The sequence below is a fragment of the Strongylocentrotus purpuratus genome, unplaced genomic scaffold (assembly GCF_000002235.5).
Source record: "Strongylocentrotus purpuratus isolate Spur 01 unplaced genomic scaffold, Spur_5.0 spur5_scaffold_10, whole genome shotgun sequence".
In the NCBI taxonomy this organism is placed as follows: domain Eukaryota; kingdom Metazoa; phylum Echinodermata; class Echinoidea; order Camarodonta; family Strongylocentrotidae; genus Strongylocentrotus; species Strongylocentrotus purpuratus.
In genome coordinates this window covers 4,826,621-4,970,799 of record NW_022145595.1, presented here as the reverse complement: position 1 = coordinate 4,970,799, position 144,179 = coordinate 4,826,621, and the positions used below count along the sequence as shown (strand labels likewise).

Here is a 144,179-nt window from a genome sequence, read left to right as displayed (position 1 = left end):
ACTTGATCCATTACTTTTTGCTTGTAATACTTATGGGAGATGACTTTTTCTTAAATCTGGATTCTACATTCCTGTCTTTTGCGAGCAATATCGCCGTTATTTCCGCTTGTTTTTTGTTGATTTTTGAGTATAATGTAGCTGAAACTATATGCTATCTACATCCCCCTCATTTTTTCAATCAGATCACAGCATGATCATCATCATCATCAATATCATCATGATCATGATCATGATCATCAACATCATCATCGTCATCATCAACATTATCATTATCATCGTCATCATCGTCATCACCATTACTATCAAGATCATCATCATCATCATCATCATTGTTTACATGTCTATATAACTTCTCCCATTCTCAAATCTATAAGACTTAGACAGACCACCTTATTCGTCTTCGTGACGAATTAAATTTCTAGTTTTTATTTCTTCCACTTTTTTGTTCACAGGATAACTCAAGATCCGTCCGGTCAATTTCTTTCAATTTTGGCACAGTCATAGGTCATTGTCATGAGACGTGACAGTAACCTTTTCAAGGTTATCAAGTCTTCATGACGTCATCCAGGCGCCATTTTGTGTTTTTTTTGGAAAATCTCAAATGATCATAACTTCATAACTGAAAGTCATTTCTCATTCATATTTACCATGATCAAGGTCAATATCAGTCCGGTCAATTTCAGGTCAAAAACTGCGCGCGTGCGCGTACGTCCGCGCGTCCGTGCGCGCGCAAATTTCAAAATGCTCCAAATCGCCTCAAATTCATTTTGGATACGTTTCAGGCCATTTTACGCATTTCATAAAAATCACGCAAAACACGCATTTTTGCGCGTTTTCGTTCGTAGCGGCCAAACGAAGCATAATTTTCTAGTACGTCCTTTTGACGAGGGTATTCCTTATCTTTTTCCGAACAATTTGATACCATGTTTAGCTTTTCATGACCATTATTGACGGAATTAGCGTCCGTTTAAAATACATGTCCGTACGCGCGTGATCTTGTAATACATAGCATATATGGGCAAAAACATGCCTATACAAAATCCATTATAGCTCTTTAGGAAGTCCACAAAACCCCCAATTTTGTCTCATATTTGGATAGAATATGAGTTGGAAATATGATTTTAGGTCTCATTTGGCCATCATATATATCGTGACATCATCATAATGGCCTTGGAACTCAAAAAACGAATTTGCATATGATGACGTCATCATATATATGGAAAATTGATTGTATCTCTGTCAATTTTAAATAATTTACTTCTAAACTTAGATATGTTGTAGCTGAGACAATTCTCTACAAGATCAGTGTCCATTGTTTTTCATTTTGATGACGTCATCATGGTGAAAATTTCAATTAAAGGCGACATGTCAGAATTTTCTTCATTTGCGTGTATTGTCTATGGAAGGTGAATTTCGTTCACATCGTGAATCTACATGGCATTAATCTTTGAGCACTATCTCGCTTAGTCGTGCTTTATTTCATCCCAAATTTTGGTATGTTATAGCTGAGACCATGGGCTACAAAACCGGTGTACTTTGTTTTTTGATCAGACGTTGGGATCATGTCGGAATTTTCGATTGAAAGTTGAAATTGCACATTTTCTAGAACTTTGAAGGATTTTCTTTATTATTATTAGGTGGTCTGTCTTCGACAGACTACCTATTGTTTTCGTCAGAATTTTCTTTCTTTATTTCTTTATTAGGTGGTCTGTCGATGACAGATCACCTATTGATTTCGTTAGAATTTTCTTTCTTTATTCTTTATTCTTTATTCTTTATTCTTTCTTTATTTATTAGGTGGTCTGTCGATGACAGATCACCTATTGATTTCGTTAGAATTTTCTTTCTTTATTCTTTATTCTTTATTCTTTATTCTTTATTTATTTTTATTTATTCCGTACACTTTTTTTGTGTATACGTTTACTCGAACTCGACCTGGTCAATTTCCTTCAAATTTCTGCTAGTCATCAGGCCCTATGATATGAAGTTCCCGAAACCTTTTTCAAGTTCATGGGGTCATCGTGACGTCATCCAGGCGCCATTTTGTAAAAATCAGGTCAGTATCATATCTCGATAACGAGTCATCAAAAATCAACCATATTTGGTATACATCAACTTCAGGTCAAAGGTCAACGAAAAATGTCAAAAAAATTTGCGCGCGCACCTCGACGCGCACGTACGCGCGCATTAAAATTTTAAAATGGTCAAATTCGTTTCAAATTAATTTTGCATACGTTTCAGGCCATTTTAAGCATTTTGCAAAAAAAACGCGCGCACGGACATGCGCGCGCGTTTTCGCGCATAATTGCATCTTCCAACATAGAATCGCCAAATTTTTTCTGTCATCATATTTGGCACATTTTTTCAAGCATTTTGATACCTTGTTCAACTTTTTCTGCCCATTAATAACGGAATGAGCGTCCGTTTAAGATAATTACCGTGCGTGCGAGCTCTTGTAATACATAACATACATGTGCAAAAACATGCCTATACAAAATTCATTGTAACTCTTCAGGATGGATAGATACCCCCCAATTTCTTTCATATTTAAATAGATTATGAGTTGGAGATATGATTTCATGTTTCATTTGACCCTCAATTAACTCATGACGTCATCATAATGGCCTCCGAACTCAAAATTTCAATTTTCATATTATGACGTCAGCAGATTTTTGGAAAATTGATTGTATCTCTGCAAATATTGATCAATTTTCTTTCAAATTTTGATATGTTCTACCTTAGAATATTCTCTACAAATGCAGTCACCACGATATTTCATTTTGACAAAGGCATCATGGCGTATTTTTGCGATTAAAGGAGGCATGTCAATTTTTCACATTTTGCGTGTATTCTCTATGGGACATGACTTTTTCTCAAAACTCGATTCTACATTCCCGTCTTTCGCGAGCAATATCTCCGTCGTTTTATCTTTGTTTACGCTGAGCTTTGAGTATGTTGTAGCTGAGACAATAAGCTATCACAAGTGTGCCTTTTATTTTTCGATCAGATGCCGGGATCATGCTCATATTTCACTTACAAAGTGGGATTTGAGAATTACATTTTCCGTTTACGTGTAATCTCTATAGGAAATGTTTTGGTATATCGGCAACGCACTTGACTTCCGACCTCGAGGTCCCTGGTTCGAGTCCGGGCGTCTCCAACAATTTTTTTTCTTCACTTTTTTTTCTTTTTGACCTTTCACTGTACCATCTCCTTTGAATATTAAAACACATACAATCGCAAATAATGTAATAAACAACCATATTTACTTTATTATTACCCTATTATCACTTGATCCATTACTTTTTGCGTGTAATCCTTATGGGAGATGACTTTTTCTCAAATCTGGATTCTACATTCTTGTCTTTTGCGAGCAATATCGCCGTTATTTCGGCTTGATTTTTGTTGATTTTTGAGTATGTTGTAGCTGAGACTATATACTATCTCAATGTTCTCTCATTTTTTTCAGTCTGATGTCATCATGGTCTGTTGATGATAATCATCAACATCATCATGATCATCATCATCATCATATTCGTCATCACAATTACTATCAAGATCATCATCATCATGATCATCATGATGATCATCATTGTTTACATGTCTATATAACTTGAAGGCAGACCACCTTATTCGTCCTCGTGACGAATTAAATTCTAGTTTTTATTTATTCCGTACACTTTTTTTGTGTATACGTTTACTCGAACTCGACCTGGTCAATTTCCTTCAAATTTCTGCTAGTCATCAGGCCCTATGATATGAAGTTCCCGAAACCTTTTTCAAGTTCATGGGGTCATCGTGACGTCATCCAGGCGCCATTTTGTAAAAATCAGGTCATTATCATATCTCAATAACGAGTAATCAAAAATAAACCATATTTAGTATACATCAACTTCCGGTCAAAGGTCAACTAAAAATGTCAACAAAATCCGTGCGCGCACCTCGACGCGCACGTACGCCCGCTTAAAATTTTTAAAATGCTCCAATTCGTCCCAAATTTTGTTTGCACACGTTTCAGGTCATTTTAAGCATTTCAAAATTTTCCGTCCGTAAGTGTCCCCGCGCGCGTTGCGCGCGCTCACAGCGCGCGTAAAAAGTCAAATTTAATTTTTTTTACATGATTTAGATTCCTCTTACCGTAAATGACAATTTACATTAATTTCAGTCACTCTTGACCTTTCATAAGGCCGTGAGCGCGCGTCAAAGTTCAAAATCCGCGCGTGCTGCTATGGGCAATATAATGCAAATTTGATCAAAAACATGCCATTTTAAAAATCAAAATAGCTCTTCAGATAGTCCATTGACCCCCAATTTTTATATCATGGTTGGAAAAAGCATGAGTTGGAGATATGAATTCATGTCTCATTTGATCCTCAATTAACTCATGACGTCATCATAATGGCCTCCGAACTCAAAATTTCAATTTGCATATTATGACGTCAGCAGATTTTTGAAAAATTGATTGTATCTCTGTAAATATTGATCAATTTTCTTTCAAATTTTGATATGTTCTACCTGAGAATATTCTCTACAAAGGCAGTTGACACAATATTTCATTTTGACAATGGTATCATGGCGTATTTTTGCGATTAAAGGAGGCATGTCAATTTTTCACATTTTGCGTGTATTCTCTATGGGACATGATTTTTTCTCAAAACTGTATTCTACATTCTCGTATTTTGCGAGCAATATCTCCGTCGTTTTAGCTTTGTTTACGCTGAACTTTGAGTATGTTGTAGCTGAGACAATAAGCTATCACAAGTGTGCCCTTTATTTTTCGATCAGATGCCGGGATCATGCTCATATTTCAATTACAAAGTGGGATTTGTGCATTCCATTTTCTGTTTACGTGTAATCTCTATGGGAAATGTTTTGGTATATCGGTAACGCACTTGACTTCCGACCTCGAGGTCCCTGGTTCGAGTCCGGGCGTCTCCAACAATTTTTTTTCTTCACTTTTTTTTCTTTTTGACCTTTCACTGTACCATCTCCTTTGAATATTAAAACACGTAGAATCGCAAATAATGTAATAAACAACCATATTTACTTTATTATTACCCTATTATCACTTGATCCATTACTTTTTGCGTGTAGTCCCTATGGGAGATGACTTTTTCTCAAATCTGGATTCTACATTCCTGTCTTTTGCGAGCAATATCGCCGTTATTTCGGCTTGATTTTTGTTGATTTTTGAGTATGTTGTAGCTGAGACTATATACTATCTATCTAAATGTTCTCTCATTTTTTTCAGTCTGATGTCATCGTGGTCTGTTGATGATAATCATCAACATCATCATGATCATCATCATCATCATCATCGTCATCCCCATTACTATCAAGATCATCATCATCATCATGATCATCATTGTTTACATGTCTATATAACTTCTCCCTTTCTCAACATAGTAAATATTATAATACATCATAAGACTTGAAGACAGACCACCTAATTCGTCCCCATGACGAATTAAATTTCTAGTTTTTATTTCTTCCACTTTTTTGTTCACAGGATAACTCAAGATCCGTCCGGTCAATTTCTTTCAATTTTGGCACAGTCATAGGTCATTGTCATGAGACGTGACAGTAACCTTTTCAAGGTTATCAAGTCTTCATGACGTCATCCAGGCGCCATTTTGTGTTTTTTTTGGAAAATCTCAAATGATCATAACTTCATAACTGAAAGTCATTTCTCATTCATATTTACCATGATCAAGGTCAATATCAGTCCGGTCAATTTCAGGTCAAAAACTGCGCGCGTGCGCGTACGTCCGCGCGTCCGTGCGCGCGCAAATTTCAAAATGCTCCAAATCGCCTCAAATTCATTTTGGATACGTTTCAGGCCATTTTACGCATTTCATAAAAATCACGCAAAACACGCATTTTTGCGCGTTTTCGTTCGTAGCGGCCAAACGAAGCATAATTTTCTAGTACGTCCTTTTGACGAGGGTATTCCTTATCTTTTTCCGAACAATTTGATACCATGTTTAGCTTTTCATGACCATTATTGACGGAATTAGCGTCCGTTTAAAATACATGTCCGTACGCGCGTGATCTTGTAATACATAGCATATATGGGCAAAAACATGCCTATACAAAATCCATTATAGCTCTTTAGGAAGTCCACAAAACCCCCAATTTTGTCTCATATTTGGATAGAATATGAGTTGGAAATATGATTTTAGGTCTCATTTGGCCATCATATATATCGTGACATCATCATAATGGCCTTGGAACTCAAAAAACGAATTTGCATATGATGACGTCATCATATATATGGAAAATTGATTGTATCTCTGTCAATTTTAAATAATTTACTTCTAAACTTAGATATGTTGTAGCTGAGACAATTCTCTACAAGATCAGTGTCCATTGTTTTTCATTTTGATGACGTCATCATGGTGAAAATTTCAATTAAAGGCGACATGTCAGAATTTTCTTCATTTGCGTGTATTGTCTATGGAAGGTGAATTTCGTTCACATCGTGAATCTACATGGCATTAATCTTTGAGCACTATCTCGCTTAGTCGTGCTCTATTTCATCCCAAATTTTGGTATGTTATAGCTGAGACCATGGGCTACAAAACCGGTGTACTTTGTTTTTTGATCAGACGTTGGGATCATGTCGGAATTTTCGATTGAAAGTTGAAATTGCACATTTTCTAGAACTTTAAAGGATTTTCTTTATTATTATTAGGTGGTCTGTCTTCGACAGACTACCTATTGTTTTCGTCAGAATTTTCTTTCTTTATTTCTTTATTTTTATTTCTTCCACTTTTTTGTTCACAGGATAACTCAAGATCCGTCCGGTCAATTTCTTTCAATTTTGGCACAGTCATAGGTCATTGTCATGAGACGTGACAGTAACCTTTTCAAGGTTATCAAGTCTTCATGACGTCATCCAGGCGCCATTTTGTGTTTTTTTTGGAAAATCTCAAATGATCATAACTTCATAACTGAAAGTCATTTCTCATTCATATTTACCATGATCAAGGTCAATATCAGTCCGGTCAATTTCAGGTCAAAAACTGCGCGCGTGCGCGTACGTCCGCGCGTCCGTGCGCGCGCAAATTTCAAAATGCTCCAAATCGCCTCAAATTCATTTTGGATACGTTTCAGGCCATTTTACGCATTTCATAAAAATCACGCAAAACACGCATTTTTGCGCGTTTTCGTTCGTAGCGGCCAAACGAAGCATAATTTTCTAGTACGTCCTTTTGACGAGGGTATTCCTTATCTTTTTCCGAACAATTTGATACCATGTTTAGCTTTTCATGACCATTATTGACGGAATTAGCGTCCGTTTAAAATACATGTCCGTACGCGCGTGATCTTGTAATACATAGCATATATGGGCAAAAACATGCCTATACAAAATCCATTATAGCTCTTTAGGAAGTCCTCAAAACCCCCAATTTTGTCTCATATTTGGATAGAATATGAGTTGGAAATATGATTTTAGGTCTCATTTGGCCATCATATATATCGTGACATCATCATAATGGCCTTGGAACTCAAAAAACGAATTTGCATATGATGACGTCATCATATATATGGAAAATTGATTGTATCTCTGTCAATTTTAAATAATTTACTTCTAAACTTAGATATGTTGTAGCTGAGACAATTCTCTACAAGATCAGTGTCCATTGTTTTTCATTTTGATGACGTCATCATGGTGAAAATTTCAATTAAAGGCGACATGTCAGAATTTTCTTCATTTGCGTGTATTGTCTATGGAAGGTGAATTTCGTTCACATCGTGAATCTACATGGCATTAATCTTTGAGCACTATCTCGCTTAGTCGTGCTCTATTTCATCCCAAATTTTGGTATGTTATAGCTGAGACCATGGGCTACAAAACCGGTGTACTTTGTTTTTTGATCAGACGTTGGGATCATGTCGGAATTTTCGATTGAAAGTTGAAATTGCACATTTTCTAGAACTTTAAAGGATTTTCTTTATTATTATTAGGTGGTCTGTCTTCGACAGACTACCTATTGTTTTCGTCAGAATTTTCTTTCTTTATTTCTTTATTTTTATTTCTTCCACTTTTTTGTTCACAGGATAACTCAAGATCCGTCCGGTCAATTTCTTTCAATTTTGGCACAGTCATAGGTCATTGTCATGAGACGTGACAGTAACCTTTTCAAGGTTATCAAGTCTTCATGACGTCATCCAGGCGCCATTTTGTGTTTTTTTTGGAAAATCTCAAATGATCATAACTTCATAACTGAAAGTCATTTCTCATTCATATTTACCATGATCAAGGTCAATATCAGTCCGGTCAATTTCAGGTCAAAAACTGCGCGCGTGCGCGTACGTCCGCGCGTCCGTGCGCGCGCAAATTTCAAAATGCTCCAAATCGCCTCAAATTCATTTTGGATACGTTTCAGGCCATTTTACGCATTTCATAAAAATCACGCAAAACACGCATTTTTGCGCGTTTTCGTTCGTAGCGGCCAAACGAAGCATAATTTTCTAGTACGTCCTTTTGACGAGGGTATTCCTTATCTTTTTCCGAACAATTTGATACCATGTTTAGCTTTTCATGACCATTATTGACGGAATTAGCGTCCGTTTAAAATACATGTCCGTACGCGCGTGATCTTGTAATACATAGCATATATGGGCAAAAACATGCCTATACAAAATCCATTATAGCTCTTTAGGAAGTCCTCAAAACCCCCAATTTTGTCTCATATTTGGATAGAATATGAGTTGGAAATATGATTTTAGGTCTCATTTGGCCATCATATATATCGTGACATCATCATAATGGCCTTGGAACTCAAAAAACGAATTTGCATATGATGACGTCATCATATATATGGAAAATTGATTGTATCTCTGTCAATTTTAAATAATTTACTTCTAAACTTAGATATGTTGTAGCTGAGACAATTCTCTACAAGATCAGTGTCCATTGTTTTTCATTTTGATGACGTCATCATGGTGAAAATTTCAATTAAAGGCGACATGTCAGAATTTTCTTCATTTGCGTGTATTGTCTATGGAAGGTGAATTTCGTTCACATCGTGAATCTACATGGCATTAATCTTTGAGCACTATCTCGCTTAGTCGTGCTCTATTTCATCCCAAATTTTGGTATGTTATAGCTGAGACCATGGGCTACAAAACCGGTGTACTTTGTTTTTTGATCAGACGTTGGGATCATGTCGGAATTTTCGATTGAAAGTTGAAATTGCACATTTTCTAGAACTTTGAGGGATTTTCTTTATTATTATTAGGTGGTCTGTCTTCGACAGACTACCTATTGTTTTCGTCAGAATTTTCTTTCTTTATTTCTTTATTAGGTGGTCTGTCAACGACAGATCACCTATTGATTTCGCTAGAATTTTCTTTCTTTCTTTCTTTCTTTCTTTCTTTATTTTTATTTCTTCCGTACACTTTTTTGTGCACACGTTTACTCGAAATCGACATGGTCAATTTCCTTTGAATTTCTGTCAGTCATCAAGCCCTATGATTTCAAGTCTAATAAACTTTTTCAAGTTCATGGGGTCATCGTGACGTCATCCAGGCGCCATTTTGTAAAAATCAGGTCATTATCATATCTCGATAACGAGTTATCAAAAATCAACCATATTTGGTATACATCAACTTCAGGTCAAAGGTCAACGAAAAATGTCAAAAAATTCTGAGCGCGCACCTCGACGCGCACGTACGCGCGCATTAAAATTTTAAAATGGTCAAATTCGTTCCATATTAATTTTGCATACGTTTCAGGCCATTTTAAGCATTTTCAAAATTTGCGCGCGCGTAATTATGCGCGCGCGTTTCCGCGCGTATCCGCGCGTCCTGGCATTTTGCAACATAGAATCGCCAAATTTTTTCTGTTATCATATTTATTACATTTTTCCAAGCATTTTGATACCTTGTTTACCTGTTTCCGACCAGTAATACCGCAATTAGCGGCTGTCAAAGTTGAACGCACGCGCCGACCTGCGCTATCTGTATCCACAATACATGGGCAAAAACATGCCTATACAAAATTCATTTTAACTCTTCAGAATTGATAGATAACCCCCAATTTCTTTCATATTTAAATAGATTATGAGTTGGAGGTATGATTTCATGTCTCATTTGACCCTCAATTAACTCATGACGTCATCATAATGGCCTCCGAACTCAAAATTTCAATTTGCATATTATGACGTCAGCAGATTTTTGGAAAATTGATTGTATCTCTGTAAATATTAATCAATTTTGTTTCAAATTTTGATATGTTCTACCTGAGAATATTCTCTACAAATACAGTCACCACGAATTTTCATTTTGACAATGGTATCATGGCGTATTTTTGCGATTAAAGGAGGCATGTCAATTTTTTACATTTTGCGTGTATTCTCTATGGGACATGACTTTTTCTCAAAACTGGATTCTACATTCTCGTCTTTTGCGAGCAATATCTCCGTCGTTGTATCTTTGTTTACGCTGAGCTTTGAGTATGTTGTAGCTGGGACAATAAGCTATCACAAATGTGCCCTTTATTTTTAGATCAGATGCCGGGATCATGCTCATATTTCACTTACAAAGTGGGATTTGAGAATTCAGTTTTCAGTTTACGTGTAATCTCTATTGGAAATGTTTTGGTATATCGGTAACGCACTTGACTTCCGACCTCGAGGTCCCTGGTTCGAGTCCGGGCGTTTCCAACAATTTTTTTTCTTCACTTTTTTTTCTTTTTGACCTTTCACTGTACCATCTCCTTTGAATATTAAAACACGTACAATCGCAAATAATGTAATAAACAACCATATTTACTTTAATATTACCCTATTATCACTTGATCCATTACTTTTGGCGTGTAATCCTTATGGGAGATGACTTTTTCTCAAATCTGGATTCTACATTCTTGTCTTTTGCGAGCAATATCGCCGTTATTTCGGCTTGATTTTTGTTGATTTTGGAGTATGTTGTAGCTGAGACTATATACTATCTAAATATTCTCTCATTTTTTTCAGTCTGATGTCATCGTGGTCTGGTGATGATAATCATCAACATCATCATGATCATCATCATCATCATCGTCATCCCCATTACTATCAAGATCATCATCATCATGATCATCATGATGATCATCATTGTTTACATGTCTATATAACTTCTCCCTTTCTCAATATAGTAAATATTATAATCTATCATAAGACTTGAAGACAGACCACCTTAATCGTCCTCGTGACGATTTAAATTCTAGTTTATTATTATTATTATTTATTTTTATTTATTTCTTCACACTTTTTTGTTCACAGGATAACTCAAGATCGGTTCAATCAATTTCCTTCAATTTTGGCACAGTCATAGGCCATTGTCATGAGACGTGACAGTAACATTTTCAAGGTCATCAAATTTTCATGACGTCATCCAGGCGCCATTTTGTGTTTTTTTTGGTACTTTTTACTCATGATCATATCTTCATAACGGAAAGGCATTTCTCATTCATATTCATCATGATTAAGGTCAATATCCGTCCGGTCAATTTCAGGTCAAAAAACGCGCGCGGATGCGTACGTCCGCGCGTCAGCGCGCGCGCAAAAAATAAAAATGCTCCAAATCGTCTCTAATTAATTTTGCATACGTTTCAGGCCATTTCAAGCATTTTGCAAAAAAACGCGCACACGCGGATGGGCGCGCGTTTTCGCGCGTACTGATATTTTGCAACATAGAATCGCTGAATTTTTTCTGTCATCATGTTTGACACATTTTTCCAAGCATTTTGATACCTTGTTCACCTTTTACTGACCAGTAATAACGGAATGAGCGTCCGTTTAAGATAATGTCCGTGCGTGCGAGCTCTCGTAATACATAGCATACATGGGCAAAAACATGCCTATACAAAATCCATTGTAGCGCTTTAGGATGCAAGTTGAACCCAATTTTTTTTCCATATTTTGATAGAGTATGAATTGGAAATATGATTTCATGTCTCATTTGACCCTCAATTAACTCATGACGTCATCATAATGGCCTCCCAACTCAAACTTTCAATTTGCATATTATGACGTCAGCAGATTTCTGGAAAATAGACTGTATCTCTGTCAATATTGATCAATTTTCTTTCAAATTTTGATATGATCTAGCTGAGACAATTCTCTACAAATGCAGTCATCACGATATTTCATTTTGACAAAGGCATCATGGCGTATTTTTGCGATTAAAGGAGGCATGTCAATTTTTCACATTTTGCGTGTATTCTCTATGGGACATGACTTTTTCTCAAAACTGGATTCTACATCCTGTCTTTTGCGAGCAATATCTCAGTCGTTTTAGCTTTGTTTACGCTGAACTTTGAGTATGTTGTAGCTGAGACAATAAGCTATCACAAGTGTGCCCTTTATTTTTCGATCAGATGCCGGGATCATGCTCATATTTCAATTACAAAGTGGGATTTGTGCATTCCATTTTCCGTTTACGTGTAATCTCTATGGGAAATGTTTTGGTATATCGGAAACGCACTTGACTTCCGACCTCGAGGTCCCTGGTTCGAGTCCGGGCGTCTCCAACAATTTTTTTTTCTTCACTTTTTTTTCTTTTTGACCGTTTCACTCTACCATCTCCTTTGAATATTAAAACACGTACAATCGCAAATAATGTAATAAACAACCATATTTACTTTATTATTACCCTATTATCACTAGATCCATTACTTTTTGCGTGTAATCCTTATGGGAGATGACTTTTTCTCAAATCTGGATTCTACATTCTTGTCTTTTGCGAGCAATATCGCCGTTATTTCGGCTTGATTTTTGTTGATTTTTGAGTATGTTGTAGCTGAGACTATATACTATCTAAATGTTCTCTCATTTTTTTCAGTCTGATGTCATCGTGGTCTGTTGATGATAATCATCAACATCATCATGATCATCATCATCATCATCATCGTCATCCCCATTACTATCAAGATCATCATCATCATCATCATCATCATTGTTTACATGTCTATATTAAACTTCTCCCTTTCTCAATATAGTAAATATTATAATACATCATAAGACTTGAAGACAGACCACCTAATTCGTCCCCATGACGAATTAAATTTCTAGTTATTATTATTTTTTATTTATTTATTTATTATTATTCTTCCTCGAATTTGTTCGCAGGATATCTCAAGACTGAATAAAGCCATTATCATGAAACTTGCCATGATGATAGATCTTAGTCTAACTTAGAACTGCGTGACTTTTCAAAGACTCAAAGTCATTATGACGTCATCTAGGCGCCATTTTGTGAAAATCAACTTATGATCATATCTTCATAACGGAAAGTAATTTTTCATTCATATTTATCATGAATAAGATCAATATTCGTCCGGTCAATTTCAGGTCAATAAACGTGCGCAAATGCGCGCGGGCGCGTTCGTCCGCGCGTTTGCGCGCGCAAAAATTAAAAATGCTCTTAATCATCTCAAATTTTTTTTGCATACGTTTCAGGCCATATGGAGCATTTGACAAAAAATCATGCACACGCGCATGCGCGCGCGTTTTTTGTGCGCACTAGCATTTTGTAACATAGAATTGCCAAATTTTCCATTTCAGCGTATTTGGCACATTTTTCCAAGCATTTTGATAATTTGTTCACCTTTTAATAACGCAATGAGCGTCCGTCAAAGTTGACAGCGCGCGCGGATCTGCGTTATCTTTATCCACAATATATGGGCAAAAACATACCTATACAAAATTCATTGTAACTCTTCAGAATAGATATGAACTCCCAATATGTTTTCATATGTTGATAGATCATGAGTTGGAGATATGATTTCATGTCTCATTTGATCCTCAATTAACTCATGATGTCATCATAATGGCCTCCGAACTCAAAATTTAAATTTGCATATTATGACATTTGCATATTTTTGGAAAATTGATTGTATCTCTGAAAATATCAATTGTTTTTCTTCAAAATTTTGATATGTTGTAGCTGAGATAATTTCCTACAAATATAGTGTACACAATTTTCCTGTTTGACAAAGGTATCATGGCGTATTTTTGCAATTAAAGGAGGCATGTCAATTTTTCACATTTTGCGTGTATTGTCTATGGGACATGACTATTTCTCAAAACTGCATTCTACATTTCCGTCTTTCGCGAGCAACATCTCCGTTGTTTTGACTTTTTTTTCGGTGAGCTTCAAGTATGTTGTAGCTGAGACAATGAGCTATCTCCAATGTGTACTTCATTTTTCGATCATATGCCTGGATCATGCTCATATTTTACTTGCAAAGTGGGATTTTAGCATTCCATTTTAGTTTACGTGTAATCGCTATGGGAAATGTTTTGGTATATCGGTAACGCACTTGACTTCCGACCTTGAGATCCCGGGTTCGAGTCCGGGTGTCTCCCAAAAAAAAATTCTGAACTTTTTTTTTCTTGTTGACCTTTCACTGTACCATCTCCTTTAATTATTCGAACACGTAGAATCGCAAATAATGTAATAAACAACCCTATTTACTTTATTGTTTCCCTATTTTCACTTAATCCATTACTTTTTGCGTGTAATCCCTGTGGGAGATAATTTTTTCTCAAATCTGGATTCTACATTCCTGTCTTTTGCGAGCAATATCGCCGTTATTTCTGCTTGGATTTTGTTGATTTTTTAGTATGTTGTAGCTGAGACTATATGCTATCTAAATCAACCCTCATTTTTTCAATAAGATGTCATGATCGCGCTCATGATCATGATCATTATCATCATGATCATCATTATCATAATAATAATCATTTATCAATTACATTTTCATTTCTTTGAATAAGATAAAATCGTCAAAAGGTGTTCTTCATGATGTAAATTAGAGTCAAATGTGTAACTGGTTACTGCACAGGGTCAAAGGTCATATATTGTTTCAATCTATCTTCCCTCGATCCATGATGATCAAGGAGACAAAATTTAATCTTGACATATGAATAGATCATAATGGGAGAAGCATATAAATGGAAGAAGCATTTTACAAAATAATATATCGTGTAATGCATTATTCGTTATGTAAACCATTATCATACGTATCACCTAATTCGTCTAAGTGACGAATTAAAGTCTAGTGATAATTTCATCTGCTTATGATTAGGCCTAATGGCCATTCTGCCAATTGCTAATTAAGTCTATTAACCATTAAATCTTCTATCATTTAGTCCAATAATCCTATTGTCTAATCCCAGTTGATCTAGTGTTCATTGTGTCTACAAACCATTTCGTCTAATAAACACGTGTTCTATAACCCACTTTGTCCACTTGCCAATTTGTCTAGTAACCACCTATTCTAATAACAATTACGTCCTTAGGTCTAATTACGATCATGTAGTCTATAACCATTTGGTCTACCACCCTTTTAGCCTACCATCCTTATCGTCTTTAAGTATACTTTTATTGGCATATTTGTGCATTCACGACAATATCATTTTTGTCAATCACAGTTTTATCTAGCTTCATGCCTATGGTAAATTTGAGCGAAAAGCAGTCTCGGGAATTTTTAAAAACTGAATCTTAGCAACGATCCCTCACCTTTGCTGTTCTTTGATAAAACCTTGACATTGATTATAGCAATTTACTCTTTCGAGACTAATGAGAATTTGTTTACAGTTGATTGCTTCTGATTGATTTCAATGATTCGAGGTTGTTGTATCATTCGTATTTGTTCATTTCTTATACAAAGCTATTTTAATATTTAGATGAAAATGAACAACCTTTTTTACTGACTTGTTTTCTATAACAATTAGGTCGATCGGGCACGTGATCTGTATTTACTGGGTGCAAGTCAAATATTTCTTTACTACAATGATCAACTTTGTGGGGTTTGTTGTATTTGGAGAGATTAGATGTGAAGATTCTCACACTAAACGAAGTTGTATTATTGTTCGTATTTGTTCATTATCTATACAAAGCTATTTTTAATATTTTGATGAAATTGAACAACCTTTTTTACTGACTTGTTTTCTATAACAATAAGGTCGATCGGGCACGTGATCTGTATTTACTGGGTGCAAGCCAGGTATTTCTTTACAACAATGATCAAATTTGTGGGGTTTGTTGTATTTGGAGAGATTAGATCTGAAGATTCTCACACTAAACGAAGTTGTATTATTGTTCGTATTTGTTCATTATCTATACAAAGCTATTTTTAATATTTTGATGAAATTGAACAACCTTTTTTACTGACTTGTTTTCTATAACAATTAGGTCGATCGGGCACGTGATCTGTATTTACTGGGTGGAAGCCAGGTATTTCTTTACACCAATGATCAAATTTGTATTTCTTGTGTATCTAGAGTGTCAATGCAATCATGTGGCAGATGAATTCATTAGGACCAGGTTGAACAATTTTAAAGAAAACTGAATTTGAACCTTTTTGCATGTCTCTCTCTCTCTCTCTCTCTCTATCTATCTCTTTTGCAATACGATTTGGAGAATGCATGTGCCCTTTTGCCCCCATCATTTTCCCCCTCTTACGCTACATCATTCCAGAATGTAGGTCTTACAAGTAAAGAAAAAAATGCAGTCAAGAATGATAAAGTCAATACTTGTTAAAGCTACTGTTTCCCAGATGTTTTTGCAAAAGAAATGTATTTCAATGATGTTTGTTTGATACTTTTCTCTTTACAAAACATATTCCATGGAAGAAAACAATATATCATTGCACAATTGCTGCTTATATACACAGGTTCATAAATAAATAGCTTGAAAATCTGTTTATGAAGTTTAATAAAAGAAAAAGGGCATCAGATCTAATAATAACTACCCCCCCATCAACAACAACAACAACAAAAACAAAAAAAGAGTGGTTGTACACAGTTCCATTTTCCGCGCTTGTTCACAACTGTGATCATACTTTCGATCAGTAGCTCCGGCGTGGATATACCTTACTACAGAGTGAGTCAGAAAAAATGTCCCACTTTTTAAAAGTTGTATTGTTTGAAGTATGAATATTTAATCGTGGGTTTCATGATTTGTCTTGATAGAGTTATCTTCCCAGTACATTTAGGTACCATTTTCATTTGAATCTCTGCATGTATGACTGAACATCAGACATTCTTTACAAGACTGCCAGATCTCACCTTTGCCAAGTTCCTGGGTAAGGAATAAAATAGTGTTTTGAACAAAGACAGCCAGACAGACACAAACGCACAACCACACAAACACGCACACACATGCACGCACATAAACGCACACACACGCACACTTTCAAATTAAAAATCGTACCTAAATGAACTAGGAGGATAACTCTATCAAGACATATCATGGAACCCATGATTTAAATATTCATACTTCAAACAATAAAACTTTTCAAAAGTGGGACATTTTTTCTGACTCACTCTGTATAACACACCAACAATCCTATAATTCTTCCACAATTGTTCCACAAAAAGTCTCATATGAGTTGCATCAAATGACAGAAAAGGATCTAGGCTTTACAGATATGTGTCATTTATTCATTATAATTGTGATTAAGTTATAATAAAACATCGATAATTCTCAGTTTCGTTTTTTCTGGGACGCACTGTATAGCAAACAGTGCCTAATCGGTGACCGCTGGTCTCCCATTATCCTCTTTTTCTTAGGTTAATTGAGAGCTGAGCTGATGAGATAGCCACCGGTCAGTGACCACGCTGGGTGGTCTAATCCCTCCTGGCCAAACTAGTGCAGACTGGCTTTAAATTAACATAAGAAAAAGAGGATCATGGGGACCAACGGGCACCGCTTAGGCATTGTTTTCTATATATAGAGGGAGCAAATAGCTACAATTAGTACAGTGGGGCTTTAACCCTACGTTAACTGGAGGAGGGGGGTCAATTTGACCCCCCCCCCCCTGTAGAAATTTCGCGACTTCTCCGAAACCGCGGCAGATATAAAAAAATTCCTTTCATGACTTTTTTCTTTCGATTCTTACGCATCTTTTAAAACATTTTTTTTTTCGAAAACCGGATGTATAGTTACAAAGTCACGTGACCTTTTGTCTTCGCATGTCAGCCCGAAAATCGCTCATTTTTGTGATTTGTGTACAAAACGTATGGAAATGTCATTTTTCTTAAAAAGAGATATATCATTGGTTATTTAGTCTTGTTTAATGTTTAGGGGTTTGTTTTGGGGTCAAAATAGTTGAATTGTTATTATAAATGAAACAAAACAACAAAAACAATAAAATAAATAAGTTAAAAAAACAATGAAATACATAAGAAATTATAAAAACAAGAGATAATATAAGGAATAACCTGGCTCTTCCAATGTTTTGTGTTGTATTATTATTCCAAATGGTCTAAAATTATGTAGTGAAACAGAATGCTTAAATATGAATAATGTATGATTTATGGGCAAAAATGTGAATTTTATGACCTAATTTGCATAAATTACCATAAATATGCAAATGATTGAGTGAATTTTTCAAAAATTGAAATTACCATAGTATTCTATACACTTCACTTGACATGCATGCAAATTCACTGCCTATCCACTGCTTGGTGCTATTAGTCCATGTCCTTGTTGGTCTCACCTCTTTCTTCTCCCATCAGTTCCTCTTTGCAAGATGGTGTTTGTCAAACTCTTCTTCCATCCACCCACATGCCCAAACCTCTGTAACTGTCTTCTTTTCACTGTGATGAGGACTGTGATAATGTTCCCCTATACATTAAAAGTCTCGATTGTCGCCCTCACTAGGGCTTGTTGAAGGAATGCGAAATGTAGTGGATATGCAAAATCCTTCCCATACAATACACCAGTTTACGGTCTTCTTCTTATCGAGTCACTACACAAGTCCCGTCCAGTGGTCCACACAGGCTTTAGCACGGCAATTAACGGCTTCCAGGTCATCTTGGGTGCATGGCTCTGGCAGGAGTGGGCAGACTAGCAGGTGTTCCATTGTCTGTTCCTGGCCGCATTCACATGCCGTTTGTTCGTCTCCTAGACCCCACCTCTGCATTAGGACTCTGCATCGACCGTAGCCAGTTCTTAGGCGGTTGAGGCTAAGAAGTTTACGGTTGTGTGCGCCATTTCAAGCAAAGCCAATGACCTAGAGGTCATGCGTAAATTGAGATTGCGCCCATGCAAATTATGATGATATCATTGCCTACGCGCTGCATTGTGCGCGCACATTATCATTTGCATGGGCGCAATCTTAATTTACGCATAAATACCACTGACCTCGGGTCATTGGCTTTGTTTCAGGGCCAATGACCCGAGGTCAACAGTCTGCGCATGCGCACTGATACAACCGTAAACTGGTGTATTCACCTCAAAAGCATTTATTCGCTTATCCATCTCTGCATCGAGTCCATGTTTCACAGCCATGTAGAAAGACTAATGCTTTTCCAGTGCTCTCGACAAGCTCGATCTACATGGTATCGTGATGCTCAACAAATCGATCTACTGTTTACTGTTCACTAGGAGTGTATCTCTTTATAGAGTTAATATGTGAAGCTCATATTTGTAATACTGTAGAGCAACATGGAACCCCTTACATCAAGAATAAACATGTTTTAGTGATAATTGTTACACCTTAAAGGTACTATGTCCCATTTGCAAGCCAAAAAAAAAGAAAAAGTTAAATTCCAACTGCATTTGAAAGATAAGACTAATTTAGAACTTCCCTAAAAAAGGTGGGGCTTGAAAATGTCTTCAAGTGGGAAAATAACGACTATTAGTTGTCAAATCGACTTTAGGGCTATAGAGCCCAAAAGTAATAGTCTTGATTTTCAGACAATTGTACCGAATGGTCATACGTTTTATGCTGTGCAAAGATTCAATCAGTTTAATCTTGGCCATCACAAGAAGTGGGTCATTGATGTAGAAAAATGCTCATGTACCCTTTACAACTCTTTTCATGCATGTTATTACCAAAGAATAAAAAAAAGCCAGTCAGTCACTCAATAGTGTCTGACAGTGAAGTCTAGCAAGTAAACGGGTTTCCTTGCATAATTTGAATATGAGGACACTGCTAACGTTTAAATTTCACAGATAGGACATACATGACATATTCATAATTCCTGCAAAGTTCTACAGAATTTGAGGTTGGCTGCAAAAGGGACATAGTACCTTTAAATTGATTTTGATGGATTGATTGTATCTGACTGCTTAGAAAGCATGGCTATGCTTGTAAGTAAGAAACTAGGCCGTCGGCTGCTTAAAGTCGTATCCGAGGGACTTGTTACTGAAGAATGATGCCTTACCTAAGGGCAAAGGCACATTGAGTTAGTTTTCTTTTTTAATCAATGAACCAGCAATTTAAAATACTTCGTTGTTAGAGGGAGCTCTTTTAGGATATGATGTTGAAGAATTGTGATTTGTTTTTTTGGCAGTGAATTTTAAGTATTTTATAATTTTGTTTTTAATAATTTACCAGAGATATTTTTTAGTTTACAAGAGCAATTTTTAAGCTTTCGAGAGTTAAACCGCTGGCCGCTCCTGTGTATTTCACAGAAAATGAAGAAAGTACTGCACAGAATGAAGATAAACTGTATATAATAAATAAAATATATACCTGCTAAAAAAGTTGAGACAAAATGAGGGTTTGTTTGTATTCTAAATGTACATTGTATCATTTTCAATTACAATTCACATATTGAATAGAAATTGGAAGATCTTGATATTAAAGTGAAAATATAAAATCACATAATTTTGGTTTAAGAGAAAACATCATCATAAAGTGTACACAATATTGTATAAATAAAGGCTAAAACAGAGAGAAAAAGTGATAGCAATAATCAAAATCATATTTTTTAACTCGTAAAATAGCATTTCTACAACTGTATGGTCCCTCTCATATATTTTATGTTATTCTCTTGCAATAGCATTATGTGGAGAGGCTATGATCTATTACTGATGTAAATTCATTTTTCCATATTACTCTGAAGAAATACATGTGATTTTAATACATAACATGGGACCCCAAAGTGGTTTTATTTAATTGTACGGCAAATTGATAAACTTTATAATCACTTTATTCCCTGTAGTTTTTAAAAATGTACAATTTTCAATGAATGTTATAAGGCCTCAGTGAAAACTACTCTACAGTAATTGTCATATGGGGGTAGAAATACGAATGGTTTTAAAGACATGGTTGCGTGTTGCCATTATCTACCTCTTCAGCTCTCTAACTTCATATTTTCCTTTGTCCTTCTCTATTTCTCTCTCTTTCCCTGTCCTCCTTTCTCTCTTTCTTTCTCGCATTTTCCTGCCCTGGACTTTTCTCCCCCCCCCCCTCTTTACTCCTCTCACCCACACACCCTCTCATTTCTTTCTCTCCTCTTTTTTAAACTTTAAAGGGGAAGTCCACCCTGAAATTAAGTTAGTTTTAATAGGAGTAGAAAAATGAGAGAAATTAGTCAGTGAAAGTTTGAGCAAACTCCGATCAAAAATAAGGAAGTTAGGATTTTTGAAGTTGTGATCAATCAAACACAAATTGGCAACTCTATGACGTATCATGCGAGCTCAACTTCCATTTGCTCAGTACTAAAAAAATCTAAAATTTTCATTTTCCCTCAAGAAAAATTTCAACCATACATGCACCCTAAATATAATAATTGCAAATATGTTTCTATACTCCCCCTGCAAGGAACAAATATATATTCCGTCATCAATAACGAAGAAAACATGATTTTATGGAATATTATGCACAAAGCAAATGAAGGAGAGCTCGTATAATAAGTCACAGAGTTGCCATTTTGTATTTGATTGATCACAACTTCAATAATTCATAACTTTCTTATTTTCATTCAGAATTTGCTCAAACTTTCACTCACCTGATTTTCTTATTATTCTGCCTCTATCGAAACAAACTTATTTTGGGGGTGGACTTTCCCTTTAATTCTTTCCTTCTTTCTTTCTTACATGCATATCGATATTTATATAGCGCCTTTACATAAACATGCTCAAAGCGCTTCTCTTTATCATGCCATCTCAGGTCTTCATCTCTTTCTTTCTCCTCTCTTTTACCACTCTCTCCCACATCTATCCCTCCCTCTCTTATTTACACACACACACACGAACACACAAGCGCGCGCACACCCACCCACCCTCTCTATATCTTTCTCAGGCTGTCGTGTGTGTATGGGAAAGCAACTAGCCCGGATAGAGACGTTCCATTTAGTTACCCCTGGCCCCGTCTTATAAAGAGTTACGATTGATCCAAGTTTGCAGTCTCCCATATCTCTTATGTACATAGTTGCGATTGATATCAATCACAAATAAGTTGCGATTGAATCAACTCTTTATCAGACGGGGCCTAGTCCAGAATCTGCACGGTCCTTTATAATTTCCCTACCCTTGATTCAAGCCGTCGAAAATGGCGTTATCAACAAACTCATAATTATGCTCACCAGCCCAGCCCGAGGACGTCTTAATTCAATGATCACGCCATCATCGGCTGGTAGCAAGTAAGTAGGGAAAGGTTAGCGTTGGTGTGGTGGAGATCAAAATTAATAGGCCAGATTCTGGACTAGACGGGGCCCTGAACCAGGCGCGGATCCAGGGGGGGGGGGGCCGAGCGGGCCTTGCCCCCCCCCCCCCCCCGCAAAAAAAAAAAAAAAAAAAAAAAAAAAGAGAGAGAAGAAAGGAAAAGAAGGGAAAGGGAAAGAAGAGAGAAAGGGAAAGAAAAAAGTGGAAGAAAAAAGAAAAGGGGAAAGAAGGAGATCGGGGGGGGGGGGCCGAAAGAGCCTTGCCTCCCAGGCTGTTGACCCCCCCCCCCCCCCCCATCAAAAAAATAAGAGAGAAGGAAGGAAAGGGAAAGAAAAAAGGAAAAGAGGAGATACTTGCGTACTGATGGGGGGGGGGGGCTTGGGGGAAATCAAACTCAAACGTGGTTTATTTCTAATTCCACAACCGTGGATTACAAATAATGCTGAAATTACTTAATTTTCGAGATTTTTTCTCACTTTTTAGTAAATTATACGTTTGTATGTGTTTGTTGGAAAATGACAAATTCCTAAATTTACAGCCAGGCAAGAAATATGATTCTTGAGATTCCTACATGTCAGGGCCCGAGGTACGGCAGGAATCGGGAGCCTCGAGCTCCCTCCACCCCCTACACTTTTTTTTGAAAAAGTGTAATAAAGAGAAATAAAATAGAATGAGAGCAAGAAAGAGAGAATAGTTAACTGCCCGTGTTAAAAAATAATGAGGCATCAAAATATGCTCATCTGAACTGGATTAAATGCCTAAAACCCCTAAGCTTCCGGGGGCTCTGCCCCCATGGACTCCACCTATAGGGCCCTACGGGGGCCCATAGATGCTTATCTGACGGTAATTTAATGCCTAAAACCCCTGATTTGGGGGGGGGGGGGCTCTGCCCCCTGTACCCCACGCCAATAGTGTCCTACCAGTGTCACAAAAAAAATAAGGTATACAAAAAAAAAGCTCATCGGACCTTAGTTAAACGCCTAAAACCCCTGAGCTTCCGGGGCCGGCTCCGCCGTCTCGACCCCACCAGGGGCCCTAAGGCGGGCCCCTGAATGCTTATCTGACCGTAAATTATAGCCTTAAACCCCTGAGCTTGCGGGGTCGGACAAGGTATCAAAATATGTTTATCGGACCGCAGGCACGTAGCCAGGCGGGGGCGTAGGAAGAAAAAGGAGCAGACAAAGGATATCTTTGAAATTCAGAATCAAGAACGGTACAGCAAATCGTCTTCTTTCTCTCTTAATCTTAATGAAACGTCAAAGCTTCCGCGCTTTGCGCGCGGGAGGGGGGGGGGGGAACCTGAATTCAAACGAGGATCCAGAGGCGAGAACTATAATACGAATCTTTAATGATTTAACGAAACATAAAAGCTTCCGCGCTTCGTGCGGGATAGAGGGGGAACAAAATTCCGACGTGGATTATTTTCGAGAACGGTACAACGAATCGTCTTCTTTCTCTAATGATTTAATGAAAATTAAAAGCTTCCGCGGGAGGGGGGACCTGAATTCAGACAAGGAATAAGAGTCGAGAACGGTACAACGAATCGTCTTCTTTCTTTAATATTTTGATGAAACGTCAAAGCTTCCGCGCTTCGCGCAGGAGGGGGAGGGGGGGGGGGACTGAATTTAGACAAGGATTAAGAGTCGAGAACGGTACAACGAATCGTCTTCTTTCTCTAATGATTTAAGGATTCGTAAAAGCTTCCACGCTTCGCGCGGAAGGGGGAAGACTGAATTCAGACGAGGATTAAGAATCGAGAACTGTACAACGAATCGTCTTGTTTCTTTAATATTTTGATGAAACGTCAAAGCTTCCGCGCTTCCCGCAGGAGGGGGAGGGGGGGGGGGACTGAATTTAGACAAGGATTAAGAGTCGAGAACGGTACAACGAATCGTCTTCTTTCTCTAATGATTTAAGGATTCGTAAAAGCTTCCACGCTTCGCGCGGAAGGGGGAAAACTAAATTCAGACGAGGATTAAGAATCGAGAACTGTACAACGAATCGTCTTGTTTCTCGAATGATTTAATGAAACGTTAAAGCTTCCGAGCTTCGCGCGGAAGAGGGGAAAATCTAAATTCAGACGAGGATTATTTTCGAAAACGGTACAACGAATCGTTTTCTTTCTCTCATGATTTAATGAAAATTAAAAGCTTCCGCGAGAGGGGGGGGGGGGACCTGAATTCAGTCGAGGATTAAGAGTCGAGAACGGTACAACGAATCGTCTTCTTTCTTTAATATTTTAATGAAACGTCAAAGCTTCCGCGCTTCGCGCAGGAGGGGGAGGGGGGGATGAATTTAGACAAGGATTAAGAATCGAGAACTGTACAACGAATCGTCTTGTTTCTCGAATGATTTAATGAAACGTAAAAGCTTCCGCGCTTCGCGCGGAAGGGGGAAAATCTAAATTTAGACGAGGATTATTTTCAAAAACGGTACAACGAATCGTCTTCTTTCTTTAATATTTTGATGAAACGTCAAAGCTTCCGCGCTTCGCGCGGGAGGGGAAAAATCTAAATTCAGACGAGGATTATTTTCAAAAACGGTACAACGAATCGTCTTCTTTCTTTAATATTTTATTGAAACGTCAAAGCTTCCGCGCTTCGTGCAGGAGGGGGAGGGGGGGGGGGACTGAATTTAGACAAGGATTAAGAGTCGAGAACGGTACAACGAATCGTCTTCTTTCTCTAATGATTTAATGAATCGTAAAAACTTCCACGCTTCGCGCGGAAGGAGGAAAACTGAATTCAGACGAGGATTAAGAGTCGAGAACTGTACAACGCATCGTCTTGTTTCTCGAATGATTTAATGAAACGTAAAAGCTTCCAAGCTTCGCGCGGGAGGGGGACAATCTAAATTCAGACGAGGATTATTTTCGAAAACGGTACAACGAATCGTCTTCTTTCTCTAATAGTTAAATAAACTTAAAAGCTTTCGCGCTTCGCGCAGAGGGGGGGGGAACCTGAATTCAGACGAGGATTAAGAGTCGAAAACTCTACAACTAACCGTTATCTTTCTCTAATAGTTAAATAAATCGTAAAATTTTCCGCGCTTCGCGCGGGAGGTGAAAAACTTAATTCAGACGAGAATTTTTTTCGAGAACGGTACAACGAATCGTCTTCTTTCTCTAATAATTTAATAAACGTCAAAGCTTCCGCGTTTCGCGGAGGAGGGAGGGGGAAACTCGCCCCTCCCTGCACCGACCCCCCCCCCCGCATTATGTCACTGTTGGTCACCATTACGTACCAATATTTGGCTCGCAAAATTTCAAATTTGGGCCCCCCCCCCCTAAGAAATCCTGGATCCGCGCCTGCCCTGAACTACCACCTCGTACAACCACCCGTACACAAACAACCTAGGGGTATAATTTGCTACGGTAAAGTTGCCCGGGGGATATTGTCCTATTAGGTATTCTTCTTGGGGTCAGATGTCCGGGATGAGAGTCCGGAGTGGGAGTCCAGGGTTTTGTTATTCTAGAATTAATACATTTCTCCCTTTGAGAATAACTCTTCATTGTACATTGACATCGGTAAATTAGGCAGATTTTGATGGGTCTCCAGCATTTCTCCGGAGAAGGCATATTTAGTAATATCTGCCCCAAGGAAGACGCAATTTCATCAAAATATTTATGCAAATTGACATTACAATCAGATGAGTCGGTACATATGAGGACAATTACCCCCTAAACAATCACCCCCCCCCCCGGACCCCGAGGACAATTGCCTCTCGGAAATTTACCCCCAAAGACAACCACCCCCTAGGACAATGACCCTCCGGAAAATTACCAATCCAGGACGACCTCCCCCCCCCTACACCCTTCCCCATGGACAATTACCCCCTTAGACAATTGTCACAGGACAAGATATCATGTGCGACCCCCCTCCCACACACACACACACGAGGGTGGTTGTCCCAGAGGGTGATTTCCGGAGGGTAATTGTCCAGGGGGTATCGGGGTGAGTGTCCTCGGGGATCGTCCGTGGGGTTAATTCTTCTTGGGGGCTAATTGTCCCGCTAGTAATTGGCCGTGGTGTGATTGTCTAGGTCGAATTGTCCTAGAACCGAGTCAGTAACACATGAATGATTTTAGCCCAAAATAAAATGTCCTAATGTCATTCCTTCTTCTGAAACAAACAAAAAACGATATTCAGAATAAAAAATCTGCCTCGATGTATAATTTTATTTTCAAAGAGCAAATATGGCTAACCTCATAGTTTAACTACACAGACAAAGATATTAAATTCTTTCATTTTGTAGATACATTTTATATGATTATTAGAAATACGTAATGGGTACTTAATACCAATTCGTAAAATCCCCAACAAAGACCACAATGTTTCGTCATCTTCCGGGATTCAATACTTGCCTCTTCCTGTGGACGTGCATGTCTAATCTCTCCTGTATGATTTCCTGAAAGTCAATATGGGGTTTTTAGCTTGCGAAAGGAAAGACATTGAATTGAAGGCGTAGCGAGGGTACTTCAAATTTGTTTCGATATATGCAGGCTAAGACCTGTAATAAGTAACTTAACCCTGAGGCAAATGATGAAATGAATATTATAATAAATATGCTCCATTTGTGGTCCATAACTCGTTCGTTTCGGACAAATAAGCCTATTTAATAATAATGTTGAACTATAGACACATACCCCTTGTTGTCCAATCTTTATGTTTATTGAAATTACATAAGATCGGGTAAGCGAATCAAGTAGACCCCTCGGTTACTTTATAACGCTTTTGAAAATTCCTTAACACCTTATGATTATGGGGTCGAAAATATGAAAAACTAAAAGTGTGAGCATTACTAGACAGCTGCAAATCATCTCCATTACTTATGATTTTACTTTTCTATGAAAGGGAGGTGCAATATCCCCTTTATGTTCAATATTAGTATTATTATTACTCTTATTTTATCGTTTTCCCTACAAGTTTCCACATTAGCAGGGCGATTCTAGAGCGGGGATATTTGATAGCCCTAAGCCTGATAGGAGGGTTTCTGAAGGTCTCGTTCTGTATGAATAGGGACTTTTAGATTCTGCACGACGAGAACGTGGACTGCCCTTTTAAGGCAATGTGACGTCCTTTTAAGGCACTGGCAGTGAGAATGGGGTGGTGTAATGTCAATATGGCAAGATGGGGCTATGCCCATGAAGGAGATACTCTCTGCGACTGCGGAGAGACCCAGACGATGGACCACATCTTGCAGTGCGGCGGAACGGGTTGCACAGATGACGACCTGGCCCTTGTTAATGAAACGGCCATTGCAGCAATCGGGCTATGGAAGAACTTAATTTAGTTAATTTACTTTTAATTAAGGAACTTTACATAACTATCTTGATCTAAGGAGACACGAACGAACTGGCAGTGACGTCACATTGCCTTAAAAGGGCAGTCCGCGTTCTCGTCGTACAGAATCTAAAAGTCACTAATGAAAGCACGTCCTTTAGCGTATCACTTGCCACGAACTTGCCATCCCTCCAAACATACGCACACTTTTGAACACAACACTGATGCTGCCTCGGTATAAAGACCTCAAAAGTATCATCCTTTTCTTAAATGACAGACTATGCCCTCTTTTTCTTTCTGTTTGGGTGCTCCCCCATCTCTCTCTCTCTCTCTCTCTCTCTCTCTCTTCAGACCCCGAAACTATCCATATTAAATGTGAAACCATTTTTTGTTTGTATCCGCCGCACATGATATGCTTTCGCTTCTCTCTATTTCCTTTCGCCTGCAAATTCCCACAGCAACCAGAAATGAGCCCAGAAATAGAAATAATCTTTGACCACTACTCTGAAACTGAAACTGATTATAACATAAAAGGCTTATTGAGATATGCAGACCACCATTTACCGTCTGAAGTTGTCACCGATAGCCGAGCACAAAGGATAAGCCTCATTCCATTCCAGGTTTGTTGCATTCTTGACATTTATTATTTTAAAAATGGGGTTTTGAGAGAGACAGAGAGACAGGCAGATAAAGAGACGAAGAAGAAAAGGAAGCTCGGGTGCTTGATTTCTGATTTTGAATGCATGATTATATACCTTTTTTGTATTCATCTGATCATTATCACTGGACGTCATGTAGATCCGATGTGAATCAGAAGTTTTTTAGTAACTATTCTATTTGGCTGGTTGGTGGTGTTGTCAATGGTGATGGTGGTATCGGTATTGGTATTTTCCACTCCATATCACAATATTAAAAACAATACAAAGAAAATGCATGTACATAGTAAAATCAATGGTACAGTGAATAGCTGTGTAACCCATTCAAAACTGTTCTTCCCTGGGTTCCAGATTGGTGGTGGAGATTGTGATGGCGACAGAAATGGTTATGACCTTCTGCAAGTTCGATAAGTGTTGATGGTGTGTCAGCGATGAATTTGATCACGTTAAGAGATAGATAGACCGGGCATGGTGGTTCAGTGGTTAGAGCGCCCGCCTCATGAACGGGAGGTCGTCGGTTCATACCAAAAGTTTATAACAATGGGACCTTCTGTCTTCTCGTTAGGCGCTCAGCATATTAGATTGGAGAAGGGTAGTAATAATAACATATTATGTTATGCAGGGCCCGCTGGAAGAGCAGTTTGATAACTGAAGTGGCTACCCTGGGTAAATAAAACGTTATTATTATATATTATTATATTATACAAACATATTGATTTGGGGTTACAGTGATCATTTTATCATTACATTCAGTCATTCAGACATCTACCGAGAGGACGATTACAAACATGGAAGAATTTTCGCCATTCCGTGCTGTCTTCAACCTGTACGAGACCACTCCGCCGGCTCCTGGGTTCGAGTCCTTCCTCGAAGGAGTAAAGCACACTTTCGATTTCGTCGAGAAGGACCCCAGCTTTGTCGTCGGTCAGCTTCACAAGAATCTTGATCCTGAAGGTAAAAATATTATACATTAATCTATTATTTTTAAAAATGGTGATTTTCTTTCCCCAGTAGCTGAACGACGTTTTTTTCTATTCCATATTTCCGATTTGGAAAGGAAATGGGTTTGCCTATTCGTTGTAAAGGTGACCTGATAAGTGTATTAAATGGATAGTTGAGTTCTTGTTTGAGACCGAAAATGCCTTCAAACTGCATGGTTATTTCTCTTTTTCTTATTCATGACATTTCTTGTGCCCTTTTAGGATACAAAATTGCTATGAAGTTAATTCTAGAACCTAAACTGTGTGAAATTAAGACAGGGGCGGATCCAGCCGGCGGCGAGGGGGGGGGGGGGCACAATTCGTGAGAACATTTTTAGCGGTGACTTAGCCGACCGGCCGAATAAGCGGGGGGAGGGGGGGGGGGGGGAAATGAGCACTTTTTTGTTTAAACTCAAAATCCCCCATCACCCTTTAAGCAAATTAAAAAAAAAAATTACACTTTCCTTCTATTTTTGCAAGGGGGAGGGGGCCCGTCTTCTTTTTTTTAAAGGTAAAATTAACTTTTCCATCTTTTTTAAAACCTTTTTTGGCCAGGGGACACGGGCCCCTGACCACCACCCCCCCTCCACCCCCACCCTTTGCTGGGGATCCAAGGTATTTTCAAGAGTGGATCAGTGGATCTTCGCTATGGTTCATTGTATACCATAATGTTTGAACTGGTCTATTCATTCTCATTGTGACGAATTAGGTCTTTTCAAGTTTGCACACTATGCTAGTTTCCGCGACGGTAGTTTTCAGGCTTTCAAACGGGAACCTTCACCGGAATGGCTTGCAGCCATCGAGGAGGGACATGGCAAATGGGGACATCAGATCAGACACCCAGGTGAGTGTGCATTTCTTCCTTGCTCTTCCTGCTCTTTGTCGATCGCCTCCTATCTCTTTTCTCTTCCTCCCAGTCAATCACTTGGTTTACTTTCCTCCTTTACCCCAACCTTTATCTTCCGTAGTTCTTTTCCCCTTCAATTACACTCCCTTTCCCCTTTCTGACTCCGCCCCTTTATCGTCCTCACTCCCTTTTCTTCCTCACTCCCCATTCCTCCTCTCTCTCTCTCTTTCTCCACCGCCGCCACCTCCACTTTAATTGTCATCACCTCCCTTTTCTACCATCCCCAATATGTTGCCATCGCCATGTTACTCCGCCCCCACCCTTATAAAAAAAGAACCATGGTAACCATGTTTTTGTTGGTACAAATTACCATCCATCATGGTAACCATGGTATCGAACGATGATAATTTCATAACATTCCCCCCCCCCCCTTTCCCTCCGCCCTGCTAGTCCCTCTCTCCTTGTCCTTCGTTCTTACATTTCTTCTCTTAATTTTCTCCATCCCCAGAAATTACCCAATCATTCACTCATTCATTCGTCCAACTAGCCATTCATCCATCCATCTATCCATTCATTCATTCATTCGTCCTACTAGCCATTCATTCATCCATCTATCCATTCATTCATTCATTCGTCCAACCAGCCATTCATCCATCCATTCATTCATTCATTCATTCTTTCGTAATTTTTTTCTCACGGGATCGAACACCCTCATATCAAACGATAATTTCTACAGGAATTCATCGAATCATTATTCATGATTTTGTCCCTCTACTATTCCGCAGTAAAAAGTGTTTTTCACATACATGTGTATATAATTGTTGGCTTTTGTCTGTTCTAGGTGGTTTTGAAGAGATAGCAAGCTGGTCTGGTGAGAAGTGGTGCCCAGCGACTCGGGTAGCTGACAACAGCATCTTCCTTCTTTCCATGTTCAAGGTGAATAGTGTTCAAATTTCTAGTAAACAATAAATGCAAAGGTCCGTATTCTACTAATTCAAGCAAACCTGTCTCCGAGTCTAAAGTCAAGTTAAGAAAACTTTAGACCTCAGACTTAAGTTCCTTTGCTCAACTTGCATTTCCCCCGGTCCCCAACAGGAAAAATTCCTCTGTAGGGCCATGCATTATTGTTGTAGGCATGCCCACATAGAGGATTTTGTTTATATCTTAGGGTCGGGGCAAAATGCAATGCATTATTGATAATAATTGCATTTTCTTTGCTTTTTGTATTTGTGGGGGCGGCGACATACCCTAGCCCCCGCTGCTTACAGTCATGATTCAGTGGATAAGCAATGGCCTCGTTACTGTGAGCCCCCAGGATCAAAACCGTGTCGATGTGCTATATTAGTGCTCTTTTAAGAGGCATTAATCCTCATTACTGTCAGTTATGACTTAAGGACGTAGGTCCCCTAGTTGATTAGCATAATAGCATAAACATGCCTTAGCAGTCACGCAAAACAAACACTCACAAATTATTATTCAATAGAATCTGAGAATGTATACTATTATCTAGATCTATTAGGAATAAATCATTGTCAAAATCATTCCACAAATTGGGGTAAAAATAATTATTTGACCATTATGACCAACAGTGTACAATCCGTTACAATAATCTATTAAAGTGCGAAGTTACAAATGCGTGGATAAATCGTTCTGTAGACTGTCTATCCAAATATTTTCGAAGTTTTAATAATCCTGTAGATACCAAAGCCAGCCGTCCGACAAGCATTCCTGATGTGTTGTTTAATATTTAGTACATTATCAACAGTGACGCCGAGGTTTTTCTTAAATGTCTGTAAAAAAATACGATTTTAATTTCTTATTTTTGTACATGCATGTCGGGACCCCACTGGAAATAAGCTCTCGAGCGTTTGTGGGTTACCCTGTTCAAGTTATTCTTTTATATGGTTGTGTGTTGAAGTGAAATATGACTTTCCCGTCGTGCTCAAATGTAAATAGTCACAATCTTGAAAAAACAAGGAGGAAAACTGTTCAGTTTGTCTCTGAAAAAGCATCATATAATGTTGTTCGGAGTTGTAATGGTACAAATGCACTTTATGAATGTGTCTTCATTACATCTATCACGATAAATATGAATGATAAAAGTGTTTATATCAGATTGTATCGCATGGTACAGGTTTTAAATTCAAATTCGTCTCTATCACAGGATGTGCCTGAGGATTTCGAGGAAAACTGGAAGACATTGTCGGGAGCAGTAATCTTATCAGAGAGCTTGCCTGAGGGTGTGGTCTTTCACCAAGCGGGACTCTACCGGAAACTAGGTGGCCCCACCCAATTTAGGTAGATATAATATTAATTCCAAATCTATGAAATGGCTCGATGTCTACAGACCAATCCGTAATAAAACGTATTCTATTACAAAAACGTAGCTGATGTGATGATGATGATGGTAGTAGGGTCAATGTTTATGATTATTATAATAAAGGGGGTTATTATATGTTAATGCTTATGATAAAAGTATGCAAACATCCCTTGAGTATAAAGCTAGTACTTCTTTTCAAATGAGATACATGTATTTTATTTGGATCTTCTGATTCATCACATTTTCCGTTAAAAAAGATTGCATAGTGATATTTACATTAATTTCTATATTCCCAGATATATCCTCCGATGTGAAGTGCTTCCGGTGTCAAGTGATGCATCTGCTGTCCTCGGTTCTCTCGGCGACATCCGGAAGAAACTATCCGAAGATGGGGTTCCTTTCGTGGACTTGTCGGCTTACAAGATCATTGACGTCTCCGACGAGATAAGGGAAAGTGCGGTTGTAGAGCCAGAAGGAAAAGAGAGTTCTGTTTAGAATTTCATCGATGAAAATGAAAATATATGTAACAATTGTAAAGCTATCCTGATTAACTGATGTATTTGAATTAGGAGAGAAGGCTGTTCTAATAATAGAAAGACTATGTTATGGCTTGCGCGTTAATTCAACATTTATACAAAGGATATACGCAAAAATGTTCGAAATTATGATCAATTTCATTTTTGGCGGAAGCAGTTTACTAATCTTTGGTCTATCAGTACCCATCCCATTTAGAATCAATAAGGCACTCCACAAGTATGCCAAACAAATGAGCCCCCTTTCAAATTTCTTTTAGAAAAAGCATGTTAACCTTCATTTTGCTTCTCAGAGTCTTTTTTTTCCTCCTCTTTTTGACCGTCTCTTCTTTCTTTTATTTGCCTGACCTCGATCCCTCCCTGAAACAAAACTATGTACATATTTATATATACATATATATATATATAAATGCCTTTCCCTGGTCCTAAAGATTGTATAATTTATGTTTTTTAAACGATTTGTCGACACGTTCCCTACACATATTCCACGTAAGATATTCTAACAAGATATTTTGTATATTCAGGTCCCTTCTTTACATTACTGATATTAGAACTGGAATTACTTTCTAGAAGAATGATGTTTGTTTGACCGGTGGGCATCTTTCATTAATTTTAAAAACAGAAATTAACTATACTTTTGTACAAGACGAACCCGAGAGTTGTTCATGTAAACGTCACAATCCAATGAACACATTGACACATTTGAGATTTGTATAAATGTGATCTCATATTTCAAAAATGTATAAGTCTTATTATTGGTCCGATATATTTTTCAAACTTTTGCAATTCTGTTCCTCTTATTTCTCTAATTGTATACAGAATGAACTTCAATGGTTGGTTTGCCCTTTAATAATCGAGATTTGTTTGGTCTACAACCGCTACTGTACTGTAGTGATCGAAACTGGGCCACACGTGGACTTTTGGGACAAAATGATGTCAACACACACTAAAAGCGTGTTTGCGTGTTGAAATGATGGGCCCCATGTGATGCTGGAGATTGTCCTCGGTTGGCCGATAAGTCATGTGGGCAGTGGCGATGTGGGGATGGGGAGGGTGACGGAGGCTAGGGACATGGTCACACTCAAATAAGGCCTACTTATTTTATTTTGACTAGCTAGTTATCAGACCTTCAATGACCAATATATATTTATATGTATTTTTTTAAAAATTTATTTATTTATTTTTATTTATTTATTTATTTATTTATTTATTTTTTTTTTTGGGGGGGGGGGGGTCAAAAAGACACCCCTGTAAATAAAGATATTAAGCTTTCAAAAAGCCCCTTTAAAAAGGGTTATACTGCAACAAAACCATTCAAATAATCCAGTCATGGTGATAGGCTGTGTATTTTCAATGTCACTTTTTGAATTATATTAGATCAAATATTAGAATGCAACTTGTGTACATGACGTTTGTTTCACAACCTGGAGTTCTTAATACGTGCATAATACAATCAAAACCAACACAAGATTCAATTGTAAGTCACTTTGTTTTATTATTCATTTTTTATTGCCAATGTAAAGTTAATATGATTAACAGTATGAATGGCATTAGCCGCAATGTATATTACAGTCCCACATACTTGAAGATTACTTCCCCATGCTGCTTTTGATGAAATTGCAGGACAATATTGATAACATACACATGTAAATGAATATGAAATTTTGATGTTGCAGATGATTACAATTAAAGTTTCGATATTAACATGTGGGATTATATTGTCTTCATTCTGTACTTATAACACAAAGAGTTCTTTTCATTATCTAAAAAAAAAAAACTTACAGCAAACTTTTGTTAATATACCTGACAAAAGCTAGCAAAACCGGGAGAGTGTGTAAAAAGAAATAAGTGGTATTTAATTTCTCTAGGTTAAGCAGACTCGCAGAAGATTTTGAAAGTTCATTTCTCAAGGGTGACATTAGGAGTTACTCTTTGCAGCTTTCATTTCTTGTAATATATCATTCTTTTAACAGTATTCAGGTATGGTGAATGTGGATCTTTGCCACTTTAATATCTCAACATTAATTACCAAACACCTATGAAACATCATGATCTCCATACTCGAGCACAGAAGATATGCGTTACTATGTCAGGCATGCAGCTCTGGAAAGTCTACCCAAACTGACAAGCTATTTTACTAGTGATGCAGGATGAATCATACTTTGTTTTACCTTACATAGGCAGTGCTCTACTGGCGACCATGTTGGTTAGAACTATACACAAGAATCCCATATAAGTGTTGAATATAAAACATGTTTTAGAGGCCACCTCCCTATAAAGGCCACCTGTCTATAGTGATCACCTCTATCGTCTCCCTCTCAAAACAAACATATATTTTGTATAAATCTGTCTAGAAAGGCCAGCTGTCTACAGGCCAGTTTTCTTGTCTCCCCTGGTTGGCCTTTGTTTTATCAGTACACATTTGTCATCCCTTTATAAAAAGACTAAGACATAAAAAATGACGGCCTACATTTATAAAGGCAATTAAACCTGGTTCGACTTATTCATGGTGCTTGAAGTGTCACCCTTTTCACATAATAAAATTTACTGGTTTTCGGTAACAAATTTAATATGCAAAGTGAATGATGCTGTGAATGAAAATGAAAAGATAATTTCATTTTTGTTTATTCACTGTGAAACATAACAATAGCAATTTTTACAGGCTGGAGAGGCCGACAACTGGCACCTCATAATCACTAAACATACCCATCCCAAATCTGAACTTTATGTAATACTTGAAAACTGGACTATATTAGTTATTCACACAGCATAATATGTCTTTAATCTCACAAATGTCATATATTAATTATTACAAATGATCTCTTCTTATAAATATTTCCACAATTGCCACAATAACTGGATATGCACATTAATGTTTTTAGAAATAAGTCTCCTTTTAGACGAACAAACTTTTTTAATGACTGAAAGACAAATATATTTTGTCAGAAAGCATAGAAGTATTTAAGCAAGTACAAAACCAATGATATCCTCCGTAAATTACCATAAGTTGTGTGCAGATACTTTACATATATATTCATATTTATGCTTTAATGCATATTCATACCCAAAAGCAGATTTGGAACATTTCATGTAAAGGAATGGTATATCTTCAAATTGCATTTAGTGGAATTATATAGCTGTGTTGGTAATTTCACTATGGAATGATGAAATAAAACGCCAGAGCATGACACTTAACATAAATTACCCTTTTCCCTTTTAAGAAACCTCACATACACTATACACAGCTCTAGCATATTTATATAAAACTTGATGTTATATTTATACATCTAACTCATTAAACAATTAAAAAAATCTTTTGTTCTAGAGAGCAGTACATTATAATCTTGGTCTATAACATGTTATTATTGTTAGTCGATATAGCAGTGTCAGCCCATTAATAAGAGACAAAATAGTTTGATTTGTGTATCATAACCTCAAGACATCCAGGCATTAATGTATTAGTTATTCAGTCATCTGGGGGTCAAATTTCATTTTGAATTGAAAGACCATGTACTGTACTTGCTAATTTTGGCAGTATTGCAAGTCTTTAAAAGTTTTTCCATAATCACGCACATAAATGAGGGTGGCAATTCCTGCTTTTAAAACAATTTGGATACACACTGATTTTTCCCCACTATTTAAGAGTGAAATACAGTACAAGATTTAGTTCCATTAATTTCCAACAATTTAACGAGCGAAATAGAACTGGGCAATGTGGTTGATAAAAATTCATGCAGATATATAACTATTTACATACAAAATTAGAAAGATCAACACTCATCAAAACTTAAAATTCTATAGAGAAAAATAATAGGAACAACTATCTACATAGTTTCAAAGATCACTGGAAAAAAGACAAATAATGAAAATTAAACCTATAAATCAATATAGAAACCAAGTCCATACATTCCTTAGAAATATCAAGAAAATATGAGCATAAAGCAAAGAGTTTGGTCTTATGGATACAATAGCAAAATTTGTACATGATGTCATAAGTTTGCATCATCAAAGTTTTCAAATAGTATCACAGGTACATGTATAGGTGAACATTTTTTCTAGTCATACTTAATTAGTATTAGTATAATGATACATCATACAGAATCTGAATTTGAACATGCCCCACAAAAAAATGACTGAATGGTAGCCACCACCTTAAAAGGAAAATACTGATTTGGAATTTTGTTTGTACGATATGTCTTCTTACTTACTGAATATCAGGACTATTTTTCTTTACTCATTAAATATGGATTAAATTTTATACAACACACATCTCGGTAGCATGGTAGTCAAAGAGGGACAGATTATAAAGATGATAATTTTATGACTAATTACTATTAAAGAATAACTTATCACAGACAATAACATCTTATTTTTGCTGTCACATTTTTTCTGCCTTTTTTTATGCGACAGCCTTCGCTCGTTAGGAAATATGACTTCAATCTTAGTAATGACATTAAGGCATGTGATGTACTTTGTGTTCAGTTGTCATTCATCTCAGGTTTACCATGTGCTTGGGTTCACCCTTCGGGTCAAGGGTCAACATGTCTTTGATCTTTCCACAATGCCACGGAGGACAAGATGCGGATGACTTAATAACCGATGATTTCTGAAAATTGTTTGCATTTTTGTCCCTCCTTCAGACTGGTAATTTGTGCCCTCATGTGGTTGGTCTTCTTCAGGTATTCCTGTAAGTTAACAGCAAGAAAGAATACAGAACAATTAACCGGTTGACTACTGAATTATCTTATTCCCATAGACTTAACACAGGGACCACCAGGTTCCAGTAAGCAATGAGTTAACCATTCAATTAATCCTGATACATAAAAAATACTGTCATCTGAACACACCCGTGATCAGGCAGAACTACGTATCTCCTCTTAGTCAATTCCATGATATTTGAAATCTCTTCTTCGTGAAATAGAAAGTATTGTTTACGATTCTTTGTTTACTTCTGAACTTTGGTACTTATCCCAAAGTTGTTTATAAGGCGAACATTATTATATTATAGTTTATCAACAAAACTACATATGTGTTGGAGGTGGTAATGGTTTATCAGGCATGAAAATGTATGTCATAGACATAAGAAAGATTAATCAGGCAAACCTATGTATGTCCAATAGAAAATGCTAATCTTACAAGAAATATAATGGGGGCTGTGTGTCCGGACTTCAACATAATAAAACTGTCACTTTTGAATTTAGATTTTTCGAAAAATTATGCATGAAAAAGCGCAAACCATCATAAATACTTGTCCTTCATAATATTTTCTTACAAATTTGTAAAGGTTTCTGAAATTATTGCATGCAAACTTCTTAAAATTACTATTTTAAATCAACTGTCTGGACACACACATCTTCATGTGACATGTTTATGACCTGAAAATGATGAAAAGGAAAACAAATATTTTATCTTCCGGTATGTATTAGGAAGTATGTGGATATATATGTCTTTAATAAATTCCACATTTTCTTTTTTAAACAGTGAAGGCATTAAGTGAAAGCTAATTTTCAACATTTAGATAGAATTCTTGTATTTTTTTCAATATTTTCATTTGTTATTTTTTAAAATTCTGTTCAGGACCATGATGTAAAACAGATTTTGTACCTACAATGTATATCTGATTCTTGTTATCCTGAATATATATATTTCAATAAAATAAATAAAAATAAAATAAATAAAACTGGAATGATGGCTTACCGTGGCATAGGGGATGCCATTATTCTTCTCCTCAGGGTCTGCATCTTTGCCAGCCCATACATAGCAGGCTTTGCCGGTATCTAAGATAAACACATCCTACATAGTAGAAATGAAAGGGAGAAACAGATGAGAAAGAAAGGAATTGAGTGAAAGAAAGTTAATAATAATAATAATAATAATAATAACAACATTTATAATGCGCACATATCCACCCCAAGATATGCTCAAGGCGCCTAACAAGGTAAGTACATTAAACTTAAGAGTTAACGACAAACACAGAAACAGAAAGATTTTGAGAGGAGGAAATTAAACATGTGGGAAAGGAAGGCAGAGGGAAAGCAAATGTAAAGATAGAAGAGAAGAAAAGTAATGGGAGAAGCATGAGGAGAAAGAAGTAAAGAAGCAAGAGAAAAGAATAAAGAACAGGAAAGGAAAAATAAATACAATTAGTTGTTTTAAAAATGATACAAGATAAAGCCAGACAGTTACAAGGCATTCAAATATGGAGGTTCATAGCTGACATATTCATTTATATATCAAAGGTCTCCCTTTTCCTTGTTGTACTGGGTTTATATTTACACTGCTGTGTACAAAAAGTGATGAAGATTTTTTTAGTATTGTTGGAAATTTGTGTTTTTCTAGTCTTCATGAAATTAACTTAATCAACTATTAACAAATTGTCAACAAAATTTTTATTGAACTGCATTGAGTCATTGAATAAAACAAACCTTAAATCTTTGATTACTGAGATTAATCTGATCAGCTTCTTATACCAAATGGTAAATTTCATTATTCTTCTAATACACAATAAAAAAAAAAATTAAAAAAAAAATCATTGAATGGTTTTGGGATGTAGATCATTGAGCCAGCTATATGAACCAGCTATAAGACCCTGTAAAATGCTGAATAGAGGGTATTCGACATCTTGTTTTAATGTTCATTAGAGGAGGGAGACGGTTACTCAATAAATTACTTTCTGATATACAGGCCTATAACAGGGCAATTTGTAAATCTGGGAACAGTCATATGTTACAACTTCTACACTGTGTACACTAGTTTTAGTAAGATGGGAGTTGGTCAAGTGGTATGGTAAGCTCTCTGTCTTCACCTACAAACTGACTCTGTTAAAGATAAAGTTGACTTCTGGTCAATGCGATTGCATTGTGAAAGAAACGTTGTGGAATCGATCAGAAAGGTTGATCATCCAGCATATGAGTTTTAGTGTGTACTGCAAGGTCCTGGAATCATCAAAATGATACAAAATTTGGCCCAGTCTTGGTACAGTTACAAGCACTGTACACAGAAAGATGTATATGGGGCTACACGAACATGTGGCATAAAAATCTGTCCCAATTTTCATGTTGTTACATGCCACATTTAGAATATGAAAGCATTTGAAGAGCCATGCTTTTCAGGGAACATTTTGAATCCGATGTTTTCCACACTTGCATAATAACAATGATAACGCCTACAAATTATTTTTCACCTCTTCCCAGAACTCAACCTTCTCTTTAAAGCCCTGTCCAAAACTTATAAAATCTGTACCCATATGTTTACAATCATATCTGATGATGTACATTATGTAAAAGACCAAATGACACAAGCAAGTTTTCACATTGCTCCTAATTAACACAACCACCCCTTATCCCTATCCCTTCCTCATTGACCCATGGACTACTGAATCCTCTCATTCCCATAGACTTTAATACAGGGATCATCAGGTTCCTGAAGGACATAGATCAACTGCTCTGTCTAGTCCCCCAGGGGCAGATCTAGCTTTTTGCCAAGGGGGGGGGGGGGGGGTTTAAACCGCCAACCCCCCCCCCCCCCCTTAGATCCGCCCCTGTCCCCTCTCAATGATGAATCAACTTACACTTGAGTCCAGATCTGATTTGCAGATACTGCTTGCCTTTGAGACTTCTGTGAAATCCAAAGCCCCAGATGAATTGGAAAGCCTGCAAAATAACACACAATATATCTCATCATTACGCTCCCTCAAGCCTGCAATTAACCCAAAGGCTTGGTACTTTAACTTCAAGAAAATCTTTACCGGGTTCTGTACCAGTTGGAGACACGATATATAACGAAACACAATTTAGATGCATCATCAATATTTTGATGCAAGTAAATAACCGTTTCTATAAGATAAGGGTTGTACAGTTCACATTTTTAATATTTACATAGGTGATTTTTCTTTTCCCCTGAAAATATTTCCTCTCAGGTGTAGATTCATGGGGGAACTCCATGACCCGCCCCATCCCCCCCCCCCCCCCCCCCCTTGGCAAAAAAAATGTTTTAAAAAAAAAATGTGAAAAAGAAACGATTGTTATGCAATTATGCGCTGTACCCCAAGAGATTATGGCGGTGTCCGTGCGCTGCCCTCTATATACCACAGCTTGAACATCTTTCAAGACATAATGTCCTTCTGGCTCTGAACAGACATGAGGCTGAATGCATTATAGTGCATTGTACATGGTAGCGAGCCATTGCTTCAGTGCCTTGTGCATGCTTGCACACATTCGTAATAGCAGTTATTGTTCATGCTCATTGGACTGTGCTATGTGTTTTGCACTCGCTATTCATAGAACCATCGCGTCATACCAAAAGACGTTAAAAGATGGGAGTTGTTGCTACCTTGTTTGGCGTTCAACAATAAGGGATAGAGCAACGTCGATCTGGCGCTGCTCAGTGGCTGCCGGGCTCACGATCAATTGGGCAAAAAGAATTTCCGTTTCGGTTTAATAAAATTTGGAGTGGACTATTAGGCTATTATTATTATTATTATCATTATTATTATTATTATTATTATTATTATTATTATCTCAAAATAAACTTGGCATGGAGGGATTTGGGGCTTCATTGGCACAATGGGGATAAGCCCTGTGGCATGATAAGAGTTAATATCAATTCACCTGTAGAGAACCCTTTCAAATGTGTTGCTATCATCCTCCTGCTCATCATCGTCATCAGCTTCACCATCGACATCATCGTCGGTGAAGTATTCCCAGAATTCATGGTCAGGTGAGATTTCATTCTCATCCAGGCTCTCTTTGGAGGCACGTGGCCTCTTTGCCGTCATAGTCTGAAACTCTTGAGCAGACTACAGGGTGCATCAAGAAAAGAGAAAAGTACATGTAGGGGTTAAATGCTTTATAAAGTACCCAAAAATGACAATTTTGTGTAAATTTTATTTAAATAAAAAACACTTTATGCCCAATTTAATGTTTAAAAAACATCAAGAGTCAAATACTAAATATTGGAACTTAATTAAGAACCACCTTACTCTTTATCAGATGAGGGGGAACCCGAGGGATACAGTTATTAAGAAAGCTTTTTCTCCTCCCAGGCAGAGGTGAAACCATTAAGTAATTAAATAATATTAACAATTATGATAGTAATGAAAACTAGAAACTTTCGCCAGAACTGTTTGTGAACTTTTGCAAGTACAAGTAGTTACAAGTTGCAAAAGCTTCTTATCAAAAAATAATTGGATCACAACTGTCACAACACTGAAGATTTGTGCAAGCCGTGACAGTAACTTGTCATCAAAATCGCTGTCGTTTACATAAAAAATCATTACTAAAACTATGAGTGTTCTGTCTAAATTTTGAAATGGTTCTGAGGTTTAATACTTTTTAGTCAATATAAATGGTGATTTTGGTCTTTTTAGAATTTTAGCATTATTTATTTTTTAAATATTCTAAACTACAACAGAATAATACATGTAGTTGTATAGAAAAAATACTGTAGTTGATTTTAATGATCAAAATGATGCAGAAAATGTTAATATTATAAAGCTAACATAGGCCTTTAAATATGTTTCATTTTATATGCCTACGACAAGTATGAGAAATTGTTATCAGTGGTTATCTCATTGAAATGCATATCAATGACAAAGGATTGACCTTTAGTACAATTAATGAATACTGTATGAAAGAACACCAAGGATATATGGAGTGGCAATATGCAACATTTCTCATCTTGATAAGTTATCTTGTTGGAATTCTTTGTTATTCGTTTAATATCTCCCTTTTTCTGATTTGAGTTTTGTATTTGATCTATTTATCTGTGTCCCATAATACATATCGTCCTTGTTTTCACGAAGTGACGGTAGTGAGGAAAATGGTAACGCAAAGTGAATGCAATTTTTTTTTCACTACCGTCACTTCGTGAAAACAGCGACGATATGAATCACCATTTTTAAAAGGTAATTTTAAACCAACCTTAAAATTAGGAAACAACTAGTATATAATAATAATAATAGGTCCATTTATATAGCACAGCTACTATATAAATATACTCTACTGCGCTTAATGTTAAGTATCATATTATTACCCTGGCTGTAGATATATATTCTCATGTACATAATGGAAAACTTGTAACTGACGATATGTCTTTTACTTTTAGCTCTTTTAATTATATATCTGAATGCATTAATTTCATGGCTTTTTACTCACAGGTATCGGTCTTACAATTTTATTTCATGGAGTTATTGGTCTTATTATTAAAGCAATTCTAATTTTTATAAAAATACTCTACTCATTTTTTTGATATTTGTATATAACTTTTCCACATTTATAAGGGTGTATTTTATCTGTATAATGATATTGAAGATCGTAGTTAGACAACATGTTTAGCGTTTGTTTATATCACTATGTAATTTTAATTTTAATGTTAATTTTTATCTTTTATATACTGTATGTATCCTGCATTGAATTGAATAGCTGAGCTGACATAATAAGGGGTTACAGCCTTCAAGGAAGTTGAGTTGAGTTGAGTTTATTGATTTCACATTTCACATGCAAAAATAATACAGATAACAAAATATACATAAAATACATATTGTTTAATGAAAAACTGAGTGTCAAAGTGGAAATAAACACCCAATTTAAATGACAATATCATCTTTGTTTGATCAAAATCGGTTCAAAGACGGCTGAAATATCCATAAAAATAACCATTTCTAATATTTGTGGTGGTACACAAATATTAGATAATTTGAAGAAAAAAAACGTTGAAAAAAGGGAAATAGCGACTTATGCGTTTTATTCCAGCCAATGCCGATGTCGGCTTTTTGTTGGCTTTTTCGTGTTGGTTATAATACGCACAACCAGCCAGCCTATGTAGTGTTATTATTAATTAATTAATTAGTCACCATATTTTTTTAAAAGTAGAGATAAATTGGTATGATTCTATTTCCTAAATTTTACACATTTTGGGGTCTAAAATTACCTTCATAGCAATTTTAGGTCCTAAAAGGGCACTAGAAATGGAGCAATAACCATGCACTTTGAGAGCATTTGCGGTCTGAAACAAGAACTCAACTATCCCTTTAAGTATAGTTATGACAATCTCTTTCTAAAGGTGTAAGTTTCCCTAATCCTCACAAAATGTCTGAATCAACCATTGTTTTAACAATTGACAATGGCTTAAAGATAAAGACTAGTTATGGTCATACGATTACATTGTGAAAGGAACTTTGTGGAATTGATCAGAAAAGGTTGATCATCTAGCATATAAATATTGGTGTGTACTGCAAGGTTCTGGAATCATTAAAATGATAAGAAATTTGGCCCAGACTTGGTAAAGTTACAAGCACTGTACACAGAAAGATATATATGGGACTACGCACACATGCACGACACATGCATTATATCTATCAGGTCCAAATAGATATAATAATTTACCAAATATATCAGTTAGTAGGCGGCTTCTCGACAAAATTTGTATGATCACGTATTAGTAAAAACATATTCTTTCACATGATTGGTAATAAGAGCTTCCATTTCATTTTTTGAGAGGGGGGCGTTTCCAAAACTGGTCTTTACCTTTAAAAATTTCTCACTTTACAGTAGTTGATTGCTGATTTATATTTGACTTACCTTGAACTTTTCGTCATGTCTACTACCGCTACCAGACCACATGAACATCTTTGTTCCAGCATCCAAGATATAGACATCGTCAGACTTCAAGCTACTCCGGCTCATTTTTTTCATCTAAAAAAATATGATAAAAAAACAGCTCGTAAAAAAAGAAACTAGGCAACAGAATCCTGCTCATTTTCTTGACTTGATTTGATTTGATTTCTTTAATATGATTTCAATCTGATATGACATGCTATTCAATAAAAATCATTGGTTCTTAAAGCTCAATCAAGACTCATTTCCTTCAGCTACCAAAAAAACCATGAGAAAGACTCCGGCTCATTTAATTCGATATTATTTGACGTCATATTTTTCTATTCAATGGCTGCCTTCTGCCATTCATAGACTTGTAAATTCAGGCAGATACTTCAATTCCATGCCTATATGTGTCCAATATGGGTCCATCTCTAGTCGGCTATTCCATTCCACATTCTCTTTCAAGCCCTAATGCACTACTGATAGCTGCTTGCGCCCTCTATATGACAAACAATGCCTAATTGGTGCATGTTGGTCCACCATGATCCCCTTTTTCTTATGTTAATTGAGAGCTGATTTAATGAGATAACAACCTGTCAGTGACCTTGCAGGGAGGTCTAAACCCCCCTGCATGGCCAAACTAGTGCAGAGAGGCTTTAATATTATTATTGTAATTATTATCATTATCCATATTATCATCTTTATTATTATTATCATCATCATCATCTTCATCGTCATCGTTGTTGGTGTTATTATGAGTATCGTTACTGTCGTCAAAAATAACGAACTGTTACCTCATTGATTTCGAGACGTGCCTTCCTTCCCTTGCCCTCCGCGTGGCAGTGGAAGAGTCTTGGGGTGTACTCCTCCGGCTTCACATGCCTGAACCCTGAGTCAGCACCACCAGACATATACCTACAAAGGAACAAAAACAATGATTACTCTGGCTAAATCTAGCTAGCTAGGCTACCAATGGATGTGTTTGTGATATTCCGTTACTTTGATCAGCTTAAATAACACTTCACCAATACATGTAATCTCCTCACAAAAAGTTCTGCAATTCAAGTTTTTAGCGCTGATATCTATCTGAATGAGAATGCTGTTCCTTATTTGACAAATTATATCCATTCAACAGCTTAATCTGTCTTATAGTTATAGCAGATCAAAAACAGACCACTAGTCAGGATCACAACAAAATATAATTACTGGAACAAACTCAAGATCAGAAAAATTTGGTATACAAAAACTGCTCAAAATGCAACTTTTTTATGTATTAGGATTCAAAATATCAAAATTACATAGAAGAAAGTATACTAAAAAGTAAAAATTTGACCATCATCTTGACCGAAATGCACATTTATAGAGCTTCATCTTAAAACCACACCATTCAACTTTTTTTTAGGGGGGGGGGGTCCCTTGTCAGAATCTATTTCAGGTTCTAAGAACATTCAACTTACACAACGCTCTTGAAGTAACTCTTGAAGAGGTCAGATTCATTACCCTGTACTTCTCTGTGCTGTACCGGTTTGTCGTCCAAGTATGTGTCCAACTCAACCGTTTTGTATGCCGCTGTTCCATACTCATCCTGAAAATTAGAAGGGAAAAAAAGAGTTTGTTTCCAGATACAAAAATACATTACTTTTCCTTCTTTACCTAACCTAACCCTAACCCCAACACTTTACCCAACTGTCAATGCATTTACAACCATAACCCTATCCCTATACATTCAATGAAATAAACCCTAGAGCAATTGTTGCCAGAAAACAACATTTCAACGCTTTTGCCCAGGATGTACCTCACACTTTTCAAGTGGTATTCTGTTTGAAATGAAGAAGAAAAATTCTTACTGGTGTGTCTTTAATTTTGTATTGCAGAAATGATTTAAAAGTATTACTACTCAAATGGCAAGCTATTGATCTAATCTAAATTAATAGCTTACTTGTAAGTGTTGACATTCATAACCTTATCTATGAAAAGTTTATAAAGGTTTTGAATGGTTAACTTGTACTAAACTGCTGCTGATGGCTTATAAGCTATCTGTTGATATATAATTGATTTATTCATTTTTCACTTCAGATAGGGTCTTTGATGAGTATCTAAAGTGAATTTCTGCCAATTTCTGAAGACATAACTAGTTAAGTACCCTCTCTTTCTAGATTTGTCAACTACCAAAATATATACTTGGACATTAATTCTTTTAACAACAACAAACAAATCAGTGATTTTAAATTTAATCGAGTTTATCATCAATTGTAAACTATGAATAAACTATAAATGTAAACTATGCAATGTACCTTTTATAGCAACTCAAATGTGTGATTATTTAGAAGCAAATGACCAAAATTTTTACTACAAAATTCATGAGAACTCTTTAAATAATGATAAGTCAACTTTTATAACAAATGTGTGTATAATACGATACAGCTTATTCTCCGTGAGATGCAATCAAGAAATCTGTTGTAAATTCATTCTCTCCGTCTCTCTCCTTTGCTATGTCTCTCTTCCTCCCTTTTCCCACTTCATCCTCCTTCTCCGCTAAACTTTACCATTACGTTCTACATTACATAAATATTATTATATTTTTAGATTGAACGAACCCCATAATTAATTTTTCATATTATAACTGATACTTCTGACTGCTAATGATCTTAGAACAAGTATATATGTTTGTATGTATATGTTTACATGTTAGGCCCTGCCTGAGTAATGTCAACGTCCTGGGCCACGATTTTCACGTCTTTATAATATGTCTATTCACTATGTGAAGGAAAGATTCCTTGTTATCTTATTTTGTATTGTTATATTGTTACATTGTATATGCTTTTCTATGGAAATAAATACTACTTTATTCACTGTATCCTTCTACTCTACATTCACCATCTCACTTGACATCCATGAATGCTTTGGTAAACATTTAGCTTACATCTGTAGCAAGGGATTGAAAACAAAATCATGCTTACCTGTGTGGAATGCATGCCAATCCAGAAATGTAAATCATAATTTAACTCCTCGCTGTCTTTTTCTTGCTATCGGTTGGGAAGAAAAAAAGGGATAGAATAAAAAGAAAACCAGGAAATTAAGATTTCACTCCATTGATCCACGTGATAACAGAATATTGATTGACAGTCCATAGGCTTATATTCTAAAGGTCATATTACAAATTGCATAGTTGGGCTGAATAATTGTTCAAATATCATGTCATAGTCATGCATATATCTTGCAATTTATAGGGTTTACACATTTCATATTATGGAAATGTGATAAGGGGGCACACCTTTGGGCACACCTTGATCATACACGTATAAGACTCACATTTTGTCCTCACACATGGGGCTTTGATTACCATTGCCCCCCCCCCCCCCTCCTCCTCCCTCTTGCAAGTATTATTATTTGTAACTATCTATGTAACAATTATAATTTCTTCTTAGGGTTCCACATACCCCTTCTGTTAATATATGCATTTTATTGATTCTCAATATTCATTGTAGAAAAATATCTATAACAGGAATGTGACACCATTAGGCTTTTTACCACAAAATGGGTATTATACAAAAATACAGGGAGTAAAAAAACTTCATCATCATGAAGTATACAATCTCTTGTGATTTAGAAGTAATTTCCAAGTGGTGTAAGCATTTTCCTGTGTGAATGATTTGTAAAGATATTAATGGGTTATTCCACCAATTCTGGGTTATGAGAACTACAACGCAATATACATATTAACTGCATGCTAGGAGTGTGTCTTGAACTCACGTAGGTGTTGAGGAGGATGTAAGAGTCGCCTTCAAAGAAGCTGCCATATTCTTCCTTGTTCCAGTTCTCCACCTTAAACTTGACGATCCTCCAGATCTGAACACCTGTTTTCTGACCGCATCCCTTCCACGCTGGTTCCGATTCTGCTGCCGCCTTCTTCACCTGAAAGATGGATAAAAAAAGGGTTTAAAATACTCAAAATTTAATAGGACCCAGTGGCGTGATCAGGTTTCTTCTTACAGGGGAGGGGGGATAAAGAAGGGAAAACACATGGAACAAAGTGTTAGGTTTATTGCCATTTGGTCCAAAGCCATGTGGTCCAATAACCAGATCATCTGACTTCATTTGGTTTATGTTGACCCAAACCATCTAACTGCATTTGGTCTATACCCAAACTGTCCACCTTCCAGACCATCTAACTTCATTTGGTCTATTAAATTTGGTCTACCGTATACCCAGACCGTCTAACTTCACTTGGTCTTTACCCAAACCGTCTAACTTCATTTGGTCTATTATACCCAGACCATCTAACTGCATTTGGTCTATACCCAGACTGTCCAACTTTATTTGGTCTTTACCCAAACCGTCTAACTTCATTTGGTCTATACCCAGACCATCTAACTTCATTTGGTCTATATCCAGACCGTCTAACTGCTTTTGGTCTATTACCAAGACCGTCTAACTTTATTTGGTCTATACCCAGACAGTCTAACTTCATTTGGTCTATTATACCAAGACCGTCTAACTTCATTTGGTCTATACCCAGACAGTCTAACTTCACACAGGCACATACATGTAGAGAGAAAGGGTGACAGAGTAAGAGATAAGGGATAAACGTTGTTTCTGGCTCTCAGTAAAGACAATGGAAATTAATACAATCCTGGAATGAAAACAAATCTATCTTAATTCCATTGTGATTTACCTCCTTTTCTGTATCTGACCCAAAAAGGGCAAGATTTGAGTCTTGCCAGTCGTATTTTTTGGCCTTCTGCATGTTGTGTTGAGCTCAGTGCAGTGTTGAAATTCAAGAGATCTGAATCGGAAGAGAAATATGAAGAAAGGAAATATCATTATTTATAGTAAATTTAAAATATGAACATTCATTTCTCTCTCACAATCTTCTCTGTAGATCTAAAGCTCATTCATACCAGCTGCAAAACACTGCCTTAAAAGAAATGCTATAACAAAAAGAGATACATTTCCATGTAAATAACTCCAAGCTCCATTAATTGCTTTAGATAAGACCCTTTCATAAAACCTGATGGTTTGTATTATATAGTGTGGTACGGTATGTCACTGAAACAGCTCCCGTAGGATTTTTGTGCCAAAGTTGATTTTTTGCATTTTTGGATTCATTGGGGTCCAAGCTATCAGAAATTGATGGGGTTCAAATTTTCCTGAAGACACCAAATTTCCCTATTGCGTGTTATATATGCCATTTTGGCGCCCAATATGGACCCCCAGGAAACGAAGGAGGGGTCTGAAAATTTGAACCCCATCATATTGGCCAATTGGGACCCTTTTGAAGCCAAAACAGCAACAACAAAAAAAATCAACTTTGGCAAAAAAATCCTACAGGATTACATACCATACTGCACTATTACACCATTACAAAAACCAGATGTATCACAAGTTTGATTGACAGTAAATGTTTTTGACCTTTCAAATTCTCAGGAAAGCACAAGTGGCATGGAAATTAAAAGATCATATACAGTAGATATTGATGTACAAGACTACAAGTCTCTCCTCTACGAATACTCTACAACAAGAAACTTTGGGCTAAATAAATGTTTCACAAGCAAGAGTTTTATGCTGTAAAATAACTGAATCACAACTGACATGGCAAGAATTATTTTATAATTGGTGAAGTTTATTGCTGTTCATTTAAATTGTAAAACTTCTAACCACTCTTCATTATACCAATGCTCTTGGTTTCAGCTGAAAGAAATATATACAGGAGTGGTCCAAGGACTGAGGGGTGGTAAACTGAAGGGGGAAAATGGTTGAAAAGAATTAAATGTTCAAGTACATGAAGATTACTGTGAGAAAATTACACTAAAAATCCAAAAAGAGCTCCCATAAACTATATCTTACACATTTTCATTTTGTAAACTGATTGTCAGGGGCCTTTGTATTGTACTGCATGAAGGTACTGTAGGCTACCTGTACACGTGAAGGCCTGCATATTGACTATATGCATGCATATATCACAAGACTGAAGCTAAATAGTACCAAAATTTAGATTCCCCCTCTCTTTCTCTCTCCCCCCCCCTCTCTCTCTCTCTCTCTCTCTCTCTCACCCGAACTCTTTCCCTCTTTTCTGTAGTTGTTGCCTCTCCCTTCTCCCTTTCATAAAGATCCTTGGAGCAGAAATAATATTTGAGCCATGAAAAAGAAAAATATTCCATTATGCTTCTGCTGAATGGCACCCTTCAAATAATAACATTTCTTTAACCCTGCATTCAGACTTCTAAGATTGATTGTTTAGCTATACGAGCACCATATATAGCTATATGATAAGTGATGACCTTTTTTCTAGCCTGAATGACGTATAAAGAAATTTCCTACAACAAAACACGATTTAGCATCGTTTCGAAAGAAAGCTTGAGTCTGAATTTCATATCATACACAAATTGTATAACAGGGTTTAGCTTATTATGAGCACACACTGATGATTAACTAGCTTTCTTGACCTCTTCAAAATTAGTTTCTTTATACAATATTGTTTTCTAGTCTGTATGCTCCTTTTACTATACATTTAGTCTTTCATACCACGTTCTTATACAAGTTTTGTGTATATTTTCTTTGGTCCGAATAGGTCTATTAAATTGAAACCTGACTGCTGACAAGTAGCCAGGGTCAAGAATATAGGTCTCTCAACACAATGGAGCAATTTAGACCTAGATAAATATTACTCTCTTCTTTTTTTCTTCATCTTCACTATTCAAATAATAGTTTCTTTCAAAAATGAAATGTAAATGATTTGGTTTAAACTAGCTTACTAGCATAGTCATACTTAAATGTGTGTACATTTTGTTTGTTTTTACCAAAAAGTTATTTCACCCAGATTTAAAAAAAAAATCACTCATCTACATAATACATCATTTCGTCGCTGTTTTCACAAAGTGACGGTAGTGAAAAAAAATTGCATTCACTTTGCGTTACGATTTTCCTCACTACCGTCACTTCGTGAAAACAAGGACGATTTAATGATTATGTATAACTGTAATCAAATATGTCCCACCTTACATAGCAAAATAATGTTTATTAATACCATTACTCATTACTAATATTACTATCATAACTGTCCCATGTGCTCTTATATGATCACTATAGTTCATGTGACATTTGCTTGTAACATCTCTTTATATTTGTGCTTTAAAAAATAAATGTACGTAAAAATACGTATAGATATAGACATTTGGAGATTTCCAAGTTCTTTTTCCAGCACTGAATTACATGTACAATCAGGCTCCTATAATTCCACATGTCCCAGTCTCAACACCTTACAGCATGACGAGGTGTAAACATACAAGTACACTATAGACCTCTCTTCACTATCTTGAGATTGCCAAATATCCAGCTATTTGAACTATCCCGATCTCAAACTATCCAGCTAATTTGCGTCTTCATCAGACCGAAGTAGCAATTAGCAGGATATTTGGTCGGGATTGTCATCCCAAGATATCTTGGGATAGTTTGCAAAATATCCAGCTATTTATCTGGTGCGACTTCACCAGACCGAAGACTCGCACTATGCGCTAACGCCGAGCAAAATATCTCAAGCTAATTTCTCAAGGTCAAGTTTCAAGTTTCTAGGTCGAATCTCGAGCTAATGAGGACGCGATTTGTAACTTCGGGATTATTTCCCGAATCAGAAAAAGCAGGCTATTTGGCAATCTCGAGATGATGAAGACGCGCCTTGTGTTCTGCAAACCTTAGCCTCAGGCCATTGTACGTTGCACATATTAGCATAACATTTCTTTCACACAGCATATATGTAGACAAACATACCCAGAGTTTGCTAGCTTGCATAGTAGAATACACCTGGGAGAAACATTATATTATATTGAACGCCAAGAGTCAAAAGTCATGAACTTTTCGAAATGCTTTCTCCAAGACGTCAAAATGCATTAGTGCTTCAATATAAAGAGGTCCAATTTCATTCAACGTCTCCTGACAATATAAGAAATCTCAATATTGTTTACATTTCTCAAGGCTAAGTCCAGAATTCATGAACCTGTATATTCATGTATTCTATAAGTTCTTCATGTAAACTAATACAAGTATGCATAAATCTATACCAGCCCAGCAAAGACTTATTATATAACTGATATCAGTTTCCAGTACCAGCAATTCTCTTGCATAGTCATTGAATTACATTGGATACTAATATGTTTGCGATTACCTTGGACACAGACAATTCTGTCTATTGAGAACTATAATGGCGTTATAAACTCCTATTTTAATAGTTCAGTTCTTGTATAGCACATAATACGTTATGAAATAACATCTCTATGCGCTTCCAAAGAGCTTTAGACTTAATTATCCTAGCTTTAGCTTTAGCTCCGACAGCCTATCACTGATATCAGTGCACAGTGCATTTCAAGGAATAATCCTACTAGGTACCCATTTACTTCACCTGGGTTGAGTGTGGCAAATGTAGATCAATGTCTTGCTAAAGGACATTAGTGCCACGGCGGGACTCGAACCGCGGACCTTGTGATCGACAGTCGGTGATGTATCCACTCGACCACAACACCTCTATTCTACTGATGATTGGTTTAATGAATGTTAGATTCAAAGTATTATAAAAACCTAGCTAATGCTTCACTGTACCTCTATGTTTTTGCAAATAAATTTACACAATATCTATGGACATGCATGAGAGGTGCCAAAGTGTAATGATTAGGCCAATGCATTCACAGTTCTGATGCATGCAATTATATTCCTGAGTTGTTGCATTAGTGTCAAGTTGGTCGTTGTGGAAGGGGTGTGGAAACTCTCACTTCTCTGCGTATACGATCACGAACAGAGAGAGAGAGAGAGAGAGAGAGAGAGAGCAGCAGACTAAATGCCATAATTTTCTTTCTCATTTGAGATGAAAAAAAATTCCCTTTAGTAATTGGATGTATAATTCTGAAAAAATTGCATGAGGTTTATGTCATGTAGCATCAATGACTTGCTATCAAGATGGAAGGAAACTACTTGTTTTTTTATCAATGTATCAAGAAAGATCAGACCTGAAAACACACTTGGTTTTGTAAAATCAGTAATCTCAGTCATCACTCCCGACCTTTCCCCATCAAATTAAGAGTATATGACAGAAAGGGAGAAAGAAAGAGAGAGAGATGGAGAGAGAGGGGGTAAGTGAGGGAGAGAGAGAGAGAGAGAGGGAGGGAGAGAAAGAATAAGTGAACTTGAAGGAAGCATAAGGGGTGAAACTTTCTTACTCATATCGCAACAGGCAAACAGAGGGCATCATATTGCCATGGCGATGGCAAATGTTTGGTTGGAGTACGCAAACAGGTTTCCATATATGGCAACAGGGGGCCCCCATGAGTGCATGGAAAAGTGGGCTCGGGAATCCATATATCAATGAACAGCATGGCTGGAAACGCAGATGAGTTTATTTGCAATTATCCTCAAAATCCAATTGCCCACTATTGAAGTTGTCTTGGGGCAGCACATTTTCAATCCAAGGTTTATTTTTCGAAAAATATAGAATACAATGATGCACATGCTGCAGGCGCTTAAAAGCTGAAATGTACTATGTGTTTATAACCATTGAGGATACATATAAAAAGAAAAGAATATCTATTCACAAAACAATTCTAGTATTCGAGTAAATATAATACCAATTTTTATGCTTCGAAGCTACCATTATTAACTTTATTATGGTATTCACTTTTATTACTAATGCTCATATCCTTTAGAATTTTCACACGTTCCTATTATTTTATTAAAATGATCCTCTTGAAGTAGCAAGGACGCTACCATGTTTTGAGGTTTATTCTGGCTATAGTTTTAACCAGATTTGTTCTATAGTGAGTGCATGTGGTACAGGTGGATATAAAGAGACATTGGAAATATTAGACGTGGCTATATACGCAAATCTCTCCACAAAACCGATGGAATAACTACAATAACAACAGCATAAAGAACCCTTGCAAACCAGATTTACCTTGTATAAAAGGAACATTAATATAACAAAAATATGTTTGTGGTTGAAATGTTTCTCCCATTACTTACTCAGTTCCGCCTATATTCACCCTTTTGAGAGTGTTACAAACTCCTAAGTCTTTCCTAATACTTTAATCCGCACTTGTATGCACTTTTGAAGTCTGTTACTCCATCAGCAGCGGTCTACACAATAATGACATGTCACGGATCAGCTCTCAAAATAAAAGCCACTTCTCTGCATGGTTGACAAGCTTTGAATTGAATTATTGCATACACGTTTATATGTGCTCAGCTACATGTTAATAGCCTGTAAAGTGCCAATTCTACACAGTCAGAAGCACAGCTTACGTACCTACCGTACCCTATTCAGGACTTCTAACAAACTCTTCAGCCTTAGAGCATTAACTCTTATTCTAACGTCAGCTTTACAATGTGGTCAGACCAATGTCTACAAAATAAAAATGCTATAAACTCTTTATAACTTGAAGGCTCTACATGTACAGGTACATGTAGCTGCAATGTATTTGCATTGGGGGAGCTGTAAAAGATACCGGTACTCTAAGTTCATGTATATACATGTGCCAAATATGATTCTTGTAGTCTTGTACATTTCAAAAGAAAACTGATATTGATATTTATAATAACGAATGAGCGATTACAGTTAAATACTTTTGTTGATAGCGTCACAGTGGTCTTGCATCAATTAAAATACTAGAAGTGTATATTTTAAATCAAGTTCATGATACCAGTATGGAATCAACATCCAGAGTGACCAAGTCTGGTGATTGGTAATCTAGTATTATAAGAATGCTCATAATAATTATATGAGCTTATATAGCACCTAACACTTACTTTATCAGGGGGGTGTTCCACAAAGATCCTAAGTTGAACTTATCTTTAAGTTGTACTTATGGAAAGCAGTTAGCATTACTCCATTATCATGTAAATAATAATGGAGTAATGGCTTATAAAACTCATGTCATGTAAGTTATAGGTTTTACGCTGCATGCTTCAATGAGCAATAGCTTAAACAAAACATTATACCTAATCCAAACCCTAAACCTAACCTCCCACCTTATTTCTATGCTATACGCTAACTTCTCATCTTGAAAAATAAAGCTCAGAGCAGTTGTCTTCTGAACAAATGTCAGATCACCAAATCACTACTAGGTCTAATCGCCACTTGGCCCAATCGCCACATTGTCTGTGTGTATCTTAGAGTCCAATTAAGGTCTCGATCTCTTCATTTACTTCGGTTTTGTAATCAGTTATCACTTTGCAATTTGAACTTTGATCAAATATTTAGGACAACAGCCAGTGCTTTAATTGTTATCTTAGGACAATGAATTAATGGAAGAGCTTACACGTTAATTTGTAAATAGACGTGTCTTTTTATAATGAACGTATTATGATTTAGCCAGGGATGAGCACAGAGTAACAATCTTTGAATACCAAATAGATAAATTATAGTGTTGTAATGTTTTACATCTTGGCATTATTGCCTCTTTTTCAGGTCCTTACTAAAAGCTTCTTAAGGTCATATACTTGCTTGAGTAATGATTGTTTATTCAGCCAGTCTAAGTCTTAATCATTAACTTACTTCTGCTATCTTGCCTACTGATGATACACAACCAAAGTTCATACATTTTTCTCAAGCGTAGAAAATCTATGCAATCAAACATGTGCAATATCATAGATAAGATTGAGGTTCCCACTGCAGCCTGTCAACTTAAAGTTTGGGATATGGTTTCAAACTTTGCAGTTATCTTAGTACTGTAATCATATCAGCCTTATCTGCAAAGAAGTGAGGAATAAATATAAGATGGATATTTAGAATGTCCATGTGTTACATGTAGTTAAGATTAAGTAATAAACTATGTGTAATTTGATCTTTCAGAATGTACTGTCTACACTTTACAATTTGTATGTAAGTTATAAGTATGTTGAAGACTTAGTGTTTGGAAATTGCCCTTCCCAGTGATTGAAATGATCCTGTATAAAAAGCATTGCTCCTAAATGACCACTACCACTTACACCCACCAACATTCACTCACACCCACTCTTACCCACTCACACCCACACTAAAGTTCCTACTACTTTTACCTGAGGCATATAATTAAATTTACTGCAAAATTATAGTACATGTCATGTACCTTGGAAATCTTTAGATTCTGAAATATTTAATAGAGATAAAACACTAAAAGAATAAAAATGCAATTCCTTGAAGGGATAGTTGAGTTCTGTTTTCAGATTGCAAATGCCTTCAAAGTGCATGGTTATTGCTCTTATTCTTATCTATGACCTTTCTAGTGCCCTTTTAGGACCTATAAGTGCTAAGAAGGTAGTTTTAGACCCCAAAATGTGTGAAATTTAGCCAATACGATCATATTCAGCTCCAATTTAAACTTAATTATGCTGCCACTATCATACTGTAATTTGCCTACAGTCAGTGACCTGATCTGCCTATACATTGATCACCCATACCATGATGGCCAGCTAGCATTAACCCTTTGGGTACTGCTGTACTAAATAAGTCACAAACACCAATTACAAGAAACACACACTGTATGAAGTGTGTTAAGCAGGAGTGGAGCATGAAATTATGCTAATAAGCAAGCCAAGTACGTCCTCATCTTGTCCTCAGTGAAGCATTTCAAGGCCATTCTGAGACTAATCGACTGTGCTGGCTTTATAGCACCTAGCTATCCGGCATCATCTTCTAGTAGGCCTTGTACTATAGGGGCATACAGGACTTACAGGTTACATGAATGTGGAAGAGCCTACTGTATTCATATACCAGGGAAAAAATTACTTAACAATTTTGGGGGCTACTTTTCAAGCTTGCTTGCATGAAAATAACACTCTTTAATTTGTTTTACATTGAACTCTATGCAAAATTTGGGGGCTCTTTTAAGACTTTCGGGGGCTCTTTTGGGCATTTCGGGGGCTAATTCGCCCCGAGCCCCGTGTATTTTTTCCCTGTCATATTCAAAGGATTAATAATGTTTCCCTATGTGATTTTAACAAAGATTTAATTAATTTATTTATTAAAACATCTTTTAAAGGCCCACTGCACTACTTGTAGCTACTTGCGCCCTCTATATAACAAACAATGCCTAATCGGTGACCATCGGTCCCCCATGATCCTCTTTTTCTTATGTTAACTGAGATCTGAGTTGATGAGATAACCACCTGTCCAGTGACCTTGCAGGGCGGTCTAATCCCTCCTATAAACTATGGCAGATAAGCTTTAACAGGATAACATTGATCAGCTCGCAGGCTGTTTTACATACCCGGTAATGATCCTGCAGAATAGCAGATATGTCAGGCAAGAATTTCCAGTCAACTGTGAACTTTAACTCATGCCAGGCCAACAAGAATTGGTAAATATATTGTACCGAAAAAAGAATCTATGCAATTTAACCTAAGAATAGCAGTCATATTAATGAGACAACCATTTCTGGTCAACTTTGAAATATAATCAAGATACCGTAATAATATTGGATATTTTAAAATATTATTTTTATAACACAGTGCACATATTCACGTACCCTGGTTAGGCCAACTTGAATTGTGTATTGACTCAAAGGCAAAAATTACTGCTGGCCTGTTAAAAATTTATCGAGACTGTAACATGCACAAGTGTATCCAGCATCAACAGCTTTCAGACTTTTCACTATTATGCTTTCACAAATCTTCAACCAATATGGTTCAACTATGACAGTCAATTTCATTTGCTTTGAACCCAATTGCCAAGCCATCTCTTATTGACCCAAGCGTACTGCCTACCGGAACTGGGCGGGTCTTGTATTAAGCCTTTAAAAATGAGGAAATTCAGTAGCCACATGGTGAGATTTATACCAAGGGTATAGCTACATTACGTCTGCTCTTCAGGCAGGCCCAGCAATTGCCAGGTATCTATTTACACATGGGTGGAGAGTGGCAAATGTGGTTCAATGTCTTGCCAAAGGACATTAATGGCATAGTGGGATTCATTCATTCATTCAAACCACTGGCGTACCTATGGGGGGGGGGGGCAGGGGGGGGCAGAGTGCCCCCCCCCCCCCTGACGGGCTCCAGGGGAAAAAAAAGAAAAAGGGGAAAGAAAAGAAAAAAAGGAAAGGAAAGAAAAAGAAAAAAAGAAAAGGGAAGAAAAAAAGGAAAGAAAGAGAAAAAAGGAAAAAAAGGAAAAGGAAAGAAAAAAGGAAGAAGAAGAGAAAAGGAAGAAAAAGGGAAAAGAAAAGGAAAGGAAAAAAATGGGGAAATTAAAAAAAAAAAAGACCATGGCCGTACGCACCAGGGGGGGGGGGGGCAGTTGACCCCAGATATTTTGAAAACGTACAGTTTTTTTCCTGAAAATGTAGTGTAGGCCTATACCAAATCCTTCAATTCTACTTTTGAAAATGCAAAAGTACCCTCATGACCAGTTCGGTCGCTCGAACTCCCTTCACTCCTTTTGCTTTTGAGATTCTTCGAAAACTTTTAACGCATCTTTCCCCCTCCCCCACCAGAAAAATATTCCGCATACGGCCCTGAAAAATTTAGACAAATGAAAATAGGAAAATATAAGTGATATAACAAATTCGAAACTCTTCGCTGGCGCGAACTGCTTGCTAGCCTATTTTGTATTAAATGTTTTCACTTGCTCGTCCCCCTGAAAAAAGAAAAGGATTAGCATTGCCTAGAATACAATTGTGCCTGCCCCGACGGGCCCCTACCTGCAACCATGGCAACAATAACACACAGTGTATGTACCAAATGTTACTAAAAGAGAGTAATTCATTTTTCTCGCTCGCTACACTTGCTCGCGAATAAAATGAATAGATATTTCTTTGGAAACAATTGTGCCCACCCTTGACCTGCAACAATATCATTAAAAATGGAAGAGTTTTTACGCCCTCTCGCCAAAAAGGAATTGAATCGCGTTAAACACGATTGTGTCCATTCTGACCTGCACCAATAAAAACTATTTTATTTATTCATTTCTATTAAAAGAGAATTTTTTTTTGCTTGCTCGCTATGCTCGCTCGCCAAAATGGAATTGACACCGCTAACGTGCCCACCCCAACCTGCAACAACCAGTTAATAATTATGTACCAAACGTTATTCAAAGAAGTTTTGGTGTGCTCGTGCTCGCCAAAACGGAATTAACATCACCTTAGACATGATTGTGTAAGCCCTGCCCTGCAACAAAAAAAATCTGAAATTTATGAACCAATTATCATTACAAAAATTTTGCTCGCTCGCTACGCTCGCTCGCCAAAACAGAAATAACACCGCTTTTAATAATCACGTCCGTGACATGGAACAATGAACCAAAGTTTATGTACCATATTTTCCCTATAAAAGAGAAGTGAATTTTTTGCTCGCTCGCTACGCTCGCTCGCCAAAATAGAAATAACACCGCTTTTAATAATCACGTCCCTGACATGGAACAATGATCCCAAGTTTATGTACCATATTTTCCCTATAAAAGAGAAGTGATTTTTTTGCTCGCTCGCCAAAATAGAAATAACACCGATTTTAATAATCATGTCCCTGACATGGAACAATGAACCCAAGTTTATGTACCATAATTTCCCTACAAAAGAGAAGTGAATTTTTTGCTCGCTCGCTACGCTCGCTCGCCAAAATAGAAATAACACCGCTTTTAATAATCACGTCCCTGACATGGAACAATGAACCTAAGTTTTATGTACCATATTTTCCCTATAAACGAGAAGTGATTTTTTTCGCTCGCTCGCTAGCTCGTGGAATTATGTGCCCACCACTAACCTGCTACAATATCATTAAAAAGAGAAATGTAGGGGGTTGCCTGCCCGCCAAAATGGGATTGACATTGCCTTAAACACGATTGTGCCCGCCCCCGACCTGCAACAATGAAACAAATTTTATATAGCAATTCATTGAGAGAAAGATGTATTTAGGCTCGCTAGCTAAAATGGGTATGAAATCACCCTAAACACAATATTGTTCCCGCACCCTGCATGGGACAATTGAACCAAGTTTAAGTGGCAATTATTAAAAAAGGAGTGATTTTTTTCTTGCTCGCTACGCTCGTTTGCAAAAAAATGAAATTAACGTCGCTAACAAGTAAATGTTCCCACCCCAACTTGCAACAATACCAGTTTATATACCAAACGTTACTTAAAGATTTTTTTTTGCTCGCTCGCTCGCCAGAAGTGAAAATTAGCATCGCCTTTTTTGTTTGTTTCGGTCGCTTGCCCCCCCTGACGGAGTACCCCAGGTACGCCACTGATTCAAACCCTCATTCCTTCGATTGAGACACAACACCTCCACTTTAACTTGAGCTTTGAAGTTAGACTGCTCAGTGATACCAGTTGGAGGTTAACACCCTTCTCTCTCTATTTCTTGAAGATTGACATCTCTAACCACCATGATCAACTCTCTTGGTTTGATCGATGTCTCCAGAGTTGTGAACATCTTGTAACTTCTGAGCCACCAAACGCACAAGCAGATGTGTCCATTTTCTTTCCACCTCTGTCAAAAGAACATACATCTCTTAAAAAAAAACATTTCTCTTGCCAATTTCTCTCTTCCACTTTCTTTTCTCAGGACATCTGGAAAGACAATATTCCCTTCCCAATCATCGTCTCGGCTCACTGCAATATTAATCAATGGTAACCGCACATGGTAAAAGACGACAGAGCGCTGTCCGATCTACCGTCTTGATGGTAATTTCTCTCCGTCATGGTCTCGTGGCCGGCCGGTTCCCAGCGAGAATTTACCAGATGGTGGTGTGTCACCGAAGATGACATGCAAGCATGCAATTATGATGATGGGGAATGCAAGGTGGTTGAGATAAATATATATCATGATTTCATACTTTGTCATAGTAGTAGAGTACATGCACACAGCAATTCATGTAATTTAGTATCGTTTTCAGGAGTACAGGCAAATACATGTACTGCATACATGTATAGGCACATAGGCGCAGCTGAACCTTTTTATAAAGACAACTAGTCTTTACAGAGTACATACTGAAACCTGTGTATAAGGACCACTTCAGGGAGACAAGAAAAGTGGTCTTTAGAAGCAGGTGATCTTCATTTATACAGGTTTTTTATTACAGATTTTGATAAGGAAAAAGAAGTTCAAGGGGGAAGAAATTGTGTTATTTAAAAATAGCTATGCCGGCACATACTGTACATGCATACATACCTAATCAAATTTAAGGTGAATGATATTTAATTCACTGCTGTTGACCTTTAAGTACCGGTATGCCATTGTCCTTGAGTATTAATTTGAAGAGCAATCAATTAACCTAAAATAATTGCCCCACTTTCCAATTGGAAGTAATTTAATTGTTACATAATATGCAGCTCTTGAACAGATCTTGGTCTTCATGTAGGTCATGGTATAGTGAATATATTTGTAATGTTTCTTTTCATTTTCTTTCCTTCAATGTGTATCCTATAATCATTCTTCTATTTAAACAAATCAAAATGCTCTCTCCATTACATGCCTATATATATAGTGCACTGATAAAGCAAATTACAGTTTTAATTTAGCAGGCTCTCAATTGAACATGTAAGTACAACAAGCCAACTTGGGATGATTCTTACCTGCATTAATTCATGCAGGCATTCAAAGAGGAAATGATCAAATGCAACTCTGAATAGAAGGCAATAGTAGAGGCAAGCACTTTGATGCTTATAGCATTTAGTGGTGAAGAGTCCTCCAATAAATCTCCAATTTAGAGCATTTGCAGTCTCAATAAGTTGACCAGAAAACCAATCTCCCTGTAAATTATTCTTGGAAAGAGATGAATGGAATATATATACAGGCCTATTGCAATTAAAGAATCAGAACCGAGACTTTAAAATGAAGCTGCATCTCAAAATCAGGCTCCTCCGTCTATTTGTAAAGGTGTTGTGGTCTATTGGATACATCTCTGGACCATTGACCACAAGGTACAGGGTTCAAATCCCTACCATGGCACTAACATCCTTTGGCAAGACGTTAACCGACACTGGACTTGCCACTCTCCACCCAGGTGATCTAAATTGGTACCAGGTAGGAATAAATTCCTTGGGTGCTATAGTAGTGTATCTTATCAGGGTTCATGTTACTACTCAAGTAACGCTGGGATAATAATGGTACACCACTTACAGAAACATTTGTATCAAGTGCCACATAAATGTCAAATATTATTATCATTATTATGAATATTATTAATCATTCCTTAGGGCTAGCAGAAACAAAAACATACACACTTAAGCATTTACAAATAAATATTCCACAAGTACTCACTTTCAAGAACCAGACGAAAAACCAACAATGAAAATCTCAGATGAACTTTTCCCCCTGATCAAATCACAAAATATCAATAACAATTTCTCAGGTTCGGTAGCTGTTTGATTGCACTACCTCTACAATGTTATGTATACCAATCTATGCAAACAGGTTGGCTTGCCACTCCGACAGTCGATCCTGGTCAAATCGGAACACACTACTACAAGCGGTAGGTACCTGATGGTGAATGCCAGAAAGAGAAGAAAAAAAGATACAATCCTCTATGTACAGCAGCTGCCTGACGAAATAATGGGCGGAGCTCATTCAGAATTTGAACCTCACGATATGCTGCTGATAAATATAGTCTCTGTAAACACTCTCAGCCACTGCTGTATTACTGACTGCACTCGAGAGTTCAAGGTACAGCTCCATTTAGTCTGTCCCTCTCTCTCTCTCTCTCTCTCTCTCTCTCTGTCTCTCAGTCAATCTACCTGCCTCATTGTATGTCACTCTGTATAAGATCTATATTTATTTCTCCTTTCTTACTCTTCCTCTCTATCTCTTCCCCATCTCTCTCATTAATCAAAACCTATCCTCACTGCCTCTCTTCCTCTGCCTCTGTCTTTCTCTCTTCCCCCCCCCCTCTCTCTCTCTCTCTCTCTCTCTCTCTCTCTCTTGTACTCTTAAGTCAGGCTGACCTTAAATTCACATAAGTGGGTGACAAATTTTCATTGATACACTCTATCTTTCTTTCTTTTTTCTCTCTCCCTCCCTCTCACTCTCTCTCTCTCTCCCTCCCTCTCACTCTCTCTGTCTGTCTGTCTCTCTCTCTCTCTCTCTTTCTCTCTCTCTCATGTAGACTTAGGGCGCGTTCATGCTTGATTTTGACGGCCAGAATCAGGCATCTGTTACGCGTTTAGTTTAAAACACGCTTGCGTTCATGCTCACTTTTGTAGAATCACCGAAAAACGGCGATCACGATCACCGATCGTAAACTCACAAAAAGATGCGTTTACAATTTGTAAACGCGTTTAAATGGGGTCAACGCACTGACCTCTAGTGGGTCTACGTAGCATGCGCACACAGGTTTACGAATCCAGCTGAAGGCCACCCAAGGAGAATTGCCTGGAGAAGTAAGCATGAACACTACATCGTGGAACTGCGATCACGATGAGCGTTTACGATGAGCGTTTCAGATCGCTCATTCTGCCTTCAAAATTTAAGCATGAACGCAGCCTGAGTCACTCAGGTGGGTGATGAAAATATGTAGGCTTGGACGTCATACAGGTATTTGATTCTATGATTCTAGTCTGTCTATCCATACATTCGTACAAACACCTTCTCTCCAACATTTGTTTAGACGACCTAGATCAATCATTATACCCTTATTCTGATTCTTTAAAGAAAAATCATTGGTCACTTTCATTTTGTTATCAAAAATAAATGTGGTCTGCCATGAGGCTGGGTTTCAAAAGAAACTATAAATACTACTAAACACCATTTCCCAACCATTTACAATGTGACTGGTCAGAAATTAAACAAATATAAATATGTATTGCTAATACATATACCGGTATGTAGCACCATCACAATAAAGGGACTTAAATTTCAGACTAACCAGGTTGGCCAGGGTTGAATGGCTTTCTGTGCGTGGGTCTGACAAGACCCCACAGATATAGAAAGAAAAAAAAATACAAAAAACAAGAAGTTATTTATCTTTTCACATATTAGCACACCCACAGGCACCTGGAAGGGACGTCATGATATCTTTAATGACATCATAAAAACCTAACCACCTACACAAAAATATAATTAATAAAGGCTTTCAGTTGGTAACAATTATTCTTTTTCAAAAGGAAACATTTACAAGAAACAAGTACCGTTTGCACGAGTGATTAATTAGAGAAGCATGCCCTTCCCACTGTTATAAATATCTTTTTGTCAATATATCTCACTACTGCGATAGAACTATCGAACGAGCTAATGGTGCATGGCAATTCAATTCATGTTGCTAATATCATAGATGTACGCCTACATGCACATGAGAAGTTTTTACCCTCTATAATACTATATTTGTTTATATAAGGAGGCCAATCAATAAAGATCTATGTGCTGTGAACATTTAGGGTTCTATACTAGTATACCAATTAATTATCTTTGAATACTACTTCTGTAAAGAGATATTACAAGGTCAAATATCATAATAACATTCTGTCTGTTCAAAGGGGAAAGAGATAGTGGAGTATAGACCATGCAGTTAGTGCACATGTAAATATCCAGGCATATAAACAAACTTTGGAGTATACCCTCCACATAGGCCCTGATAAAGCAATATTTTCCCCTTTTTATAAGTCTTTATAATAAAGCTTTATCATTTGAATGTCATGTTTAGTAAGTAAGACTTTATTGGTGGTATTCTTATAAGTTAAGCCGGGACTAAGTCCAGACTAAACAAGAATTTTAGTTCACACTTCTATTGAATGCTAGGTTTCATCTTCCTCCTTCAATATTCGTGATAAAGGTAATCTACCAAAGACTGTTGAAATTCAGTTCGTACTCATATTATCTTTTTCTTCCCATTTCATTGCAAAATTAATTTTTTGGACACTTTACATTGAAGGAGTAAAATAATCTTTACAGGGTAAATTAGTTTGCAACAGGCACTCCATAAAAGTGTGAACTAACTAGGTACGCGCTACCGGAATACCACCCTATGTCTTCTAAGGGCGCGTTCATGCTTGATTTTGACGGCCAGAATCAGGCATCTGTTACGCGTTTAGTTTAAAACACGATTGCGTTCATGCTCACTTTTATAGAATCACCGAAAAACTGCGATCACGATCGCCGATCGTAAACTCACAAAAAGATGCGTTTACAATTTGTAAACGCGTTTAAATGGGGTCAACGCACTGACCTCTAGTGGGTCTACGTAGCATGCACAGTGAAGGTTTGCGAATCCAGCTGGAAGACCAATTAAGGCCACACACGGAGAATTGCCTGGGGGAGCCAGAGAAGTAAGCATGAACAGTACATCGTGGAACTGCGATCACGATGAGCGTTTACGATGAGCGTTTCAGATCGCTCATTCTGCCTTCAAAATTTAAGCATGAACGCAGCCTAAAGCAGCACTTCTCAACCAGTGGGACAAAGGCAAACCCTCTCAGCCCTCTTGTATCTTAAAGGGATCGTTTAACAATGTTAAAGCTGAGAAGCACTGCCCTACATGTTATCAGTGTCTGTAATATGGTGTAATATTGAAGCCCTAAAGAAATTGCACTTCAAAATGATCAAGAAGTGCCTCAAAAAAGTAAAAACCTTTGAGTGAGCAGTTTTACCATACTTGTTTTCCCCAATAGACTGTAGTGTTATGAAAACCGTTTGGCAAACGCAAAATTCGATTTCAATTTTCAATCATAAATGTTATATCTTGATAATCAGACAGGCGATCGGCTTGTAAAAGTCATGGGTTCCTGACTGGCCTAAAGGTTTATAATCATCATTGCAGCATGAGCTCAATCAAGGATTTTTTTAAGGACCTAAGACAAAGTTACCAGATCCCTTTAATGACGCTATTTTATTGACAATTTTTTTTCACATTTTCACATTGAATCACTCTCTACAGAATTCAATTGTAAGTGATAATATACCAGTACAGGAAAGTACAGTTTCGGAGACCATTACCACTCCATAAATTTTTGACACAAAATGGCAAATATGAGAGAATATTAAAATAATACAACTACACACACACACACACACTTAATTTACAATAAGATTAGATTAGACATTAGAATAAATGTATAAAATAAAAGTAAGCTGAATTAGAATAGGCTAGCTTTTACAATCCAACCCCCCCTAACAAAAACTTAAAAATGAAAAAATAAATGAAAGAATTTTTATGAATGAAATTTTTTTGGTGAATTAGTTCTTTCAGTCACTAGGGAGGTCAGATTTCAAGCAAACTTTGTTTACGAGGGTTGTTGGTTAGTTACCCAGACGGGTCACAACCAGGCAATAGCAGATGCCAATTTTCTGCATCCTAATTGAATTGAGTTCTTCATCCGAACAGTATCAAGCATTTTCCTCTGTATGCCAATCCTAATTTGATAAAAGTCCATATCTCTCATACACTACTTTAAGGAGAAAAAGAGTATTCATGTACATGAATTATATGTGTACATGAACAAAATATTTATGCAAGCCTTTGTTTATTTATATTCCAATCACATTCTAAATTTTCATCCAAATACGTTTGGACAATCTACACACTGTAGCATGTACAAGGATTTAACACCTTTTAGATGGGTAGACAAAATAGCTAGGGTTGACAGGAATCTACCCAATCATAAAATTTAAAAAAGCTACACTGTATCTTAAAATATTCTTTATAAATCTATGAAGAATACATAATATTGTTTACATGTACACAGTAGTAGCACTAACATATTTATTCTTGAGAAGAAGGGGGAAAATAGGTTGAAACCTAAAGAGAATTGGATTTTCTTCATATATCTTGTGAAAAGCACTGCATAAATATTGAATATAGAAAGAGACATGCAGGCCTACAAATTAACATTATGAATGACAATATGTGGAATACAATCATTTGTGAAATGATCAGTATTGTAGTTATGCTTTACAAACCTTTGATTTAAAAAAATCACTGAAATATTGAGTGTGATTTTGGCTCTAAAAAGCTTCAAATGAGCTCAACAAAAATACAAAGGAAAGGGCTTTGGTAAAAAAACAAAAAACAATAAAAACTGCCATAAAATACCAATGTTTATGGCAAATCTAAATGAAGCTCACATAAACAAAATAATATTTGTTTTTCACTGATGTACTTTATCTTTGCACTATAATAACCCCTTGCCTACAGGAACCACATGGTTTGTGTGTAAAGCCTATGGGAATGGATGAATTTGGTAATCAATGGGTTAATACAAATAATAGAAGGAAGCTAGTCAATTGCTAAGTAGGGCAAATGATTTACTAAGGACAAAAATAAGTTATTTTGAATTAACTGATTTGGACGCAGGTGTGATAGAAAATGTGTCAAAGGGATCATCTGGCAATGCGCAGCATGAATTTCCAGAACTGCAAACCAATTATTAATTTGATTAATTAGCAATTTCTAGCTATTACATACTTACACACTGTACAGCTCTGGGTCAAATAGATTGTACATTAACAGTGACTGTGCACAGGGCGCTTGTGACACAGGGAGGGACAAATAGGGAACTAATACCATGAAAAATTAGTAAAACGGTAGATTACAGAGCACAACAATGTTACCTTGGTTACAAGGGTGTTAGCAAAGTGTAAAACCTTGATAAACGAGCACCTTTATCAGCAAAGCCCAGCTAAAGCTGTCACTTTCTTACTAACCGCAGAATATAAAGAAGAAAATGCCCAAAGGGATTGTCTAATTTTGGTCGCCAAAAGGTCATCGAGACTCGATCCCACTCTGTTCAGGGATGATTCATATATTCTTTCGGTTTATTTTGGGGAAACATATCTACCTGTGGTGTTTGGCTTGGTGTACATGATTATGGAAAACATCCTGCTCAAATTACTGAACAGTGAAGAAATGTTGAGCAATAAAGATTTCACTTTATAATTTGTCAGTCTCTCTTTTTCAGTGATTTTGTTTGTGGTGCTTCTAGATAGTATCTTCCAAAGTTCTTACAGCTTTATAAGATCCTTCAAGCGTGTATTTCTTTCAAAATAATTGAATTTAATCTACTGACAACCAGAAGCATTATATATCCTTTAACCCATTTGATTCTGATTCCTCTTATTTCTATAGGCTTACTACACAAAACACCTACCTTCAGAAGGTAATGGGTTAAAGCCCCACTGCACTACTTATAGTTACTTGCGCCCTCTATATAGCAAACACTGCATAATTGGTGACCATCGGTCCCCCATGATCCCCTTTTTATGTTAATTGAGAGCTTATTTGATGAGATAACCACCCGTCAGTGACCATGCAGGAAGGTCTAATCCCTCCTGGCCAAACTAGTGCTGTGGGGCTTTAAAGGTATAGACCAGTTTTGGAAATGCCCCCCCCCCCCTCTCAAAAATGAAATGATGCTCTTATTACCAATCATGTGAAATAATATGTTTTGACTAATACGTGGTGATACAAATTTTGCCAGGAAACCGCCTACTAATTGATATATTTGGTAAATTAGTTTATCTACATGGTCTGTGAGAGATAAACGCATGTGTTGCTCATGTGTGTGTATAGTCCCACGTACATCTTTCTGTGTACAGTGCTTGCTTGTAACTTTACGAAGACTGGCCCAGGGCCAGATTTCTTATCATTTTGATGATTCTAGAACCTTGCAGTACACACCAATACTTATATGCTAGATGATCAACCTTTTCTGATCGATTCCACAACGTTTCTTTTACAATGCAATCGTATGACCATAACTGGTCTTTACCTTTAATACTGATTCCTCAGTCAAACGCATGTTTCTTTCTAGGAGAGCAAACTTTGCACACTAATGTAATTCACAGCAATAAGCTAAAGGCAATTTCCATGGCTAGACAATGGGTGTATAAGAGGATCGAGGTACGATACCGCATGACCAGGAATAGCTGTCTCGCTCCGTAACATGAAATACTTTTTAAACACATGTTGTAGCAGTCAAAACATGTTCTGACCACTTTTCCAGTCATAGTTCCTAGTACCAATACATGCATGACTAGAGATATGAATGGAACACCAGATGGCCTCTCCAAATGAGATGCAAAAAGTGAGGGTGTTCAGGACTGACATTTTGTTACGTGAGTCATAGATATGTCATCATCTATGGAGAATGTGATGAAAGCAAAGCCAAGCTTCTACTCAGACCTTACCATGAATTAAAAGAATGTCATACATTTTGGATAGTACCTTATTATATTAACTCCTCTAAAAAGAATACCCTCCTGTCTCATACATTTAGAAAAAAATGTCATATTAATATCTTTGCTATGAAAGTTGGGTTTCTTTTCTGTTTTTCTGGGGGGGGGGGGGGGGGGTAATCTGTACAATAAATTTATTTCTCAAGTTTGTTGATTTTAATGCACAATTTTTTATGAGAAGTATTTAATTAAAACAATAATTCTTGATTAAAACTTTGCATTCCATATCAATTGCATCTAATGTTGGCAGATGAAAAGGGCTTTGGATGCAAGATACCTCTAGCGAACATTTGGGATTCCTCATTTCCATCACTCAACGCTTAATACTTTAAGAGGCAGGCTTGTCTCGAACAAGCAAGTTGAGGAAGACAGTTGATTATCATCAATTATTGTCAATTGCGGGACATTTGGAATCATTATGCAATTAGTACATTATTACTGTGCCCACATTCAGCATAACTATTTGGTAGTTTAGAGCAAGGGAAGAGATTGTAGTATAATAGAAATTATGAAATTAAAGACATTATCTTATTAACAACTGGTTGATTGAATTGTATTAAACTACTAAACAAGGGGAAAGTGGAAAGTGGGGAAAAATAAGTTATTTCTGAGTGGTAAATTTAGATTGAACAGGACTTAGCTCAGTTACTAATGTACATGTAGCTACCAAGATCAACAGGATACATTGCCAAACTTTGCATTGACTTTCGAAAAGAGGGGTGACTCCCTCTCAACCAATATCTGTTTGTTTCACTAATGGTAAGCAATGGAAGGCCTGACAAAGCAGCAAATCAAATTATTATGTTATAATACACATATAGTACAGGTACAACTAGCCCCTGCAAAGGGATAATCATTCATGGAATAGTAGTAGTTGTAGTAGTAATAGTAGTAGTAGTAGTAGTAGTGGTAGTAGTAGTAGTGGTAGTAGTAGTAGTAGTGGTAGTAGCAGTAGTAGCAGCAGAAGTATAGTAGTAGTAGTAGTAGCAGCAGTAGTATAGTAGTAGTAGTAGTAGCAGCAGTAGTATAGTAGTAGTACTAGCAGCAGCAGTAGTATAGTAGTAGCAGCGGCAGTATTCGTAGTAGTAGTAGTAGTAGTAGTAGTAGTATAAGATGAAGTACAGCTTTAACTACCGTATATGTTCTCCTACTTGTTGTCATTTATTCAAGCAGAGTAATTGATAGCTTCCTGCATTTCCAGCAAAAGAAGGACACATTTCCTGTCAACCTCTACAAAATATTCTTAAAAGAAGATTATAGAAGAAATTGTACTGCTGAGCTACTGACACAAAGTATTCAGTGTCCTGAGCAGGATAACTCCTTGAATTAGCGTAATCTAGCTTTCTACCAGACAACTGAAAAGAGACCAGGAAATATCAAATACAAGATCCTTCCTCAATGACTAACATTTCTTCCTGTTTCTCCCAAAAATGCTGAAGAGACATTTTGCAAGGACCATTGATTGTAAGCCAAGACCATCAGAGAAAGATTGGTGGTGGAGCAGTCTGAATTCCGAAAGTAAAAACATTCCATCCATCACTGCAAGTGGAAAACTGGTTGATGCCAATGACCATACTCTTCCAACCCCGCCCTTTCCTCTTTAGTGTCATGTCATTGTCAGTGACTAGCAGAGGAAAAAATGAAATGAAATAATAAAGGAGTCTACAAAAATAAATCAAATTTACCACTTATGGGCAATAGCAGTTGATGGCTCCTTTTCATCATTAAACTTCCAATGATTCTGTTTCAAGGTTAAGTTTTGCAATGTCCTAATTAATAACAGCGACTACTAGATTTACTCATACGTCCAGATGTGGTTCAAATTTTTCTTGACATTGTCTCTACTCTAGCAGTAATTAGGCTCCCTGATGCCATCACTGCTGCATATACCGTTGGGGCTGATGAAGATGTAATCGAATTAATCTCTTCAAAATTGGAAACTGATCAAATTGAGAAAAATCTTTGCGCTCATGATTCACTTCCGATAGGCCGCTGATTAAGAAACATTGATGCAATTCATGAGCAACAATTGAATTATGGAACAGAGTGTCACAGCGATATGGCATTGGACTGTACATGTACATGTAGATAATAATGCCGAAGGCCAATTCCTTTTGTCATCCTTTCAGGACACATGTATGTAGAGTTTGCCATATACATGAAGGCCAAGTGAAAAGAGAGTAGAGACTTACATCTCACTCTGGAGTCTGGACCAGCCCCCAACTTTAAAAATGTTATCAGGGTAAGATCATTTCCAGACCTCCTAAAGGACTGACACCTTGTAAACCTCAAGTTCAACCTTATCCATTAAAGGGGAAGTTCACCCTAATATAAACTTGATTTCAATAGAAGCAGAAAAGTCAGTGAAAGTTTGAGCAAAAAAACGATTAAAAATAAGAAAGGTACAAATCTTTAAAATTGCAATCAACCAAACCCTAATTGCCCTCTTCTCCTCTAAGAAACTTTAAAAATTCATATTTACTCCTCAGAAAATGCACCCTAAATATATTAATTGCAAATATGTTTCTATAAAACCCCTGTATGAAGAAAAAAAATTATTCCGTAATCAAGAAAATGCAGTTTAGACAATTTTATGTACAGAGCAAATTGGAGAGGAGCTCTCAAGATATGTCACCAAGTTATCAATGTGTGCTTGATTGATCGCACCATCACAAGTGCTCATTCTTTCACAACTTTGTTTTTCTCTCATTTTTCTGCTTATGAAAACAAACTTAATTAGAGGGTGGACTTCCCACCAAGTTTGCAAGCACATCATTTGATTTCACACAATTTTTTGTTTCCATTTGTGTTATGGTTCCCTTTTACTTGTCTATCTTGATAAAAAAAACAGTGTCTAATCACAGGACAATGTCACATTTTTAATTTGTTTAGAACATTTATATAGCTTATAGGACTATACATGCATATGTAGGACTACACTTTGTATGCATATATTGATATTAACCCCATGAAGCATACACGCAGTCCAACTATTGAGGGTGTTAATAATGGTATACAATATTATCATGCATGAGTTGATGCTACTTCTTATCATATCTATTATGATAATATGGCTCGGTCCATGGTAACACGCCTATGACACAGGTGAAGGTCATTTCACTATCGCATCTATCCAAATTAATTCAAGAGGCGTGTAAAAAATGATTATATTTTGATTATCATAAACCCAAACACATCGCTTGAGAGCATATCACATTTATGCATGATATGTGATGAAGGCAAATTAATAGAGTGTACTATTTTAAGAATTTGCTTTACAAATTCATTTATATATGCTCAATAAAACAAGGATGAAACGCATTCATATATATATACCATTGCTTAAACACTACATTTTTTCTAAAAATGGATTGTATATAATCAGGTATGTCTTCATCAGCTCAAGATTGCCAAATAACCCTCTATTTCTGATTTATAAATAAGCCAGAAGTTACAAATCGCATCTTCTTCAGCTCGAGTCTCACCCTCGATACTCAAAACTCGAGCTCGAGATATTTTGTTCAGCTTTCGCGCATAGTGCGAGTTTTCGGGTTGGTGAAGGTGAAGACAGATTTTTACAGATATATATGCATTATTCTTCTCTGGAAAATTGATTTCCAATGAATGCAATCCTTTTTTTCATCCACATTCTAATTTTCCTGTAATTTGGAAAATGAATGCACAATTCTGTAAATGTAGAGAATCAATGAATGCATTTTCCTTCTTTCAACAATAGTTTACAAATACATTTTTGTTAATCATCATTACAGAATGAACTGATTACTATTATTTGAAATACAGAGACAATTTTGTAGTTCATTCTCTATTTCTTAGGATCGTTTTTAGTTCCTTCCACAACAAGAGCTGTATTGTTTATGTGCTACACCATATGCCCCTGCAGTCCAAGTGTACATGTACACTGAATAAGATGAGCATTTCTAATACACACGATTGTTTGAGCGTAGAGGAATTTGTAAAGCTCAAAGAGTATGCATTGATTTTTCAGCATGCATGAGCCCTGAGTCTGGTTTGAATTTACACGCTATTATTCCAACACAATATACTTCAACCATTGTGCCATACTTAAACCATTTACTCTAATCAGTGATCCATGACTATTATGTAACACCCATGTAAGCTTTTACTAGGAGAAATACCGTACAGTAATGGACATTGTATATATGGACAAAGGAAATGTAGATCTACATCTTGAGAAAATATCATCCTGGAAACTGAAAGTCATAGGCCTATAGCTGGTAACTTCTTGTATAGATGTATGTTTCTTATGATCCAAAACATGGGCCTACATACATGCAAGATCCACCGATCTGGTCATGCATGCATGGATGCAGCACTCTATAAGGATAGTTTAGGAGTTTTTGATAGTATAGCCTTTATGCTTATAATCCTTTTGGTACCCTTATCAGGGAGAATCAATTCGCCCTTGGTATTTTTGATAAGTTCCCATGCATATTATTGACACCAGACATGGTATTCCATGGCAAGAACCTGGGTGTATAGAACCTTGTACAATATACCTGTACGGTATGTACAATGTAAGCATAAGTTTCTCAGCATCCAACTTTATCTAAATGAGAAACAAGTAATTCAATCAGCAGATGTACGAGATTTATTGTATTATTTACCAACCCTCCTTCTCTCCCCTTTCCCTTTTTTCTCTGCAAGTCAGTCTTTTCTATTTGTATTGTTGTTGTATCTTGGGGCGCGTTCATGCTTGATTTTGACGGCCAGAATCAGGCATCTGTTACGCGTTTAGTTTAAAACACGGTTGCGTCTTAGCTCACTTTGGTAGAATCACCGAAAAACGGCGATCACGATCGCCGATCGTAAACTCACAAAAAGATGCGTTTAAAATTTGTAAACGCGTTTAAATGGGGTCAACGCACTGACCTCTAGTGGGTCTACGTAGCATGCACAGTGAAGGTTTGCGAATCCAGCTGGAAGACCAATTAAGGCCACACACTGAGAATTGCCTGGGGGAGCCAGAGAAGTAAGCATGAACACTACATCGTGGAACTGCGATCACGATGAGCGTTTACGATGAGCGTTTCAGATCGCTCATTCTGCCTTCAAAATTTAAGCATGAACGCAGCCTAAGTTGAGGGCTGAGGGCATGTCAAGCTACTTTGCTTATTTCTGTAGCCCTCCTGCATCCAATGTATGCATTCAATATATTTGTTTAAATTTGTTAATTATCTGTATAAAATTATATACACTTAAAATATTGTATCAAACCATATTATGTTCATGAAAATGTATGATGAAAAAAGAAAAAAGATGCAGAAACCAATAAATCAAATCAAATCAAATCAAATCAAATCAAATAATCATGCAAGCACTATCCCGCATTAATTAGCGACTTTCATTGGAAACAATGATCTCACTCAAAGGATGCTAATCATATGACTTGAGCTGGAGTCTAGATTGAGCTTGAGTCTAGATTGAACCTAATCCAATCCAATCCAATCTAACAATCTAAATCAATGAAACTGGGCTGATCTAAATAAATTTTGAAACCATACCTACATATCGTCGCTGTTTTCACGAAGTGACGGTAGTGAAAAAAAATTGCATTCACTTTGCATTACGATTTTCCTCACTACCGTCACTTCGTGAAACCATACCTACATATATATATATATATATATATATATATAGTACAACAAATCTCTTCTTTGTGTATTATCATGCACATGGGCATTAAAACATCAAATCAAACGTTATTGTAATTCAAATAAAAATGAGAACACCCAAACCTCATATTATGATCAAGATAACACATTCCACATGGCTAGCCAAGCAAGCTTGTCATTTAGGTTAATCTCCTTCAAATTGGCAAGTTTCTCTATAACCTGCTTCTCTAATTTGACATTATTTTTAAGCTTCAATAACTCTGAAAGAAAGCAAAACTCGTGAGGTAAACAGCTTTTGTTGAATATTACAATGTTCGGTTTCGAGTGACTGACTTGGTGCAGGGTTGGAATGGATGAAAATAGCTGGAATTTTCACACAAAAGATGTATACTTTTCACAATAAGAAAATAGATGATTTGTTGGAAGTGGAACAAGAAATCCCTTCTTTGATACTAAATAATATCATTTTCTCAGTTTGAAGCACAATTATAGATAAAATGACACATTTTTCATACTGATAATAGTGTACAGTAGTAACATTTTATTGCTGGTGTTCACGAAACATAGATTTCATGTCATTTTAGTGTTTGGCATATTTTCTTGCTCATCAAAAAGAAATGCAAACAGTAATACGAAACAGCTTTGACATTTAAAATCATCTAAGTGTCAAATTGCTTGGATATTCACTATATTGTCAATATAGAAAGTGTAAACACACTGTAAGTTCAATCACTGTTCTATTTACTTAGGCCTACCATTGTTATCAATGAGTATAATATTTCATAACATTATTATAAGTTACAAATTCTTTCTTTTGCTTATGATTGCAAACAGATTGGCATCTTCTTTCCAGTTAAGCTCTTCATCATTAAAGGAAACCTCACCCCGAAGAATATGTGTAGATGTGCTAAGAGATTGATGAGAGTTACTCCTGCCTTTTGATGTACACAAAAATGTACAAGAGATATATAAATGAGAATATTATTGGCATGATGTAATGCTTTTCAGCAGACATGGGCCTAGCCATTTTCTTGCTAATGTGACATATTTGTACCAGACAAACTTGTAGCAGGGATATCCCTGCTTGTACCACCTACGCACCAAGTCCTACATGTAGTTGGAAAGACTTTTTAGTTCAATAACAAGACCTTTACTTTTCAATGAAGGAAAATCATAGCTGAAAAAGAAGAATTCATATTTAGTGAAAATATATATAAACAGGGGAACAATTAAAACTCACTTATTTAATAAAATACTAAAAAATAATTATAGCAGTTGACAAATCTATTCAATTTATGCCAAACTTCACCCAAGAAGTTCAATAACAAGACCTTTACTTTTCAATGAAGGAAAATCATAGCTGAAAAAGAAGAATTCATATTTAGTGAAAATATATATAAACAGGGGAACAATTAAAACTCACTTATTTAATAAAATACTAAAAATTAATTATAGCAGTTGACAAATCTATTCAATTTATGCCAAACTTCACCCAAGAAGTGCAACAACTTACATCTTTATGCGTTCTAAAAATTGTAGTACAAAAGATAATAGCAGGTGAATGAAATACTGCATCACCACACACACTTGGGAATTCAGCATCCATGAACTTGAAAACATGTAATTGATAAAGGACTTTGCTATATGTAATTGTCATGTTATCAAGAAAATGGTAATGCCCAAAATCATGATGAGAAAACTGTATTTAACATATACACTGTATGCTATGAATACCTTGCTTTTTATGTCTCATACATTGGTGGCAACTTAATCTTTTAGAATAAAATGAACCTCTCAGAATAACTAAAGTTATTTTCTTGGGATGAGTTTTCCTTTAAAGAATAATCAAATATTAAACCCAAAAGTAAACAAAAAAGATTTTGCAAATAAATTAAGTAGATTAGAGGGCAATCAACACAAATTTATAAACAAACAACAAAACCTAAAAAGAAATTCCACAGCCCCCATACATGTCCACATATGACATGCAAATACTTGCTAAATTACTCCCACACAACTCAGACATCACACACAAATGGCCATATAAGGCAATTCTTTCATATCTGCTTGAAAGATAAACACATTAGTCATGTGGTACCTGAGAGTAGGACCACACCTAGTAATGCACTTTATGAGGGAACAGATAGCCACCTTGCTGCCCACTCCTCAGGGTAGGGCTCATAAAAAGGTTGATAAACTGTTCTATTTAAAGGGATCGTTTAACAATGTTAAATCTGAGATACAAGGCCCTACGTGTTATCAGTGTCTGTGATATGGTGTAATATTGAAGCCCTAACAACCTGCGCTTCAAAATGATCAAGAAGTGCCTCAAAAAAGTAAAAAAAATTGAGTGACCGGTTCTACCATACTCATTTTCCCCAATAGACTGTAGTGTTATGAAAACCGTTTGGCAAACGGTTTTTGTAATTCCAATCATAAATATCTTGATAATCAGACAGGCGATCGGCATGTAAAAGTCATGGGGTTTCTGACTGACCAAAAGGTATCATCATTGCAGCATGAGCTAAATTCAGAATCTGAGACAAAGTTACCGGATCCCTCTAATATCAAGTGACTGCATACTGCAGTTTTATGGATCTACCTAATTTGCCTGGAAAATATCAAAAACCAATTTGAATGAGTGTTGTTGTATGAATCAAATCAAATCAAATCAAAATAATGGATTGATTATCATTTTTCCATTGTGTTGGGTATGAGGTAAGGAACTTATTACATGCAGGAGAGTACATTACTGTGTAAGCATTTACTTCCACAAACCACAGGCAGTAATACCGGTAACTATTTCTTAGATAATTTCAAATGGAAAAGCAAGTTCTTAAATACAGTATATGACACCTTTTTGCACAGCTCTGTTCAAAAAGTTAAATCCATCTCTCCTCCTCGATGCGTAGGTACGTTACATTACTCTCTTTACTAATTGGCCAGAGGAAACGTTGGCTTAAAGCAGGTCAAAAGAAGTAAGTCAGCGTCCTGATAAGTCTATGAAGAGGATCCACTTAACACCGTTAGACCATGATTAGACCTAACCCAGCTAAAGGTTATTTGGTAATTGGCCAATCCTATTTTGACTCCTTGCTAAGTAGTGTTTTATCTCCATACAATCAGCAAATATAGAGTATCAACCCTATTAACAAATAGTATGATCTCTAGTCTGTATCAGATGGGTAAATCAGACGGGTAATGAACTGTTATACAAACAAGTACCGTGTTTGGGGTCCAAAGTTGAATTTTTAAAGATAGGAGCAATTATGTCAAATCACCCCAGGATTTTTATTTTTTATGAGACATACAAAATGACTGCTCTAAAATGAAAAAGGGGGCCTTTTTAAACTATCTGTATTCTGTAATGACAGGATTATTTAGCTCAGCTAAGTGAATACTATCATTGCTTTCAATAAAAATTAAACTAAAATCAAAAAGGAGCTCTTGTGAACAACAACAATTATGCTATAAAGATTAAAAAAAGAAATTTGTGTTTGATACTTTCTACCTTCTTTTTCGGACTTAGCAACAACTAGTCCCACTTGTTGTATTCTGTGTGGGTGGATCGGTTGCCATAGGCAAGTTTCCCCTTGTTTCCGTTACCAATTTAAATTGGCCCCTTCTTGGTTTCCTGTCAAAAATTGCTGTCATGTTTTCTGAATGAATGACACATTTCGGTTCCCACTTGATGACCTTTGCAGGGGACAGGTATCTAGTTAACTCTCTGCATACCATCGCAATATGAATAGGTGTCAAGTACATAGAATATGGTTTTGACAATGAAGTTTGTGTCAGCTAGTGATGTTGCAATGTAATGCAGGGCTGTCAACCCTCCCACATTTGGAGGGAGTTTCACGCCACCACGCTCATTCTCCCGCCGCCCCAAAAGCTTGTAGCTGGGTTGGGTATTCTTAAGTTGCTCCGAAATATCTATACTTTCTTATGTCTGATTTATGAATCAGATAATTGGATCTCAATAACGAAAAACTGGAGAGAAAGTTTTTCACCGGATTTCGGCAAAAATCGCTAGTTAACGGTACCCACCGTTTTGGGAGTGGGAAGGTTGACGAATTTCATTAAAAAAAAAAAAAAAATCCCCGTACCAGACGGATATTTCTGTCTAACTCTATGGATGTGTCTCTTCCCCTCCCCCTCCCCCTCCCCCTCCCCCTCCCCCTCCCCCTCCCCCTCCCCCTGAAAAGCTGGGGGAAACAGGAGAGGATCCCAAAATTGACCGGTCAGTCCTTGGCACAATTGTCTGATATGCCTCAATTTTAATTATGACGTTACAGAAGTCATGAACACACCCTATCTCCATTTCATATGTCATAAACAACAACTTTGACATCTCATAATTTAATAAAATGTTGACATTACTGTACAGTATCATGACTATCAGCAGTATCATCTGATCATGGGGTAGTCTGGTAGTACTAGTAGGATAAGAACTGTTACATTTAATCTGTAATTCTTCACAACTCTGACATTTGGATTACCTAATTGTACATTACAAATGAGTAGGCTACTTGAGCATCTCATTATTCGCACAAATATCATCATGAATATGTGGACATGCAAACGCCGTGGCGGTCTCAAATCACGTTGAATACACCTGTTATGTTACGATGCGCCTGCACAATGTAGTAGAATCATCGTCACTAGCAATTTACATAACGTAAAACTAAAAGGCATCACAAATTTCACTTTTCCGTACATGCCACACTTTCATATTTCACATATAGAGTCTAAGGGTATCACGTTAGTCAATGTAATAAAAACTGAGAGCTTTGCCTACCTTTCAAGAGACGGCTAAATGAGAGGTATTGGTAAGGTTGGTATTTATCTGGAACAGGTGGTGGAGTGGCACGCGACGACTAGATCAAGCAGAGGGCTTTTTCACCGCATCGCACATCACACAACGTATACCGCACACCGCTGCGTTCGGACGTGACCGCGATTGAGTGTAGTTTCTTTTTAGACGTTTCGAGAAAATGAATAAATTAAAAACATTTTTTTCTCCTTTTAACTTGTCAGGTACATGATTTTGTTTTGTTTAAAAGGTGATGGTATAGTCAGTAAAACAAATTACGAAATAGTGACATGTGCTTTAGGAATCAACGATTATACCACATATCATGATATCTGGCACTCCCTTTTTGTGTGTTTACCAGATATGGGGTAGATCTATATGTTAATTATTACAGAAAGTTGATTTTGTTCTTCCTTAATTCTTAAACGACAAAAATGACACTATAGGTATATACTAACATTTTCCTATAATTATAGCCTTTTTTCTTTTCTGTTCTTTTTGTCTTTCTTTTTTTTTCTATTCTTTTAATTCTGTCTTTCTCTTGAGTTTTACATCGAGGCCCATCCTCTTTATAGTTTGTTTTCTTGTTCTTTCCTCCCATTCATTTACCTACTGCTTCTTCTCAATTTTATCCTTTTTTTTAACCATCTCACCTTCTTTCTTCACTCTTCCTCGGCAGCAACTGACAGAAAGTAGTGCATTCGATGTCTCATATTAGCTAAGTTCCTGAGCCGTGTTCCACTATGTCAAAACGTAATAATTGGTGCGATAATATAATCTTGAATCATGCTTTAAAAGAAGGAAATGTTTATTTCAACCCAACTTTCCCTCATTATGTTCAAATTCGTTCACAAATACTTTTTATGTACAAGCGGCTTATGTTATAATTTTGTCTTTAATGCATTGTTTTGTTTATGTTGCTGTGGTGAACTATTTAGTTCATTGTTCTTTTAAACAGGTAACCTGGATCTACTTTGTGTTTTCCTTTATATTTGTTTCATTTGCTTAAATGAAGGAAGAGAGAAATAAATGTTACATCAAGTGGAGGACTAAGGTGTTCTTGATTAGTATTAACACGTAAACAAAAACAAATCTCAGTTTGTCACATGAAAGTGCGTCCTGCTATGACAGATTTACTCAGAAAACCTTAGCTCCTCATGCCATGAGACAAAAATGCAACATTTGTATATCTTTTTAAAGTTTTATTCAGACAGAAATGATTTGATTCTGATTTGTATAAACCTTGAATAAGCTTTTTATGGGGGAAAAATAAACGGTTAGTCAACTCGGATACGGAAAAATGAGATGTTCTAAAAAAAAAAAATGTCATTTGAGTCCAGTTTTCTGATCACACAACTCTTTATGAAAACCCAATTTCTTCTGATTTTCTTTAGATTAGGCCTACACCTCGAGTAAAATTATAATAACCCATTCTTGTATAGCGCATAACATATTAAGGCTATAAGAGATAAGCGCTTTATAAGCACCGTTTTTATCATTATTATTATTATGTCCAAATACTCTTGGGAAGAAAGGAGGGGGGGGGGGGCAAAGAGAGAATAGATTACTGAGTTCCTTTTACACGATTGAAATTTAGAATTAAAGATGTTTTAACGGCAGACTTGAAATTAATTGTAGTAGTGTTTGTCAAGGGAGTCCGTGGCCAGGTAAATGAACGTTCAAGGTATGCTTTTTTATCAACAATATTAATAAACAATATTAATAAACACATTATTTCTACATGATTGAAGATTTCTTGTTTGTCAGTTTAAACAAATTATTTACTTGAATTACTTTATATCGGCCGGTTAAAAAACAACAGCGCATAGTGTAAGAATAACATAGGTGATGTTTAATAAAACGTAAAGAAGGCCTAGAGAATCTTGCTTTGACAGGGAAAATTGTGGGAAGAAGGAGTAGGGGAAGAAGGAGGATACTTTGGATGGACAGTCTGCAGAAATTGTTGGAAGAGAGAGGAGTGAAAGAACTGGAGTGGTACTAATACAGAAGGCTAGGAGCCGAGGGTTGTGGAACAGCATGATCGCCAAAGTCAAATGATATGGCACTTAGAGAGAGAGAGAGAGAGAGAGAGAGAGAGAGAGAGAGAGAGAGAGAGAGAGAGCTGTTTAATACAAACAGCATAATAAAACGACCTCAATAAAGACTACAGAGTAATCGATAGCTACTCGCGCCGTTCCTTTTGATAGTGGGAGTGGCCCTTGTAGGGATTCATCCTTGCTTCGTGATGATTCATAGAAATATCATATAGAAAGGCAACACATATTACACTTTATTATAAGTTGTATCATCTTTCCTTCATTTAGATGAAGTTATAATAGGTGTGACTGGATCAATGTTTCTAGCTTTGATAACAAAATAATAGGTGTTGTAGAATTAGCAATATGGTAAGCAAATAAGGTGTGGACAAAAATCAGTGGCAATATTGAATATATTGTAGGTAATGGTTTTGTTTTGAAAGCAAAAGTTAAACTTTCAAACATACATATTACCAATACAAATAACCTGTCATGATTGTATAATGTATGAGTGTTTTATCAATCTAATTAATGGTCAATAAATCGTGTTGCCAAAATACTTTTACTTCAAAGCTTCTCCAAACTAACTGTCCCTCCTCCCTCCCCCAATATTTTAAAGTCTCTCTCTTTCTCTTACCTCACATTTTGTAGATCTCCTCCCCCCTCTCTCTCTCTCTCTCTCTCTTCCCTCATGTTTGTTAATCTCTATGTCTATTTTTGTACATACATTTCCTTACCTATGTTTGTCTAATAAATCATGGAATGCTCATCACAACAAAATATACACACAATTAAGTGAGGGTCTATATTATATCATAAAATATATGATTTATTAAATTGAATGAGTTAGGTACAAATAAATCATCAACGAATTAGAAGAACATTGTTAGATGTATTATAATCTTTGTTATAAAATTGCACTTAATTGTAAAGTTCATATAAGATTTAAATACGTGTGTAGACGATACAAACAGAAATACAAACTGGGTAACATATATTATTATTATTATTATTATTATCATATTACTTATACCAAGCTTTTCCCATAAGACCCAAAGCGGTTACAGTAAATTAAAATTAAAATTACATAAATACATGTAATAAGAAAAAAAAAAGTCTTACAACTACAAACTGCAAAACAAAATGTTTTTAAGGCCTTTCTGAAGGTAATAACTAGGAGGAAAATCTGGATGGAATAATAAAATTGCATATGTACACATACAGTATATCTATGTAATTATTCTACTCTATCATGTTCTTAGCAAGCATACTGTAACATTGTTATTTTGCAATTTGTACTTCATCATCCAACAAATCCATTCATTCCAATTCAATGTTATTCAATTAAATCATCCATATCAATAGAAATTTGTTTTGTTTACATGTCTACAAACTAGAAAACATAATTTCTGGTAACATTCTGCACTATTATTTTTTCCTCACAAAAGAAGTGTTGTGTACATGATAAAGGTACAAACAATCAAAAGTTACTCATCCATTCTCTTCTACTTGTGAGAGAACATCAACATTTGGAGTGGACTTTAAAAGATTATTATTATTATTATTATTATTATTTTAACATTATAGCAGAGGCTTGATTGCACATTAAAAACATTCTCTGAACTTACAACGTTCATGACCTTAATGTGTAGTCATACATACATATCTGTTTGCACTGTGTATTGCTGTTCGTCACTTTACATTTTTAGTATCATTGAGTAAATTTGTTACAACATTGAGTAATATATAATTCTCTATTTACAAAATAATCAACTGTAGAAAACAATTTTTTTTTCAGAGTACAATATCATAACTTTATACATATAAAGATTCTTTCAAGATTTATACAAATTAAAAAATCTGTGAAAATTAAATAAAAATTATTAAAGAACAAGATATTCCAATGATGAACATTCTGAATATACTACATATATAATAAGCATACTGTACATCAACACCTATTTAGGTCTATGTACAATTGCAGTTCCTTGAATAATATGACATATCAGATTTTGAAAAAGCAAAAGAAGAATACATTTATTTACTCGGAATAGCCTGAATATGAAGAAAAAAGTATATTATAACAAATGCTGAAAATCAAACTCACCAGAAGACGATGACATATACAGACATATATAGATAAATTATAAGGAATTTCTAAAACAGCATGATGGTCTTCTAATAGAGAAATAGAACATTAATGAATAGAGCGTCATTGTTATGACATTTAGATAACAAATACATGTAAAACTTTGGTATGTGTATCAGTAATACAATCATTAAAATCATTTGGGAATGGTTATGTAAATGACAACTACAGTATTATACAACTAATTTATGATTGCAAGAACAAGTCAAAAAGTCACAATGAGCTAGATAATTAACTAGATAAGTCTTGTTCATTATCCGATTGTGATTGTGAACTTCAAAACATGAAATATTTGTTTCATTAAAACGGGTCGGCAATATGAATATAAAGTCGAGAAATAAGCAACTAACCTGATTAACATGCTAAATTTAGCACAGTCACTGAGGCCGCCATTTGCTTTATTGAATGCCATCGCATAAGCGCAGACATCAATGTCAATACTATTTGAATTGCGTACATTTCATCGCCTCTTGGTTTTGTACGTGCCACATGTATGCATATGTGCATCTCATAGCTACGCATTATCACTTTTAGCCGGGAGTTGTCACTTTTTGATGTGTACTTTTTTTGCATGTGAGGCGGGTAGGACAAAATAACACACAGTCACATGTTGTCTTTTGACCAATTAGATTGCCTATATTCTAGAACCATGTTCCTAAATTGGCAGATATACATACATTTCACCTTTACTGAACAGCTTAGTTTACAAACATTTAAAATTTAAAGCTTATCTGCCATAGTTTACAGGAGGGATTAGAGCGCCCAGCAAGGTCACTGGACAGGTGGTTATCTCATCAACTCAGCTCTCAGTTAACATAAGAAAAAGAGGATCATGGGGGACCAATGGTCACCGATTAGACATTGTTTGTTATATAGAGGGCGCAAGTAGCTACAAGTAGTGCAGTGGGCCTTTAACTTTCAAGACTTACATTTGAGCTATAATTCTTAATTTCTCTGTCAGAGTACATACCAATTTAGGGTAGATCTATTATAGGATACATGCACTGCATCTATAAGCTAAGAGTCAGGGATGGTTCTGCCATTCTTCTTCTTCCTTGAATTTTTGTTTTAATCCTGTAATAGTAACTAAATGTTTCCTTCATAATAAAATCCTGTGTAGGCCTAAAAACATCTTCCTTCACAACTAACATATGTACTTGTTTTTAGGCAAGAAAAGAAATTTAACCATCCTTGGTCCAAACACACAGTAAATCATTGATTTTCGTGGGTAGAATGTGCTGCCCATTGAATGGAAAACGGGAAGTCAGGAGGCACAAAGAGGGAAGTCAGGAGGCACAAAGAGGTCAGCCACTGTGCATAAAGTTATATATACTGGTACATGTACATACAATCACATATTTTTTTTCAAAGTAATAAAATAAAATTATATATAAAAACATATGCATGTATATCTAATATCACTACATTTTCAGCATCAGATATATGATAAAAAGGCAAATCTTATTTTTTAAAATATAAACTTGTAACAAAATTACCTGTATTTTTTTCAATTCCAGACGTAACAAAAAGAGTACTGTATATGACTGTGCGTAATAATAAAATATAAATCCTATTACAGTCGAAGGCAAAGGCACAATCATGCCATATCTCATCAATTAAGTATATATTTATGCTTATACTCATCGAAATGTTCATTCCTTCGTGTCATTGTAAAAACATTTCTTTCAGCTGCGATCACGGCAATGGAAGGCAACATGATTCAATTTTATTGCTCTTTTGTGAAGTGCATCAGATCTACATTTAATACAATTTTCTCTTCGAGACTCTTATTCTTATAAAGCTTAACCTACTTGTATCGGAATATTTTATTTGACAAGATAAAATGTTGATTTCCTTTTTAGTGCAGTGTATGAAATGTACACGAGTTGCCTAATGTCATTACCTACTTTATCTCATGTCACACACTACTTTGAATTTTAACCAGTTGGCAAGGGTATTCTTATGTGCATCAAGATGAGTATAAATATCTTGGTATCAAGTTCATTTTCATAATAACATAAAATGTGATGAACTGATCACTAAAATTTATGGAGGGAAAAATAATGAAGTTTCAAACTTGCATTTTACTAAACACATATTAGCAATTCTGTATTTAAGTTGCAAGAGGGACATTCCCTGTTTGGTTTGCAGAATGGTGGAAGCACCTTATGCTGTTCTACTAAACAACCAAGAGGGACATTCCTTGTTTGGTTGGCAGAATGGTGGAAGTACCTTATGCTGTTCCACTAAACAACCAAGAGGAACATTTCTTATTTGGTTGGCAGAATGGTGGAAGTACCTTATGCCGTTCTACTAAACAACCAATACAGATATTCCTTGTTTGGTTGGCAGAATGGTGGAAGTACCTTATGCTGTTCTACTAACCAACCAATACAGACATTCCTTGTTTGGTTGACAGAATGGTGGAAGCACCTTATGCTGTTCTACTAACCATCCAAGAGGGACATTCCTTGTTTGGTTGACAGAATGGTGGAAGCACCTTATGCTGTTCTACTAACCATCCAAGAGGGACATTCTTTGTTTGGTTGGCAGAATGGTGGAAGTACCTTATGCTGTTCTACTAAACAACCAAGAGGGACATTCCTTGTTTGGTTAGCAGCATGATGGAAGTAACTTATGTTGTTTTACTAACCAACCAAGAGGGAAATTCCTTGTTGGTTGGTAAAATGGTGGAAACACCTTAAGCTGTTCCTTTAAACAAGGACAGACACTGTTTAGCAGAAGGTCGGTAGCATTTAGATGCCTGACACTTGAAAAATATGTTTTGTTGTTGTTATGAAACTACTAAAATTAAGTAGATAAGTAATCCATGTCCAGTTAAAAAAGAGAGAAAACATTGTCATGCTTAAAACCTGGTATAGCATGTACAGAACATTAGAAGGAAGGCATGAGAGAATGGTAAAATGCACTTCTTCCAGCTACACAACACATTGTTCATAATGCTCAGTATAAATCATATGGAGAGTTGTTTTCAAGGCTAATCAAAGAGTTGCCAATTTGAGTTTGATCAATCATTACTTTAATACATTCCATTTTTCTTAGTGTATATGATTATCATCAATCAATCAATCAAATTTCTATTGCTCGTATATTTATGCCTTTAGATACAGTAAAAAGTAACTACATACAAGTATTATTATTCCCTGATACCATTTGAAAGATTCAAAGTAAATATTCTAAAAAGTCATCATTTCCATCACGAGAGAGAACAAATATCTCGTGATTTGATTTTAAAGATTCAAGAATGAAATATTCATGTTACAGTGCTTCAAAATAATTCCCATTTGGATAATAAAACAACATATTCAGGCTCATTGTACATTAAAAATACACCTCTATGAAAAAGAATAATCGTTCTCTACTTTACTCTTTTCACGTTGCACTGATTTCGGGAGCAGCGCCTCCGTCTCTGAGTGATAAGAATAATCCACCTCCAGAGGAGGCATGCTGTCCGATGCCTCGTCAACACTCGCAGGTCGACCTGTGACCTTTACATACTTGTAATGGCGTGCGATGACCAGGAAGACTGCGAAGTCAAGCAGCATCATGCCAGCAAGGAGGAAGTAGAAATATTCCAAGTATCCATTGTTGATTTCATCGGGAAGCCAGGTGTCTGTATTGTATGGAATGTAAAGAAAATGCAATTTAGGCCAAAGTACAATGCAATCCTAAATTGACACTGTAAATCAAAATATTTTGCAGAAGGTGACAGACATTCTAATTGTTTAGAATTGTTTGATCTAACTAAACATACCATTTCTATTACTAAATGCGTTAATCACGGATGCCAATTAGAATTGATCAGAGGGCCTGAAAATCACCTAAAATGAGCTAGTTTGTACACAAAAAAACCTAAACTATGGTATGAAAATAACTCGCCAGGGCCAGAATTCAGGATATTGCCTGAAAACTGGCATCCCTGATTAATACTCTCACAAAAATGCGCTCTTCAACTACGACTTTGGTCAGGATAGCCCAAGCTGAGGATGTGGTACATTCGGCGGTAATATACCACCTTGTCAAACTAGGTCTGCACACTGTGATATTATACAAATAATACACAGGTTTGAGTGCGTTAAATGGACGATGCAGCGCATGAGGGTATTCACTATGGTGCCAAGTGTATTTTGTGACATTGTGAATACCCGAATAGCGCTGCATCGTCATCACGTCACGAACAAAAACCTGTGTATTATTTGTTTTATAAAATGGGTCGACAATCTTACTTAGCAAGGCGATAACACTGTAAACCTGGAACCTTCATTGGAAATAATGTGTCACACAGACGATCACGGCAGCAGTGCAGTGCATGGTGCGACTCCTCGTAAACATGCATTGAATTGCATGCAGCGTGCATTATGCCTTTTTGTTGCACCTTTTTTTGCACGGCTGCTATCACCAAAATGTACTCCTGTGCATATGGCAAACTAGATGGAATTCGACTGCGCGCAGTCAAAAATGATGCCTCCGTCATAGAGCAATTTTACAAACCGAAACGGAAGAAATTTTTCAAATTCAAGTTCAATTGTAATCCATTAACATGTTCTCAGAATATCGTGATTACAAGCAATTTCTCATAAACATATATGACCCTTTGATCTTTGACCTCATGACTCTAAAATCTACTCAGTTCATTGGCTCTGCAAGATTTCCTGAGTTAAATAGTAATCCATCTGTCAGTTCTAATGAGAATGCGTCCACAAGCTATTTTTGCATACATAATGAGCCCATGACCTTTGATCTTATGAACCATTCATTGGCTCTGCAAGATACATAAATGATCTAAGTTTGGCAGGAATCCATCAATCTGTTCTAATGATAATACGATCACGAGCTATTTTTGCATACATAATGAGCCGCATGACCTTGACCTTTACCTCATGACCCCAAAATCTAATCAGTTCATCAGCTCTGCAAGTAACATACATGACCAAAGTTTGGCAGGAATACATCAATCGGTTGTTCAGATAACGCGATCACGAGCTGTTTTTGCATACATAATGAGCCCTGTGACCTTTGACCTTTGACCTCGTGACCCCAAAATCTAATCAGTTCATCAGCTCTGCAAGATACATACATGACCAAAGTTTGGCAGGAATTCATCAATCGGTTGTTCAGATAACGCGATCACAAGCTGTTTTTGCATACATACAAGAAAAGTGTAATACAGAAATTAAACGTAAACGGAAAGATTGTTACTAAGGAAAAAGAAATTGTTGAGGGAATAAAACAGTTTTACAGTCAGTTGTATAAAAAAATAGAAGTTGTACTAGATGGAGGTTTAGAATTTTTCCCTAGTAACATGCCAAAATTGAACGAGACCTTAAGGGGTTTAGGTGAAGAAAAGATAGTAGAAAGGGAATGTATAGAAATATTAAAAAATATGAAATTAAATAAATCACCAGGAAATGATGGCTTAAGTGTAGAGTTTTATCTTAAATTTTGGCCGGTAATTGGAGATCTAATCCTTGCATCTTTTAATGAAGCCTTTAATCATGGAGAACTATCGGCCTCTCAGAGACAAGCAGTTATCACCTTGATACATAAAAAAGATAAAGATTCAGACTTTATTAAGAATTACAGACCGATTTCTCTTTTAAATGTGGATTATTATACAAATAATGAATGGTTATGAGTTCAATAGTGCGAATATTTTCATGAGTTGAAAGATTAACATTCTATTCACCGAGGCGTCAGCCGAGTTGAATAGAATTATTGTTAATCTTTCAACGAATGAAAATATTCGCACTATTGAACGAATGAAAAACATTCATTATTTGTTTTATACAACATCGAAGAAGATCTAATAGAACGTTAATCAACAAATTATGCTTGACTCCTTATATTAAAGATAAATTCAAGTTGGATTCAAGCCTTCTCGATTACATTCAGATTGCCTTCGCGTCAGATACACGCAGGGATACGCGCGCGCACGGCAGAGAGGTACGCAGTCTGCATATAACCAAAAATGCACGGCGCATATAACCAAAAATGCACGACCGTGCAATATACCATCTATTGAATATCATGTGACCAACAATCCTCCAATCAAATGACAGGGATCCACGTACGTGTTGTATAAAACATTTTAACAAAGACACTTTCAAAGAGATTGCAAGAAATTTTACCTGATATTGTATCTTCTGATCAACTTGGATATGTTAAGAATAGAAACATTGGAGAAGCCATAAGAATAATAGATGACATGATATTTCATACTTCTTTTTATAAGGAAAATGCTTTTTTGATGGCCTTAGATTTTGAAAAGGCATTCGACTCTGTTTCTCATTGTTTTCTATACAAAGTCTTAAATTCATTTGGGTTTGGACCATTGTTTTGTAAATGGGTGAATATACTTTATACTAATACTGAAAGTTGTGTTATGAATGGAAACGCATCAACAGGTTATTTTAAAGTTGAAAGAGGAATTAGACAAGGAGACCCATTATCTCCATACCTGTTCATTTTATGCATTGAAATTTTAGCTCATACGATTAGAAACAATCAATTGGTAAAAGGAATTTGTTTTGGAAATACAGAAATAAAGCAAGTATTATATGCTGATGATATAACACTCTTCATCAAAGATATGAGTTCAGTTAAGGAAATAGAACACGTTTTAGAAGGTTTTTATAAAATATCAGGATTAAAGTTAAACAAGGATAAGACATATATTCTGCCCCTGGGCCCACAGGTGTCTAATAACACATTTCCGTTTGGGAAACTTGTAGATGCTGTTAAAATATTAGGTGTTTATTTTTCAGTTCATGTAGATATCAAGGAAAAAATGAATTATAAGGAAATATTGAGCAAAATTAAAAAACTACTGACGTGGTGGAAACAGCGTGACCTAACTTTAATGGGTAAAATTCAATTGATGAAAGTATATGGATACTCTAAATTGACATATGTAACATCACTAATGCCAGTTCCAGAGTGGGTATACAAAGAAATGGAAGTAATATGTTTTGATTTTTTGTGGAGAGGTAAAGATAAAATTAAAAGAAGTACAATGATGTTAGACTATCAGCAGGGTGGGCTCAAAATGATGAATTTTAGGTTGTTTGTAAAAGCACAAAGAATAATGTGGATAAAAAGGCTTGTAACAGGAACTCATGATATCAAATGGAAACAATACTTTAAATATTTAATGAGACCGATAGGAGGTAATTTAATATTTTATTGCAATTATTGGAGAGATACAGTGAAACTTATGTTACCTTCCTTTTATCAGAATCTTCTGAAAGCATGGATAGATATGAAAGAATATGTTAAAACAGAAGAGAGATACAAAGGGAATGAAATATTGTATAATAATAATTTTATTCAACTAGAAGGTCAAACCTTATTTGAGGAAACTTTGTTTTTGAAAAATATATATCGAATTCATCACATTTGTGAAGAAAATGGAGAATTGAAACCTGAAGCTCATTTTATAATGTTAGGTTTGAGCAGAGTGGAAATTGATAAAGTAAAACAAATTTATAACGTAGCCCCTTATGAATGGAAACAGAATGTTCAACCTTTAAGAAAAGCAATTCACACTGGCTTTAGTTTAGAATTTATTTTTTCAAAGAAAGTGTTTACATTTGAAGATTTAACTGCAAAAATGGTATATAAGAGTCAAATTAAAAAGAATGTAGAAACAAACTCGGCAGGCGGCAATTTAATGACACTTTACAATATTCCAAGAAAAGAAGTAGAAAAGATATATGTTCAACCAAGGATGTGTACCTTAAGTAGTAAACTGCGAGAATTTCAGTTCAAATTATTGCACAATATTTTATATACAAATCATCATTTACATAGATTCAGGTTCCATGAAAATGGTTTGTGCTCATTTTGCAAAAATTTTGAAGAAACTTATCAACATATATTCTTTGAATGTAATACAATAAAGGAAGTCTGGGGGAAATGTGGAGATAGACTTAATTTACCAATTTTGAAGAAATTATCCTGGAAAGAAATTCATATAGGAATAGATGAAACTACATTTAAAACAGAGCAATTATTGAACCACATTTTAATTTTGATTAAATATATGATTTTCCACAGTAGAGAGAAGGGAAACCCTCCAAAAGCAAAAGAAATAGAATATAGATTGTTGGAAAATAGAAATGAAGAGAAAAAACTTTCAATGGAAAGAGACACACTTTCAATTCATTTAAGGAAATGGGAAGCTTTGGAAAGTTTAGAATAAATGTTTTCAGTTTCTTTTTTTTTTTTTTTTTCTCTCAATATACAACTTCCTGACCCTCCCTCTCTTCTCTTTTTTTTTTTTTTTTTTTTTTTTTTTTTTTTTGTTTTTTTTTTTTGTTGCTCGTTCTATGTTAGCGTGTGTTTTGTATACTGTTGTACATGTTATGTGTTTAAATGTTGTGTGGGGTGGGGGGGGGGGGGTAGTAGGTGTTTTGTAGCTTTTTCCCTTTTTTATATATATAATTTTTTTTTTGTCTCCAAAGGAAAATGAAGAGGTGTAACTTTTGTATGTAAATGTAAAAGATCATTGGTAAATTTATAAAGACCTATGTTAAATTATTTTGTTATTTGGTATCCAATGTATTATGTTATAAATGTACAATTTTCTTTGAGAGAAACGAATAAAAACCTATGAAAAAAAAGAAAAAGTTATTGCTTCAAGCTCATCACACGTGAAAAAAAAAAAAAATACATAATGAGCCCTGTGACCTTTGACCTTTGACCTACGTGCTCCAAAATGTAATCAGATTGTTTTCCTATAGTGATACACACTATCACTAATGCAAGGGTCACTCTGTGGCCTGGACCCACCCTCCTCAGAGGTCGCCAAATATCGACGTCGACTCGACGCCTAAGCCTGACCCTGACCTATTTGTTGTTGTAGTGAAGTCCTAACGTTCGTTTTTCTTCATTGGGTGAAGCTTTACTATACAAATTGATGAAATGTGTGAAGCTTTGACGAGTAATTTGTTTTTTCTGGTGATGTGACATCGAATCCAATCGGTCGCCTTGTTTGTTCAGGTGATGTGACATCGAAGCCACTACCGGTCGCGTCGAAAATATGTCGAAATCATGTCGAAATCGTGCGTTTCAAAACAACTATTTAATTTTTATTCCGGTCACTCATGCACTCGCAGAGTGATCGTCCTGAGGTCACTGAACTTTTCTCCAGCGAAACTGATTTCGAGATTTCACGAGATCGTTTTCGAGTAGTCTACTAGTCTCCTACACACATAGAGATATCTCTATGCCTACACATAACTAGTTGCGTGAGTATTCGCAGTATACGTGTTTGAAAGGCCAGCCTCAAGTCTGGAAACGAGACTAGTAGCCTACGAGCTGTCGGTATTGTACCCAGCATGCGCAGCGCAGATCGTGCCAAGTTTTGGCCCCAAGTTTTTGCGAGTTGAGTTGAAAAAAAAATAGAAAGTTCAGAGTTTTCCGATCATTTTGAGACGGTACTACTCCGACCCTGTTTTACGATTGATTATTAACGAAATCTGTGCATAAAACTTAGCCTATATTTTCGCGAGATTTCAATGTTGACGTATTCCACAAAGGTATTACGCCACAGCAGTGCCGTGCGCTCGAGTCGCCGAAGCCTTACGAATTCTGCGGATATGCACTGTATACTATGTACGTTTGTGATGGTTTGTGTTAGTCGTGTATTGTTTGTTGTAAACATCTTCATCAATCCATGTTTGTCATTATTTTTATAGTGTAGTTTTAATGAACACAATGTCAAAATCTAACAACGCAAACCTGAAATTTGTCTGGAATGAACATTTTCTTTCATTTCCAAGTAACAGAGTTTAATAGGTAATAGGAGTTAGTGTTTATAGTTAACAAGAGTTAGTATTAGAAAACAAGACTTGTAGTTAAAACAACTTTTGTATAAACGTTTTAAGTTTCATAACAACATATCTGTAGAAACATTGGATTGACAAAATAAACATGTTACTGTATCTTTGAATTGAAACCTGGTTGACTTGGTACTTATTGAGCAGTATGGAATTACTATCATGACTATAGACCATTGCAGTCATGGTCTACTATTATAAGTAAACATTGGTGGAGCTTGATTTCAAAACGTGAAGCTTGAAATATGTAATGGCCAATATGGTGAAACAGTGGTGAAGCTTGAACTATGCAAATGGCCAGTATGGTGAAACAGTGGTGAAGCTTCAGACCGGCCGAAAACTTACAAAAGTGAAGCCTCACCTATGGAAAACTGACACAAGTGAAGCCTCACCTATGGAAAACTGACACAAGTGAAGCCTCACCTATGTAAAACTGACAAAAGTGAAGCATCACCTATGCAAATAATTCAAAGGGTGAAGCCTGGACTAACACATTTGCTGATAAGAGTGATGCTTTGCCTTTGTTTTTTGTAAAGCACATGAAGTGATGGTGAAACCCTGAGGTTACAAATAATTGGCTCAGGTGAAGAAAGGTGATGACCTGAGGAGGGTGGGTCCAGGCCACAGAGTGACCCTTGCATAAGTTTGAAGTTTAAATCTCCAGTGGTTCTTGAGATATCATGATAACAATCTCAATGTATGGAATTTCATAAGTTGACCTCTGTGACCCTTGACCTTTGACATACGTGCTCCAAAATCTAATCAGATCGTCTTCCTATGGTGATACATACTATCCTTAAGTTTTAAGTTTAAATCTCAAATGGTTCTTGAGATATCGCGCTAACAAACTCAATACAAGGAATTTCATAAGTTGACCTCTGTGACCTGTGACCTTTGACCTACGTACTCCAAAATCTAATCAGATCGTCTTCCTATGGTGATAAATACTATTCCCGAGTCTTAAGTTTAAATCTTAAATGGTTCTTGAGATATTGTGATAACGGTCAAACGGGACGGACGGACGGACGTACGGACGGACGTACGGACGGACAACCAGAAAACATGATGCCTCCGGCACCACCTTCGGTGGCGGAGGCATAAAAATAATGCACGGTCACATGATCCATTTTGACGCTTCTCATACGCTACACTCTTGAACCTATTTTATAATCAACACTAACTTCCAATACGTCCATCAGAACTGCGCAGTACCAAACGTCCATGTCCAGGAGAAGGAAAGTTTTAGAGGGCTCACCAAAGTTTAAACATGTTGTTTTACCATCGTCTTTAGAATCGTTGAATTATTAATTATGACATTGTGATTAAAATATGAAGTTAATACGATAACAAGCCAAAAAGCATATTTACGAGAAACTGAAACCTAATTTCTTCAAATACGTTATATGGGAAATGGCAGTGTATGAAAGTCATCTGGAAGTGACAATGCAAGATGTTACCAAGTTAAGATGGGGTGTGTATCAATGCAAAGGGCGTATACTCCAAAGTTGTTTCTTGCAACTATCATACAAATACCTCAAGTTATCTTCAAAATTTTAATCTGCTATTTTAGAAGTAATGTGTGGACTTTTTAATCCTCCTATCTCATGAGAGGGTCTACAGTATTTTTGATATACTTTAAGTTTTAGTCTGACCCATTTTTCCTCAAAATTATATGCTGCTTCACATCATTACTCTTGTCATAATATTTCTGTTGTACTAGTCGTACGTAAGACTAACAAAATATTAAAAATCTGTGAACCTTTTGTCGAAAGTATTGACTAAGGGCAAATTTGCCCAGCACTATTATACAAATGATGCATGCGCATGAGTTCATTATACGATCTATCCGCACTCGAGTTGAGGCTGTGTGTATCTATGGCACGAAGCCCTTAGGCTGAGTGCGATAGATACACACAGCATCAACGAGGGCGGATAGATCGTATAATAAACGAATGAAAACATGCATCATTTGTTTTATACAACGAAACTCCTAGATCCTTGTTATTTGATGTAAAAAGAATTCATTTAAGATTGTTTCGTGACAGTAATAAATCTCAAGTTTAATAAGGCTTAATTTAGTGCGCACACATAGCTATAGATATAGCAAGCACACTAATTACCTATATACCCATTTACGCATAGTGCTGCGCAAGAATAGACTCATGCTCACGCAGTATTAAGCGCTGTAACCTCTACGCGCAATACTGCGCTCTGAAAACGAGTTCAATAGTACTGGAAAATATTACACTCCTTTTCATAAAAACAAGTGCAATAGGCTCAGTAAATGAATCACACGTGACCGCGCATGACCAATCATTTGATTAGGATCTGGGAGTGAGTTGTATAAAGGCCTATTGTACACCCCATCTCTTATAATCATCAATGACAAAAGTTTTGAAGCATACCTGACGATGCAGCATTGACGATAACAACAAGTAATGAGCCTAGGTAGCTTCCTAGACCAGTAGTCATCAGGAACAGCCCCATGACCACACCCTGCATGGAGTCAGGTGACTGTGAGTATGCAAACTCAAGACCTGTAAGGATGACATAGAGTAAAACAAGTTTAATAACAAAGACTGCATCTCTAATATGCCTCCGCCTTTATGTACATTAACTGATCAAATGATCCTTGTGATCTCTAACATCTAACATCACTAAATTAATAATACCGGTAATAATAATTCAATGTTTTTGACTGAATGCTTTTCCTTTATTTTGTGAAAGTTTTTTTACTGTACTTAGGCCAATTTAGGTAGACATTGGTTCATTTGAGGGTTAAATTATCATGGAAAATAAATTTATTACACTTTTACAACTTTCTGACCTTTGTCCTCTAACATCTAAAATCTAATCAGTTCATCCTTGCATGCCCATAGATTCTTTACCCAAGTTTGGTCAAAATACACTCAATGGATCTCAAGTTATGACAGTAACAAAAAGCAGGATGGATGGACGGACAGACAGACAACATAAAAAAATATTGCGTGCGGCATCTCCTTTGGTGACAGCGGCATAAAAAATAGCCAAGGCTGTTACCCACTAGCCTCTTTAAAATGCATTGATAAGGGACACTGTGCTAGGGGAAGAGTGGGGTTGGTACTAGTCTCACTAGGTATCACATAAGGCTTCTTTCAATCACCCTATGGCATTCTGTCTGAGCATTGAAATCATAAATAGACAAGTAGTGGCTCAGTCAACTATACCAAGAGTACTAGCAATCAGCTAGCATGAAATGACTAAAGAGCAAAAGAACAAACTTTAAAGGTAAAGACCAGTTATGGTCATGCGATTGCATTGTGAAAGAAACGTTGTGGAATCGATCAGAAAAGGTTGATCATGTAGCATAATGTATTGGTGTGTACTGCAAGGTTCTGGAATCATCAAAATAATAAGAAATTTGGCCCAGTCTTGGTAAAGTTACAAGCACTGTACACAGAAAGATGTATATGGGACTCCACGACACGTACACGATATCTATCAGGTCCAAATAGATATAATAATTTACCAAATATATCAATTAGTAGGCGATTTCTTGGCAAAATTTGTATCATCACGTATTAGTCAAAACATATTCTTTCACATGATTGGTAATAAGAGCTTCCATTTCATTTTTTGAGAGGGGGGCGTTTCCAAAACTGGTCTTGTACATGTACCTTTAAGAATAACACTTAAATCTGTTTCTTAGGCATGGGTCAACATTAGCATTTCTCACAGGGTTAAAATTATCAAGGCCTGTATGCATGGTCTAGGCTGTTTGAGCTTAGGTATTAATTTTCCCAATTTTGGGAGTTCAACATTAGAATGAGGGCACCCTCGTACTCTGGAACCCTGTTTATGTTGAGCCTTGCCTCAGATTAAAGCACATCTGTACTAGTGTACAGGAGGGATTATACAACCCTGAAAGGTCACTGGACAGGTGGTTATCTCATCAAATCAGCTCTCAATTAACATAAGAAAAAGAGGATCATGGGGGACCAATGGTCACCGATTGTTTGTTACATAAAGGGAGCAAGTAGCTACAAGTAGTACAGTGGGCCTTTAAGCTTATTTTACCTGTAATGCTCGTGAACACTTCACTTGCACCGATTAATGTATACTGTGGAATCTGGGCAAAGACGCTGACATCTGATGAGTTGTAGGTGTCTCCTGCGATTGTTTGGAGTATATAGCCCCCATCTCTCATGACGTTCTTCCTGCATATCTCTACTATAGCTGCAACAACCATGGAGCCTGAAGCAAAGACCATCCCGATTCCTACATCGAGTGAGAGGAGGGAGCAGGAAAAGGAGGTTAGTTTATCAATGAGCCTAACAACCTGGGGGTGTTTCACATAGAACCTAAGTTGAACTTATCACTAAAAATTATGAAAAGCTGTTAGCAGCATTGAAAATATTATGTAAAAGTTATTTTAAAAAGCATTAAATGTTAATTCATATTTTCTATTATCAAGGAGATTTCATGTTTTTGATGTATAATTTACGACAAGTCTGAAATACTTAAATTTGAAGTTGGGGGTGCGTCTTATACACAGGTACACAAAAAAAAATTAAAAAATTAAAGTTTCGATTTATGCCCCTCCACCCGGCGCTATGCCTGGCAATGTCTCCCAGCTCATTAACCTGTGTGTTGACTCACCACTCGGAAACTACAACAACACTCAAATTTGTCTGTCATCTTGGTTTGAAATTAATCTTTGTAATAGATCTCAATAGTAGTTTATAATAATAATTCCTCAAATTTTTCTTCTATTACACATGGCGTACCACAAGGTTCTATCCTAGGTACTCTTAATTTACATTAATGATCTTACACATTCATCTCAAAACGACATTGTTACTATTATTTGTGACAAGTTCACAAGCACAAATCGGCGCCTTCAACTCCACCTCGATGTTAAATGAAAGTCCTTCCCCGCATGGGTTTTCGGCAACAAAACAACAACAAATAAAAAAAATTAAAAAATAGGTGCGCCTTATCACGGAGATTAACGGTACATGTGTGTGAGTGCATAAAGTGAAGATGCATTGAACGCATGTTAAGTCGCAATTAGATGACAATTATTAAGCTCATTATCTAGCTTGTTGTTACTGTACTTAAACGAGTCCAATACATAAATGCAACAGGTAAATATCTTGCCAAAGGATATTAGTGCCGTGTCGGGATTCAAACCCTCCACCTGCGCATCTCCAGTCAAGCGCCTTAAACCACTCGACCACGACACTCAACATACCCAAACAGCATAATGTGCATCACAGCGTGTGATTCTATGTAATTGCCATATGATATTAGGTGCTTTTCTTGTGTCTTAACTTTGTATGCTCAAATGGCACACCTATGCGGATCTTAACCATGCATTATCACTTTTTGCCATGCGTTTATCACTTATTAATGGAGAATGTTTTTATATGGTCATGACCGTAGGCAACAAAACTGCATGGTTGCATGATGTAAATTTGACCAATTAGATAACCTAAATTCAAGAACCTATTTTAAGATACATTACTAGTACGTTGTGAAACATTTTTAACAGCAAGTCTCTTGAATACTGGTGCTAATACTAATTTTCCAAAACTGTTATTGTCAAAGGTTTAACTTTGGCTAATCTTGTAAATAGTCAGCTTTGCAAAAGTTTCATTGCAAAAAAAAATTGCCTCCCAACAATGAAAATAATAATAACTTCTTCTTATATAGCGCTTTTCATATGAGATTTATATCAAAGCGCTTTACAATTTTGATACAAGTAAAACTAAACAGAGAAATGACAGGAGAACAAAAGTGAAGTAATCAAACATAAGATAAATAACACTAATTTTCGGTAATTCACAGAATTTTTATGCCATGATCGCAATGGTTAAAATATTATGCTCCTGATTTTATACTTTACAATAAGATAAGAACTTGCCTATTCTCTTCAGCATTGACAACCTCAGGCCGTGCCTTTCAAAGCAGGGGTAGACAAATTGGTCCATAATGGGTATAAGAATGAGGATGATGATCACATTGAAGAGGTTGAGGGCAGCAACAGGTATAGTGAATCCTCCATAATCCAGTCTCATCCTCATCCCTTGCAGCACATAGGTGGAAGACATCTATGCAAATGAGATGGGTTTGCTTAATATTAAAGATAAACTTGAGTTCTGGTTAAAAAAAAAGAAAATGAATTCTCACAGAATCAAACAAAACTTACACTAAATGTTCAAGATAAAAATAAATAGATAGATACAAATAAATGTCACTTGCCAAACAATCTTGGTAGAAAATGTATACTGGCTGATTAATGAGCATAGAAAGATAAGGCATAGAAAGAAGCATATGCATTTTATATAAATTAAAGTATTATTTATCACAAAAGTCACTATTTATGCTTTACAATTCCTTCATTTTGTCATACATATCTTTTGTAACATAGTGTGGGGTAATAGTAGTAAGATGAAAATTACATTAATATATCGTCTCCAAAAGAAAGCACTTCGTCTTTGTACACATTCACATTATTTAGCCCATACTGATCCAATATTTTGTAAACTAAAAACATTAACAATCGCTGACATTCAGTCTTCAAACTGCAATCTTTATGAATAAATTTTGGATAAATACCATACCTTTAGCATTACGAAAATTGTTTGTTTACAATAGTGATGTACATTCTTATCCGACGCGACACTCATCCGATTTCCACTTAACCAACCCCAAAATTATTATGGCTTATAAATTGATAAGACATCATGGTCCACACATTTGGAATGCTTTACCTGACGATATTAAATACTCTGCAACTCTTTATTCATTCAAAGCATCAATGAAAAAATATTTAATATTTACATATTCAAAAACAGTCTCAGAGGTTTTAATTGTTTGTTTATATAAATTAATTTTAGATGACCAGTTCATTAACAATACGAATTGAACACTTACTTCACCTGCACACACCCACTTGCACACACTTCCACAACTTTTTTCTTTCTTTAATTTCTTTCCACTTTTTATTCAGATACTTTCTAAACAAATTGTTTATACGTGACACTCTATTCCCCTACATACTCCTATAATAGCGGCATGTACCCCCCCCCCCCTTCCCGGCTGCTATCGACTCAAGCATTCTTGCTTATGATAGTTGGCCTCTGCATTTATCTTGGTTATTTTTACTTACATCGATTCTTTCAAGCTTTCAATTATGCATTTTCTATTTGTGTGTATTTAAGTTGTCACTCTTTATGTAAATCAATTATATTATATACTATTATTGTCATTTGAATGTTTTATATTTGATTTATCAATAAATGCAGAAACATCTGATAAAAAAAAAAGGTTAGTAGCCCCGAAACCATTTGTGTATTCCCATATACATCTTTCTGTGTACAGTGCCTGTTACTTTACCAAGACTTGGCCAAATTTATTAATATTGTGATGACTCCAGAACCTTGCAGTACACACCAATACTTACATGCTACATGATCAACTTTTTCTGATCCATTCCACACTTTTTCTTCACAATGTAATCACATGACCAGAACTCAACTTTATCTTTAAATGATGGCAGTAATATAATAATAATAATAATAATAGTGGGTTCTTATGTATGTAGCATTGGCAAACATGGCATACATGTATGGCATTTTAAATCTATGTGTATATTATTACATACAATATCAGAATGGTATTCCAACTTTCATGCACTTTCAGATATTCCCCAGATCTAGATCTACAGACTGACCGCATATCCTGTTTCACTTGAGAAATATCTCTATATGTGATTCCTGAAAGAAAACCAGCCCTAGATCTAGTGGTCAATTGCTAAAAAGTACTGGTAGCATTATCTCCCCTGTTAGGAAAAAAGAAAATCTTAAGGCCTCCTCAGATATTACGCAATGAAATCCCATGCTTTTAATAACGGGTACAGGAATGGCAACTGTACGCAACAAATGTCCTACAAGTATTTATTTATCTCTGTATCATAATGAAATGTAAATTGTATTAGATGTACGCTATTATAAAAATAATACTATGGTTTACCACCTCATTTATGAATAAGGTTTAAAGGTACTACTGTATGTCCCATTTGCTGCAGCCCCCCCCCCCCCACCAAACAAAAAAGTTAAATTCCAACAGCATTTGAAAGATAATACTCATTTAGAACTTTTCTCAAAACAAAAGGGCTTGAAAATGTCTTTTTGTGGGGAAAAAATAATAAGCATTAGTTGTCGAATTGACTTTAGTAATTGCAATCTTTTTAGTAATAGTCTGATTTTCAGACCCTTGTACCGAATGGTCATACATTTTGTGCTGCACAAAGATTCAATCAGTTTAATTTTGGCCTTTACAAGAAGGTGGTAGTTGATGTAGACGAGTGCTCATCTACCCTGTACAGCTCATTTTGTGTATGTTATTACCAATTAAAAAAGAATTTAGTTACTCACTCAATAGTGTCAGAAAGTGAAGCCTAGAAAGTAAATGGGTTTCCTTGCATAATTTGAATACTAGGACACTGCTGACGTTTCAATTTCACAGATAGGACATACATGACATGTTCATAATTCATGCAAAGTTCAACAGAGTTTGATGTTGGCTGCAAAAGAAATACACTACCTGTAAAGGTAATACAAAGTTTTGGGAAATTGTGAAAATTGGGCAGATAGTGATTCTTTACAATTTTAATATACATGTATTTGGATGCCCCTGTGGGTGTATTATAAGCACTAGAAAATTAAGCCCCCAAAAACATTTCCGCTTTTGAGAAAAATTGAATATCCAAATTTACAAGTGCTCCTGGTAAATGTTGATAAATTTCAAATAGCGCCTACGGTCGTACAATGGCAGCTTCGACCATGAAAATCTCAGAATATGTAGTTGTGATATATAATTTCCAAACAGGAATAGCTAATCAGTCGATTTTAGTCAAGAAACATTGTTTTATAGCTGATCTTGACCTTGAGAGGGAGCTATACAACACAAAGAGTTTATAATTTACAATTTCATAATTTAAGACTTGATTTCAACCGCGACAATGATCACTGAATATTGTAGGATTTTATGCTTCCAATATGTTCATTTGAACCAAATTCATGACCCCATACCAAACTTTGTATTACAAAGAGGATACTAAATTACATCAAAAGTGATTTCCTTCATATAAAAAAATACCTGCACATGTATCTGCAAAACTACTCACACAAAACAACTCCACCAGACTCCTGACCCTTGACAACACCCATGTATGTCTGATCTGATTACAACCCCCCCCCCCCTCTCATTGTTGGGAATAAATACCCTATTAAACAGATTAGTTGTCCAAGGAAAGTTGGCTTACATGGTTCTTTTAAGGTATCCAAAGGTGGTAGACTAAGGGAGTTATGTAGTAGTCCAAGGGATGGTCATTCAGGATTTAAATGTGTCTGTCATAGTAAAGGAAATGTCATGCCTACTACCAAATATTGGTTGAAAACCACCTTTGAAATCTTGAAAATATATCAATGCTTCTCTTTTCTTCACCTGGATATAAATGGTCCAGTAGATGATGATGGGTATAAAGACCGGTATGACACGCCCCAGAGACTTCACGTCATCCACCTCCTGATCCTGGTATTGCCCCCCTTTTGAGACCTTGGTCCTATCCAGGCAGCTATCTAGGTCTTCTTCACCTGGGTCAGGGTGCGTGCATTTCCTTGCTCCATCGTATGTTATTTTGACCACTTTTGTCAGCACGCTACCTGCACGAGGACAACAATAAAAAGACACTTACTAGGGTTTACAATATGATTTAGGTTACAACTGGGACATGTATTCATGTCACAACTTAAAATCAGATGTACATGTTTCAGTATAGCAGCTCAGACTACAGTCAGAGTAATGATATGATACTTTGCATTAAGCATGAGTCAATGTATATAATTTAAATAGCTACGCTTTTTATATAAAGTGCAGCTACAATACTAAATGAAAAATGGATTATTAATTAACCATTTTAAACACTTCAAGACAACAGTGAAAATGAAACTTGGCAGGGTATGCAGCGCAGTTTAGATCACAACTACAGCCAGTATTCAAATTGCAGTGGAATATATTAAAATTCTACACACAGTAGGGCCAGAATTCCATTCAATATCTAATTCAGATATATATATATATACCAATGTTTGTAGAGGTGTTGTGGTCGAGTGGATACGTCGCCGGACTGTCGATCACAAGGTCCGCGGTTCGAGTCCCGCCGCCGCACTAATGTCCTTTGGCAAGATATTGATCTACATTTGCCACACTCCACCCAGGTGAAGTAAATGGGTACCTGGTAGGAATTTATTCCTTGAAATGCTAGAGCGCTATAATGGCAGCACAGCTAAAGCCAGGGTAATAATATCCAAGTTTGGAAGCGCTTAGAGACTTATTGTGATTTGCGCTATATAAAAGCTGAATATTATTATTTATTATTTAATCTCATTTGGCCTTAGATGAAATATTTTGTAGTAAAAATTGGTATTGTTGTATCTCTTGGTATTTTTTGTACATTGTATGTTCTCATGTGGTCATACAGGGTAATTAAGATAACCGCATTCCAAGAAGCATAATAATTACAAAAACAAGGTGTTCCATATGCACATTTATTTCTAGATGGCCGAGGCCAAAAAAACAAAAACAAAATGAGGGAAAGAACAACAAAAAAAACATCATGTCAAAACGGATAACAAGACAATTAACTTACAGGAAGTTCGGCGCTGACAAATTGATTTCCTGAATTGCTTCAAGGATATTATGATTTTTTTTCTTCTCTCTCTCGATGTTTTGGAACGCTTGTGTCTAAATAACTATTTATATTTATACAGGGCCCTTATGAAGAACATTTTCTTGTACACTTAAGGGCCATCCTGTTAAATAAAATGAAACTTTATTCATATCAAATCAAATCAAAACAAATTTGTATGCTGCTGTGTAACAAAGATGATGTTTCCGTCAATGTGACAATTACTTTTTTATTGTTCAATTAATAACTACTTAATATTTGTATATATATATATATATAGAAACTCAAAGTGGAATCCATTACAAAATAAAGCTTATCCCAAAATTTACTAAAATATGCTAGACACAATGTTCATTAAAGGCATCGTTTAGCAATGTTAAATCTGAGATGCACGGCCCTACGTGTTATCAGTGTCTGTGATATGGTGTAATATTGAAGCCCTAAACAAAATTGCTCTTCAAAATGATCAAGAAATGTGTCAAAAAAGGAAAAATCTTTGAGTGACCGGTTTTACCATACTCGTTTTCCCCAATAGACTGTAGTGTCAAGTTTATAATTCCAATCATAAATATCTTGATAATCAGACAGGCGATCGATCGGCTTGTAAAAAGTCATGGGGTTCCTGACTGATCTACAGGTTTAAAATTATCATTGCAGCATGAGCTAAATCCAGGGTTTTGTTTCAGAATCTGAGACAAAGTTACCAGATCCCTTTAAAATTAGAGAGGCTTTAACCATGTATGACAGGGGTGGAGGAGCATGTTAGTTGTTACCTTCAGGCGGCTTCATCAAGTACTTGCTGCGACTGAGAGCAAGGATGATCAACGATAGGAGGATAGAGACGGCTGGGATGGTAAAACCAACATCAAAACCAACCTCCTGTTGAACATAGACGACTGCAGAGTAGGCGATTCCTGAACCAACGTTGATGAACCAGTAAAACCTTCGAAAAAAAGAAAATTTGTGAGAGGAACTGTTATTTTAAAGTAATAATGCCAATATTATACAAGATACAAGATATTTTATTTGGTCTTTGCAAACAAGTTACATAGCATTTTATTTTGTTTTCCACTGGCGTTACAGTAATATTCAAGAAAATACATAATTACAAGAAATGAATACATCACGTTTATAGAATGAAATAGATGAAATAATGAACAAATACATGCAAAAGATAATGAAACGACAAAAATGGTCATTAGTACTTCAAATCATGAGTTTCAAAATTAAGCCTTGGTCATTGGTATTTCAAATCATAATAGTTTCAGTATTAATTAATTTCCGACGCAGAAGTTTAACGTTTAACCTGTGAGTTGAATTTATGAACAGAGTCGGGTACAAATGAATATCTGAATCCTGAAAGGCGGGTTGGGGTGGGGCAAATATAATAATATAATAATAATCTGTTGCTCTATTATTCACCACAGAATCTTAAATTCTGGATTATCCCTGCTCTATCTAGGTTAATGATTTCAGTGTTCAAATCATTATGGAATGTATAATAGAGGCCGCAGGTAATGGTAAAACCAAAACTAAAATCAATCTCTTGTTTCCACATCCATTGTTGATCATCATTATCGTTTTGCTGGTGTAGAAAGTCATCCCCCCCCCCAAAAAAAAATTGTAATTAATGTAATGAACCTTGTACAGTATTTCTTTGCTTATGCACAGCTCACACCGACGCCGAATGTCGCGCTTTAAATCGGCAATCAATTCGGCGTCATTTTTGTTTACTTTTCAAAAAATCTCACGATCTCCTCAGATATGTTATGCTCTGATATCTTAACAAAGCGTGTCAATTGGTGACAGAGCGTACAAAGTGGGGTCACCGCTTTGAACCAAGCTCTGTTAAACTCTGTTAAGCTTTCCTACGCTTTGAGCAAAACTTTGATAAGCTTTGTGACGCTTTGATAAGCTCTAATACGCTCTCCCCGCTTTATGCAACTCGCCTCAAATTTTCAAACAGTTTAAAAATTTTTGGCGCTCTTGCCGAATGTCCCGAATTACTCAAAGCTTTCTCACGCTCTATTACAGTCTTTACGCTTTAATTAAGCTTTGTTACGCTTTGCCGCCGCTTTGCTCGCCAATTTAATTCGCCATCAATTCGGCATCGGTGCGAACTTAGTATTACACTTACAGTCTGAATTTGGAGTGAAAAACAGATGCCCAAGAATTCTGATGGCCTTAAATTGCACAAAAACATTCTGACATACACTACATGTATTTTTTTCTCAGGTCAGCGTATATTTCATTATCAGAATTCTAGATAACCATTACATTGTTTCATTGTTGCCAAAAAGAATATAATATCCTGATATATTATCTGAGGTTTTGAAACATACATTCAGTATGAAAACTGAAACTGAAAATTTTGGTAACACCATCATGTGATTGTATTGAAGATTGTTTGAGTACAATACGTGTACAATAGTTCATATATAAAGCTAAATATGACACACTTCCTTATCAGTGTTTCATGCTTAAGTACATTGTATTATCATTACGCTACCTGGTATGTACTTTTAAAAGGTCATATTTGGGTGCATGCTGATCATCATGTGCTAAGAGTCTACACACGAGACTTTGGGAAAACCCATCAACCTAATTGTGATTATATAGCGTTTGATCATTCAAGAATCAAAGATCAAAGCTATAAAATCTGTAGTTACAAGAAAAAGGGGACCATGGGGGACCAATGGTAACTGATAAGGCATTGTTTGCTATATAGAGGGGCTTTAAACAAATATTTGATGACAATGACTTTATTATGAATTTCATTTATTTATTAATTTTATTTTTTAATAGAGCCCTTATCAGTTACTTAAAACTCTTTAAGAGCTGCCTACAGCTAGACCTCCATGCTCCTGTGTTACTGTCGTTGTTTTTTACATGGGGGAAGCTATGAATAATTGAATACAAACTACACAATACATGTCATGTACATGTGGCAAATAAGTTGTATTTTTGGTTTAAGATTGTCAAGTTCTTACACAATATGGGTACCCTAGCTACCTTCAATACGATCATACTACAAACAACTAGTTTCATATGATTGTACGACAAATGCTGCTTTCCCAATCGCTCGGTGGTCAATTTCTTATCAGTCAACCCAAACAATTTGGTTAGTTATTAAAAAGTCAACATTCAGATGAGATTAAGAGACAGAATTACATTCATATTTGAATAATGTAGAAGCCCCTAACCCTACATCTGTGACAAAATAAAGCCTGAAGCAAAAGTCACTCAAGAAAGTTATCTTGCATCACCATATCAAAGCTGTGCACTAGCTGACAAACATACCAATTGAAAAATGTCTGCACTGCTCCAGGGCCAAGGTCCTCCATCTGCTGCGCCCCGAACGGACCCACGTTGGACTTGATACCTCCCGTTCCTATGGCGATGAGCATCAGACCAAACATGAAGAAGCCCTGCTTCTGAGACACAGTGAGGCCCGCGTCACCCTCACCCAGGTCCTCATAGTGGATAGAGATGAGAGGTAGAGTTACGGCACCTATTAAAGATTGCATTGTGAAAGAAACAGTGTGGAATCGAACAGATAAGGTTGATCATCTAGCATATAAGTATTGGTGTATACTGAAAGGTTCTGGAATCATCAAAATGATAAGAAATTTAGCCCAGTCTTGATAAAGTTACAAGCACTGTACACAGAAAGATGTTTATGGGACAACGCGACACGTGCGTGACATGTGCGTTATATCTATCAGGTCCAAATAGATATAATAATTTACTAAATATATCAATTAGCAGGCGGTTTCTCTGCAAAAATTTGTATGATCATGTATTAGTCAAAACATATTCTTTCACATGATTGGTAAGAAGAGCTTCCATTTCATTTTTTAAGAGGGGGGGGGGGGGGGGGAGGGGACGTTTCCAAAACTGGTCTTTACCTTTAAACAACGTATTTACAATGGTTTACAGTACAACCATGTGGTACATGTAGTATGCTTGAAAGGTGAAAGATCTCTGATGTATTGTGTTTTCAAAAGAACATGCTAATTGGGTACTTTGAGAAATTGTGAAAAATAATAGTATGGGATGGAAAAGGAATTATATTAGATTGAACTGAATATTGAACTGAATTGAATATTCAGAATGTTCCCTCATGATTTTGACAATATGTAATTATGTATGTAAATCATATCCTTTCACACATATTGAAGAGGCAATGAGCTTGGGGTACAAAATTCTGGAGCATTTATGACATTTACCACTATTTTTCCCCCAAAATCTTGGTCAAATGTTTACAAAGGAAAACTTTAAAATATTTGTTGGCCTACATGTACATGTAATACATGCACATACATAAACACATCATCTTTGTGTCCTTGTGATTTTTTCCACATATTCTTGTAATACAATGGTTGAATACTTGCCAACAAAATAGATAAGTAGGCTGCCATAGATTGTGTTGTATTTCCCTGCGAATGAGTCGGCAATCCAGCCTCCAAATATAGGCACAAAATAAGATGTCCCAGAAAAGGCTGCCACTATGACTGCTGCTGTGGCACTGGAGTACCCCAGCTCATTGGTACAGAATATAATCAGGTTACCAATAATGCTGTAATAGGTCAAGCGTTCACAAAGCTCACAGAAAAGGATACAGAGAATGACCCTGACCCGACCACTTTTGAAAAAGCTGACTGGTGTTGGAGACAGCTCTTGGCTGTCGAGTAAGATTTTCTCTTCATCTACTAGGGAGGCCATAGCATCTAATGTCTCATTTCTGTAACTGGAAGAGGAAAATGATTCAAAATAAAAGGATGATTGTTTTACCTGACTGCTAAGAAAGCCTGTGGACGCTTTTAAAGATATAGCTGAGTTCTGGTCATGGGATTGTATTGTGAAATATGAAACATGAAAATGCTCACAAATTATTTTTCACCTCTCCCAAGAACTCGGCTTTCTCTTTAAGAAAGCGACCAGGGAATTAATGACCGAAAGTGCAAGTCCGGCCTATTGCCAGTTGAATCGAACGAATAGAGAAGAAAAAGAAGTTTCATCAGAATTGGAGGAAAATTAAGAATGTTATGGAATGTCAAAGTTTGCATAATTTCATGAAACAGTGATACATGTATGTATCACATAGCCTGTATTTATTTTATTCAATTCAATTTGCAAATGGGTTTGAATTACTTTTGTTGCCCTTTTAGTACTCTCCGGAAAAAAATTGGGGAGAGGTGGTCGATTAAACCTTCAACTGGATCCGCCACTGTTTCTGAGTCTAAAAAAACAGATTCTGCAATAATACTCCATGATGCTTATCATGCAGGTATCGATTACGCAGCACAGCTGTACTGCGTAATCGATACATGCACAGAGACTTTCACGTTATGAACGATAAATCCTCTGGAAGACAGACACCTCGTACAAGTAGACAGTGAACTGGTGATATTTTATTACGCGGAGTCCGTTTTTCACATTGCCAGCGCGCAGATCAGGAACCATACACCGCAGAGCGCTGAAGTATAAAGGACGATCCTTAATTTTTAGGGCCCGATTTGTCTGCGTTTTACGAAGATATCCACGTTTACGCAGACGATCCTTATTCTCGGACCAGCGCTCCTACTATTTGCAGCTTTACTTTCACCAGTTTTTAGAAAATTTCAGCAAAGCCAAAACGGCTGAATAACCCCATTTCGAGTGTTTATAAAGATCACCACATGCCTGAATAAGGTCTGTCCCCAGACGTAAATAATGATATCTGATTGATACACTTCTATAAAAACCAATTACACACACATATTATAGGCGAATCAGAAGCACCGATTTGCCTCTTCTCCCCGCTCTAGCTAGCTCTACTCTAGACCGAAAGCTTCAGTCTCTATAATCGTCGGTTGTTCCACTGAGACTACGTCTGGCTCCACTAGACCTCCGGTTATAGAGACTGAACGACTGCCTATGCCAGCCTGTGTTGAACTTATTCCGCTAGATTTTAGCCGCTAGGCCCCTCCCACAAACTTGCCACGGCCGTATTGTTATGCCCCCAAAATCCCCCAAAATGTCATTTTACCTCGTTCATTTCCAATTTTAAATTAGGCCTAGGCTATAATACATCGGTTCCACTTACTAACTTGATTGATATAATCCGTTTAATGGTCCCTTTTAAGGAAATTATCGGTCAAAATCGACATCCATGTTGAAAATCTTGCAAGCCGTGTTAAACTCTCGCTGCCGTCAATCTCATCCGTTCTAGTCTACGCCGAAGGCAAAATGATTATGAAGGAAAAACTGTAATAACGCCATTACGAACGTGTAGATGGCGCACAGTTTTTCCTTCATAATCATTTTGCCTTCGGCGTAGACTAGAAGGGATGAGATTGACGGCAGCGAGAGTTAAACACGGCTTGCAAGATTTTCAACATGGATGTCGATTTTGACCGATAATTTCCTTAAAAGGGACCATTAAACGGATTATATCAATGAAGTTAGTAAGTGGAACCGATGTATTATAGCCTAGGCCTAATTTAAAATTGGAAATGAACGAGGTAAAATGACATTTTGGGGGATTTTGGGGGCATAACAATACGGCCGTGGCAAGTTTGTGGGAGGGGCCTAGCGGCTAAAATCTAGCGGAATAAGTTCAACACAGGCTGGCATAGGCAGTCGTTCAGTCTCTATAACCGGAGGTCTAGTGGAGCCAGACGTAGTCTCAGTGGAACAACCGACGATTATAGAGACTGAAGCTTTCGGTCTAGCTCTACTCTAGACCGAATTTTCCGTCTCTTTCGTTCGTTAGCCTCTTATTGGGGTAGGGTCGGCTCTCTCTTTAGAGACGGAAGCCGTTTATACACATGTCCTTGCTAACGCCACGGCCAGTTCTGGTCGTAGCGTTTTGCCCCCAAAATCCCCCAAAATGTCATTTTACCTCGAGCATGTTATATTGTAAATTAGGCCTAGGCTATAATAAATCAGTTCCACTTACCAACTTGACTGAAATAATCAGTTTAATAGTCCCTTTTTAGGAAATTATGGGTCAAAATCGAAATCCATTTTGAAAATCTTTTTCAACATGGATTCCGATTTTGACCCATAATTTCCTAAAAAGGGACCATTAAACTGATTATTTCAGTCAAGTTGGTAAGTGGAACTGATTTATTATAGCCTAGGCCTAATTTACAATATAACATGCTCGAGGTAAAATGACATTTTGGGGGATTTTGGGGGCAAAACGCTACGACCAGAACTGGCCGTGGCGTTAGCAAGGACATGTGTATAAACGGCTTCCGTCTCTAAAGAGAGAGCCGACCCTACCCCAATAAGAGGCTAACGAACGAAAGAGACGGAAAATTCGGTCTAGCTCTACTCTAGATCTAGCGACTTTCTCATCCCCCGATAAAAAGATATCGCCGCGGCCGCCGCCCAACCCGCCTCGCACTGGGGGAGCTCAGACCACCGCACTGCACTGCACTGCGCCTAGAAATTCAGAATGACAGTTGACACATTCTGAAACAGCGGAAGCTGCAGTTTGTCAGCACTCAACAACCACATTTTTAGATATAATGCATTCAACACATGGCAGTACTATATAAGCTCACACATAGATCTACACGTTATTTTCATACAGAAAAGGAAAAGTGAACGCTAACCTGATTATAATTGCAACAATCTCCTTCTCAGCTCAGGTCAGTACAATGGATAAATTATGGTCGAAGCTCTGTTGCATTTGTTTGTATGGATAGTCTTTAAAATAGGCTGATATTATTTTGCTACTTACAACACAAGGTTTGAGCAAAAAGATGAATAATGTTTTTTGTTATTAGACTAAAAAAATTATGTTGTCATACTCATTATTCAAATTCAAGTTTTAAAAAATAGCTTTCTTTTAGAAATGGTATATTCTCCTGCAAAAAAATAATGAAAATATTCCCTCCTAGAATTGAGCCTAGGAACGTCAACATTGGCCATCACGTGCACCATCCCACCTGACTGATGTCAATACAACACATCCACCACAAGCATAACAAGTAAGATATCGTTTTGGTAAAATTTTGTGAAGTTCTTATTAACGCTGTTGTAAGAAGAGGTGAATGCTAGCTGTCTAATAAACACCAGATATGATGTAACATAATTACACAATATGTGATGAGAAATTGTTGTTTGTCAACTCAAGGCCCTGCCATCAGCAGCCATGCATGCAGTGCAGCTGCAGTGCCAAAGTAAAAGTGCTCTTACTCTTAGAGGTCTATATGCATGGTCATGATGCTGCTTGCTGACAAAGATGTATGTGGGATGTGTATATTGTCTAGGAATGGGAATATCAATAGTGTATGAAAATTGGAGACATCTCAAAGTCAAATGTTCTTTATAACAGGAAAAGAAAGAAGAAGAGGATCGAGAATTAGGAGAAGGTGAAGAAAAAAGGAGGAGGCCATGGGAAAGAAGAAGATATCGAAGAGGGATGATAATTATTTACCTTGATATGGATATATAATATGTATATTGAAACTAATTCATATTGCTTACATTTAGTCACTGCTTTTATGTCTTTTCCAGTTAGAATCACAAACAGACTTTTTTGTAGTTTTTTAGTCTCATCAGCGCCTTTGATTATAATAGGTAACTATAGATATTGGCGCTTTATATATACCTGGATTGGGTTGGATAGAGAAGCTGGCATAACTTGTCAGTATCTGAGTTAGCTCGACTCACAGAGGAGCTGCGATATACACCACCAACTGTTGGCTTCTCATTGTTTCTAAGACACATATCCACAGACTTTTTCAAAGTTAGTTTCAAAGTGCACTTCTTTGATGGTGGATGGTCCATCTTGTGCATAAACACTGTTTACCGTATATGCCTCATTCTTCATTTCTGTCAACATTTGTATAGGTCAGGAAATTGTCTAATGTGTTGTTTTCTTCACTTGATTTGATATCAAACTTGTTCGGTAATACTTCACAGACAATAATAACATCTGGTTTATAACATTCAGCAAGTAAAGCTAATTAAAAGTAGTGCGAATGTATGAGACGCGCTACAAACTCATCCAATTTGTTTAATAAGATGTCACTATTTGTATAAGACTCCTAGACCTTTGATCACTTTATTGGTTGTTTATTTTTTATTACAGTTTTTGTCTTCTGTCCTGCTGTCATCAAACTCACACTAGGCCTGTCTTCACTAGCTCGACTTATTGCCAAATATCCCGCTATTTGAACTATCCCGATCGCAAACTATCCAGCTTATTTGCGTCTTCATTAGCCCAGAGTTGCAATTAGCGGGATATTTGGTCAGGATTATCATCCCAAGATATCTTGGGATAGTTTGCAAAATATCCCACTATTTGGCAAAATATCCAGCTATTTGTCCGGTGCATCTTCAGTTCACCAGACCGAAGACTCGTACTATGCGCGAACGCTGAGCAAAAATATCTCGAGCTAATTTCTCAAGGTCGAGTTTCAAGTTTCGAGGTCGAATCTCGAGCTGATGAAGACGCAATTTGTTACTTCGGGATTCTTTCCCAAATCAGAAATAGCGAGCTATTTGGCAATCTCGAGATGATAAAGATGCGCCTACTCTTCAGCTGAAGTAGATGAATTTTCTTTATCAGTCTCCAATTCACCAACGGATTCTTCAGATTTTGCTTCAGACCATGTGAATGAATGTATCCTCTGCCAAAGAGACATTTACGTCTGATTCTTGATCAATGAAAGTCATGATTGATTTTTTATTATAAATTTATTGTTTTTTATTTTCACTTTCAGATTGATAAGCGATCACAAGTCCATCTACCTGAGCTGAGAAGCTGGCTTATAGATGATCAAACAGCATTGGCGGATAAAAGTTCTGATCTTACAAATTAAGGAGCAGTGACTAATCCAAGGCTATAGGGCTAGAATGGGTGTGGTGGCATCTAACTTCCAGGGGCACGATGGAGGGATTGTTTCTGAAATGGTACAACCATCAAGTGACCAGTGGATCACCAAGCATACCGAAGCTTGCAAGGGTAAGAAACACTGATAGATCTATCTGTACAAGGTTGTTTTAAAATAACCTTGTACCTTTAGATACCTTTTTAGATCCCTTGTTGACCTTACATTGCGAGACAAAGAAATATCACTAGCGATATTATCTTGGATACTACATCCGCAATGAGTAATATATTTAGCATTAACCTTGTACCTGTTAGAATAGGCTTCAATAGGTTATATTAGAGAGGAAAATTTTGTTCTAAAATTTCATTTTCAACAATGAAATCCCTAATGTGCATCAGAGTAAACGTAAAGAGTTCCTGAATCAGATAATGTAAGTAATTTAAATCCTCTTTATTTTTATTTCGTTGTTTCTGTATAGTGCAGGTGGGAATTTACAACACAGTCTCAACCCCATAAGTTAAGTCCCATAGCAACTCTTACTGAGGGATACCTAGGGAAGATACTGAATACTGCATATATTAGTCTGTATTCAGTTCCAGAGTTTGTTTCCTGGACCGTGCAAGTACAGGGGATTCAAAACCTTGAGTATTAATGGGTTCATTCTTCCTGCAACTATCTAGAAAACTTTGGAAACTGACATTATATAGGCCCATGCATTCATAACACAGAAATAATTAAGACTTTAACCGAGCTTCAAATCTTACTTCTTATGAATAAATCACGCCATCTACATATGTGTGAAGGGCTACTGGGGTTTTTTAATGACCATGTGAGATTTACAGTGACAAGATCTAGACAAAAATTTGATTTGCACCTTCATAACTTTGGTAGTGATAATTCTAAAATGCACGAAGTGGGACCATGTTTTAAAAATCAATTTGGAAGTCATTTGTACATATATATTTTTTTTTCTTCTTTTTTTACTACTTAAATTGTAGAGGTGTCGTGGTCGAGTGGTTAAGTCGCTGAACTGTCGATCACAAGGTCCACGGTTCAAAACCTGTCACGGCACTAATGTCCTTTGGCAAGACATTGATCTACATTTGCCACACTCAACCCAGGTGGTGTAAATGGGTACCTGGCAGGAATTAATTCTTTGAAATGCTAGAGCGCCGCATTGGCAGCACAGCTATAGCCGGGGTAATAATCTCCAACTTTGGAAGCGCTTAGTGATTCTAATAAGCGCTATATAAAAACTGAGTATTATTATTATTATTATTTTGGTTTGTTTTTGTTGTGTACAGTGACAGATGCTGAAGTAAAGAAGATGTGGGATGCATTCCAGAAGCTTGGATGTGGGATTAATGGAGAGCTATCAGCTGCTACCATCAAGTCTCTGAGCGTGAAGACGGGCAGTTCTAGTGAGAAGAGTTTCATTGACAAGGTACAAAGACCCCCCCCCCCCCCCCCCGCTCCCCAACAAAAACGGACCGATATAGTGGCATAGGGCCCCAGTGGGGTCACTCCCCCGCAGAGGGTGACACGTATGACCGTTACCACAAATGCAAATAACCCCCTTTTGCGGTCAATTTCAAGGACATTTTGTGAAATTTAACCCCCTTTTTTACGTCAAAACAAAGACAAAACCGTACTTTGGAATACCCCTATTTATAAGATTGTAAGGACATTTTCGCAAATTTACCCATATTTTACCATACTTAAGAACAAGACTCGGCTCCGAGAATTTTTTCTTCCTGTTTTTCCCTTTTCCTGACCCCTATTAATCAATTTTGAGGACACCTGTGCACCCCTATTTTCTATATTTCGAGGAATATTTTGTCCGCGGACATTGCTTGAATGAAATTGACCCCTTTTTACGCGATTTTGGTAACGGTCATGCGGTCCGGAAGTCGCATTGAGTGACCCCACCGGGCATAGGGCCGTATGCATAAAAGGTACTGTGTGTGCGTGTGTGTGTTTTGACTGCTGATGCTGGGAGGGGGTGGTGATTTGTAGAAAGGGATCAGTCCGTAATGTTTGACATGTATATGTTATTTGTACCATTTTGTGTGTGAAATGTGACCAATTTGTGAAATATATATTTAATATGAGACAATAAACTGAAACTGAAAATTGCTTGTGCTAATGTGCTAGCCTCATGCTTGAATCGGTATGCACAAATATGAGCAATTGCTGAAAAATTATGCATAAAATCAACCTTCTGTTTGTTCTTATTCAGCATGTGCTTACGTTTTTCCAAGCTCCATTATACAAGCTTGAGCTCTTGCTTAGTCAGAACATTCGCATTTAAGCATCATGTTCATGCTCATAACAGAAAAACCAAAGTTATACATCAGTAGAATAAAATCTAGAAGAACCTGCTCCTGAGACCTGTCAGTTCTCAGAAACTATTCCATTTCGATAAGAAGAATATTGATTGGTTAGCACACACCGATTCATACCTGAACATGATTAGAAACAGGGTGGATGTCTGCCACCAGTGGAGAGCATGGAGGCCAGGGGCCCGTTCCTAGAAACCGTCATAAGTCTAACTTCTTGACTATTCTATTGAAACGCGTGTTAATTCTATAACACACGTTTCAATGTGATAGTCAAGAAGTTAGACTTATGACGGTTTTTAGGAACGGGCCCCAGGCTCCATTATTAATAGAAACCTGCCTTTGTTCGCCCATAAATGGTGTGACTCTGATCATTGACAGGGGCACTGGCATAATGGGATGGGGGAGGTACAAATTAGTTTTTACTATGCTGATTTAAGAAGAGAGATGATTTATATAGAGTAAGGGAAGGAAGGGAGTTGTGTTGTATCATCTTCCTTACTTGGTGTTGGTGCCTTCCTCTTTTCTGTTTATTTACCTCTTTTTTTTCTTTCTTTTTTTTGGTTTTTTTGTTGTCATTTTCATTTTTTGGGGTTAAATTAGCTTTCCATAAAAAGGATCACAGAATAATGGAATGCCTATTGAAGCCTCACATCCTCTGTATTTATTCCAGTAGCCAGATGTGAATCCAGGATTATAGATCAGTGCATATATATCGGTGATCAGAAACATTTTATAATTCTTTTTAAGATGCAGATTCATTATTTCTGATGTCTTGATCATACAAAATGTTCATAAAATCCATGAATGTACTCATTTCTCTCCCATAACTACAGATATTGATGCAGTTTCCAAAGACAGAGAATGGATGTTTGTCTTTCCAGACATACTGCAATGCTATCAAGTGGTTCAGTGATAGCAACATAGAGACAAGAGTAAGAGGTAAATGAAATGATTTATCTTCATTTTATTTCAAAAGCAACATTTCCATCAGCTTCTGACTGCTCTACCATTATGCTTTAGACATAAGAAGGCTATAAACACAATTCTGGTAATCTTGGGTCATTCTATTTTGAAGGAAAAAATGACAGATGTATACTAAATTTTGATTTATCCCTTATAAAAATGAACCATGGTAACCATGTTTTTTTTGTCCAAATTACCATCCACCATAGTAATCATGGTATCAAACAATAACAATTTCTAACCTTTCACAAAATCCAATAAATTGTAGTGTTGACATCTGAAAAATCTGCAAAGCAGAATATATTTCCGTCTATGCCTTGAAAGTACAGGTATTAAAGCAGTCTCCCCAAGGCTGTAAAGTATTTAATATTGCATGATTTGACATGAACTTTTGAGGGTTTTTTAATTTTATGTCAATTTCTTCACTATAGGAGCTTTCCGTGTTCTAAACAATGCAAACGCCATCACACTAAATATCCTGACAGAGATCTTGAGGGAGATTTACACAGACACCAGTGAGGTAATTAATACATAGAAATATATGTTTCTGAAGAGTTCCTCTTATGGTTGTACGACACATGCTGTCTGCAGCAATTGCTCCCTGGTAATATCCTACACTAACCAATTCATAACTTCAACCCTGAACCCAACACTATACCTAACCCTAACCCTAGAGCTAACCTAATACCCAAGCGTGACCCTAATCCTAACTCTATGCTCTTGAAAAATTGTAATCTCAACCAATTCTTTGTCACCAGAGTAAATGTTGGATCACCTCTCATGCCTCATGCACACAAAGGAATTCAGCTTTGTCGATCATATGAGATGTGGGTGACCAGGGGGGTGTTTCACAAAGATCCTAAGCCGAACCTAACTCTAGGTTGGACTTAAATATTATGGAGAGCCATATGTAGCCTTAAAATAAAATATTCTCAAAAGTTGTTGTTGTTCTTCTTCTTGTGTTTTAAGGCTGACCAATGTAAAAGATTATTTCTGCCTGGCTGTGCTGTTTTTTTTAGTTGTTCATCACTGACGATTAGATGGCGCTGTTTCTTTTCATCTTCAGTGGGTATCATGTACTGTGCAGCTTCCGTTTTAAGTTAGTTTTTAGTGTTTTAGACTTTTCCACATCAAGAACATGAAATCTTTGTGATAATAGAAAATATGAATGATTTGAATCAACATTTTATGCCTTTTGAAATATCTTTCACAAAATATTTTCATAGATGCTAATGGCCCTCCATAACTTTTAAGTCCAATTTAGAGATAAGTTCAACTTACGATCCTTGTCAGTGAAACACCCCCCTGGTTTTTTTCCTGTGGGTTTCGCTGAGTGTGTATTTCATCCCTGATGTAGAGTCAGGGTTGGGTGAAATGTGTAGTCAAAGCTGAAGTAGGAGTCCTCTTTAGTGTAGAAAATTAACTACTGAGCAATCGTCACCGGAGTATTTGTCATATGACCCAGATGAGTTCATCAGTATTTAAAGGAAGGGTTAAAAACAAGTTTATAAGACAATCAGCTAATGTTGTTTATTGATTTATGTGGAGAAAATTGCGTCTTGTTTGATTTCAATATTGATTTCAATAGATTTTAATAAATGTAATTTCCAAACAAAATCATTTTATCTTGTTTTGAAATCAGGCAGTCATCTCGAGGACAGCCCAGGTCTTCATGCAGGAAGTAGATGTCAAAGGTCAAGGGTCGATCAGCGAGGATGACTTTGTCCGTTGGGTGAAGAAGATGCCATCCAACGTGGTGGAACAGATTATGACCTTTGAACCCATCAGTTCAGGGTCACCTACATCCAAGGTAAGGAGAGGAGTGACATGAGCATTAGAATTTAATGTACATCTATATGTATGTTGAATTATAGTTAAAATTGTTGTAATTCCTTCATGGCATCCAAAAGGTTTGATTTCTAATAAAAATGAAAAATACAAGCAGATGCATAACAGGGGAAGAAATAATTTATACAAGGGAAATGTAGAGCTTGATGTATAAAGAAATGAATAACTTTCAGTGCTCATTTTCACTGTTAGTTTGGCTGAAAGTATATAGAATTTCTAACCTGAATGAAAGAGTGCAAACTTTTGTAACACATATTGAACTATGTAAACCTTTCTAAACACTTTGAATACGAATGAGGGGAAACTTAGAATTCAGGAGCAAGAATTTCATATAGTAGGGTTTTTATTATATTGTTGCATGTGCATTACTACGTTAAGCCAGTCTTTAAGAGCTTACAAAGCTATGCAATGTAATTAATATATCATTTTTATGTTGTATGCATATTACTTAATACAGAACCCAAGGACGTCTTCTGCTGACGATCGACCCTCTATCCCTCTCCTCCAGCGAGTCGCCGGCAATGCTAAGAACCGGGACTGGCTGCTCCTGGTGAACATCCTTGGGTTCACAGAGGAAGAGATTAAAGAGGTTGGGGATCACCTTGGTAACAAGAAGCATGATGAGGTATGTCCAGTGAGAGTGAGAATTGGGGCTGGGCCTGGGGGGTCACTCACAACATGACTGACTATGCAGAAAAAGGGTTGAAAGGGTGTCTTATTCAGCAATAAGGGCGTCGTCAACGTTTACCTTAAAAAGGGGCGTGTTTCAACCCCTGATCGCACAAAAACCCATAAACGGGCACCTTTTCCGTCACTTTTTTGTCACTGTCACAGCTATCGATCAGCAGGGGGGTTTCATAAAGCTGTTCGTAAATTTACGCATGACTTTACGATTGACTTGAATATGAAGTGCCAGATAAGATGCCCAAAGTTTTTCCTGATGTTTTCACAAAGTGCGACTATATTTCCAATAACCTGAATTAAATTATGGCAAAAATCTGCATAGTTCAACTTAAGTTGATGCAGTTAAAAAATGATTAAGCATCCCATTTGGCTTTGCATATGTAATTCGCTCGTAAAGTCATGCGTAACTTTACGAACGGCTTTATGAAACACCCCCAGGTATGCGATAATCACATTCATTATATTCATCATCATGATTATCTTGATTCTTATTTATCATCCCGCTCTTCAACACTAGCATTCTTAGTCCTCTTTCAATCAAGGATTCAGTAATTTATTTTAAGAATTTGAATACTGGTACAGGTACCACTGCTAATTATCATCTGTGTTTATTTCCTCTTTCCACACAGCACCTGTACGAGCTCCTGAAAATATGGCGCAACAAGACTGATGCGGTTGTTACCACAGAAACCCTGAAGGATGCCCTAGTATCCAGTGGTATGGAAGATGTAGCTATGCTGCTCCAGTCCTGAAAAAAAGGACCAACAATGTTTGTGATGTGAAACGTTCACAATTTTAAATTACATTAAAAAGAAACCTTTGCAAATACTCCTTTTTTTTTAGTCAGTTGTGATTAAATCATTTTCGGGCATGAAAAATTTTGCAAATCTGAACCGCTCGTAAAATTGGTGAACATTTCACATTTTGAAATTTTGACTGTACATTTGCAGATATTTATGCTGTACCGGTAAAATAGTATTATAGCATTCCATATAGTGTGTAATGTCTCTTGGGCTATTAGAACAAATTTGTTCGAATTCATTGTTTTTATTTGTTTGTGCAATATTTTTTTAATGTATTCATATTTTAAAACTCAACCACCAACTCCATTGTGTACTGAAGAATAACAAGTTAATATTCTAAATATTCATGTCGTACTAGTAACTGTACAAAACAAATGGGGTAGGAAGGAGAATGAAATCCCCCTCCCTTCTCTGTGTTTGTTCATGTTTGCCGTTTAACACATGTATAGAGGTGTATCGCTTTTACAAACAAGTTCTTTGGGGTACTTTCAAGAGTGAGAGATAATTCCACAATTGCCAATGAGCATTTGGCATTTTAATTCTGATAGAAAATACATAACAATCATCTCCATTGTATAGAGATTACAACAAACCTGAGAGGTTTGAAATCAATTATCACAGGACTTGCAACTATCTATGTACATGCAGTGATCAACATATAATGTAATGGTCATATGAAATAATGTAAGTTATGTTAAAGGGAAATGCACCCTGATGTAAGTTCAATAAAATCAGAAAAAATGAAAGTGGTGCTCCAGAGGTTCATCTCAGAATGGCCAATTTGAATGATAAAACTGCTAATAATATCAACCATTCCAACTGAATATTGTGTATTTAATATTGCTATTTCTTGGGCTACAGTATTAGTTATATTATGGAACCTCATTGTGAAGGACAATGTTTCTACATATGCTTCTTATAACAATGTGATATTAGAGGTCAAATTTCTCTATATTTTATTATTTGTTAGCCCTGATAAAACAAAGTTTCAGCATAATGTAATTTTCCTATTATATTGAGGTTCCTATTTTTGCTACATCTTTTATAAGTTAGAACAATGCAGTTGTGTATGTTCATATATTCATATTTAAACCGTCCATTTAGTTGTGTGTTTGAGGGTGAAGTAGGATCATTGTGCTATATAGTGCTCCCCCCCCCCAAAAAAAAAAGAAAGAAAAGAATGTAAACAAAAAAAAAGACTGTTATTGTGAGCAAACTATGAGGTGTATAAACACGGATTTCAAATTATATTTTGGTTGCATTAATCCATCCACGTCAGAATCCATTTATGCCAGATTTTGGTAAAACAGTGAAAACAGTGGTAAAAGGTAAGCTTTACAAGATGATTATTCATTTCCATTTTGTGATGATGTGCATTAAGATTTAGCAGTTACAAATGAGTCATTATCCATTACTAGGATAACAAAGGCGATCGTCATGGTAAGTCTCCCTTGGGTTCTGTATTATTCAATCAACATAAAAAATTATATATTGGACTTTCCCAAATCAATAAAATAACCCTGTTGAAATGAAAAGTTCCCCTTCACAGATTGAAAATGGTGCCATCCAGAGGCAGAGAGGGAAATTACCTATGCTAACCTTATATGAGCGAGTTGAACCATTAAATTCCCTATTAATATGTAACATGCTACTTTTTATTTTATTCCTGTGGAAATACGGCTGCAGACTGTCTGATTTTGTCGTTTATGAAGTTGCAGTTCTGAAAAATGCAAAAACCAATACCGGTATTCAACAATTGCAGACAAATTCAAATACAAAATGTGCACCTTTTACCCTCAGCATCGACAATTTCTCCACTGTTCTTCATTTTAAGATGATGGCATCTTGCTATCATTAAAGAAGCAGATGAATACAGTGTTCTCATTGAGTTTTAGAGTTTGTGTTTTCTTCAGGTCATGTTAGTGTGGGATACTAACGTTTTCACTGTTTTACCCAAATCTAGCACAAATGGATTTTTACATGCCATTTGAAATCAATGTTGTAAAGCACGTATGGATCAAGTACTCAATGTATTATTTGAAAGCATCTTGCTTCTACTTCATAAAAATGAAAGAATCAATTTCTACAGCTCATAGTTTGTTCACAAAATCCATTTGTTTTCAGGGTTTTTTTTCTTCTTGGATGTACTGTATTGGTCTTGGCTGATGTATATTCCAATTGTTAATGTTTAAATGACTATTTTGAAAGTTTACTTTACTGTTACAGGGTGTAGGAACATGACTTTTCCTTCCAGCAATGAATTATATTGTAAATGTTATATCAAACAACCAATTGTTCAACATGTTCTACGCAATGTATAAGTATTGCATGTGTTTATGAATTAAATTTCTGCTGAAAGAAAGATGTTGTATAAGTGCAGTTTATGTGGTATCATGAACAGAGCCAACACCTTATGAAAACCTTCTGTGCCTAACCTGTTGAGTACGACTTGATTGTGCTATACCATACTTTTCCTATAAACTCCACCCCAAGTATACTCAGGTACCATCCTTACCCGGTTAAAGGGTACCATCCTCCAGTTAATACAGCTAGAACACACACACACACCACACAAATCAATTGCCCGTCTATCAAGAAAAACCTTTGTACCAATAATTTACTTGACCGTTAGCAGCCGTTTTGTGAGAGAATTTCTATGATATACATGATATCTTTAACATTTCACAAAATAATTAATTTGATATAAACACATGTCAAATCAAATCCTTGTAATGATTTCATTTGTATGAAGGTGGAAAATATGAGAAACAGAATGGCAGGCAAAATTTAAAAATAATTGGACCAATTGTCTTCACCAATCCTCATGACGGAGCATCGGGGGTCATGGATTCATACACCAATCCTCTCCACTCTCTCTCCCTCTCAGAAAGTTATGTTGAAATATGAAATAACTAAATTTATGTAAATCTCAAATTGGCAATTTCATTAATTCTTTGAATGGGATTTGTAACATATTCACGGACGATTCTCTTTCAAAAATTCATAACTTTCTAATTTTTGTCTGATTTTGTTCCAACTTTCACCAATCTGCTTCTCTGATTGTGTTGCTTTATTCTAGAGTAGTTTAGTACTAAATGGAATTTACTCTTTCTACAGACCAGGGGGTGTTTCACAAAGATCCTAAGTTAAACTTATATCTAAGGTGGACTTCACAATTATGGAAAGCCGTTGGCACCTTTGAAAATATTTTGTACAAGTTATTTTAAAAGGCACAAAATGTTGATTCAAATCATTCATATTTTCTATTATCACAGGAGATTTTATGTTCTTGATGTGGAATTTATGAAAAGTCTAAAAATACTTGAATTTTTTTCTTTTAAGTATATTTTATTTTAAGGCTACAAATGGCTCTTCATAATTTCTTCATAATTTCTAAGTCTAACTTAGAGTTAAGTCCAACTTAGAATCTTTGTGAAACACCCCCAGTTCTTTTAGTTGGGAGGATGGGGCATGCTAGACAATGACAGAGCAAAAACAAAAATGTTATACTAATCATATCAATCATATAAAATGATGAATTTATTGCCATGAGGTGTCAAATTATATACATCACACATAATACAGCTGTACATGATAATTCTCACAGCAGGAATGGCATTTTACTGTAAATCTCTTTTTTTTTTTCCATTTTCAAAGTAATGATTAAAATTCAGATAAAATTGATAAGAGCAGCAAGTATTACATTACAGGCTTATTAACAATGAATTTGAGTTCTGGTCATGTGATTAAAGGGCCCATGACATCGAAATACAAGTGTATTCTTGTTGGTGTGCAGTCCTGCATTGGCTGCATACATCTCATATTTTGATATGTAAACTTCTGAAAAACCTCCAGATCTCATTTCCCTTGTGACATCATCTGTCAGTCATCAATGAGCTAACTTGAGAAAGTGGCATGTAACTTTGCCAAAGTTGACCACCTGTTACAATACCACAAACATTAGCAACAAATAAGTTGATATGTCAGACATGTCAGACTAAACTAATATTCTAGAATAGACATGGTATGTAATTTCCCCCAGCTTAGCACACGTTCATAATAGAATTGAATGCTTCCATACATATGTACAATACATCATCATTGCCTTTGTCTTCCTGGTGATGCTACAGAATGCCTGACATAGCAACTTGTATGTTGCTATTGTATTACATTTTGGTCTAAATGCATGAGCAGAATAGGCATATAATACACAAATCAAATTGCACAAATCATTTTTTTTTCTTCTTTTTAAGTCAAATCAATGATATTTAGATCCAACTATGCAGAACATGTGTTAAATGAATTTACACTCCCTAAGTTGAATTTTGCACGAGTGGAACTATGCTTTGCAGTCCAAACAGATTCAACTTCATTACATATTTAACTGTACAAAATAAAGTGGGAATTACAACAATGATTTCAAATACCTTTCCAAGAGGGGAATGACAAGGGAACAATTTATCATTGTTGCTATCATTCAGGTAGGACCAACACATTACACAATCATCATGATCAGACATTTGTTCTTCCCTTTATTTTGTTGAAGATGCAAAGTTTGGGCATGGGAAGGCTGCATGTCTAGGCACAGGATGGCAGATGAGGAATGGTCAATAAATCAAATCCATTTCACACATCAAACAACCAAAGGATTTTTTTATATTTCATCAATTCCATACTAGACACAACATGAAGAGATTAGACAAAATGAAAATGACATGCAGGTAAAATGAAAACTATCAGCTCTCTTTTTTGCTTTCTTCTGTCACTGCACCTTTACTCTTCCTGCTTTTCTTCTCCTTTTTCACGGGCATGGAAGGGGCTTTTTCCTCTTCCCTGTTTTTCGCTGGGATGGAGGGCGCTTTTTCCTCTTCCCCATTTCCTCCTGCAAACCACCTCTCAAACATCATCTGAGCCGTCAGAAGCACAGCGGCTGCAACTAATCTGATGTATTTTTGAAGAGGATCTCCTAGTGCTTGGTAAGAATGGATCATGAAGAGTTCAGCCGCAATGAGCATCACAAAACCGATGAGCCGCGCTGTTCGACCAGTCATGCTGAGCAGTCCAAATCCACCAACAATCTCCAGGCTTCCTACGGCAGAGCGATACTGGCTAGCTTTGAATTTCATGTTGAGGTTGGTCCGAAGTGGGGCAACTCTAGCATAGTTCACAAAGTGCTTTTTCTGAAGAAAAAAATATGAAAAATAAGCAGATTTAGCTTGTTTCTGCAATCAATAGAAAAAAATGATTGTCTGTTTCCATGTGTATTGCCTCATAATTCGCTGACACCAAAGTTGGTTGAATTAACAGTCAGGGCACACAGTAAAACAAGCTAAATTTGGCTAATACAAATAAAATTGGTCATTCAGAATTTTATTCTAGGGTAGCGCGCCCAGTATTCGGTCAATTCCCAGTATTCGGTCAGACAGCCATTTCAACAGCTGTAACAATTTAAAAAATAATTTAAGAGCCACGAAACTTGCACAAATCAGGCAGCTGAACAACTTTTCTTAACTCTCAAAATAAAGTCAGATTTAGGGCCCCGGAAAGATCTCCAACTTAGCTCGAAATTGGTCAGTGTCGCAAGACTTTTTGCACTTCTGCGTTCTCTTAGCACATGCGCTAACATGCATAGCCATATGTAGAAGTCTATTGCGAAACAACTGCGTGTGCTGTCGCAATGAATTTAGTATGTGTGTGAAGAGAATCACTTCCGTGTTCACTCCATCGCAGTGAATTTGCAAATGACGCATTTACCGATGTGCGAGAGGTATTTATACGATACCCTTGCCATGCGGTATCGCTCGGCCAGTATTCGGTCAACGCATTGACATTCAGTGCTTTATCGCGCAATTGTGTGAAAAAAGTGCGCAAATACGCTTCGCTCTTTGGCAACGGAGATACCACGCACAAATCGCGTGACCGAATTCTAATCGGCGCGACCGAATTCTGGGCAGAAAAATGCTCTGTCTTCTTTCGGAAGTATTTTGATTATCATTATTCTATATTTTAAGTGACTATAAAATCCTGTTAGAGGAATAAATTTCTTTTCTTTTGATGGGTAGATTGCCAAATAAAAGAGGTAAGAATTCAAAATATTAGTGATTTCCCCTTAAGTGACCGAATACTGGGCACTCTACCCTAATTGAAATCAGAACAGTTAGCAAGTATGCCAATGGAAAGAGGAATCTAAAATTACCCAGAAACCTAATTTTTCTATGGAATTGGGTGTACAATTATGAAAATTATTGACAAAAGGTCAGCCACGGTTTTGCCGCGTCCTCAACTATGCCAACTTTTCGTTTTTTTAGTTACATTCATTTTAGCTTTTCATGACAATGTTTCAATGACAAAAAAAAGACAAAGTCAAACTTTCAGTGAGGATTCATTCAGAAATCGGGGAGGTTTCTATCAATTGCATACAGCATAATAGGAATGATCTTTCAAAATATCAGGGAGGCATTCAAATTTTTGTGGAGTGACGTATAAAAAAACAGAAAAATTCAGGAGGGTTGGCATCTCTGCATCTGCGTCCTATCCGGCTGAGCTGAACGAGACTTGCATTCCGTCTTATGACACACATTTCAACACATGGGACATGCACAAACTTAAAACACCTATAATCATTACCATCGATAAATGGAGGTCTTGATCCAACATTGGATATAGCTTGCAAACACCTGCATACAAGAAGAACACGCCAAGAACGCCAGATAACAAAATTATCAATTTAGACGCCATTTCTCTTAAGGTTTCTCCACCAGGTGAGACGAAGTTTTTACGATTTAAGCAATGAGAAATCTAGTCTAAATTCTAGTTTCTGCATTACCAGTCTAAAACCAATGCACTTATTACTTTTCTAAAATTAAATGTTTAATTTTTTATTCAAGGGAAAATATATACATACTGGTACTATTTTAAAAAAATATATATTTACATTTTAATATAATTATACAAAAACTGTGTTATTAATCAAAATCAATTTAATTCAGATATAGATGCTAGATCACTATTTATTATTATAATAATCAAATTGGATAAATCTCGACTAAAAAACGTTTAATCGTAATGCCTTGAAATTTGTACTCCAGCGCAATGGCTTTATTTCGATCAGCTAGGTTGGAAATCAATTCTCTCTCGATCACTCAGCTCACACATACTGTCTCCCTCCTATTATAGGACAATTTTATAGAACAAGGCGAAGCCTTGAATTAGGTCCAAGGGAACCAATGTCTTTGCGGATGGGGTCCAGGGGGGTACGTGTTTCACAAAGATCCTAAGTAAAACTTAACTCTTAGTTGGACTTAAAAATTATGGACAGCCATTGGAGTCTTAAAATGGAATATATTCAAAAGCAGAAATTCAAGTATTTTCGACTTTTTATAAATTCCACATCCAGAACATGAAATCTCCTTGATGATAGAAAATATGAATGATTTGAATAAACAATTAATGCCTTTCAAAATAACTTTTACAAAATATTTTCAAAGATGCTAATGGCTTTCCATAACTTTTAGGTCCAACTTAGAGATAAGTTCAACTTAGGATCTTTGTGAAACACTCCCCAGATCTAGACCCGTGCCTTACAGGATTCCCTGTCGGGGGGGGGGGGGGGGGGGGGGGGGGGGTCCAGGGGGCGAGGAGACCCTGGACGCTCCTGATCGAGGTATTTTTAACATTTTAGAACTTTCTAGATGGCTGTCACGAGCGATTGGAAATTAATTTTTTTTCTTTGAATTCACACGTCCCCTATATCATTTCATTTCGTTGGGAATAGGCCGGGAAATAGGCTATTCACCGAGCTGTTTTTTTCTTCCTATATACCAAGGGTGTCGATTTGTATCCGCGGTTGGGGGGGATGATAGGTGCCAAAATATTTTCGGCAATGGATCAAAGCAACCAAGAGGTAGAAGCGTGTGGCAGGTTGCACCCCCTCCCCAAGCGCGTAGCCAGGATTTCATTTTAGGGGGGCGGTAGTGAGCACGCGAAGCAAGCTCCCTAGGGGGTAGGGTGCAGGGAGGCGCAGTTTTCCCCTCCCCCGCGAAGCGCGGAAGCTTTGACGTTTCATTAAATTATTAGAGAAAGAAGACGATTCGTTGGACCATTCTCTACTCTTAATCCTTGTTTGAATTCAGTCCCCCCCCCCCTCTCGCGCGAAGGGCGGAAGCTCTGCGGTTTCCTTAGATTATTAAAGAAAGAGGACGATTCGATGCACCATTATCGACTCTTAATCCTTGTCTGAATTTAGTTTCCCCCCCCCCCTTTCGCGCAAAGCGCGGAAGCTTTGACGGTTCATTAAATTATTAGAGAAAGAAGACGGTTCGTTGGACCGTTGTTCACTCTTAATCCTTGTTTGAATCAAGTAATTCCCCCTTTTCCGCGCGTAGCGCGGAAGCTCTGACGTTTCATTAGATTATTGAAGAAAGAAGACGATTCGATGTACCATTCTCGACTCTTAATCCTTGTTTGAATTAAGTTCCCCTTCCTCCGCGCGTAGCACGGAAGCTCTGACGTTTCCTTAGATTATTAAAGAAAGAGGACTATTCGATGCACCATTATTGACTCTCAATCCCTGTCTGAATTTAGTTCCCCCTTTTCCGCGCGTAGCGCGGAAGCTCTGACGTTTCATTAGATTATTGAAGAAAGAAGACGATTCGATGTACCATTCTCGACTCTTAATCCTTGTTTGAATTAAGTTCCCCTTCCTCCGCGCGTAGCACGGAAGCTCTGATGTTTTCATTAAATTATTAAAGAAAGAAGACGATTCGATGTACCATTCTCTACTCTTAATCCCTGTTTGAATTCAGTTCCCCCCCCCCCTCTCGCGCGAAGCGCGGAAGCTCTGACGTTTCCTTAGATTATTAAAGAAAGAGGACTATTCGATGCACCATTATTGACTCTCAATCCTTGTCTGAATTTAATTCCCCCTCTTCCGCACGAAGCGCGGAAGCTTTGACGTTTCATTAAATCATTAGAGAAAGAAGACGATTCGATGTACCATTCTCGACTCTTAATCCTTGTTTGAATCAAGTTCCCCTTCCTCCGCGCGTAGCGCGGAAGCTCTGACGTTTCGTTGGATTAATAAAGAAAGAAGACGATTTGATTTATCATTCTCGACTCTAAATCCTTATCTGAATACAGTTTCCCCGCTCCCGCGCGAAGCGCGGAAGCTTCGACGTTTCCTTAAATTATTAGAGAAAGAAAACGATTCGTTGTACCATTCACGACTCTTAATCCTTGTCTGAAATCAGTCCCCCCCCCCCCCCCCCCCCCCCCTACCGCGTGAAGGGCGGTAAGCTTTGACGTTTCATTAAATTATTAGAGAAAGAAGACGATTCGTTGTACCGTTCTCTAAATCCTTGTATGAATTCAGTTTCCCCGCTCCCGCGCAAACTCCTTGTCTCCGATCTCATTACGAATTCGTCACAGAGTTCATCTATGTTTACACTGTCCAGGACTGTCTGATGTGCATTGCAGATTGCTACTTTTTAACGCTGCGTCTTTGCATTTGGCGCACTGCATTTCTACGATGCTGTTGATTGAACAAATTGAATAAATTCATTAATTCCTGATGAAGCCGTATGAGCGAGAATTCAATTTATTCTTGTCTCATTTACGCTTGTCTCATTTACTTCGTATATTATGTATGTATTATGAAAATGAGATAGCAAAATGTGTATACGGCGATGGTCATCTTGCGAGTAATAACCATTAACTACTCTTATCGGGCTCTCATCATTAATTTTCCCTTCATTTTTGTTGTTTTGATGGTGAATTATTGGGGGGGATGATTGTACAGGCCATCCCCCCCACCTGAAATATTGGGGGGGATATATCCCCCCATCCCCCCCGGGATCGACACCCATGCTATATACCGTCCTACTTTCGTCCAAAGTCTTCGTAGGCACAAGTTGTGCCGCCTCATCTGTACAACGATAATAATAATTATGTGTGCATTTCCGTTTCATCTTTTATTTCAGGTTTGTGTGGGTTTTTTTTATTTTTTTATTTCTTCTTCTCTTAATCTTATTCTTTCTTTCTCTCTCTCTCTCTCTCTCTCTCTCTCTCTCTCTTCTCTCTCTCTCTCTCTCTCTCTCTCTCTCTCTCTCTCGTCTCTTTCTCATACCTTTAGCATTATTTGCTTTGTTCATGAATCCATTTATGTAATCCAAACTTCTCATCTATAAATTAACTGTATACTAATCTGACAAACAAGTTTTTCAAGAAAAGTCTAAATAAATATTTGCACATTATGTTTTTATTGTAATTTGACAGCATTAGTCTTTTGAAATTTGATACGTGTTATATTGTCGATAAAACCAAAATTGCATTGATAAGAAATGAATTGTTAAATGAAGTAAAGTTATTAATAATAATTATAAGGCTCTTCAACGAAATCACCTGCATATCTCTTATAATACTCATTATCTTGCCGTGCTTTTTCACTGTGACACCTGTGTGGTGTTTATATCAGCACGATTTAATAGTAATAATAATAATATTTAATATATATTAGCGCTTAAAGATAAACTTGAGTTCTGGTAAAAAAAGAAAATGAATTCTCACAGAATCTAGCGAAACTTACACTGAATGTTCAAAATTACAAATAAATGTCATGTGCCAAACATTTTTGGAAGAAAATGTATACTGGCTGAGTAATGAAAGATAATAGAAAGATAAGGAAATCAGGGTAGAACTAGCCCCGACACCATGTGTGTTGTCCCATATACATCTTTCTGTGTAAGTGATTGTTACTTTACCAAGACTCTGCCAAATTTATGATGATTTTGATGACTCCAGAACCTTGCATTAAACACCATTACTTACATGCTATATGATCAACTTTTCTGATCCATTCCACACCTTTTCTTTCACAATGCAATCGCATTACCAGAACTCAGTCTCTAAGCGCTTTACAAATATACTATTACCCCGGTCATTGGATTCAGTGCTTGCCCGCACACAATGTGTGCACAATCTCCATTCCCTGGGGAGCATTCCAGCCAGGCGTTACTTGACGCTCAAAAACTGTTTGACCAACAATGACGGCCACATTTTGGGTTACTTATTTAACATTTTATTATACTAATACATGTACCAGCGATACAATGTAATATACTTCTTTATTTGTATTAAGATTTTCAAATATGAACATTAATCAATTTTATCTTCAAATGTATGAAGGTCTCTGTTAAGAGGTCTGTACTCAGGTTGGTAACTGTTATGAGGGAAAACGTAATATTCAAACATCATTAACGTGACTGATGATAACAAAATATTAAATGTCTATAGGAGGAAAACTAGCTTTAAACTATTGAAAGAGTTTTTCCTCTTTTATATGTATTTACATCCATGTTAATTGGTGGGATGATATATTTCATTAAAAACAATCACAACAGATACAATAATGACAGGAGGCATAATGGTCAGGGGTGGCGATTTCTTTTCATGACCGGGGGGGGGGGGACGATATGCGAGGAACGAGGGAGGAGTGACGTAATGAGCCGAAACGTTTTTTTGGGGGGAGGGGAGAAAAAAAATCCGCATCATCATCGCTCTTACATGTTACATGCAGGCCCCGCGGAACCGTTTTTCAAAGTTGGAGGGGGGGGGGGGGGGTAAAGTATTTGCGATCAGATAGAGCAAAGCAATGAAGTTGGGTGTAACTTTGGCGTGGGGTCCAGGGGCAAAGCCCCGGCGGGGTCAAGGGGCGGAGCCCCATGAAGCTCAGAGCTTTTAGGCATTTAATAAGGGTCAGATGAGCATATTTTGATACCTTATTTGTGACACTTGCATGCAGGTCACTAATCGTACTGGGGTCCAGGGGGCGAAGCCCCCAGAAGCTCAGCGGTTTTAGGCATTTAATTACGATCAGATGAGCATCCAGGGGCTGCCTTATAGGGCCCTTGGTGGGGTTTAGGGGGCGGAGCCCCCGTAAGCTCAGGGTTTTAGGCTTTTGAATATGTTCAGATGACCATCCAGAGGCCCGCTTAGGGCCCTGGTGGGGTCCAGGGGGCTGAGCCCCCGGAAGCTCAGGTGTTTTAGGAATTTAAATATGTTCAGCTGAGTAACCAGGGACAAGCCTTAGGGCCCTTAGTGGGGTACAGGGGGCAGAGCCCCCGGAAGCTTGGGGAAAATCATTAAAATCAGTAACACTTGTAAATTAGTAACTGGTATCGAATTAGAATTAAACCACGTTTGAATTTTATCGGGGGGGGGGGGGGGAGGGACTGCCCAAAGCACGAGTGAGTGAGCATAGTGAACGAGAGGGGTCAAGGTAAATTATATTCCTTAGCAAAACCATAGTATGAAAACAAACACAATTCCTGTTTCACACTTCATTTTTCTACAATATTAATTGTACATTTTGAAGGATATTATGCGAGGGACTATAGCTCCCGAGCCAGAAGATTTTTGCATTTTTATTTGTCTAAATGCTGCACTCTTGGGCCCTCCAAAGCTTAATAGTGTGTTGCAGTCTTTAGTCAGTATTTGCTGTACATTATTTTTGTGTACTTTTTCAAATTTCCCCCCCGTCCCCCTCCCCCCGGGATCGCCGCCCCTGATAATGGTTATAGGCAAAGAAGTGTTTCCACATTATTCGTGATTCATATTGAAATACTTTCGTATACATTATACATATACACATACATATAAATTATATAATATCTGCACGATGCTATTCTAGACTCACAAGACTAGATCATGGTCATTTCCATTTACTGAATACAACCACACGAAGGAATAGTACAAAGCCGAAAAAAGTGTGATTGCTTTTATATTTAGGCCAACGGTCAGATTTTGACAAAGAAATTAATGTTTTGTCTAATTTCTTTCACATCACGATGAACAGAACAATAATTCTTAGGTTTCTTTTCCTGAACACAAGCAAAATATAATGTGGTATAATTCACGAATACACATATTGTAGTATACAAATATCTACTCGAATGGTGTGTAATTACATTGTGTAAATATCATGTGGTCCAAAAACTTTACGTAACACATTCTATTTAGATAGTAGTATAGTTTTATTAGATAGCCTTAATTGACTACACTTTGTTATAGAAAATCAAGGATAATTGCGATCTCACGCCTTGATTTATTTTCTCGAGCCATCTAGTTAAGTGTCAAATGTGTGCGTCTAAAACTTTCCAAACAAACGTTGGGTACACGATAGTATGACGCAATAATTTACACATTTTACCGGGAGATCAATACAACTTCGAAAGCATGACCTGGAGTGACATATGGAAATTACTTTTTTTTTAAATGAAATGCTTTATTTCTACAAACAGAAGTAGTAATCAAAACAAAGTAAATACATATTTTATCGTTCCAAAGCTAAATCAGTCACAAGTGATGACTAAGGTCATACATTTTCTTTTTCATCCCAATAAATCATTAATAATATTCAAAATATACATGTTTAGTTTTTTTTTAAACATTTTTAAAAACCAAAAATGCTTTGCACATAAACTATAGATACTCTTTAGATAAAATATAGTAATACCCCTAAAGATTGAGAATTACAACCACCAGAAAAATATGTAGTACAGTGTATAATAATTAGTAGTAAATCTTAGTTTCTGTAAACAAAATTGTTACATTCTTTCGCCCTTGACGTTATTACATTGGATTGTTGGAGAGATAATGAATTCATTTAAACAGACCGTAACCATTAGCAAAAGATATTTCATTCCTCAGCACAGTATGTTCGGCAAATCTGTGAATTTTAGGGTTCAATGTAATATTTAAACACTGAGCATAAACACATGTTGTTAAACTATTCGCTTTCACATTATATTGTGAGGGATAAGGTGAAGCATACCGGACATGACAGGTTGTGCGTAATGGACATCACGGATACTAAAGCCTCGGTCACAAATGACATTTCGAACTGCTACGAACGTCGTACGAACGATTTTCAGAGAATGGAAATTCGGGAATTAAGACAATGGAAAAAGAAGGAGATTCGTACGAAATTATCGTTCGTACGAACCTTTGTGACCGTAGCATTAATCACGTGTCTCACGAAATATGAAGAGCTTTCCTGGTGTACAGAAGGCAATCTCTCCTGTCTTAAACTCTTGTAGGTAGTACCAGGGACGGGATGGCTTCGTTATCTTGAAGTCTGTGACGACGTTCTGGATGTGCTTCAGCTCTCTCGTGTATTGCGAGATGCTGACAAGTCCCTGTTCGTAATTCACCCAGGCGATGAGGATCGAGTCATCCTTGCAAACTGCAGGATAGGCATCAACCCCTTCCTTGGTGATACAGTCCATTGTGGCACCAGAAAGGCCATCGAGCACACGTACTGTATGTCCGTCACTCTTCACCACGACCATGTCCCTCGAACCCATCGCAAATATCTGCTGTGGTTCGAAACCTTCACACTGTATCTCCCTGACTGGCTTCCCACCTGATGGCTCGAAGACTTGGATGGTCTTTGTTGTCCTATAGCTTGAAAGGATATTGCCATCTTTGTCTACAGTGAGGTCACCAAGCCCGCCCTCTTCGTCGCTCAGCGTCTCGAACTTTACCCTGAGCTTCTTACAACAATGCGGTGTGTAGAGGCAAATGTTGTTGCCATAGTCACGTATGACGTATCCACCATCGGTTGTGAATTGCAAGGCACACATCTCTAAGGTGTTTAGAACTACCTCCTGAAGTATGCCATCGCTCGAGAATGTCACTATTCCTCCAGTCCAGCAGCCAATATCAACTGTATTGCCAGGTGATACTGCCATCCCACGCATGCTGTTCTTGATAGGAAGCTGACTTTCCATGTGTAGAATCCACATGGAATCACCTTGTAATTGACCCATCTCCAGTCCCTCCGTTCTCTGGCTCGGAGTAAAACGAAGCTGTTCACCTTCCTCAGCAGTTCTTCTCGGATTCTGGTCGTTCTGGTCAACTCGGCTCAAGAGCTGTTCCATTTCTTGACAAAGCGTTTTGTGAGTTCTCAAAGCTTCTTTTTGTAGAGGAATCTTCAGACCGTTTTCGACTAACCCACATACTGCATTTATTCGGGTGATCTGCTGACAGCCTTTCTGTTCCATGTTCTCTAACAACTTGTCGAATTTCTTTATCCGTTGCCCGACATCACTCTTCAATACCCCTTTTCTCTCGGTCAGTTTTCTGACAGTTTCCTCATACGCTACGTCAATGTCACGAGAAAGATCTTCCTGTACTTTTTGCAACCGTCCACGTTGTTCGGCAACATATGCGACATATTTGTCGAAGTCGCATATCTTTGATTTTGCTTTAGATGCCAGATCATCGATATTCTTCTTCTGCTCAGTTTCATAGACGGCTGCTTCCAAAACCTTGTGCCCACCCTGTGTATGCTCTAGCACGCTACACCTGAAGCAGATGTACTCATTACAGTCGAGACAGAAACATTCTTCATCCTCGCTCGGATGTTTCTGACATTGGCCTTTTCTCCTCAAAGTTACCTTTCCCGTGCAGACATCACTGGCAGCTACGATGGAATGACCTGAAAACTTCGCCCACTTTGAGTGCATTTTCTTGCAGGATTCGCAAAGGTAGTCACCGCAATCTTTACAATAGACCACTGCAAGAGCTTTGTCCTCTGAATCGCAATTGGAACACACCTGTACCTGAGTCTGGACATCCTCAACCAGCGCCCTCACCGTTAGGTTTGTTTGTAATCTACTCACTTCTCCATCGGTAACCACGGTTTCCTTTCGGCATACTGGACAGGATAGCTTTTGTTCGTCCGGTTGGAAGTCGAGGAAGGACTGCAGACAACCCTTGCAGAATGTATGGGAGCAGGTTAAGATCTTGGGTTCCTTGAAAAAGCTCAGGCATACAGGACACTCCAGGTTCTGATCGACAACCTGCTTCAAGTTGGCAGCCATCTTGGAAAAATCAGGCTCCAACCTGGAGGGGAAAAAAAATGATGAAAAACCTTAAGCATAACTCATTCAAATCAATAGTTGTTTGTCATGATAATGATAATAGCTATATTTTATACTGCACACTTATCCTTCCCATGGGATCCTCAAGGCGCCTTCAGGGTACTCGGTACCATGGCTTTAGCCCAGGTGCCCTAAGGTACCCATTTACAACATCTGGCTGGAGAGTGGCAATCTATTGTAGTGTCGTTGTTGTTGTTGTTTTTGTTTTGCATCAACGGCTTATTATACGTGTAACGAAAGATTCCCCCTTAATAAATTTATATACGCTTATCAAATACCTACAAAATCTTGTTTCTTTGTCATTACATGCATAGAAAAAGAAGCGAGAGTCGATATAGGAAATGATATTGTATATTAATCAACTGTATAATACAGCTCAAAGTCAAATTGATTAATAAAAATCTTTCTTTTTGGGGGAAAAACCATGACGCTATAAGATTTAGCTCTTAAATGGCCTATTGACGTATGCAACAATGGGTTATGGCCGCGACCGCTTAATTACGTAAATTGCCGGGATCGTGCCCCTCCCCCTCCCCAACATGTTAAACCCACCCAGATAGTGATACATTGGTCCTTTCGGTAGTTTTTTTTCTTTCTCGACCGGTTGTCATATTAAAAGAGTATTCATTCTAAATAGACCCCGGTGTCCCAAACATAATTATGCTAACGTTAGTTATCATGAATAAAGAGCCATGCACCCCCGCCCCCACCCCCTCCCCACTCACTGTTTATGCTATCTTCATTTCAAACAAGTTTTTGAAACCCTGATTATGTTACTATAATAATGTTGTGGTGGACAAGTCCAATCTTATCGACATGCGAAATACAGATACTAACATTTTTTGTTTGTTTTATTTCCACTCATTCACAGGTGTTACAAATAAATATTTGATAAACATTCAACAAAGATTGATAATTACATACTATAATATTGAAGGATACATAATATATGACTCATATGAAAAATTCAACATCATTATAGTTTAGTGCCGTATTTTAAGATATCACTTCAAATTAACATATTGAACATGGTGAACTTAGAATGATATCGGTCATTCCGAAGCTGCTTCACAATGCTCCATTATGACATGCTGAATCGTAAATCATAAACACAGAAAGTATACATTATGCCATTCATGATAATAATATACACTGAAGTGATGTATAAAAACTAAAATACCTTAGTTAGCTCAAATACTTGCTGTAGAAGTAGAATATACAGTAAAGTTGGATTGCAAAATGATGAGCTGTGATTTTAACGTCAGATCTACACGCCCATTTGTATTTAGAATAGCTATAGTATATAGATCTCTATACTGCAGTTACATGTACCAGCTATATGGCTGGATGTAACAGTACAGGCCGATGTCGAAATGCGGAAATGGATCAGAGCACCGGAAAATTAATCAACCTTACCCTTCACCTTTGAACTTGTTCACAATCCGTGCGGCGTACACGCACACTCAGAAGTCAGAATTTATGGAGAAATATTGTATAGGCCTATACGTACAATGTACCATGCCTTCGTATTTATGTTCCTGATAATCCTTGGATTACTTGATATTAGTATATAGGCTATGCTACTTAATTCCTGCGTGCATATATATGTTTCTCATAATCATTGGATCACTTTATATCCTTCATTATGTTTCTCATAACCATTGGATTACTTGATACATTAGGATAAGTCCACTATGATTATCGTTGTAGAACGAAATCACAAATCTGATTTCCAGGTCTCTATTTCCCATTATAGAACACTCACCGGCCCTTTATAATTCGTCCAATTCTCCCCCCCCCCCCCCCTCGGCCCCTACCCCTCCCCTCCTCTCTCTCTCTCTCTCTCTCTCTCTACTTTTCTTTCTCTCGGTCTTTTTTCTCTATTCCCCATTTGTTTCTAACTTTACATCCCGTCTGTTGAGAGCCAGAAGGGCGTTAACTCTGTAGTAAAATATATATGATTTAATGCCCTTCTGGCTCTGAGCACTCGATTTCTTCTTTCCACTTTCCTCCTTTCGTTTATCATTTTCTATAACTCCTCCTTTCTCCTACCCCTTCCCCTCTCCCTCTAGTCTCTATTTTCTTAATAGCCACACAGGTTCCTCTCTGCGTTTAATACAATTTTATTTCACTCTCCAATCCTATCTGTGCATATGTGAAAAATAATTTGATTTTGTTTATTTTCACCGATCGGCAACAATTTGCCTCGATGAGAATATAAATAAAGCCATGGACTTGAATAAACATGGCATGAATATTTAATTAGTCCCTAGTAATCCACCTACATGTATTCTGATTTCTTCTTGACTCAATCTTCTTCCAAATCGCCTTGTTGTAATCCGATTTAATATGCTTATGACGTCTGAAGTAATATACTTTATCCATTCAGGAGACTGTTGCTATAAGGCGCCCTCTCCTGGCACAATGCCATCGATCCACCGGATACAGAGGAATGCGATCAACGGAGACGGTCGCTTTCTCTAAAAGCTCCTAATTGGCGTGTATTATATAGAATTTTGGCGGGAATTTCGAACCAGCCGCACCCCTCTGAACTCGACGGCAGCTGAGTCAATCCTGTACCGTGTCCAGCCCATCGGACTATACGAGCTTTCGCCGTAGCAATCTCGTTGTTGGATCACATCTTCACGTTTTAACTCGTTCGTCACTGTAGCAAGGCAAAGGTCTAGGAGGTGACCCTAAGTGGCAATCCTGTGGTGATTTATTGCACTCATTTTCATCCCTCCATTCACGTAAGATTAACAACTTAAATAACACAGCCTTGAAAGGTAAGAATTTTCACTTATCCAACTAATCTTAATTATGCGCGTTTGAAAATTGAATGGCGTCGATTTCTCTCTCCTCTTTATCTTCGGGGGAAGAGAATTATATGACGGCCGTTGCTGAGAAATACCGGGACGATGTACATGATTTAGGTGAAGGTATATCTTCTGACGGTACTACGGTCCCGGAAGATAGTGACATTGCAGATTGTTCATGGAAAACGGCAGTACGCAAAAAATCGAAAAAGAGGCCAAGGGTTAGAAGCAATAGTGATGGAGTGTTACATGAAAAGAATAACAAAATACCCAAATTCTCCCGCTCGACACCAACTCATTCTGAGGGTAAAGTAGTTATTGTTGGATTGGAGAATAAGAATGTGTGCAGAGCCAACCCCGTGAAGGTTGTAAAACAAATTCATGATCTTGTAGGCAGAGTAAAAGATATGGTAAAAGAAAGAAACATGTTGATTGTGAGATGTGAGAGCGAAAACCAAATACCCAAACTGTTGGAATTAACCCAGTTGGCGGGCATTAATGTGAAAGTTACACGATACGATGGGAGCCAATCAACCACTAAAGGAGTTATTCACAAGATTGATCCCCAAATCAGTAACGAGGAAATAGAGGAAGTTTTGAAAGAACAGAATGTAGTGAACGCTAAAAGATTTATGAAGAAGATCAAAGGAGAAATGGTAGCAACCCCTTCCGTTCTCCTCACTTTCAAGGGTAAAAACTTACCCGAGTCCATACATTTTCTGTATGGTAAAGCAAGTGGATGACTATATCCCTCCTGTGCCGCGATGCCATAAATGTCAGTTATTCGGACACATTAGGCAAACTTGTAAAGGCAATATCCGATGTGTTAGATGCGGGGGAGAACATGAGTTCGAAGATTGCCCTAATAAGGAGAACCCTAAATGCCTCAGATGTGGTGAAAACCACTCTGCAGCTTACCAAGGTTGTAAATTTTATGCAGAGGCGAAGCAAATTCAAAAAATAAAATTACAGGAAAACCTCACTTATGCCCAAGCGGCCAAGGCCCATCGTGCACAGATACATGAAAATGCCGTTACTGACATGGATAATCAGAAAGACATGGGTAGTGCAAATCTAAACAAACCTGCCAAAAAACATAACACAGAATCAAGGCCAAATAACCCTCAGAGAGCCAATCCGAATCCTCAGAGAGCCAATCCGAAACCTCAGGCCCATACCCCACACACAGTACGAGAAAGAAAGGGACAGGAAGAAAGGGACAGGGCAATACCCAGATCTCATTCCCAGATCCCAATTCCAGTACGAAAAACAAAGAAGGAAACTGCAACCCAAACTCCAGTAAATATGACATCTATTGATTTGATTATGTTTATTCTGTTTGTGGTACGACAGTTGCCTCAGTCCAGTAATGATGATAATTTCTTGGAAGCGGTAGTTAGAGCAGGCAAAGAAATTTTGAAGGTAGACATTACCATGGAAATGGTAAAAAGTCGCCTCATATAACTAATAAGTCCATATCAGACCTATTGATTGTACAATGGAACGCACAAGGCTTGACGGCGCATGGCGCAAACTTTTTATCTTCCCTTATTGATAACAATTTGTTAGGTATTCACCCAGATATAATGTGCATCCAAGAAACTTGGTTTAACGATTTTAATGTTTTGTCTATACCCAATTACGTTTGTGTTGGAAAAACAGGCCGGACGGCAGAAGAGGTGGTTTGGTGATGTATTTAAAAAACGACATCACTTTTCAGGCGATGGATACACCCAGGAACGCCGAATACCAAAAAGTTGATATTTTTTGTAAAAAACGGAGTTATCTCAATCTTCAACTATTATAATCCGTGTAAAAAGATTGAACTGATAGATCTAAATAACATGATAAGAAATGTGCCGGGGAAGTATTTGATTCTAGGCGACTTTAATAGTCACAATCCTCTATGGGGGAGCAACAAATTAGACACAAACGGTAGAACTGTGGAGTCTTTTATAGAAAATAATGATTTGGTTTTATTAAATGATGGATCTCCTACAAGGTTAGACCCATATTATGGTACATACTCAAATCTGGATTTGTCCTTAGTATCGAAAGAATTAGCACGTAATACAGAGTGGAAAGTACTATCCAATAATTTTGGCAGTGATCATAATCTGGTTTGCTTAAATTTTAAACATGTGTACAATAGACCAGGGGGTGAGAATATGGGACAGAGATGGTCTTTTAGAAAGGTTAATTGGGAAGAGTATAGAGAAGAAATTGAAGAGGCATTGAGAAAAGAAGGATATGAAAATCTTGGTGCAGAACTAAACATTCAAGGCAGATACAATGTGATTGTTAAGGTGATCAAGGAAACGTCGAACAAGTGCATTCCGCGTGTGCAGATTGCCAAGAGAAGAAAAGTAAATCCCTGGTGGAACAATGCCTGCAAGAAGGCGGTGCAAGAGAGAAATCGTCTTAAAAACAGGTTAAGAAGGTATTATGATCTAAATGATGTTAAGAAATACTTAAAGAAGAAAGCTGTCGCTCAGAAGGTAATCAGGAGAGCTCAATATGATTATTGGTTAGAGTACTGCCGTAGAATGAATAGATTTACAGACATTGGGAAAGTCTGGGAACAGGTTAAAAGAATGCGGGACAGTACAATGAACAAGCACATCTTTCACAATCTATTTGTAGACGGAAATATCTTGAAAGAATCTGAGGAAAAAGCAAATGCAATGGCAACCTATTTTAAATCGGTTGATGAATCACTTTCCGTAACTAAAAATGAAAACGAAAATATCTTGTACAATAATTCTTCAACAAATGATGATGATTGTATCAATGATGACTTTAACATGAGTGAAATGGGGAATGTTTTAAAGGAGATGAAAAACTCCTCATCCGGTAAGGATGATATTTATTTAATTATGATTAAGAATTTGCCGAACAAGGCACTCGTGTATTTATTAAACTTGTATAATGACATTTGGAAAATCTCACTTTTTCCACATCAGTGGTATGAGGTTATTCAAATACCAATCTTGAAATCCGGAAAAGATCCGACTCAAGTGACCTCTTATAGGCCGATTTCGTTGATATCAACATTCTCTAAAATTATGGAAAAAATGATAAAAAATCGCCTGACGTGGTTTCTAGAAAAAAACAGACTATTAAATCCTATTCAATCTGGCTTCCGCAAATATAGGAATGTCAAAGATCACTTAGTGAGATTGGAGACGGACATACATATATCCTTGAAAAGTAAAAAATATACCGTAGCGGTCTTTCTTGATTTAGAAAAAGCATATGATTCGCTATGGAAAACAGGTCTACTAAGAAAATTATCTATCTTAGGCATTGGTGGAAAAATGTTACTTTTTATAAAAGCATTTCTATTGAGTAGGATTTCTAATGTGAGGATAAATAACTATATGTCTCGCCACTACACGTTAGAAAATGGAATCCCGCAAGGAAGTTCATTAAGTCCTTTATTATTTACTTTAATGTTAAATGATCTCAAGATAAATGTAAGTGATGTTAAATTATCTTGCTATGCTGATGACATTGCAATCTGGTGTTCAAATAAGGATTTAGAGCTGGCCCGCAGGAAATTACAAGAGGCCCTGCATGAGCTTGAGTCTTGAGATATGGTGTTGGACGTGGAAGTTAAACGTTTCCCCTACCAAATCTGCAGTATTAGTCTTTACCAACAAACAAAAGAAAGATATTCTTCTACAAATAAAAGGACATAATCTGCCTATATGCGAGCAGTATAAGTTCCTTGGTGTGAGGTTTGACTCCAATTTAACTTGGTCTGTCCATATAGATTCTATCATTGATAAATGTAAGAAAAGAATAAACTTGCTACGTTGTGTCTCCGGCACCCCCTGGGGAAGTAAGTATGAGATTTTGATGATGATTTATAAAGGACTTATCCTATCCATTTTGGACTATGGGAGTGAAATGTATGATTCTGCTTGTATATCTTTAACAAAAAAACTTGACTCTATCCAATACAGAGCCTTAAAAA

General features: G+C 36.8%; 6 protein-coding genes and 2 long non-coding RNA genes across 12 annotated transcripts; 2 read left to right on the top strand and 6 right to left on the bottom strand.

The window, feature by feature from the left end:
* The first annotated feature begins 28,170 nt into the window (after window positions 1-28,170).
* Window positions 28,171-33,378, top strand: LOC100888455. Of its 2 annotated transcripts, XM_003730649.3 has the most exons (6): window positions 28,171-28,297; window positions 29,087-29,287; window positions 30,023-30,157; window positions 31,002-31,096; window positions 32,325-32,458; window positions 32,777-33,378. In XM_003730649.3, the coding sequence occupies exons 2-6, from the start codon at window positions 29,122-29,124 to the stop codon at window positions 32,973-32,975; spliced, it is 729 nt and encodes a 242-aa protein (XP_003730697.1). In that variant the 5' UTR covers window positions 28,171-28,297; window positions 29,087-29,121; the 3' UTR covers window positions 32,976-33,378. The 2 variants fall into 2 exon arrangements, with proteins under 2 accessions (XP_003730697.1, XP_030835133.1); XM_030979273.1 differs by lacking the exon at window positions 28,171-28,297 and having other exon boundaries at window positions 29,030-29,287.
* Window positions 33,379-34,483: 1,105 nt separating this feature from the next.
* On the bottom strand, window positions 34,484-62,996 carry LOC577663 (gelsolin-like protein 2). Of its 2 annotated transcripts, none has more exons than XM_030979272.1 (11): window positions 62,821-62,996; window positions 49,286-49,396; window positions 48,364-48,525; window positions 47,571-47,636; window positions 46,068-46,195; window positions 45,405-45,525; window positions 44,593-44,706; window positions 41,623-41,810; window positions 40,584-40,665; window positions 38,711-38,806; window positions 34,484-37,698 (listed from the first exon to the last, which is right to left on the bottom strand). In XM_030979272.1, exons 2-11 carry the CDS (start codon window positions 49,355-49,357, stop codon window positions 37,603-37,605), a joined length of 1,125 nt encoding a protein of 374 aa, XP_030835132.1. In that variant the 5' UTR covers window positions 49,358-49,396; window positions 62,821-62,996; the 3' UTR covers window positions 34,484-37,602. The 2 variants fall into 2 exon arrangements, with proteins under 2 accessions (XP_030835132.1, XP_030835131.1); XM_030979271.1 differs by lacking the exon at window positions 62,821-62,996 and adding an exon at window positions 54,616-54,743.
* A 12,644-nt stretch (window positions 62,997-75,640) lies between these two features.
* Window positions 75,641-77,646, bottom strand: LOC115921629. The gene is made up of 2 exons (XR_004063005.1): window positions 76,706-77,646; window positions 75,641-76,522 (listed from the first exon to the last, which is right to left on the bottom strand). It is a non-coding gene; the product is annotated as an uncharacterized LOC115921629 (long non-coding RNA).
* A 7,662-nt stretch (window positions 77,647-85,308) lies between these two features.
* Window positions 85,309-112,671, bottom strand: LOC575707 (solute carrier family 15 member 4). The gene is made up of 9 exons (XM_030979270.1): window positions 112,575-112,671; window positions 109,362-109,717; window positions 108,268-108,478; window positions 105,741-105,910; window positions 103,725-103,942; window positions 100,138-100,324; window positions 98,289-98,489; window positions 96,638-96,769; window positions 85,309-88,006 (listed from the first exon to the last, which is right to left on the bottom strand). The coding sequence occupies exons 2-9, from the start codon at window positions 109,690-109,692 to the stop codon at window positions 87,729-87,731; spliced, it is 1,728 nt and encodes a 575-aa protein (XP_030835130.1). The 5' UTR covers window positions 109,693-109,717; window positions 112,575-112,671; the 3' UTR covers window positions 85,309-87,728.
* LOC115921628 lies at window positions 94,080-94,893 on the bottom strand. The gene is made up of 2 exons (XR_004063004.1): window positions 94,625-94,893; window positions 94,080-94,593 (listed from the first exon to the last, which is right to left on the bottom strand). It is a non-coding gene; the product is annotated as an uncharacterized LOC115921628 (long non-coding RNA).
* Window positions 112,436-123,805, top strand: LOC100890300. Of its 3 annotated transcripts, XM_003728158.3 has the most exons (9): window positions 112,436-112,610; window positions 112,863-112,952; window positions 114,693-114,934; window positions 116,108-116,247; window positions 117,979-118,084; window positions 118,540-118,628; window positions 119,751-119,918; window positions 120,414-120,581; window positions 121,270-123,805. In XM_003728158.3, the coding sequence occupies exons 3-9, from the start codon at window positions 114,826-114,828 to the stop codon at window positions 121,390-121,392; spliced, it is 903 nt and encodes a 300-aa protein (XP_003728206.1). In that variant the 5' UTR covers window positions 112,436-112,610; window positions 112,863-112,952; window positions 114,693-114,825; the 3' UTR covers window positions 121,393-123,805. The 3 variants fall into 3 exon arrangements, with proteins under 3 accessions (XP_003728206.1, XP_011683088.1, XP_011683087.1); XM_011684786.2 differs by lacking the exon at window positions 112,863-112,952; XM_011684785.2 differs by lacking the exons at window positions 112,436-112,610; window positions 112,863-112,952 and adding an exon at window positions 112,959-113,011.
* Window positions 123,806-125,685: 1,880 nt separating this feature from the next.
* On the bottom strand, window positions 125,686-128,269 carry LOC583478 (transmembrane protein 35A). The gene is made up of 2 exons (XM_783385.5): window positions 128,071-128,269; window positions 125,686-126,623 (listed from the first exon to the last, which is right to left on the bottom strand). Exons 1-2 carry the CDS (start codon window positions 128,179-128,181, stop codon window positions 126,180-126,182), a joined length of 555 nt encoding a protein of 184 aa, XP_788478.2. The 5' UTR covers window positions 128,182-128,269; the 3' UTR covers window positions 125,686-126,179.
* A 5,707-nt stretch (window positions 128,270-133,976) lies between these two features.
* On the bottom strand, window positions 133,977-137,806 carry LOC100890954. The gene has a single exon (XM_030979269.1). The coding sequence runs from the start codon at window positions 137,322-137,324 to the stop codon at window positions 135,459-135,461; it is 1,866 nt and encodes a 621-aa protein (XP_030835129.1). The 5' UTR covers window positions 137,325-137,806; the 3' UTR covers window positions 133,977-135,458.
* Between the last annotated feature and the right edge of the window lie 6,373 nt (window positions 137,807-144,179).

Bases quoted from the DNA above. Each gene is read 5' to 3' on its own strand.
- LOC100888455 (XM_003730649.3), top strand. From the start codon at position 29,122: ATGGAAGAATTTTCGCCATTCCGTGCTGTCTTCAACCTGTACGAGACC. The intron at 30,158-31,001 runs GTGAGTGTGCAT...TGTCTGTTCTAG, and splicing joins ACATCAGATCAGACACCCAG to GTGGTTTTGAAGAGATAGCA. The intron at 32,459-32,776 runs GTAGATATAATA...CTATATTCCCAG, and splicing joins GGTGGCCCCACCCAATTTAG to ATATATCCTCCGATGTGAAG.
- LOC577663 (XM_030979272.1), bottom strand. From the start codon at position 49,357: ATGCAGAAGGCCAAAAAATACGACTGGCAAGACTCAAATCTTGCCCTT. The intron at 48,526-49,285 runs GTAAATCACAAT...TCCATCTTTCAG, and splicing joins GGTCAGATACAGAAAAGGAG to GTGAAGAAGGCGGCAGCAGA. The intron at 44,707-45,404 runs GTAACAGTTCGT...ATATTTTTTTAG, and splicing joins CACGTCTCGAAATCAATGAG to ATGAAAAAAATGAGCCGGAG.
- LOC575707 (XM_030979270.1), bottom strand. From the start codon at position 109,692: ATGGCCTCCCTAGTAGATGAAGAGAAAATCTTACTCGACAGCCAAGAG. The intron at 105,911-108,267 runs GTATGTTTGTCA...TTTTTTTCGAAG, and splicing joins GTGCAGACATTTTTCAATTG to GTTTTACTGGTTCATCAACG. The intron at 98,490-100,137 runs GCAAGTTCTTAT...CACTCGATGTAG, and splicing joins GTCAATGCTGAAGAGAATAG to GAATCGGGATGGTCTTTGCT.
- LOC100890300 (XM_011684786.2), top strand. From the start codon at position 114,826: ATGGGTGTGGTGGCATCTAACTTCCAGGGGCACGATGGAGGGATTGTT. The intron at 116,248-117,978 runs GTACAAAGACCC...CCATAACTACAG, and splicing joins AGAAGAGTTTCATTGACAAG to ATATTGATGCAGTTTCCAAA. The intron at 119,919-120,413 runs GTAAGGAGAGGA...TACTTAATACAG, and splicing joins CAGGGTCACCTACATCCAAG to AACCCAAGGACGTCTTCTGC.
- LOC583478 (XM_783385.5), bottom strand. From the start codon at position 128,181: ATGGCGTCTAAATTGATAATTTTGTTATCTGGCGTTCTTGGCGTGTTC. The intron at 126,624-128,070 runs GTAATGATTATA...TTTTTTCTTCAG, and splicing joins AAGACCTCCATTTATCGATG to AAAAAGCACTTTGTGAACTA.
- LOC100890954 (XM_030979269.1), bottom strand. From the start codon at position 137,324: ATGGCTGCCAACTTGAAGCAGGTTGTCGATCAGAACCTGGAGTGTCCT.